Raw genomic sequence first — 118,972 nt, forward strand, 5'->3', positions numbered from 1 at the left:
GGATTGCAGATGAGCTCCTCTGAGCAATATCAGCAACATAACCCCCCTGGGCCGCCAGCAGAATGAAAAACTACCCCCAGATATTTGAAACAAGAGGCCTGCTCAATCTTGTGGCCATCTATGCTCCAAGAGCAGCTCATAGGCCGTTTGGCAAATGCCATGATCTTAGTTTTCTGATAGCTGAGTTCTAGCTGGTCCTCCTTGCAGTACTGTGTTAGTGCTCTCAGTGCTCTTTTGAACCCAATAGGTGTTCTTGAGAGTATTGCTGCATCGTCTGCATACAGCAGAACAGAGATGAGATGTGTCTTCCAGCAAGCTTTGGGGAGTGAAAGTTCATGTTGTGGAGATGGCCCACCATGGAATTAATGTAAGCCTTCACAATCTACTTTTCAGTTCTCCAGAGGCACATGTGTGAAAGAGGATGTGGATTCGATGGTCTTATTTGACAGGGCTTTTATTACAAAAACTCATACACATTCATGAATCACTCTACCTAGAGTGGCAAACAACCTTGGCCCCGCACTTATTGTAAATGCTATGAAGATGACAGCTTAAAAAATGATTGTTAACTCTGCAATCTTTCCAAGAGTTTGTGCTCATTTTGTTTCCCTCCAATATGTAGGAAGCAACAGATGTTTTCAATACGACAATGGGGAATGATTTTAGTTCCTTCAAATGTAAAACAAATCACTTCAGGTAATTTGCAAACTACTTCTAAAGATGAATTAAATCTGTAAGTCATTGCAGGTCAGCATTTGTTTCTTTCTCACATCATTGGAAAAAAATGTGCCATTAGTTATTGTAACATGTATATCCATGTTAGATGGTTATATGCATCATTAGATAAGTGAATAAAGGAACAATCTGTTAATATTTTTAGGTAACACGATTAAATTAAGATATAATTCATTCCTTCATGAGACCAAAATTGAATTTTGATATTTTCCCTGTCACCAATGCAGATTGCAAAATCTCGATTGGTTAGAACGTGCACTTGATTTACAGCACAGGGAGGAAGTTAATAGTTGATCTTTATGATTGGGGTGATCTTCTCTCCTTGGCTATCACTCATAGCAGAGTAAGATTTACTTCCATGAATATGGTCTTAACGGTTTATGGTGGTACAAGGAGCTCTCCATGGCAGGGGTCGGCAAACTAAGGGCCGCGGGCCAGATCAGGCCCAATTGCCTTCAGGATCCGGCCCACGGACTGTCTGTGGATCAGCGTGGGGTTTCTGTTTGTTCAGGCGGTGCCATCCCGCCCCCGCGCCATTCCATTCCTCCCCTCCCTCACACAAACCACGGCAGCGCCTCCTCCCTCCCTCCTCCTGGCTTCTCCCCGCCCTGCCTAGAGGAGGAAGGGGGCTGGGCTGAGCTGGCTAAGCATCATTTTAAGCAGCCCCTTTTAAGCCAGCTCTTTTGCGCCACTCATGCCCCCCCCCGTGCCCCTGTGGGCCAGAGAGCAGAGTGGACGAGCTCCCTCTGCCTACTCACGAGAAGCAGCAGCAGTAACAGCCCCTGGGAAGGTAAGAGCAGCGGCTGGGTCTAGGGGGAGGACTAACTGCCCCCCTTGCCTCTTTTTCCAGCTCCCCCCCCCCTGGCCTGCCACAAGGTCTGAGGCACAGTGGACTGGCCTGTGACCTCTGCTCCCTGGTCTGCTGGACACAAGCTATGAAGGCAGGGGTCAGCCTGACACTCTTTTGCCCCTCAGGTGTGTGGACAGAGGGCCTCTCCTCCTCACCCCCTTCAGCTGCTCACTACCACGTGCAAATCTAGACCCCGAGGAAATGACCAAGTGCAGCTGCAATCCGGGCTCGCGGTACTTTTAGGATGTGCTTTAAGCAAGGCCTTTATTGCACGCAGCCCTGGCCCTTCCCCAATGTGACTTGGCACTTTAGAAATGCTCTGACACATTACAAGCATTTAAAGAAGAAAGGGGGGGGGGAGAAGGGAGAGCAGCAGCAGCAGCAGCAGCGCGAAAGCGCAGGAGGGAGGGAGGGAGGGAGGCCTCTTTCTGGCCCGCGAGGAGAGTTGCGGGAGCCGCAGCCCCGGCCGGGCGAGTTGGCGGAGCTGCCCGGGCTCCTCTGCCTCCCGGTGCCTGGGGGGCAGGTCTCTGCGCAGGCGAGGCTGGCCTCCCTCCCTCCCTCCGCCTCGGAGCCGCCCTCTTCCCTCAGGCGGAGCTCATTCCCGGGGATTGGTTTCCAATGACGCCATCGCTTTTATTTTTACACCGATGACCTCATCCCCGCGGCGGCGGCAGCAGCAGCAGCAGCCTGCAAGTTGACTGACCAGCCAAACTCTTCCCTCCCTCCCTCCCCGTTTGTTTTGTTCCCCACATTCAGTTATTAAACGTGCTGGCTCCCCCTTTCCTATGAGCCGCGGCTTTGGACCGGGCGACGGGTTCCCCGGCTCCCCCCGAGTCCTCTTCCGCGCTTCCTCCCTCGCCTTCCTCCTCCTCCTGCGGAGAGGGGGGTCCCGCTCCCCCCCGAGGAGGCTCCGAAGCGCCGCCTGGCAGAGTCAGAAGAGGCTGAGGGCAGCTGCCAGTTTAGAAAGAGGGAGAAAAGTAAGTCTTGGTGGGGAGGGCGAAGAGGAGAAGGGGGTTGGCAAGGAAGGGGGGGGGGAGATGTTGTCCTGTGCACACCCCCCCCCATATGCAGTTCTGGGTTCTGGGGTCACTGCCTGGAAGCCACATGGGGGGGAGTTCTACAAAATGTTTGGTGTGTCCCTCTCCCTCTAAAGAAAATGGAAAAGATATAAAAGGTTCTCCTCCCCCTGTTAAAGCACAGAAACAGTCCTGGATTTCTTAGAAATATCTTCACTCCATGTCTTCTCCATTGCTGACTTGAGTTAAACGCCTGCTCTTCCTCCTTTAAATGGTTCTGCTGTAAAATACTTTTATTATTTCACACACACACAGTTATTTCAGATGGGATGAGAAACTACATATATGCAAAGATTTTGTGTGTGCTTCTCTGTGTGAGAGAAAGTTATATTCTTTTATATTCTTGCTACTATTAGCATTGTTTTTATGATCTCTCGTTCCTTTTCTGTTCCTTATGTTCTCCGCTTGCTTTGGGGGTTGGTTTGTCCTTTAGGATTTTTATCTGTTGTTTGTATGAAGTCCCCTCTCATGGAATCAAAGAGGATCAGTGTGAGGCGCCACTAAAAACAAATATTTAAATTAAATATCTTATAACATCTTTTAAAAAATGATCTTTTGTTTTTCAAATATCCAGGCACCTGTTCCTCTAGTTTTCAGTATCATGGCCTCAGGTTATTCACAGAGGACAAAACATGCCGACTTTTACGATATTAAATCTTTTACATAGGAAAATGGGGCAGAAGAAGGAATGTGCCTCAGAAATGTAGAATTGTCTAGAGATCATGCTGGGTTAAATGGTAGTTTATTAATCATCTTATAGTACATATTTGTGTAGAAGTAAATTCTGTTGGGTTCAATGGGATTTAAGTAAGTGGGTACTCTAGGATTGCAGCTTAGTCCACAGAGAGGTGGTGGACTCTCCTTCCTGGTATGACTTAGTTGAAATTCTTGCACTGCACCTGATGCCTCTTCCAACTCCAGAGTTCTGTGATTCTAGGATGTCTGGATGATGTATAATGTACACAATTAGTGCTGCTTCCCTTTTCTCCCTGGCGAAACGACTGTGCCTATATCAGCTGCTCTAAAGTCTCCTTATCAGTAAAACTCTCTGCTGGAAGCTTCACCTGGTGAATTTCTGCTTATCAAAGGATAGGGGGACTCTCCTCACAAACATTCGTTATTCTTGCTTCTAGTCTTTATGAGGAAATATTATGGTTTTGACTAATTTAAATAAAGTGCTACATGTATCTAGTTCCACTAAAGTACCATCCCAGAGAGATTGGAACACTTTTAAGAAAACTCTGTATTGCAGTAAAAGAAACAAAGAGAAATACTGCAGTTGGTGACTAACCTGTTGTTTTCTGTTCAGGTATTAGCTGATTTTATTTTTAATTTTGGTCACCCTCATTTGGCTGATAGTTTTAAAAAAATTGTAGGGCCTTCTGCAAAAATGTCATTGGCAGAGAGAGAAATATCTTAGCTAGTTGATATTTTGCTGAGTAAGGCATGTGCAGTAATTCTGTTGCAGACAGTTCTGGCCCACAGGCAGAGGTTTAGTTTCACTTACTAATTTTATGTAAAAAGAAATATATTGAGCTGTTAATTCTCAATCCATGCATAGTTGTCTGGAAACACAGTACAGTAGTTCTACATTGGTATGTTCAGGACTGTAGCCATTGCAATACTTCACTTCCATAATACTTAGAAATTATACCAGTAGATGAGTAACTTGTGAATTGACAATTTGGACAAAACAGGACTTGAGGGAAATTATCATATACTTGTTGAAGGCAACAAAGTTTTAATGCTTCCCTTAGGGCGGGAATTGGTTTGTTTTTAAATTGCAAATATGTACACCTGTTTGAAATAGATGTCTAATTAATAAAATGTTGATTTCAGAAAAGATAATCTGGCAGCACAATATAACCTACATTACATACATGGCTGTCATGAGTGAGAATAAACTTACCTGATCATGGCAATTGGACATCAACTTCTCCATGCAGCTTTAGGGCATGCTCATGTCTGCAGAGATTGTGTGCAGGTTGGGACTGACTGTGTGAAGAGTGCTGACATTAGGTGTGCAAGAATCAGTTTATTAAGGGCCTTAGTTCTATTATCAAACTGCTCATATCATCAAGACGTTTCTCCTGAAGTTCAGCTGGAGACTTCTTAATTGTAACCTGAGCCCTTTAGATCTTGTCTTGGGGCAAAAAGAACAAGTCTTTGCCCCCTTTTTGTGGCAACCCTTCAGGTATAGTATTCCCCATCACTCTTCTCCAGGCGAAACATAGTCAGTTTCTTTCATCTTTCCTCCTAGGACTTGTTTCCATACCATTGAACATTTCTGTTGTTTGCTTCTGAATCCATTCCATATGCATATACCTTTCTTAAAGTGTGGTGCTTGGAACTGGACATAGTACTCCAGATGCAATTGTACTAATGCAGAATAAAGTGGATATTTTACACCCCCAAACTTGGAAACTGTTCTATTAATACAGCTTAAAATCACATTATCCTTTATTGTAACTATGCTGCACGGCTGATTTATATTTGGCTTGTAATTGACTACGATCCCAAGTTCCTTTTCACATGTAGCACTGCCAAGCCAGGTATCTCCAATCCTACATGTTTTATTTTAGTTTTAGCCTAAATGCAGAATGTTGCATTTCTCTCTCTTTTTAAGTTGGTTTCATAGAATCATAGGATTATAGAGTTGGAAGGGACCCCAAGGGTCATCTAGTCCAACCCCTGCAGTGCAGGAATCTCAGCTAAAGCACCCATGACAGATGGAGAACCAACCTCCCAAGGAAAACTGCTCCTTTGTCGAACAGCTCTTATTATCAGAAAGTTCTTCCTGATGTTTAGTCAGAATCTTCTTTCTTAAGATTTCCTTTTCCTTTTTGTCTGTTTCAGGCCAGTCTCCTATCAAAGTCATTTTGAATTTTATTGCTGTATTCTGAGGAGGTGTTAGATGTTGCTCAGAGTTTTTGTCATCTCTAAACTTGATAAGGATTTTCTCTACCCCATCACCTAAATAATTGAATGACATCTTGAAAGGTTTTGGGCCCACAACAGAGCCTCCCCCCATTTGATGGGAAATCATAGATGAGCACTCATTGAGTATTGTTTGTATCGCCATCTATAGTGTAAACAGTTTGCTAACCAAAATATGTGCTGACATCAAGATGATTCGATCCAGAGCATTCCTACAATCCACCAAGATTTTTTAAAAGAGATAAAATTTATCTGGCAGGATCTATTCTTGACAAATCCATGCTGCTAATCACAACATTGTTAAAACACTTAGAACTTGACTCCTGTGCTCATCTTTATAGCAATAATGCAGCCAGAATAACTGCTGAGAGAGTCCTGCACATTACCAGAATACATTGTGGATGGAAATTATTCCAGATATTCCAGTCCAAAATGAAATGGTGTCATTCATGTTGTGCTTATACTCTTCTCGATACTTCTTCGCTCATATACTTTCATCTTGGTTTTGCAATGGTCATTTGCTTGGGTGCTTGTGGCAAGTGAGAATTGCATCCAGGTGACAACAAAAATTTAAAAAGATTGTTATGACATGTTCAAACAAATGGCTTAACGTTGAAGGTGTGTAGGCTAGCGGGTTCGTAATTTTTCTGTGGTCTATTAATTGGCTATTAACGTCTGTGAATTTATTTGCAAGGCAGGTTTCAGCCAAGTTTGTAGCACTCTGTCAGAACTGGCTTCAGGTTCCCATGCTGAGTAATACTTATTTTCCAAAGATTTGGTCAGTTCTGCATGGTTATAAGTGGTCAATATGAAAAAAATAAATAAAGGTACTGCATTATTCAAATGTTAAGTATGACTGTTTACCAAAGGATTATTTGAGCAAAAATATCTATATCTGTAGCTAGCTATGCTCACATACCACACACAAACACTGATTTGATTTTATTTTAAAATAACTTTCCAAATTAGCTGTTACCAAACAGTAACTAATATATTGGAGTCATTGTTGCTTTGACTTCTTTAATCTGCTCTGTGAGCTGAAGCTGTTGACAAGGCAAACATCGTATAGTACAGATTCACAATGAGTGTTTACTGTGCAGCATGTGCTCCTTAAAGTGCGCACTGCAGCAGCACATGAATTGATGGGATCTCCCCTTCCCACACCCACCTCTAGATCATTTTGGTAATCTCTTAATCAAATATATGAATGTGGATCTGGGGGCAGTAAAAAACACTACTCAATATTTTCTGTGGGTAGTTTAGAATGTTGAAAGTGCTTCATGACACATGCCAGTAATCCTTCTGGCAATTCTGTAAGTTGGCCATTATTATTGTCTTTATATGGCTGGTTATAGAATGAATCTGAGAGAAAGGTGAAATTTGAAAGCATACTGGCCCCTGCTTAGCTTTGCAAATGTACTACTTAGTATATTTATAGAGTCCGTGGATATACATCTATCCTTCACACGCATTTCCACCAGTGTCCCAGTGAGTGTGAAGCAATTCTGACTCCTGCACGAATTCCCTCTCTCATCTTCTTGGCCCCATAAGCCCCATGAGAGCAATATAGTAGCACCCTCAGGCCATCTGCTCTGAGTCTTCTCAGCTTCCAGTTTTGTTCAGGTCTAGCTTGGCTTTGTAAATGTGAGACAACTCACCATTTTTTCCTCACCTCCTTCTGTTGCCAGTACTGCCCTCTTTCTCTTCTTTCCCCTTTTTCCTTCAGCCTGTAGCTCTGGTCTGATACTGCACCCTTTAAACCATGCTGTATCTGTTTGTGTTTTCCTGTGATCATTGACCTTGTAAGCTGCAAGTAGCGTAGCTGTTGTTTCAGCAGCAGTCTGAGATGAATTCTTCTGAGTCAGAGGAGGACGACATGGCAGCCTTGGGCCAGCACCACAGGCCCGTTCTTGTGAAAGTGCCCGGTTGCAGGGGGGCATGTTGGCCAGTACTGCTATGCTGCCCTCTCCTCTGCTGCTTGCCAGACAGGGATGGGGCAGAACAGGAAGGCAGCAAGGGCAGAAATGCACCAGTTTGCTGGTAGGCGCAAGTGCGGGTTCCCCTACAGTGGCGTAGCTGGGGCTTTTCCCACCTGGGGCAGTCACTGAGTTTGCCTCCCCCTCACTGTTCCTCATCTGGGAGCCCCACAGCCAGCATGCCAAGTGTGGCCAAACAAAACCAGGCTTTCTTGCACCCGGGTCAAAGACTCCGTTAGGCCCCCACACCCACCTTCCAGCACACATTTGCATACACAACACGCACATCTACACACCCCTCGACACATTTGTTCTTAAAGCACATTAAAAAGTAGATCTCCTCAGAGACTAATTGATCATTGGAAGAATCCTAAGAAGTAGTATGACTGTAAAAGTAAATTGTTTGTCAAAAGTAGAACTTCCATTTGCAACAGTTATCATTATAATTATTTATACCCCACTCATCTGGCTGGGTTTCCCTAGCCACTCTGGGCGGCTTCCAACAAAATATTAAAAATACAATAAAACATCAGACATAAAAAACTTCCCTAAACAGGGCTGCCTTCAGATGTCTTCTAAAAGTCAGCTAGTTGTTTATTTCCTTGACGTCTGATGGGAGGACGTTCCACAGGGTGGGTGCCACTACCAAGAAGGCCCTCTGCCTGGTTCCCTGTAACCTCACATCTCGCAGTGAGGGAACCGCCAGAAGGCCCTCAGAGCTGGACCTCAGTGTCTGGGCTGAACAATGGGGAAGGAGACGCTCCTTCAGGTATACTGGACCGAGGCCATTTTCAGATTATCTACCTGAGGTCTATCTGAGTAAATCCTGTTGGACTCAGTGGGACTTATTTCTGAGTAATTATGCTTAAGATCGCAGTATACGACTGCACAATCTTTACACAGTTGCCTAGGCGTAGGCTTCATTCAGTGGGACTTCTGCGTAGACATGTAAAGACTTGCAGTATAAAACTCTAAAGAATAATATAAAAGAATAAACAACAACAGAATAAACACTCCACAAGTTTCTTTAAAAAAATACTGGCTGCTGATCCACTGCAATTAAAGAATTTAAAGTGGATTGGCTACATTTTCCTTCAAAATTAAAGGAAGGGATGTCAGCATCACATTTCTTTCATTGCATGTATTTTATTTTCAGTATAAACAAGACTCAGTTTTTGTAGCTGGTTGTTTGCAGCAGTGCCCTCATTATGTATTCACATGTATGTGGACCTCTATATCCAAACACACACACACACACACACACACACACACACACACACACATTATAAGCAAGCAACACTCCAAAGTGCTTATCTTGTGAACTTGCCATTTAAATTATTTAATCATGACAAAAGATTCTGTTTCCAAAAAGGATAGCGGGTGATGGTCTGATAATAATAATAATAATAATAATTTATTACGGCCATAGGCCCATACAGATAAAAACAAGACATAAATAACAGCTTGTGCACGTGGGAAAAAACAGCCGCTAAAACACTACTATAACAATAAAATACTATAAGATGGAATGGCATACTACGCCTTAATTAGCTTGTGGTGCTCCTTGGCAATGCTTTTGGGTAAGGACAGCGACCAGGAACCTAGCCACTTTCAGGGTCGTATGGGTATCCTTATCCTGCAAGATTTGGGCAAGGTGGAATTTTGGTGGGGTACCCTCTAGTTTCTGAATGATTGATCCCAACAAATTTGCCCGTGGCACCTTGAATAAGGGGCAAGTGAACATAATGTGCTGAAGCGACTCTGGCGTCTCCTTATCACATTCGCACATGGCGGAGGCTTGGCCCTTTGAGAATCTATGTCTCAGGACATTGGAGGGAAAAACGTTAAATCTCGCTTTGGTGAAGGCCAGCCTATGGGCAACATTCGAAAGGGAGGAGAGGTATGATGGAACGCGGTAAGTTAAAGTGATACCAATGTTCTGGGGCGAACAAACACCTCCCCCCAGCGTATAATTTCGCTGTAAATCGATGTCATCCAGTCTTTGGCGGATCAGTCTTTGAGCAGTGATTTGATCTAGTTTTAGGGAATCTAAGGGAGAGATTCCATAGCTCAGGAGTTTGGCATGAATTCTACTAGTCCAAAGGCTGGAGAATTCATCTCGCCATAAGCATTGGACAAGGTAATGGTCTGGTAATCTATGCCACAATGATAACCAATAATTGAAGACTTGCTTCCACAGGCAAGTTTCTAAGGATGCGATCTTCAATTCTAGTCGCATGGCTGCGTTGCTTACGCACAGGGGGAGCATTAGGAGCCGACGTAGGAATTGGTTTTGCAGAGTCTCAAGAGGAGCAAGGTCTGTCATCACGGCCCAGAGCGGGGCAGCATAAGCAAGCACGGGTACCACTTTTGCCTTGAACACCTTTAGGGCCGAGGGAACATGCAAAGCTCCATCCGAAAAGAAAAATCGGAGGAGCGCATATGACAGAGTTTTGGCCTTGTTAAGGAGGTGTTGAATTTGTGCTTTCCACCCCAAATTGTGTTGAAAAATGACTCCTAGGTATTGAAATTTTAGGACTTGCTCTATTTTTGCTCCACCAAGCTTCCATTCGTATAATCTCCGACTTCTGGCGAAAATCAGGATCTTAGATTTAGCATGGTTGATGGTTAATTGGTTGAGTTGACAATACGTGGCAAAGATCTTCAGAGCTCTGGTTAGTCCAACACGTGTATAAGATAGAATTACCGCGTTGTCTGCATATAAAAGGAGTGGACAGCGGTAATCCGCTAGTCTAGGCGCATGTGTACTTGGAGATGAGTTGACTAGGGGTGCTCGCATGTCGCTGATGAATAGATTGAATAGGCAGGGAGCCAATATACATCCTTGGCGCACTCCCTTGTTTATTGGTATCGAATTGGTGAGGTCGCCCGCAGGAGTAAGTCTCACTCTGGCAAGGGTACCTTCATGGAGCTGACTTATAAGCCATAAGAGTCTTCTATCAATGCCCTGTTTCGCAAGTTTCTCCCAAAGAATATTTCTAGGAACGCTGTCAAAGGCTGCCTTAAGATCTAAGAAGGCAGCACACAGGTAGCCCCGGGGAGGGGAGGAGTACTTCCGTGCCAGATGGTAAAGAACTATTGCGTGATCAGTTGTAGAGCGTTTAATTCTGAACCCTGCTTGTTCGTGGCCAATCTGGTTAGTCTCATCTACCCATCGCAATAGTTTCGTCAACAAAAAGCTGGCATAAATTTTCCCTATGATCGAAAGGAGGCTGATGTTACGGTAATTTTCCGGCTCCATTGGAGAACCTTTTTTATGAATTGGTACTATAATGGCCTCCTTCCATATTTTGGGGATGAGACCAGAAGCGTTGATTGCGTCGAAGGTTTTGGCCAAGATGCCAGCCCACCATTTTGGGTGTAGTTTGATGGCTTCAGCAGGGATCAGGTCGGGCCCTGGGGCTTTGCCCGGTTTCAGCTGGGCTATTAGCTTGGCTATTTCGTCAGGATCGGTGGGAGGCCAAATAGGTAGGTGGGAAAACAGATGCATCAGATGGTCGGAGGGAGCATCTGCCTGTGAGAAACATTTCTTCAGGAACAATTCCCATGTCGGTGCAGGGATGACTGCCCTTGGGTATTTCCTCACCCTTCTGTTAATCAGAGACCAGAATTCCCTGGATCTATGTGATTTTGAAGCAGTAATCAAGGCCTGCCAGCGATTATGTTGCCACTCACGTTTGGCAATTTTCTGCGTGCGTTTGTAAACTTGCTTGGCTTGTGCATAACTAGCTGGCAGAGTAGATGCATCGGAGGTCTTATATACATTATATATAGCACGAAGGCGCTGTCTTGCTTCTTTGCACTGAGAGTTATACCAGGGGGCACCGTAAGTATACTCGTTTCGATTTAATATTTTGGGTGGTAACCTGAAGAAAGACGTAAGATCAGTCGTATGATGGTGGAAGCGTTTCAACACTATGCTATGCTCGTCTGAGGCAGAGCCTATGTAGGGATGGGGCCCGAGGATTTCTTTTTGAAAGAATTCCTGATACCTTTGAGCCTGGGTCTCCGACCATTTGATTCCTCTTACTTGGAGAGATACGTTGGTTACCATCTGGGTCGCATGTCTATAGGCCTCCGACTGCCAATTCAGGGAAAGCTTGGCTACAAGGGGAAGATGATCACTAGATTGTACATTCTCGATCTTAAAGGAGGAAATACACTTAAGTAGATCACTGGAGACCAGCAGGTAATCGAGGACGCTGTTTGATTTAACACTCAGGTGAGTGAAATCCCCTGGAATATCAGGGAGGCATGTGCCATTTAGGGGGACCAGATTTAAACGGATGGCCATTTGGTAGAGGAATACTCCAGCCTCATTAACTCGTTGGTCTTTAGAAGTTCTCCTCATGATATGTTCCAGATCATAATTATCAAGGTTTGGGGTAACCCACCATTTGGCTTTGGTCAGCGAGTCCCAATTTGCTGCTGTGCGGGCATTAAAATCGCCACCTATTATGGCCGGGGTGTTAGGAAACTTGACATAGCATGAGAGCAAATGCTCTTCTAGCGAGCCCCATTTAGAGCCCAGTTCGGAGGAAGAACCCCCGGGTGGCAAGTAAACATTTGTAACTAGAAGTGAGATCTTTTCCCCCGCAATCAGTCCGGTAAGGGCGTAAGGAGGCAAGGCCTGTACTAGAGTAAATTTAGAATGTAAGTTGAGAGAGATGCCTATTATTAGGCCCCCTTTAGGGCGGCCTCCTTTCAGGGAGGGGCAGGCAGGGAGTTCTAGAAGCTCAAAGCCATTTAGATCAATTCTCTCTACTTCCCACGATTCTTGGAACAAGATGATATGAAACAGGTTAATATACTCCAAGAATTCTGGGTCAAGTTTTTTCCCCCTCCAGCCCGCAATGTTCCAGCTGAGGACTGATAGGGGGGAGTTCCTGTTGTAACCAATTCGCTGTCATTTCAGGGAGGGATGTGAGTCCTTTGGAGGCAAGGCAGACCCCACGAAAAAGTCAGTTATTTTACTTTGCATGGCAGGCACCTGCTGAAGGTACCTAGTCTTGAAGTTGGTAGTGAGGTATTCTGACTGGGACGACAAAACGGGTCTCCCGCTGGCTAACCCAAGGGCGGACACTTCAGTGGGAAACTCCACAGGGTTTGCTGAGACTGCCCCACCGCAAGGTCTAAAGGTCGCCGATGAAACCATTTGGTTTATATGTCCGGTCGGGTCTTCAATCAAATCCGGGCCATTTTTTGAAGTAGTTGGAACACTCCCCAGACCTGATGCTGGCAAAGGTACAGGGGATGTTCGGCGTACTGGTACCGTTTGTATGTCGGGTCTATGCCGCTCGGGGGAGTATGAGGACTCCAGTTCCGGCATTGATGGATTAGATGGTAAGGAGTTGTTTTGGTGGAAGGAACTCTGAGTTACACTCCTCAGCGGGGGAGATGGTCTGATCTCTTCACCACTTTTAATTGATCTCTGAGATGTTGAGGCGAAGAAAACAAGAAGAAATGATATTTCAGGAGGTTGGCTGGGTTGTGTACACATTACTGTTTACTCCAACTTTGCTTGGAGGGCAGCCTTCCCCCCCACCCCTTCCTCTCTCCAGGTTTTCTTTCCCTCACAGTTGCAAAACCAGAGAGAGCAGCAGCCCACCCGTCTGCTTCAAAGGAAAAGAGTTAGTTGCCAGGTAAGAAGAGTGCCAGCACAGCGAAGGAGCCGTCCAGTGGCTCCCCACCACCACACTCCACCGGCCAAGTGCCCCCTGGGGCAGCCCGCCCCATCTGCCCCTCCCTAGCCCCTCCCTGTGCTCCTCACCACTACCAGCCCAGTGTTCCCACACTCTTACCACCTCCCTACCCCCTTCTACCCCAGTTCCTGCAAGCTTTTGTGGTACCTCACCTCATACTCTGTGTCTTCAACTGCTTCTAGTTTCTTAGGTGCTTCTGGGGCTGGCTCAGAGTGCAATTCCCTGTCCTTCTTTGTGCCTCCAGTCTCATCCCTGAAGAAAGGGCGTCTGGCCTGTCATCATAATATTGAGGGCATTGACTTATGTATCCAAGATCTTACCTCGTGTCAGCCTGGTGTCTTTTGTGCTCTCATTTCTTGACTTCCTCTGGGCATGTTTAGGCAGCCATACTCTGTGTATGATACTTTAAGACCATGCAAAAGTTACTTTGAGACAGCTGCTTGCATTAAGCACGGACATAGCAACATTGAAGCTGCTTCCCACATCGCAGAGGTCTGTGAGCAAATATCACAGCCATGTGATTATGGAGCTGCCTTACACTGAACCAGACCATAGGTCCATTCTAGACCATGATTTTTGCTCTGGCTGATGGTTGCTCTTGAGAGTCTTGAGCAAAGGCCATTTTCTACCTTTATACTCGATCCTTATTAATTGGCGATTTCAGGGATTGCATATTCCGAGCATTTACTATTTATTTATTTAGATGGCTTACAGCTACCTTTAAATAGTACTTAAGGTGACTATGAACATTTAAAAACACAAGAAAAACCCTTTAAAACTGTTGGAAGAAGAAGCAGAAGAAGGAAGGAAGGAAGGAAGGAAGGAAGGAAGGAAGGAAGGAAGGAGAGGCGGCAGCATGGTAGACATTGTTTCACTTATAGCATTTCTATATTGCCTTTTTATCAGTGATTAATGAAAACATCAGAGTCTGTGTAAAAACCAAGGCTTTACCCGAAGGGAAGGAACCAGTTGGGCAGGAAAGCCAAAGACTCATGACCCACATGGCCACACAAGATTTCACAAGGAAGCAGAGTTCAGCTCCGGTAAATGTCCCTTTTTAATGCTTCACAGAAACACTTGCCCATAAAGAAACACAGTGTTGCTCTTGGGCTTGATTTAAGGACAAAAGTACCTGTGACGTAAATCTGTGCAACAAAGCAGTGGTTTTTTTCCTCCTGTGGTGGCCCTGAAACGATGGAATCCTGACCCTCAGGAAGTTCATTTGATCACTTGTTTCTTTTGGGAAGTAAATAAAGACGTTCCTATTTCCTACTTGAATTTATCTTATTTCTGCTGCTGATTTCTTATGCTAGCGTTTGTGTTTTAAATTGGCTTTTATGTTTTTTGTGTATTTCGATTGATGTTCTTACTTTGTAAACGGACTTTGAAATTTTCTTGAAGTGTTGTTTATCAGTGGCATTGAGAGCAGACATCTCCTTTCCTACTTCTGTCAAGTCAGCTCAGAAGAAAGAAGGGGTGCTTGGCTTTTCAGCTGCTTTCCCTTCCCTACTAGGGTCCCGGGTGCAAAGCCTTGGTCTATGGATAAAGAAGCTTGGTGAGGCGCTCACACTTATTATGAAAGCATCCTTCGCTGGGTGTGTGAAAAATTAAAATGTTATTCAGGGAAGCTTCTGCTCTTAATAGCTGTCATTCCTGCTATTAGTTTTCTTGGGTGGGGGTGGGGGTGGGCAATGGATGCAATGACTTATTGGCAACTGTTAGAACTCCCTAGTGGAGATCTTTTTGGCTCTCTGTAGATTACTTTTTCTTCAATGACTGTAGCAGGTCCACGTTTTGGAAGAGGAGAAAAGAATTTAGGCTGGAGGCTTGTGTGTGAGAGAACAGGGTTTGTCCTTTCCTTGTGCTCCATTTGTGGTTTGCTACTGAGCCAAGAGTGACCTACTCGGAGTTGGCTCTGAATAGACTGGCAGGCTTCCATTTTGTGTCTCTGTGAAATGCTCTTGTAGATTTTTAATAACTGAGGTGGGATTTAAGAAGAAAGAGGGGAAGGAAAGAAAATTGTAATTAGTTTCCAGAGTAAAGAACTGCCCCCAGCCCTCCCAATTTTGTTTTACTCAGCAACCAAGTGGTGGGGAGAGTGATTTTCCTCCAAGATGTCTTACTTCTGCCTTTGTTTTCTCTCTCACTCCTTTGGGCTTCCTCTTGAGCATGGACCAGCTGATGTTCACAGCCCATTGGTAGGATTAGGGTGTGAGTCACTTGATGCAGTAATTGCCAAAATCGTCTGGCCACAGATTTTGTCCAGTGGAGTTGCCAAATTAGCTAGGCAATAAGGCATCATTGGAAGTAGTCACTTCTAGTATCATTAAGCATTAAATTCTGCTGACTTTCACAAACATTTAAAGTGTTTTATGAATAAATTACAGAAATCTAAAAATAAAGTTAAAATGCTTTTATATTATGAACCACCCTGTCCATAAGTAAGTTGCAGCCGAGAACAACTCAAACAGCCAATATGACATAAGTACTCTCCGGGCAGCTGGCTCTCCTTCCCTGATAAAGTACTCAGCACTCCTGCCCCAAATACCGCTGCAACTTCCGGGGATTTGTAGCCCAAAGAGTGGAGGTAACAATATGCTGAAGCAAACGTTATGGATCTCTGACCCCATGCAATAACAGGGTCATGTCTGGACAACCAGGTCATCCCTAAGACTAGTTCTGAAGACAAAAGTTGGGATGAACTGGGGAGTGAACAGCAAAGTGAAGAAGAACTGGAAGAGAGAGAGCTAACAGACTCTCTCTCACTGGAAAGTGTCCAGCCTATCCGCCCAAGGTCACGGAGAGCAGATAAGGTAGCTCCACAAAAAGCATATGGTTGCAAGATCAGGTTGCAAGAGGCGAAAGTGACTAGGGAGGAAGTGGGTGGAAACCTTAATTGGTCATTCCGAGAATGGCTGCTTTCTTCTTTTGCTGTGATCATTAAAGACTCTTTAAATGGTAAGCGACGCTTTTTGCTTTGTCCTGCTTATCTATGCCCAAAGGTGGGGTGAGAAAGCCAAGCTCCCAAAGTCTGACCAGGTGCCTTAGAGCTTACTTATATTTAGCAAAATAAAAAAATTCCTTCCTGTAGCACCTTAAAGACCAACTAAGTTAGTTCTTGGTATAAGCTTTCGTGTGCATGCACACTTCTTCAGATACACTGAAACAGAAGTTGCCAGATCCTTCTATATAGTGAGAAGGTGGGGAGGGGTATTACTCAGAAGGGTGGTGGGAATGGGAGATTGGCAGATAGCTGAGATGAGCCTGTTGACGACTCTTAACGACTGTAATAGGTCTTACAGGAAAAGGCAAGGGGTGAGAAGGTGAGAAATGGCTTAGTCATGTATAATGAGATAAGAATCCAATGTCTCTGTTCAGACCAGGTCTCTCCATTGTTTTAAGTTTGGTAATGAGTTGCAATTCAGCAGCTTCTCTTTCCAGTCTATTTCTGAAATTCCTTTGTAGTAAAACAGCTACTTTGAGATCTTGTATAGAATGTCCTGGGAGATTGAAGTGTTCTCCTACTGGTTTCTCTGTTTTGTGATTCTTGATGTCTGATTTATGTCCGTTTATTCTTTGGCGTAAGGTTTGGCCTGTTTGTCCAATATAGAGAGCTGAAGGACACTGTTGGCATTTGATGGCATACACAATGTTAGACGATGAGCAATTAAATAGTCGCGAGATGGTATGTGTGATGTTGTTGGGGCCAGTAATGGTGTTGTCCGGGTGTATGTGGCAGCAAAGTTGGCATCTGGGTTTATTGCAGGCTCTGGTGCCAGTGTCCATGTTAAGTCTGGTTGTAGTATTATTGTGGGTTAGGAGTTGTTTAAGATGGGGTGGCTGTCTGTAGGCAATGAAAGGTCTTCCTCCCAGAGCTTGAGAAAGAGAACTGTCATTGTCCAGGAGAGGTTGTAGATCTCTGATGATGCGTTGAACTGTTTTAACTTGGGAGCTGTATGTGATGACTAGTGGTGTTCTGTTATTTTCTTTTTTGGATCTGCCTTGCAGCAAGTTCTCTCTGGGTATCAGTCTGGCTCTGTTGATCTGTTGTCTAACTTCATCTGCTGGGTATTTTAGTTCTGAAAAGGTTTGCTGTAGATCTCTTAGGTGAGAGTCTCTGTCTGTAGAATTGGAACAGATATTATATTTAGCAATCCATTATCTTACACAGCTGCATGAAAATGTAGCATGTTAAATGAAGCATTACTTCCCACCCCCAGAGCTAAAATAAGGTTATTTGGGGGCTGTTTTGGCCCAGTTCTGTGTTCAGATGCTCATCTCATTGACTGAATACTTAACTTTTGCTGGTGGTTTCATGTGTTGATTGGTGTGTACAAGCAGGTCCTCACAGCTGCAACACAGCAGTTCTGTCTCATCTCACACTGCCTCACCTCACATGCAACTTTCTTCACAAAGAGCACCTCTCATGCACTGTATGCAAGAAGGGGCAACATAAAACTAAAGGGGTTGTGGGGTGTAGCTTCCCCTGCTACTGTATAAGGTGATGTGGCTTCCCCTAGCACTGATGTTAGATGTCCATACCTGAGCCAGGGAAATCTACATGCATAGGTTTCTGTGGCTCTGATGATATGGACTAGTGGTCATCAGGAGCAGGGGATACTAAACAAGCTTGGAGGCAGGGCTGTTGATGGAGCCCCAGCCCTTTATATCATGTGATATCCTTCAGGTGTATGACACAGGAAGGGGGATAGGGTCTCTGAGCACTTGTACACCCGAGAAAAGCTAGCTTCAGAATATTCCAGAACTTTAGCTGGAAAACCATTGCTCACTTCCTCCTTCCCCCAAAGTGAAAATCCGGCATGAGTGCCCTGCTTGAAGATTTGTTTCTAACTGCAGCATTAGCTAAGCAGAATGACAGTCTAGCCCAGTGGTTCGCAATTGGGGGTTTGTGAAATGCACTCAGGGGGTCTGTGGCCCCATTCCTTGCCTCCCCCCAAACTATACTTTGTCATTTTTGCACGGGAATGTCAGGCTTCAGGGACTCGGCTTCCTCCCCCACCCTTTGGCAGTAGATAAGCAGAACAAAGTGAAAGAAGTCTCTTAGCAGTTAGAAATTTTAATGATCACAGCAAGAGAACAAAGAATCCATTCCTCGGAATGAAGGTGCTCCCAATTAAGGGTTCCACCCACTTCCCTGTCATCACCCACTGCACTTCCCCACCCAGTACTTCCCAGCTTCTGCCTTCTGAACTATGTCTCTCTGCAAACCACTGTTCCAAATCTATACTACTTCCCTGCTCCTGGGAAGATCCAGGATCCTGATCAGGAGCAGGGGGAGGGGAAGGCTCCCACCCTTCCTCCTCAGTGCAGCCCTCCTCAGCACAGTACCTGACAAGTAATATCACAAATTTTATTGTCTGTTTTAGCGCTGTGTGATTTTTCAATATGTTGGCCAAAAACGGTTTTGAAATCACACCTTGATAACGATTTTGACCTGGCAATAAGCAGCAATATATCGCTCCTTGCTTGAGGGAGAGGAGGGCTGCCAATTTCAAGGCACGGCCGATATTGCACAGTGATCTCAGCCGATCACACTGCTGATCTGAGCTGCCTTCCTTCATGCTGAGGGAGACCAGGGCAGTCAATAGCGCTGCAGCCTTCCCTCACACTGACGGAGAACAGGGCACCGTGGCATTACCTTCCCCTGACACTGAGGCCGAGAAGCTTTTCTCAGCAGGATAACAGCAGGAGCCACAGTGGACATGCATCTCTGCTGGCTGCCACCACTGGCTTCCCCGCTGACAGAGACTTCATGCGTCCCCTGTCCCCCTCCCCTCCCCCTCAAACCATGCGCTGGAGGTGACTCCGCTTGCTCTCCTTTCCCCATCCATCTGATCTCCACAGCTGCTTTTTCCCTTATCCCCCGCCTGATCTGCACACAAAAACACCCCTGCCCAATCTCCATGGCTGCTCCTTCCCTCATTCCCACTCCTGATCTCCGATTTCAGACATCATGTTATATTGGAATATTGCACTGTTTAGCTGCTGATATATCACACCATTGAACACCAGATATTGCTAGTCTGTTTTCTAGTATTCCCTAAACTATTGGACTCTGTTGCCACCAGTGTGGCCGGACTTCCTCTCCGGCTGGAATCCTAGTACCTCTGAAGTCAACTGCATGAGTCTTTTGGGCACCAAACCACCTCTGGTGCATAACAGCACATAGGAGCCCATTAACGTGCCCATTCCATCATCTCAAAACATTGCTCCAAAGTTTAGTAACCTGTCTATCCTCTTCCCAAGTCAGTTTTTGCATTCATTTCTCAGTCATCAAGTGTACAATAATGTACAGTAGCCAAGCAATATATGAGCTTATATAAACCATGCCTCGGAGACGAGCAGCAGAATGCTGAAATATCCATTTCATGCTGTGCAAGTATAATGGTTTTGTAATGCATACCTAGTCACATTTGCCTTAGAAACTGATTATGTTAAAACAGCATTTTAGACTAGGCAACTCTAAACAGCTGATCCTTTTGAGCAATCCTTAGATCTAATCCTCTTTACCTGTATGGTGGGATTATTCCCTAGAAAGTAGCCAATTCAGATATGAGGAAATGCCCAGTGATTCACTTATCTGTAGTTTTTATGGAGAATTAAATTCTGTTCTAAGCAATGAGGAAGTTTTGGTCTCCTTTTCGTTAGGACTTTGCACCAGTATATCAGCTGCACCAGAGTTTAATTAGCAATACTAATTATTTGTTAATTAAAAATAAATAAAATTTCCTTTCTGATGATTCCTAATAAATAGCATTATTATGCTAGTTCTAGAAGGTAGCTGTATTTGACTGTCTAAGTTTGCAGCACTTTGAAGACTGATAAATTTATCGTGGCATGCGTTTTTATTGGCAAGAGTGTGTTTTGCATGTGTTATATATCTGTCACAGTGTTAGAAAGATCTCTGGACAATCAACCCCTGAAAACAGGAATCTTGGCTAGTTTTGCTATATTTAGAATCGTTGCAGTTGTAACACTCAAAGGCCAAAGGGGCATGATTTTGCATGTATCCAGCAGTCTTGCTCGCCTGTCTGCAGTGGGCCTAAATCATCATACTCAGATCTTCTCTGCTTCAATTTCACTTTGCATTTTGCTGACTAGTTATGGATTTTAACTGTTGACCTGTTGACCTTTGAAAACAGCTGAGCAGTTTTATGGAAGCTTTGATCGTGACCTTCCTAGCTGCTCTAAGACTATGCTGCATTATGTCAATAAACATGACAGCCCTGTACAAATACAGTAAAATCTTCCAGGTCAAATGTTCCCCATAACTGTTGTTGCTACATTGAGGCCCACTCTAGAACATTAAACTACTGGTCTATATTTTTCTTCCTTAGTAGTTCAGAGTAATACTTGCTTTGGCCCATAATCCTTTGCTACGTGCTTGTTGGTTACATATTAATATGTGTCTTTCTTCTGTTTGCAAACTTTCCTCTTTCTGTAATAATTCTGGGAACCGAATGTTGTAAGCTTAATGATGTAACTGTGACATAACCTTGAGATAAGTGGTGATTTCATTTGGCTAATGAAATAAATCCTTGCCTTCACCCTTGGCTCCCAAAGTTGTTTTTCTGTCACCTCTTTCTTCTTATTGCCACATAAATGAGTAATTAACCATCCCAAATAAATTTCTACATTTTACAATGATGTGGTAATTTCCTCCTGTCACTTGTCATTATATGCAGAAAGGGAAATTGCTGAGAAGCTTGTACTCTCTCTTAGAGTTAACGTAAAAACATGAACTTCTCTGGGTGTCTGGAATTTTCCCAATATTTTTGCTCTGAGATCTCTGTATAACTCCTTACTTTACAGATCATTTTTAGCCAATTCATATATAAAGTTGTCAGAATCTCACTGGGGACTTGGATGGCTCTGTCCAAATCCAGACCTATAGTGTGTGTTCAAGTTCCTGGGCTCAGATTCTGCCAGCAGCTACCTAAGACATTTCTGTCTCTTAGATGCAGGATGAGATAGTGCCCTCACCACTTGGCCACCAGTTCTACATACAGAGGCTAACTGTGTATCAGCCCTGATGATGGAACATGGTCCTCCACTTCAGCTGAGGACAATAGCCTAGTTTAGGGGATACAGGACAGACTTTATGGCACACATGGCTCTGTCCTAAGAAGAATCCTGGTGGACCAGACCAAACGCCCTTCTTAGTCCAGCACTCTGTTTTCACAGTGGCCAAGCCAATGCCTATGGGAGGTCTCCAAGCAGGACTGAGTGGAAGAGCATTCCCACCTGAGTTCCCCGGCAGCTGGTGTTCAGAGGCAGTGGCGTAGCGTGGGGGGTGCAGGGGGGGCCGGCCGCACCGGGTGCAACATCTGGGGGTTAGGGTTAGGGGGCGCAAATCCACGGGTTAGGGGGCACAAATTACTTGCCTTGCCCCGGGTGCTGACAACCCACGCTACGCCACTGTTCAGAGGTCTACTACCTCCAGCACATCAGCTTCCTGGGGCAGTCTCCTCACTCTGTCTAATGGCAAGGGCCAGACGAACCCAGCTTGTACTCGGCCCTGTTAAGCAAACAAAGCCCAAAAACCGCATTGCTGGAAGGCCTGGTCTCAGCACTTGGCATGGCTGGGCAAATGCCAGTGCCCCAGAGGACCCAGTGAGACTGACAGCAGAGTGTAATATTTCCCTTAGAACTGTCCTTATTTATTGTAGAACACCTGGTTTTGAAAGCACTTAGGTAATAATATTATTATTATGCCACCACTTCTTGGTGGTTGTATACCTGTTGGAACTTGATCCTGCAGTGGCTCTTGAACTGGCAGCTTGTGTGGTGTCAGATAGGGATTCAGACAATGACTGAGCCAAATATAGATTGGCTTTGCCACTGTTTGCAGGCTTCAGCTAGTGACCCCTTCTTGGACTGTTTGGCAGGGACCCTGTAAACATTGTTGAAGTATTTGCCCCGCCCTTACCTGGTGCTGTTTTTATTTCTTTTACTCACAAGACTCCAGAGTGAGGGCAGGAAGCTTTGCCCCTATTCTGAGCTGGTTTCATAACAAAGCCACGTAACCAATGAGTTTTGGATATGAAGTCAAATCGGACCAAGGGTCAGTGCTTTCTGCTCTCACTCTGAAGTCTCATGGGTAAAAGAAAAGAAAAAGTCTTGTCCTTCAAGAATCTGGAGTATGGTTGTTGGCATTCCCAAGACCACAGGCAGGAAGCAGAGGAGTGCAAAAGGTGAGCAAAGAGGACCCTTCATAAAACATCCCCATCTAAGGACTCCTTTTTGAGCCCAAAAAGTCCAGCTAAGAAATTCTGGCTCAGGCTGTGTGTGACACCATTCAGCACTGACGAAAGGAGGCAAGTGTAGAGACAGACAAGAATGCCTCTTTACATCTGTAGGCCAGAGCAAACCAGGTGATATTTGTTTGTTGTGTTTACCATATTCACCCTAAAGTCCTAGGGTAGAAATAACACAGTTAAAACAAAAATGAGACAATATTAAATTTCATAATAATGCAGAAGTAATAAAACCCCAAGACAATGTACCTGACCTTTCCCCAAAAGTCTGAGGGAAAAGGTAGCACTTCACTTAAGGGCAAAATTCTGATCAAACTAATTCTGACCATACTTGTTTGGTCATTACCAAGTATACACTTCCAGAGTTGATGCTAAATAATTACTTTTGGTAAATGAGCCACCATAGCCACAGAAATTTGCGTCCTGGGCTTTTTAAACTCGTCTACCAATGTACTATCTGAAACCAAAGGCACACATGTTTCCCCCAGCTCTCCTACCTCACTAAAGCAACAAAAAATCCCTGTGCAATGTCTTTTGACAGGAAGCCAATGTGACTTTCTTAAAGTCAGTGTGGTGTGTCAGGTTAAAGGCACAAGGGAATGAGAAGAGTTAAGAAAACTAAGCAGTGTTAAATGGGGCATGTTTAAACAAGAGGCTGACATCACAGGACTGAATGAACAATGCACTATCAACTGAAAATTAAGCCAACCCACATTTTTTCTTTCAAGTTTTGAAAACTATGCTACATAGATATAACAGTACTATATCAGTCCAACCACTTTAAAGTCCCTTTATTTTAAACAGGTTCAAGCCGCACATGACATCTGCACACCAATATAGTGTCTAGGAAGCTATTCCTGCGCTCTGTGGAGCTGTTGCAGCAACTGGGGATCACTCCCCCTCCACCAGTTTATGTACCTTTCCCTGACAGAGACTATGCCTGTGTGGAAGCTGCCTCTGCTCTTCCCGCTTCAATTCTCTACTGGTTCTGGGAAACGGGTGCAGGAGTGTGTGGGGAAGCACCCGGCCCTTCACATGCCTTGCCCACTCTTCCTTCTCTTCCTCCCCACTGGCCACTACCTCCCTCTCCCGAGCCCAGCCCTCCTTTCCCCATTGCAGTCCCTGATAGCATCTGGCTGGGTACTGTGAGAACAAAATGCTGGACTAGATGGCCATTGGCCTGATCCAAGTTCTTATGTACTCTCTCAAGTTTTATGGGGTGCACCTGGGAGGCGTATAAAATGAGGAAATGAAATTGAGTGCAAAAGCACCTAAATGATGCTGTGAATCAGCAGGGCTCTGTTGTATTTCCCATGACTTAATGTGGAGCAGCCCTGGCCAGCAGCTCTTAACACAGAAACCACTTTGACATTTGAATGAACTAATGTGGTTTATTTACAAACTTAAGTGCAAGTGAGGTTAGTTATGGACATGTGAACCAGCATTTTTGGAGGGGTGTGTGGTGACAGAAATAGCCTTCAGCGGCTGCTGTTCAGAAATGCCATTCAGATGCAAGTCTTGCAAGCTTGGGAGCTGATAACAGCAGATAACAGATCATGTAGTAAATGGTTCCTGGGTGGTATTATTTGAATGTGGAGACATGGGGCCACTGAGCCTGAATGTTCTCTGGTTTTAGCAAAGTGGTATTAAAATGTTTACTTCAGGGAACCATTCTGTTTGTTTGATGAGGAATTCTTGTGCGCTGTGGAAGAATCTGACACCTGCAAATCTGCAAACATTTCACAGACGAAAACAGGGAGGCTCCTGTGCATGAGAGTGTGGGGTAGAGGCAGCATTTAGTGGAACAACTGTGTAGCTTCTGGATAATGATTGGGCAACACAATATAGATTTCATAAATTGTGTCATAAATATCAAAAGGGAACTAAAAGTGTGTGAAAGTATATGGATTCAGGAAACACAGAAGAAAGTACTTTTTCGCACAGTGCATAGTTGAACTGTGGAGTTTGTTCCCACACTAGGTAGTGATGGCCATCAACTGGGATGACTTTAAAAGAGGATTAGACAAATTTACAAAGAATAAAGCTATCAATGGCAAATAGCTGTGATAGCTGGGTGCCCCCCCCCATTCCCAGAGGCAGCACAATATGCCTCTAATACAAATTGGTAGCGGGAACTGCAAGTGGGGAGGGTGCTGTTGCGCTCACTCATGGACACGTAGCTGGTCACTGTGAGGACAAAGTGTTCAAGTAGATGTGCTGATCCAGTATTGCTCTTTGTATGTTGTTGAAAGCAATGAGACAAGCTACACACAAATTAAACACATATAATATGTGTTTAATTATTATGCGTGTTTACTATGCATACTATGTGATATTCATAACATTTGGAATTCTTACCTAAAATTAAGAAGCAAGGCTTACATAATGATGGTATATCTACCACACAGATTAAAGCTCTAGCCCTCTTCTCTATGGAAATTAAGCAGGGACCTGTACCTCTGTTGTAAGCAAACTACAACTTGTGAACATATGGATTTTGTTGTCCACACAATATGCAGTTTATTTCCCCTCCTCAAGCAGTTCTTCATAAAACATTCTGTTTGTACAACAACTGTCCCCTTCCCCTTTCTTGTTACAGGGAAGTTCTCCTTGTTTCCTGTTACGTTATATGATTTGTGCCAAGACCTCATCAGGATTCAGTCTAGGATCTGTGTTCAGTACCAGCCATGGTCAAAGCCAAGGGTGGGGCAGGGGGCATCTGTACCCCCATCAATACAAATCAATACAGATCTGAGCTTCTGCCCCTCCCAACGAAAGCCTGCCCCCCTAACAAAAATCCTGGCTACGCCTATGGTACTAGCACTGAATCCTACAATATGGGGAAAAGATCTATGAGCATGTCAGAACACAAGAATTTCCTTCTTGTCCAAAGGTCCATCTAGTCCAAAGGTCCGTCTCGTCTTGCATCCTACAAAAGGCACCGGCCTGCCTTTGGAAGCCCTCAGGCAAGGATTGAAGACAATGACAAGTCATTAGCAGAGTGCCTTTCCCTCATTATTGAACAACTGCAGTCTGCTGCATTCATACACATTTAAAATTTGCTAGCTGTTTGCGTCGGAGCATGTACTTAGGCAGTATTTTTATTATAAGAACTGAGCCTTCAATCTTTCACCCCACACTCCTCCTTTCTTCTTCTCTCCTACACATCCAAAAAAGGGAGTCTTTTTATTTTAAACTTAATAGCACAGTGGAATGAGGCAATTCATTCGTGTGTGTGTGTGTCTGTGTGTACGGTGTGTGTGTGTGTGTGTGTGTGTGTGTGTGTGTGTGTACGGTGTGTGTGTGTGTGTGTGTGTTTTATTAGAACATGAGCAACCTCATTCTTGCCATTGCTCAGGAATTATAAGAAATCAGAAAATCAGTGCAGTTTTGAAATCAGTGTACTTTTGCATGCTTCAGTGTGCCATCTTGATTCCAAATAGTTCCAGTTGTATCTAAACATAGAGAAAAACATGCTTAATTTCAGAAATGACCTCACAAATTTGGTAAAATCAGTGCAGATTCCCCCCTCCAGTCTTTATTATTTTTAAAAATATACATTTATGCAACATTTATATAACACTCTCTGTTTTTGTTTGTAACAAAAAAGAAAATGTTTTTCTTCTAACATTACTTGGTATGTGGCCCCGTACCCCCTCCATGTTCTTTTTCTTAACTTCCATTGCTTCTGTTGGCGAGGTCCACAGAGGTATTTTTGGTTCCAATATTCCTTTATATTTTATCCAGATCTTATAGAATGATTTCCTTATTAGAGGATTCACTAAACCCCTGTGGACCTTCACCTTCTCATAAATTAGATAGGCATGCAACCCATATCGATTATCATATCCCTCCAAATCCAACACATCTGAATCTCTTAATGTTATCCATAGAAGACCTGTGGCTGTGTGGTATAGTTCTAGATCAGGAAGTGCAAAGCCTCCTGTCTCTTTTTTATCTGTTAATAGTTGGTATTTTATTCTCGGTTTCTCCCCGTTCCATATGAATCTCGCCATATCTCTTTTCCATTCCTGAATGGTTAGCACTCTGGGCTCTGAATCAGTGCGGTTTTGGAAGGTCTAGTCTGCCATATTGACTCAAAATGGTATCCAGCTGTAGCCAAACATAGAAAACCACCTGCTCCTTGATCTTGGGACCCATAGTGCAAAATATGGTTACAATTATCTTAAGAGGTGTCAAAGTCCATAGTGAATAGACAAGCGATTTTCAAAAATAAATAGTAGACTAGGCTATCTGTGTTTGAAACTCAAGAAGGTATCCTCTCCCTCAAAGTCCTTCTGCCCTTCATTGCCCTTCCCCCTTCAAGTTTAAATTGTTGCTCTTGGCAGCCTCGATCAAGCAGATATCACCTGTAGTAAAATTATGTAATCTGCATGTAACTAATACTTGTCTGTGTAAAGTGGATGGGGAAGAATTAGTAAATGCATTCAATATATTTTGCCAGTTTTTTTATCTTACAACTCAGAACCACAAATTATGTGAGAATTACAGTTTTTTACATGCTCATGTTCTTGGGTATCCATGATACAAAACTATGTATGCTGCTTTGCCAAGCATTTAAACAGATGCCCATCCTGGTCTTAAGTTTATATACTGCACAATGCAAAAATAGAGGAAGACTGAAGACACAAACTTAGCTGTTCCAGTATGTTTTGGAGGCTAGAGGAACAGAACCCTGAAAAAATAGGTCAGTCCTGGGTGAAATGGACTAAAATATGTGGCATTTGGTTCATACAGAGCTGTGAGCTTATTATTGTGCTCTTGAATGAGTTCTAGACCACGTCCAATGCTCTCATGCAGCTGTAGATGGCAATAAATGTTCAGCAGTAGAAAGACAAGCTGTCCTTTCAGCAAAGTGTTTTCGGTCATTACTCATCCTCTGACTGAGGACCCCTCTGATTAGCTCAAAGGAATCCAGTTTGAAAACCAAATTTTAGAATATTGAAGTGTTGCTTTTAAAACAGTTACAGCATTTACTTTTCCTACTGCTGCTACAATAATTTTAATTTTTCCCTTGCTTGCTTTTGTTCCCATATTACAGTAGAAACTTTCACAAGGCATTCACAAAGAAATGAGGGGTGGGGAAAATTAACTTCAAGTAAAAGGAGACTTAGGGATGCGGGTGGTGCTGTGGGTAAAACCTCAGCACCTAGGACTTGCCAATCGCATGGTCGGCGGTTCGAATCCCCGCGGCGGGGTGAGCTCCTGTCGTTTGGTCCCAGCGCCTGCCAACCTAGCAGTTCGAAAGCACCCCCAAGTGCAAGTAGATGAATAGGGACCGCTTACCAGCGGGAAGGTAAACGGCGTTCCGTGTGCTGCGCTGGCTCGCTAGATGCAGCTTGTCACGCTGGCCACGTGACCCGGAAGTGTCTGCGGACAGCGCTGGCTCCCGGCCTCTTAAGTGAGATGGGCGCACAACCCCAGAGTCTGGCAAGACTGGCCCGTACGGGCAGGGGTACCTTTACCTTTACCTAAAGGGAGACTTGCTTACAAACAATCATATGCATACACTATGACCAGGGAAATGTTTTTAAAAACATTAATTTTAAAATAGCTTTTAATATTCTTTTAGTAGACAAATTTTAGGGGGCATGGACAGCCACAAAAAACTGTAGGCATTGCAATGGGGATCCTATGGAAGCAGTCAGCAAGATATATAAATAACATAAAATATGTTGAGAAGAGGGATCCCCAGGAGCCATGGAACACTCTTCTAAAAATGATAATTTGCGGAGGAAAATATATTTGCGGGAGGAAGATAAGCAGCCTTGATTATTGGACAATATCCAGCTGAAATAAAATATTTCAGAGGTCTGTTTCATACACTTATTGGGCTGTGATCTTCTTCATGTGGTAAAAATTATGATGTATTGTCTTACTTCGTCGCCATCTTGGAGCCCCTTAAGCAGGCATTTGATCGAATCTCTAGAAAGCAGCTATGGACAAAACTGGCCCTTTGGGTTCAGTCAGTCAGCCAGTTACAAATCCACTGAGGCGACTGCAGCTGTTCCCTCCCCCTCCATCTTGAGAACGTGTTGTTGGGGGTGGCTACAGCGGTCCTCCATCATAAAAAGCGTGAAGACAGGACAAATACCCCCCCCCAAAAAAAACTAGGTCTCCCCCAACAAACGTTTGAGACTAGCTCCCCTAAATCTAAAAGATGGATCAAACTGCGCTGCCCTGCTAGCTCTGATAAGCTCCTCCCACAGCTAATCCCCTGCCTCAACAGAAACCCTGCCCCCTCTGACCTTTGCACAGCAGCTAATCAGCCAGAAGAAACACACACACAAGAAAACTCTTTTGCTCCTCCTTCAGCTGCTGCCCTGCAAGCTCTGAATACATAATCCATTCCAGAAGCCCATTCGGTTTCTGAAATGTTCAACAACCAAGGCACGGCTTCCAATTGGCTGCAGGAGCTTCTTGCACTGAAGCAGAAGCCGTGTGGGACATTCAGCTTCCAAAAAACGTTCAAAAACTGGAGCATTTACTTCCGGGTTTTCATTGTTCAGGAGCCGAAATGTTCCAAAATGTTCAGGACTGTATTTTTCAAAACGGTTTTTTAAAAAGCATTTTCACAGGTTTTTTTTACATGCGTGTATCCTCAAAGGATACACCTGCTAACTTGAGAATGTTGCTCCACTTTTATCAAGGTGTTCATCGTTCAGAGAACAAGCAGGCAAAACTTGTTTTTAATTGCCTGATAGCGTCCTGTCAGAATATCAACAAATGATGTGGCAGCTGACCTCATCTGTATGAAGGTGGCTTTGCTCTGCTCATAAAGATTATCTTACAAACATGGTATTAGTTGTACTTTAGATCAGTGGTTTTCAAAGGTTTCCTTGGAAGGAATCCTCCTCATATTGACCCGTCTGACGAAGCAGCCTGTCCATCTGCTAAGGAGCCTTTTCTCCTAGCGTGCATATGGGGTTGGCAGAAGGCGCTGCCTCTATCTGTTGGACCTCTCTGTTGGCCTGAGTGAACTGGGAAGGTGATTCCGGGACACACCCTGTACTCCACTGCAGCAGTGCATTGTGGGAGAAGATTGGTACCGTGAACAGATGGCTTATTCATGGAAGCTCATCCATCATTACTGATCATATTCCAAATATTACTGATCTTCTCGTGGAAGGGTTGCTGTAGTTTCAAAATTACTATTTAGGAAAAAGACCAAGGTTCTTTCACACAACTTTTTTAAAGTGTTTCCTTTGATGTGTATGTATTAGAGGGAGAAATACTACTCAAAGAGCACTTTGATAGACTTGGAAGAAGATATTTGGGGATGTATTTTTATACCATCACAACATAACACCCCGCTCCCCAAAAGAAAGGCTTGGCTTTTAAAAAAATATATCTGTTTAAAAGTTTCTAAGTTGGTTAATAAAAGTGGGGGGGGGGGGAGTATCCATTTAGAAAGTTCATTACATTTTTCCTGTTTTCCTTTTCTACTGGCCAGGCATAAACTCTAGTCCTTTATCCACATCCAAGCAGACTGTCTGGCTGCCTCATTAACCGGTCTGATCTTCTGCTCATTGAAGCAAACAGAACGACTTCTATTAGAATTGTGGGTGGGTAGGTAATGAGGTCCCCAAGAGTCTTTGGAAGTAGAAGCTCATTCTGTTCCAAAGAGCAGGGAATGAATTGTGCAGGAAGCCTCACTCCATGGGTTTTGTTCTTTTCCCTACATTTTGCTAATTTTAGACAGTGGATCTTTGTTGGGAAGAAGTTGCCACATTCTCGATGCTTTCACGACTGGCAAAATACTCATAATTATGACCTACGTGTTTCTGTGGATGTAGTGAGTTTGTATATTGCAGAGAACCCTGGAGAGTGCAGTATATCTTTGCAGATTCTATATATAAACACACATAATTCCCTTCTCTTGAATTCGTGTCATTGGAGGTTGGATGCAGGTCCTTGCAACATAGGACAAAGATTTGTGGTTCAGAAATGCATAAATGGGGATGTGACTAGTATCCCAAGAGCTGTATTTTCTTTGTTGCTCACTATTTTTATTGGCTGCTTAGGCAGAAGTCTATGTTGGTAAATCTGTTGGTAAATCAAAAAATTTTGAAAAATAGTAATTCTTGAATTAGTTACAGATGGGAGTGGAATTCAACATAGTGATAAGGTGGTTTCTGCTTGTGCAATGAAACGTTCTGCAGCTCTCCTCCCCCTCCCTCAGGCCCCCCTAAATCTGTTCTGGGTGTTCCCCCTCCCTCCTCTGGAGCAGATTTGGGGAAGGCACAGAGCAAGCATGTGCAGAGAGTGAAAGTCCTATTGTACGAGTGGAAATCCTTGCAGTGACAGAACTCATTAGTTAAAATACTACCCATAGTTTAGTTCATCTTCGCCAAATAATAATTTATTTAATTCAAGAATTACCAACTGATGGCACATGGGCCATAACTGCTACCCAGAACAATTTTATCTGGTTGCTCGGCCCCATGTTTTGATTGGTCTGGGAGAAATCATCTCCCCTGCTTACATGAAAACTGTGTGAGCAAGGATGCTTTTTCAGCTTGAAAGAACGAGAGCTATTCAATATATTTAAATTGCATATGTCTTAAAATGAAATAAATATTATGAAACTGCAGTTTTGTTCATTTATTCATCTACTGCAGTTTCATAAGAGTATATATTTAAAGTAGATGAATAAATGAACAAATAAATTTGGATATGCAAAATATATTAAAAATAAATTTAAGGAACCACAGAAAGAGGAAAGGAAGTCAAGTATTGAACTGTTAAAATGACTGTAAAATTATTGAAATGTATAAATCTGAAAATCATAAGTAAAATTTAAAAAGAAAGAAAGAAAAATCTTTGCTATGCTCCAACAGTGCCCAGTTTCTCTAATGACAAAGCTGTCTGCTAGCTGATACCATTAGTTTCAGACTATTACAGACTCTCATCACCTATGAGGGGCTTGGGTTTTGTGCAGCAAAAGGTATTTATGGTCGCTGGATCACTGGGGAATAAAACACACCCTAAGGAAATGACTGTTCTTATTCCAGTCCACATTTCATTCCAGCCTTTTAATAGTTGAGGTTTCTTCCTCTGAGCTCATTGGTTTGGCACAGCTCAGGGGAAATGTACATCTGGTACACCTCTAACCAACTACAATGATATACCGTATTTTTTGCACCATAACACTCACTTTTTTCCTCCTAAAAAGTAAGGGGAAATGTCTGTGCGTGTTATGGAGGGAATGCCTACGGGTGGCATGCCTACGGATTTTCCTCCTCTAAAAACTACATGTGTGTTATGGTAGGGTGCGTGTTATAGAGCGAAAAATACAGTAATTAAAACAGGACCCACACGTGTTGCATAATGATGATGATGATGGTGTGTGTAAACCCAGTGCCCTCCCTGCGAGTAGAAAGCTCGCAAGTCATGAAAGCTAGAGCCTTTCTTCTGGGTAAGCTCTAAGATATATTTAGGTTTTTCTTTTTAGCAGTGAGGAGCATTTAAAGAAAAGCAGCATTCTCTACCGGCTGTCTGTAGTGGTGAAGTCTCTACCACTTAGTATGCTTTCATCTCATTCTTCGGCATGCCTTACAGGCAGCATCGTATGCAGTTCCCCCCCCCCCCCCACAAAAGACTTGCCACAGCAGCAGTGTTCTAGATTCAGGTCTGGCTACTTTTCCTCACTGGAGGAAAATCTTACAGCAGACACTGGGAAATTCTCAGACCAACTGCACACTAGGGTTAGAATTAGAACTTTGGTGGCAGACCTGGGTGAGAAAGCCAGGCCTCTGCTGAACTCCTAAAAAGCAGTGGGAGAAAAGATGAGACCGTTTGGGGAACAGAAAGACTGGGTCGGTGAAGGGGTGCCTCTCTCTCTCTCCTGCCCAACTCTTCCCCCCTGTGCTCCCCTCCCCTGCTCTTCCCTGGCACGTGTGTTGAGGAAAAAAGCAACTTCTCAGTACATGAGAAATGTAGGACTCACCTGCTACCTCTCCATCTCCGAAACAAAAGGGTCTGTGTCCTTGGAGACCAAGGTTTCTGGATCAAAACATCTAGTTTTGCCCTTAGGTGGGGGAATAAATGAAGTAAGGGAATCAATTATCATGTATGCATTTATTTTAAGAAAAGAAAAGAAAAAGATGGTTCACAGCACATGTGAGACTTTATTGTGACAACAGGGAGAGTTAAGGGGGGATGGGATTATGAGTTGCAAACTCCCAGAGTCTGTCTTGTTTGTTTTGCTTTTCTTTCTGTCTGCCACTTGTCACCTCTTTCCATGTCTCAACAGGCTCCTAGTCCACTCTAAAAGCCGATGGTGTGGGAACAAAGGTAAAGAATGATGTAATGGCAGGACCAGTCGAAAAGCAGCTTTTGTTTGAGTTGTGAAATGGCTACTCTATAGCCCAGGATGAATGGGTTGTGAGGGGCTGCTTTAGCAAGCCCTATATAGCCAGAATATCAACTGGGAGCCGGACGGGGCATTCATCTTTGGAGGACCCTCTCAAGAGAAAATGGGTCTAACTTTTCTCTTGCCAGTCACTGCCAGTATGACCTCATATACTGAGTACAATGGAATGGCTAAGCCTCTAAGTCCATAGCCATTACATCACCTTCTTCATCTCTGCTGCAAATTGGAGAGGAAAAAGAAGGCAGTGGCAAAAGAAGGGCCTCTGCTGTTGTCATGGCTGATGAGATGAATGGTACTCAGCTGATAGTTGGTGAGAGGCTGGTGGCTTTGCTGGAAAGCAGCACAGAAAAATTGCTGGTGATTGACAGCCGCCCCTTTGTGGAATACAATACATCACACATCTTGGATGCCATCAATATCAACTGCTCCAAGCTCATGAAGCGAAGGCTGCAACAAGATAAAGTGCTGATCACTGAGCTCATCCAGCATTCTGCAAAGCACAAGGTAAAGCAGTGATGGGTGTTGGTGAAATTCCTTTTTTAAAGATGCACTTATGCATAGGTACAGAACTAGAGATGGAAGATTGCCAGCGAAGACATGAGCTCAGTTAGCATATAATGTTAAACCCAAGCTAGCAAGCAAGTGTACAAGTGCACAGAGCAAACGTGTGGCTGGTTCACTTCTCCCCTGGTTCTGCTGCTGCCATGTTACCCAAGACACAACAAAATCCAAGGGAAGATTAATATGGTCTGAATTAATAATAATAGGCATATAAATAAGAGCTTTCTTTTGAAAAATGTGCTAAAGTTTTTAAAAACTTGACTACATCTGATCAATCCTCCCCAATTATTTTTTCCAGGTTGAAATTGACAGCAAGCAAGAAGTTGTGGTGTATGACCAAAGCTCAAATAATGTGGCTTCTGTTTCATCTGACTCATTCCTCACTGTCCTGCTGGGAAAACTGGAGAAAAACTTCAGCTCTGTTCACCTGCTTGCAGGTAGGATCCTGGAAAACCATATGAGTGTGTCACACATAGGGTAGTGCATATAATGCAAAGAGAGAGAGGAGAGAGGCAGGGACTGTGCCAATGTCACTCGGTGTGCTTCATGGCCAAGTGGGGATTTGAATCCTGGACCAAATCCAACACACTAACCGTGTTAGGGAAACATTAGGGAAATGGAATAAACTGCCATGTGAACTCAGTCTAGATGGGCTGTTTGGCTGGTGCATCAAGCTCATTATGTTTGTGAGTGTTTGTGTGTGTGTTCACGACTGATTATTGTGTTAGAGAGCCAGTGTGGTGTAGTGGTTATGAGCGGTAGTCTCGTAATCTGGTGAACCGGGTTCGCTTCCCCACTCCTCCACATGCAGCTGCTGGGTGACCTTGGGCTAGTCACACTTCTCTGAAGTCTCTCAGCCTCACTCACCTCACAGAGTGTTTGTTGTGGGGGAGGAAGGGAAAAGGAGAATGTTAGCCGCTTTGAGACTCCTTCGGGTAGTGATAAAGCGGGATATCAAATCCAAACTCTTCTTCTTCTTAGATTTCCGTTGCGTTTATCCTTAACGTAATACTGTTGACAAATGGCTGAGATTCTACATACAGAGAACTGATGCAGGAAGCGGGGGGCCTCTCCAAACTGTCGGTATTTTGCAGGAGAGATTTAAGAGTGTATTAGAACTTTAGCTTTAAGCAACTGAAGTGGATTTAAGCACTCTGGGCTAGAGATGTAAAATTTCCAGAAATTTTGAAGCCCTGAGAAAAAAACCACTCTCGCCCTCCTGTTTTTTTCCAGAAAAAATGGAAATTTTGGAAAAATTGAAAAAAAAAGTTCAGTGTGGAGTAGTTTTACAAATTGCGTGAAACGCAGTGTATATAAAAGTATTATGCTTGCAATAAAACAGGTAACCACCCGCCTTTCCCTCAAAAGTAACAAAAAAACCAAGAATCCATCAACATAAAAAATAATCAGATTTGCCCCTTAGCACCAACAGCAAATAAAGTTAAGAACCACCTCAATATTTAAGCTCCATAGAAGGTCTACCCTTTGAGTGGTGCTTAAAAAACAACAACAACCGAAGACACAACATATACATGCAGTTTATACTATCTCATTTTCTGAACTTCTATTATTTTCCATATCTTCTTCCTCTGCCACTTTGTCATTTTTCTAAAAAACAGCTTTGGGGAAAAACGGGGGGGGGGGGGGACTGTTTTTTCCCAGGGGGTTTCCAGGCCTTCCCATCTCTACTTGAGGATAGCCGGGGCAAAGTTACTGAATAGTATGTTGCACTAAGGCTCAAGCTCTGTTTGAAAGGAAAAGGAATGTGTTTTTAAAATTTAATTTGCTATTATATATTATAAACCGCATGATGGTAAAGGAGCTTCTAAACAGTTTACAAAAATATACAACAGAACATTAAAATGACTGATAAAACACAGTTAAAAGCAGGTATTTAAGAGTATTCAAAAGGTGATTAAAGTCAGCAGTGGTTAAAAGGAAGTAAATCACATGCAGCTTCCACGTCTTCAGATGGGCTGCCCTAACGAAAATGTTTTGAGCAGTTGCCGGAAAGAGTACAGTGAGAACACCTGCCTGGTGTCAGTTGGCAGGGAGCTCCAAAGGGTGGGTGCTGGAAGGCCCGGGGGTGTGTGTGGGAAAACTGGGGGGGGGGGGCAGGTTTTTTCCAAAGCCATTTTTTTCAGGAAAAATTGAGGGGGGGGGGAATAGTGTGTGGAATATTCAAACTACATCAAACTATTTTTTCCAATTTTTCCAGGGGGAAAAATGGCTTTGGAAACCCCCCCCCCAAAAAAACCCCTGGGATTTCCCCCCAATTTTTCTGTTTTTTTCCCTGGCCTTCCCATCTCTACTCTGGGCTTGTCCACACTTTTGCTTGACCTGTTTTGTGATCATGTTGTGTAGCAGTTGATTCCCCCGGCTCCGAGACCGTTTGTTATTGCTCTGTGGCTGTGTCTTGTGAAAATAGGAACTTACCTGCTGAATCAGATCTTATCAGATATGCAGAAAATCTGAAGAGATTTTGCTTACCAACCTTCTGATTCAGCAGATAAGAGTAATGGGGGAAATGCACTAGAACGTGTGGGTGAATGAATGGCTAATGGAAGAAATCAGGAGGAATGCAGGTCATGGTCATATGTAAGCTTTGCGCAAGCAAACCAGGATGACTGCTGAAAAACAGGCCATCAGGAGGAGCCCTTAGACAGAGCCTTGTGGCAGCGGCAGAGGAAGCCGCTTGGGCGCCTGGGGTGGCGCATCCAGGGACGGGGCACTGCGCCCATAGGGGCAGGGTGCACCGCAGGGCCTCCAGAGTCTGCCTGCCTCCTCCCGCTCAGCCGCCCTACAGCTGGGGGGGGGGAGGCAGCAGGCAAACCGTTTGGGCAGTGCAGAGCCTGTGCGCGCCAAAGCTACCTCTGAAGAGATGCATGGCTCGGGCGTGCTGTGGTGAGTGCCACCCGGCATTTTGTCACCCCCCTCAGTGGTGACACTTGGGGTGGCTGCACCCCTCTTCCTCCGGCCCTGCCTTGTGGAGACCTTCCAACTTCTGCCTCATGAAGCTGGGCTTCGTTCTTAGACAGGCATGTGTGAGGTGTATGTGGACTGCAACAACAACAACAATGGACTGCAAATACCAACAATAACAACAATTCTCAGGAGGGGAGAAAACTGACAAAAGGATGCTCCATCAGCACAGCTGAAAGACCAGCAACTTCTGGTGCTTCCTTGAACTCATTCCACCCCAGAAGGTCATTAGAAAAACTTGCAACTTAACAACGTTTATTTCCTCCTACTTCCCAATACGTTTTCTTTTAGATTGCAAGCCAGATGAGAGGCAGAGAAATACCATCTTGTCTGTAAGATCACCTGCAGGAGCTACTCTGCTTATTCCATGAGTTGATGAACTGGGTCTTATGTACCCAAGGGATGGTCAAGCTGGCCTGAACAAGGGCACATGCCCAGAGGGGATGCAAAAATCTCACCCCTGGTTCAGCTTCTGGACGGCATGTTCTGCGGCCATGTGAATGGGGTGGCAAAACGCCTCTGCCTTGTGTGTCCAAATAGAGAGAGAAACAGAGATGGTTCTCCCACCCCTCCAGCTCTCCCCTCATTCTGCAGCTGTTTGGTGTGGGCAGGAGCCCTAGCCTGGCAGGGCAGGCAGCTGAGAGGAGAAGCAGGGCAGGCAGGCAGGTGTGGAAGGCTAGTGGGAAGGAGCAGGATCCTGTGCGTGGCTTGATGTCAAGAGGAGGCTGACAGGTGAGGTGGGAGAAAAGAAGAGGCCACGGGAAAATGCTGCAGGAAAAGGAATAGCAAGGCTGCTGCTTTTCAAGGGAAAGCAGCGCTTTAAACAGCAATGCAGCAGAACTGGGAGGGGGGTAAAGTTTTATTTGCATGGAGGTGCAAACGTTGGTGAGGATTCCTGCAGATTCCTGATCATCAGAGTGGGATGGCTGCCTTAGGCAGCTGATTTTGGATGTCATGAAAGTTGTTAATGATTTTAATTTATTACTACATATTTTTTATGGACAAGGAGCGGGAGAGGCACTTTTTGGCTTTTCTGCCTCAGGTTCTAGAAGAAACTGGCCACTCCTGCTCAGGCAGCAAAATGTCTTAGGCCAGCTCTTGATGATTCTCAAAAGTTCAGAAGACAAGCAAGATTTCATAAAGCAGAAATTCATCAAGTGGATGCTTCTTCAGATTAATTAACAGGGAGAAAAGTAATGTGTCCTTTACCTGTTCTAATTCTCTCCCTACCCTTCACTTTTGCAAAGAAACAGTGGGCACTTTAAATTTTGCAGTTTTGTTAATTCTTAGAATTTAAGTGCCTTACCTTGGTTCAGAAGGGTTGCTTCTTCACAATTATTATTGTTCCTGGGTTTCTTATGAATAAAAAGGTGCACTCTTAATTTCAGGGTCATGGGTTCGAGACGCATGTTGGGCAAAAAGATTCCTGCATTGCAGGGGTTGGACTAGATGACCCTTGGGGTCCCTTCCAGCTCTGTGATTCTGTGAATGCAAGTAAATATTTTTGAGTCTGTTCTATCTGCTGTCGGTATTTCTTCCTCAAGACTGCTTTCAACAGTGCACAGATCCTATGCTATCTATGCATGAGCATGAACGTCTGAGATGAGGATGTCCGGTCATTGTATAGGTCCAAGGGAACTTACCGTATGTGTGTAGGTTCCCCCTTTTAGACCTATGTGCCAATAACTGGACAGTAGGGGGCTGCAAGAGCTGTGCTTTGTTTTGCGAGGCCAGAGGCCCAACTCCACAGCACCTTTCTGCCCATGTTGCCGTGCCATAGGAGTAATTTATGAAGGATTTTTTTTTGCTGGGGGGGCAGAGTCTATTTGTGGTGGAATTAGTTATGAGTAGGAGTAAGGAGATGCCTGACACATGGCAGTGAAGGTCCACCCCAAACCGCTGAAAGTACAGTATACTCTCTCACAAGCACAGCTTTGTAGCTCTAAGGGTGATAAGTTTTTAGTTTTTGAAAGCTGAGATTATCAGGGAGCTGAACTCTGTGTCCCATAGTACCACATTTTACACTTTTTCTTTGGTCCCACTCAGTTATTGCGTACATAGAACACCGCTTGTAGCTGGTTGCTTCAGGTTAATTGGCATCTTGCAAAAGGTTGGATGATGCTGTTACACTACTATTCTCTGACTGGTTGTGCAGTGGCCTCATAAATCTGGCTCATGCTCCTTTTCCATTTCTTCATTAACCAGAAAAAGTACTTTTGTGTTCATATTTGTGGAAACACGAACATACAATGTGGTTGTTAGGAAGCAAGATAAGGAAGAAGTAACAGCCACTAACTCAGGGGTCTGCAACCCTCGGCTCCGGAGCCGCATGTGGCTCTTTTACATCTTTGCTGTGGCTCCGGGGCGGATACTAGTGAGGGGAGGAGGCGCATTGTGCGCCCCGACACTCCTCACTGTGGCGGGCGCTGTACTGGCTGTGACGTCGCATGGGGGCGGTGCGTGCGTTAGTCACGCACTGTCCCGACGTCACCTTCCCGCCCGCTGTCAGATCGTGGCTACGGAGATATATTTGTTTTAAATGTCGCAATGGTTTTGCGGCTCCCAGTTGTTGTTTTTTCTTCGGAAACGGGTCCAAGTGGCTCTTTTTGTCTTAAAGGTTGCAGACCCCTGCACTAACTTAACAACCTGTTGGTTAGATTAGTTGCTGGACACTTGGTGTAATATTGGGTGAGCTGTTAAGAAAATAGATCTGTCTTTAAAAGGCATAGCTCAGTTCAAATGGTGCTGTCTTAACTCTGGTGCATTTCTTTATCTTCAGTTCAAATGGCCCCAGATTTCTTACTTACCATGGGCGTAGCCGGGGGGGGGGGGGCAGGGGGACAGCTGCCCCCCAATCAATACAAATCAATACATATCTGAGGTTCTCCCCCCCCAACAAAAGTCTGCCCTCCCCAACAAATGTCCTGTCTACACCAATGTTACTTATGTAAGAAAATACGGCAAATTGCAGAGTCAACAGCTCTGTTTTCTTTTAAACATAAGGTTAGCAAGATAAAAGGAACAGCTCTTACACACTCAAGTGATACAGCGGTGTGTAGACTAAACTGTGGTAAGCAATGAAATAGCAGTAACATTCCATTTCCTCCTCGCAGTCTCCTGAGAACATGAGCTTACTCTGTTCTGGATGTTTTCTGCTCTTCCCTTGAGTATGTTTTAAGGCACAGATTAGCTGAATAAAGTGAACAGTGGTGTAGTCTTGCTTGCCCTCTTCTTTGGAAAATTGGATGACGTTTATATCAGCAAGTCGATGGCAGACTCAAAATATTTGAGTTCAGGGGTCAGTGAGCCATACAAAAGGCTAAAGGTTTTTCTGCCATAGTCTCTATTTCATTTACAACACAGTTATAAAATATTTTGAGAACCCAAAAAAGAGGGAAGTCTGCCTTGCCAAATAGTGGTTTCATTCACTGTAAACATTGCCTGGGTTTCTGTAGGCTGTTCCCATCTCCATTTTCTCTAGCATAGTTGCAATGCTTTAAAATGGTAATACTAAAAAAATGGAAACAATTGAGGGATGGTATTGGAATTAGATAATAGAGTGCACAATTCCAGGTGGCAAGTGGGGGATAGCACTTTGTGCAAAGGTCTCTGCAGGTAAAAAGCGAGCTGTGCTAGTTTTTGTTCTTTTGTGTTTACTTAAATAAGTTTTTGTTTCATTTTGCTTTGCTTTTATGTGGCTAAGACTTTAAAAATGGCATCACCTCATTTTATTGCCTGTGTAAAATGGGGTTGCCTCCTAATCACTGGTGTACTGTTCTCAGCATCAAGCAAAATTGCCTCTAGCTTTCCACAATGTACTTTCTACATATGCATCCATTGTGGTGCAGTGGTTAAGAGCGGTAGTCTCGTAATCTGGGGAACCGGGTTCGCATCTCCGCTCCTCCACCTGCAGCTGCTGGGTGACCTTGGGCCAGTCACACTTCTCTGAAGTCTCTCAGCCCCACTCACCTCACAGAGTGTTTGTTGTGGGGGAGGAAGGGAAAGGAGAATGTTAGCTGCTTTAAGACTCCTGAAGGGGAGTGAAAGGCGGGATATCAAATCCAAACTCCTCCTCCTCCTCCTCCTCTTCTTCTTCTGTTCTGACCACACCAGGGGGCTTCACAGCTGCTCTAGGCAGAGCCTTTTGAAACTCAGCACACGTCCACTATAAAGCCTTATAGCAAATGCCTTTTTATGACATCTTCTATTATTATAATTAACCAATATTTTAAGTGGTGCTCAGCAAATAGCTATTGTTTATTTTAAGAGAGGTATAATAGTGCTACAACAACATACTATAATGCTATTTTTTTTTATTAAAAAAGAGAGATTTAAAAATACCTTTTCCAGGTACCACCATGAAGCATGTTGCCAAAAGAGAGCTGACCAGAAAGTTTTTAAAATTTTTAAATTACAAGCGCTATCGCGTTACAGTGCTGTGCTTCTCTTTCATAAAAAATATTGTAGCTATTATAATCTATATCATGTTATATTATTATTATTACGTAATATAATAGCTAAAATGTGGAGTAGCCCCTCACTTACTGTATCTGAATGGACTGAAACGACCCTAGTGATGATGATGAAGCTAACCTATTATAAAAGAATACATATAAACAACCCTAATGGGTATTTTTTTGCAGTGTTTTAGAACAACAAATTCAGTGATAACATCCAACCTTATGCTGCTTTCACCTGCTGTTAAAGTATTTCTTTATGTTCTTCATCTTTGGTTTATTTTGTGTTGGGTTGTGGGTGTGTAGTGGTAATTTAAAACTGGATGAAAAAAAGAAAGCCAACAGGTTGCTCATCACAGAGGTTACAATAAATGTACACTGAGCTCTGATAGGTTCACTTTCTCAATAAATGACCTGATGTCAGATTCTTGGCCTGATGAAAGAGTAGCATTAAGGCAGCAGCAGGGAAGATCTGGCCTGCAGTGCTAATCAAAGTTTAACTACAAGTTTAACTGCTTTGATTCATGGAATTGGCACTTAATTGTTAGGTTTCTGTTTGTGCCACTGTGCAGTGCTTAGAGTCACAAGACTCTGTTTACATTCCAGACATTCCAGATTGTTGGAAGTCTCACGGAAGACGGGAGACGGATGTTGATATTACTGGTTTCCTGTTTCTTGTACCAGTTACTCTCTGCCTTTCACAGAGAGAGGATGTATATTCTTACTGTCTGCATAGTTAGAAAATAAAGCACAGCGATGTAGCTCATACTTTCTCGTCCTTCTGCTGCTGGTTTGTATACTCTGCGTAATGGGAACGTGTCTGGAGCCTCATCAAAGGCTCAGGTTGTTAATCACCATCGGAGGAGATTCCAGAGGACTCGACTGGAGGATGAGCTTTTCAGCTCGGTCGTAGCGGAGGCTCCGACATTTTTTGGTTATGGGCCCAGAAGATGCCAGAACGGAATGCAGCTTATCTTCTCTGCGTGTCAAGAAGATTGATGAGAAGTTTGTGCTCATTGCCCCAGGAAGCCCTAATTAATTGGCAATAAGGGTGGACTTTGAACTTCTAGCCAAAAGCACTGACCGGCCTGTGAAAGAAGATCAGCATAAGCAAAGGCCTCATGCAGTGTGCTTTTGAAACACAGTTGCTGGTAAACAGACGCAGCCTGCTTTAAAGACACAAGATGGCTAATGCTAAAGTGACGGAAGCTCTTCAATTTGCAATGGGAATACCGAAGCTTTCAAAGGGGAACTACCAGGATTGGGAGCAGTATGCAGAAGCCCTGCTATGAAAAGAGGGTCTGTTTAATGTGATAACAGATGCCCCCCAGCTCCAGTAACCCCAGAGTGGGAGGCTAAGGATTCCAAAGCAAGGGGAACTCTAACGCTTCTTGTGTCCCCTGAAGAGTTATGTCTTTTGCGTGACAAAGGGTCAGCCAGAGAGATGTGGGACAGTCTCCAAGAGTCACATTTAAGAACAGATGCGGGAGCTTCTTTGCTCTTTTACTCCAAGTTGCATGATATGGCACTTGCTGAATCTAGATTTTCTTTCCATTTGGAAAATCATTCATAATTGGCAAAAAGTACAAAAACGTAAGATGCTGAGGACCACTGTTCACCTCTTCAGGGCCAATCCCAGAAAGAAAACATTTGTAGAGACTCACGATAAAGTGTGGGCAGTTGTACTTTTGAGGACTAGAAACTCCTGTGAACTGTTTGTTTTGTCTTGGAAAGACCAAAATTGCAGCACTGGATCACCTTTAAGAGCAAGTTTATGCACTTCTTTGACTTGGTGCTATGTTAACTCATTGTGAGAACTCTTGAGATGAGATGACACAGCAAAGCAGAGGTTTTTTTATTTAAAACATTCACATCAGATGAAGAAACTAAGGTTGATATTGCTTATTGTGACTGAAGAAATGTCCAACACAAACCCACTTACCTGCAAAGGTTGTCCGATTGAGAGAGATAAATGTTTTTAGCAGGGCTCTGTTGCATGAACAGCTTATGTAATGGAAAATGGCACGCATCACCATTGAGCTGAACAGGAATTCATGAGTTGTAATGATCTCTGTAAAATCTGCAGTTCATTTAAACAAAGTGGAAACACTATAAGTTCATAAGAAAGCTTAAGTCAGGAAATGCCAGGGGTTTTCTTCGCTGTGGGGTACGTTTTTGTGGGAGGGAAGGAGGTGCTATATTTGGTGTTAAAAATCTTAGGCTACAGTGTGGTACAATCAAATCTTGGTTGTTGAACGGCTTTCGAAATGTTTGACAACTGAGGCGCAGCTTCTGATTGGTTGCAGGCGCTTCCTGCACTCAAGCGGAAGTCGCGTCAGATGTCCGGCTTCGGAAAAATATTTGAAAACCAGAGTATTTACTTCCAGGTTTTCAGTGTTCAGGAGCCGAATTGTTCCAAAACAGAGGTGTTCAGGGACCAAGGTTTGACTGTAACCACTTCAGGGGGCTTAATGAATGCAGAGATAGGGAACTGGATCCTGCCCTTTCCCAACCCTTGCCAGCCACTCAGACAAGTGGGTGGGGCTTCCCATCTATCAGTCACCAGATCTTACCATGACAACAGGTGAAGTACCGTATTTTTTGCACCATAACACTCACTTTTTTCCTCCTAAAAAGTAAGGGGAAATGTCTGTGCGTGTTATGGAGGGAATGCCTACGGGTGGCATGCCTACGGATTGTCCTCCTCTAAAAACTACGTGCGTGTTATGGTTGAGTGCGTGTTATAGAGTGAAAAATACGGTATTGCCCTTTGCCCCACATGGCTCCCCACCCTTGCTATGCAAACTTGTGTATTTTGCTGCCGTGACCTACCCTGGGACCTTATGGGGAAGGGTGGATAAGAAATCTGATCGATCATAAATAAATAAATGCACTCAGTCTCATGTTAAATTTATAAAATGGAAACACAAATTCTGAGGAAGTCTTTTACTCTATGTGTGCGTGATGATTATAGAAGAAGAAGAGGAGGAGGAGGAGGAGGAGGAGGACGACGACGACTTTGGATTTGATATCCCGCTTTATCACTACCCTAGGGAGTCTCAAAGCGGCTAACATTCTCCTTTCCCTTCCTCCCCCTGGATCGTGACATGGATTAGGGAGTCTGCTCCTGATTGCCCCGAGTTGAGACTGATCCAAAGTACTGAATCAGGTCTTAAATCAGATCAGGTGTGTTTTGTGTGTACATTGACAGCCCTAGTAGACTGTCCTTTGTTAGGCAGCTTCCTCCTTAAAAACTTCTATCAGTTGGATTTTTTGTTTGTTTGTTTGTTAAAATTTTACTCATTTTCAATAACAATCTTCTAACTAATGACAAATAATCAATCCAAATTACAATAATAGCAATACAGTACACCAATTATATATTCCAATTATAAATTAAAAAATTGAGACTTCCCATGTTCCAGATGTCTAGAGATAATCATCCTCATTCATATCTCTGCATTTTTGGCTATTTTTCAAATTCAAAACTAATATTATCCATCCTTATTCTCAATCTGATCAGTCGTTGTTTCTGTGGCTCACATCTTCTGTAGCAAAGTTTTTATATTGTTAACACACAGGAGGCATCCCGCCCCCCCCCCATCATCTTATTCTCTATCCAATTATTTTGGTGTTCAGTCCTCTTATCTCTCCTTTGTTCATCAAGCTCTCATTAAAGGCACCAGGCTTCATTCCAAAAATAGAGTTTATAAATGGCAAGTCAACAAGTTCTCTCTGATGTCTCTTAATGACCTGGTATCCATATATGTCTGTATATAATGCTGTGTTGTGGGGCATGCCTCCCGGCTGTATATTATGTGGAAATTATTTAAATTCCTCCAAGAGCAAAAGCCCCCCCACACACACACTCCAGGCCATGAAAGAGCTGGCAGGGATCCGGCGCTCTCCATCCTCCTATCCACAATTTTTGTCCACAATCATGTATAAAAATAATACATATGAGCTGATGTATTTTAGAACAAAACACACCCCAAGTCCAAGGGAGCTCTTTTCCATAAGAATTCCTTTTTTTATAACTGCACAATAATGATCGCCATTTTGGTTCCGTCTTCAGTCCAAGCTGCCATATCTGATCTTATTTTGCCAGCTCTGATTCTAATTAGAGTCTGTTGAGGCCTGTGCACCATACATTCAATTAAATTTTTCACCTCTTGTGTTTCATTTAAGTAATTAAATTCTTTCTGGATGAGCTTCGCCAAATCGTGATGTAATATAACAAATAAGGAAAGATAGTGGTCACTCACCTGTTTAATCCACGTTTCAAGATGAGTCTGTTTGATGTCCGAAATTCAGCATCCAATGACTGTATAATTTGGCAGTTTTTTCCCTTTCCCCCCTCCATCTGGAACATGCCTGTTTCTCCCCCAAATCTTATTATTTTATAAAACAGGTGTCTCCATGTAGGAGTGGCTCTGAAGAGTGCCAGCCATGCTGTGCTCTTAAGACCCAGAATCCCTGCAGCTTGCACCTCAATGCGAGCCACAGATCACGGATGATCTGCGGGTCTGTGAGACAGTCTTCCCCCACCCTGGGCAGTCTGCCAGGGCTAATTACCCCCATATCAACCTGAATTACTGGCACGGCTGGGGTCCGTTCATGTGGGAGGCAGCCATTTTCCACAGCAGGAAGTCGGTAGTCCCTATCAGTTGGATTCTTGTATTGACATGGAGTTGCCTGAGATTACCTTTAAGGTCCCTTCCAACTGTGATTCTACCTTAGAAATAATATCTTAACATGCCATGGTTTCTATCTGACTGGAGAAGTAAAATTTGATTCATGTTACGTTTCAGTATTGTTTTTATTTACTGTATTTGCTAGCGAGTATTGCTTATAGAGTCTCTGGTGTTTGGTGTAAGGAGTACCTACCTTAGTATAATTGTGTAGGTGGAAGACCCATTACTTGCTTCTGAGTAGAGTTTCATTAGAATGCCCTCCCTTAGTTCTATGTGTTTGAGTGCCACTTTAAGCAGAGGCTTGACAACCATATGTCAGGAGTGCTCTGATGGTGTTTCCTGCTTGGCAGGGGGTTGGACTCGATGGCCCTTGTGGTCTCTTCCAACTCTATGATTCTATGATTTTAGGCACCAGGGTAAACATGGTTTTATTTTAATCCAGTTTACTATGCTTTTACTGACTGCTGCTTGAAGAGTTGTTCGTGCTTATAGGAACTGGGTGCTTTGTAACTTCATTTGTTCTGCTGTGGACTTTATTCTGTTATGATGTGCATGCTTTTATCATAAACATTGAAAGTTTATAAAGTGGCAAAATCCCATAAAAACAGCTAAAAATATGAACCCACCTGGTGCTTTTGGATAGAAAGAAACCTTCACCAAAAGTTTAGCTCAAGTCTCATAAGTTTGTCAGCATTGCTTCCACCACAATCTCTAATTGCGTAGGTGGAGCTTCGTGTGGTATTGTAACCATCAGGCCTAATCATAATGTTACGTTACTGTTACAGCTGATGGTAACTTTCACATAACAAGCTGTTAGTGTGATAAAGACAATTTGGTCTCTATGAAGTCAAATTAAAAGAAACCTAAATGCTAGGGGTGCCAAGAGTTTCAGCAAGGTTCCCCATTCCATCCAAAGTATATTAGGATGGAACCTACAGAAAACTGAGGTCCATTTTAATACATTTTTTATTAGAAAAATCAAGATATTCTAGCTGCACTATTACAGATTAGCATAAAACATATATGACTTTCTTAAAGTCGATTTAGTGCTACCCAAGAAAAAGAACAAATGCAGGGAAATATGAAACATCTGCAATGTGTTTAATTCTTAGTTCTCCTCTTTCTCCTTGCAGAAGAGTCTGCATGTGTGTCTGTGGCAGGTAATTGCCACTTCTTCAGTGCAGAGAATTCCCTAAGAAAAGTGATCATACCTTTGGAATTATAACAATAACAAACATGTATGCAGAGTTTGAGGAAACTCCATTGTGCTTTGATCACAGAGAGGCTTTCAAACCACCATATTTTCATGCCCACTTGTTGCATCCTGATAATTAAGTATGATGCTTGATCTTGGCAAGCTTCTGCAAATGGAAGTGGGAGAGAGCCTGCTTTTTGCAAGCAAAGATCCGGGAGGTATTTGGTTACTGGAAAACAAAAGCAATTTGGGTTTTCTCAACCACAAACAGCTTTTGGCGCCTTAAGTTGGTTTCATAGAAACTCCCATCTGAGAATTGCAGCCACAAGTAATAAACTGAACAAGCCAGCACTGGAAAAGTTGCACGCTGCATTAATGTGGGGAAATATCCAGAAACCACCAACTAAATAAAACAGCTGGATTGTCTTTTAACTGACACCCTGACTTTCCATTGATGTATCCTCTCTGTTCTACAAGCTAACAAAGGGAATCAAGGATATTCTCACTCTGTTAAGTAATCCCAAATTTAGCCATACAATCACATCTGTTAATTTGCAAAAGGGTGGAGTTCCAAGTAGACAGCATAGCATAATAACCTTATTAATTTGTTGGGGGGGGGGTGTTTCCAAGCTGGTAAACAATACATCTAAAACAAAATTGGCCTTTCACCCTGTCCTTTCCCTGCTGCAAGGACAGCCAACGTAATACCCTCCAGATGTTGTTGGTCTACAGCTTCCATCTTCCTTGACCATTTGTCATGCTGGCTGTGGCTGATGGGGAGTCCAGTAACATTTTGAGGGCACTACACTGGCAATGCTGATCCACTGTTTGTTTCTGCATTGTCCTTTGCCTACACTGGAGTAAGCAGCTGGGGGAGCCAGTGCAAAATCTGGGCCCACCTCTGTGAGTTAACTATTTGGTCCTGCCAGTGCGGTGTGAAGAAGTGCAGCAACAGAGCTGACTAGCTGGCTGCACAGCTCCTATGGCTGCCCCCACTGGCGGAGGAAGAGGGGGAGGGGGAGTGCACCGCCCCCGGCAGCGCGATCCCGGTGGGGTGCCATCATGGCTCCCCCCCACGCCCCCAGGACAGACGCCACGCCCCCGGGACGCACACCAGCCTGCTCTCTGCCCTCCCCCCCCCCCCCGGAGCATGAAGCTCCGCCACCGGCTGCCCCTTCCATCATAAATGACCTGCAGGATAAGAGCTCATCCAGGCTTCCTTCTGCACCATGTTTTTAGGCACGGGTCCAGGTTTTCCAGGTCTACGCCCTACCTAGCGTTCTTCTTCTTTTTGTCCCACCTCTTTCCCCAGGAAAACTGATCTTAACTACTGAATCGGAATAAATGGTAATTGGGTTTCCCGTTTGCTCAGATTCAGCAGTACAACACAGGTTTTCACAGGGAAAGCGCCAGAGCAAAAAACAAAAAGGCTCAGACCAGACCCAGAAATCCCAGATCTGTGCCCAGAAAGGTACTTTAGGATGAGCCCTAACTCATTGCTGGCTGGGGGCTTGTAGCAAAACTAAAACCCTCTAAGCAGTTTGCAGACTCTGTAGGTTTTTTTTGGGGGGGAGGGGGGCAAGCAGTATATACCATTTTGTTAAATATATAGGCACCTTTATAGAGAAGTACAGCCTTTTTGTTCAGTACTGGAATAATAAAATACAACTCAGCAAATCCATATACCTTGCTAGGGGAAATTTCCTAAGTAATCCTAAATAATTAAGGACTGTAAGACTAATAAATTTGAGAAATGATCATATTTATCTATTGTATAATATTGCAATTTATGTGAATGGTGAAACATGCAGTAGCAATATCCTGTATCAGTTCATTCACTGTTTTGGAATGGTGTTTATGATTTTTTTTTGTCTATGCAGTAGAGATAAAATATACAATAATAAAGAAACTTGTGTAATCCACACAAAAATAGTAACTTTTTATTGTCTTTAATTAGGTAAATCCATAAATGCCACTTCAAGATAGGCAGAAGGGGGAAAGGTTAATCAATGAGGCTGTGTCTTTGCAATCTTGCGTGCTCTCTCTCCCTCTCTGTTACAGAATTGCTTGTTTTCAATGTGTGCAGATGCAAGGAGGACATAATATGATTAGAAACGTTACATAAGAAGACAGTTGTGATATTCTTGATAGCTGTAGTTGGGTCTTCAGCTAACCATAGTTAGCCCAAACGATAAGGTTGTATCCAACTAAGTATACTCAGAGTAGAAACATGAAAATGAATGAACCTCAGTTAGCCATGTCCATTAATATCAGTGAGTCTGCTCTGACTCACTGATTGGCTACAACTTCTAGTTTGCAAACACTCTTCTGACCACGGTTCCAAACTGTATAGCAAAGTTTAGTTGGAGGGGAAAGCCAGGTACATTGACTGATATATCTGTATACTGCCCTTATTTTACATCCTTGACGATTGGTGCTGAATGTGTGTACTGATTCAATTGACAAGCATGTATGAAATAGGTAAGTTCTGTAATGGCCCATTCACATATGCATGAATGATATTTCAGCCACCATGTGACTTAATGTACATGTTTGACTCACCTTGATGTCTTCTCTGGTGATTTAAATCTGGTGATTTAAACAGAAAAAAAAGGCTTCATTATGCATCACACTACCATCCTACACTTAAAACTGAAACTGGGGCTGTTGTTTCCTTCAGGTGGATTTGCTGAATTTTCCAGTTGTTTCCCTGGCCTTTGTGAAGGAAAATCCATTCTGGTGCCTTCTTGTATTTCTCAACCCTGCTTACCAGTCTCCAACACTGGGCCAACACGGATTCTTCCTCACCTTTACCTTGGGTGCCAGCGGGATGTCCTCAACAAGGTGGGTGCCCGGAAATAATATGGCACTGATAAGTGACTCAAAGGACAATCTCCCCCGGCGATGCATTTTCATGAGATGGTCACCAATCAGTTACCTTGACTTCTTTCACTGTCAAGCTGAATTAATTTCCCTTAATCGGTGATATTATCACTTAACCAACTCTGATTTTAAAAAATATGTTTTTAACAGCAAATTTTCACAATTCTGAAAAGTTTTCTCCGTAAGAAGAACTTGCATTTAACCTGTATGACAACACAATGCTACATAGCCAGACAAATATAGCTAAGTGATACCACTGATAAAATGAGAGTGACACCAAGAGATGATAACATAGTGTGGTGAACATTTGCATGAAAAAATAATTGAAAAGGGATTTGTTTGTTTGTTTTACACTGCCAAAAATATTTGTGAAAACCAGGAATAGTTTTGGGTCCCCTCAAATATATTTTCAATTAACATTCTCTTTCTTATATTGATCTGTACGTGGCGACACTTGTAACAGCTGGCATTGGCTTCCTTTCTTTAATAGGAGCTGATGCAGCAGAACGACATTGGCTACGTACTGAACGCCAGTAATACTTGCCCCAAGCCTGACTTTATCCCGGAATCCCACTTCTTAAGAGTGCCTGTGAATGACAGCTTCTGTGAGAAAATCTTTCCGTGGTTGGACAAGTCTGTGGATTTTATAGGTAAAAAGATGGTGTCTCTTTTAAAAAAGAAAAAGAAAACCTATGCCAAATGATTTACTTCCACTAAATGCTTGTCAAGCAAAACATGTTTGCTTGACTCTGCGCTGCTTGCATGACTTCTCTCTTCTCACAGTACGGCTGACACGTCTGATGGGGTGGGATGCTTTCAGCATGAAGCCCAAGAAGTTCGCTTTCAGGTGGGCCTGCAGAAGGATGGGCCCCAGAGGCACAGGAAGCTGCTACAGCACCAGTGGCTATGACTTCCTGTCCAATTGTCCACTTACCACTGAAAATCAAAATTTGTTCATATGCAGGTGTGAAGAAGCCAGTGGCAATATGAACCTGTATGTAGTATCATGTTGAGAGTCCTGGATGTAAATAAGTAGGGAGGACTGGTGGTAGCGATTGAAGTTGGACCCCAGGGTGAAATCTAGTTGGCCTAGGGCAGTTTACATGTTCCTTTTTATTTTTATTATTTTTTATATCATTCCCATTTTTCTATTTGCATGTCATACATTACCGTCAAATATTCTTTCCATATAGACTTCCCAGCCTAGCCTTCCATGGCATTTGTAATAGATCTAGTATCGCTGTATATCTGTCAGGGACTAGGCAGAGCAGGAATGGTGAGACCGCCTCTCCAGCCTGACCCTTCCAGAGAAGAAGACAGTTCAAAATTACAACAGGGGTTTAAGGGAGGTCACAGCTCAGAGGAAGATGAGGGGGAAAGTTGGGAAATAATGGGAGAGGAGGAGGAAGCAGAGGCGGAGCAGCAGCTGGCTGACATGTTATCACTAGAAAGCATTCCAGACCCTCCATCTCCCAGAACCTGGCGACCCATAAAAGTAGGAGAGCAAACGGCACAGAAGGGATGACGAATGAGGACGTGGGAGAGAATGGGAGTGGAGATTTACTCGGGATGCCATTATTCCAAGAGGCTGCATTCACAAGCCTCTCTCTGGAAATATTGTATAAAAGCAGATGGTAAAGACTTTTCCTTGTCTTATCTATTCCTGGCAACCTGCCCTGGGGTTGGTTCCTCTGCTGCCTGACAATATCCATATATTAATCCACCCTACTTTTTCTTTCCTAGTCCTTCTTTGTATTTAACTGTTGTTCAGAGAATTACCGCTACTTGTAGTTTTGTTTTAGTATCAATTTTGTTTAAGTGCTCCCCAAGTTTCCCATTTGCCATTTATTTGCTTTCCATCCTGATTCCTTATTTTGGCTGTCATGCTCACAAGTTTGGCATCTTCTGTCAATTAATACAGCCATTGTTCTTTTGTTGGTATTTCTTCTTCCTTCCAACTTTTAGCATAGAGTATGCTGGCCACTGCTGTGACACAGTCTTTGGGGGAGCTCATCACCAATTATCGCTAATACAAAGGCTTCTGTTTTCTTTGGAAATGTATTTTTTAATTTTAAAAAATTGAGCTCATCGTAGACCATCTCTCAATATTTTTGGGAATATTTACACTGCCCTTATGTATGAAAGATCCTTCAATCTCTTCACATTTCCAGCACAGTTTGTTCTTGTTCTTTAAAAATTTCTATATCACTTTCTATTTAGAGAATTTCAAGGTGCTTCACAGTAAAACTTTAAAACAGCACTGAGATAACAGTATTGAAATAACAGTACTGTGTCACAACATCCACAGTGGGCAGCGGCAATGATCAGGGTGTTTTGGGTATAGGTTGAAAACCTCCTAGCTGGAGCTCACTTCCTATCGATAGGAAGACACAAGGTAGGCAGCACCAAAGTTCATCTTGTGGATGCTTCAGGGTCACATACTGTAGCTCAACCAGGGGAGACTCATGCAAGGGTTGTATTGAATGGGCAGGTCCATGTGCAAGAAGGCATTCTCTCAAGTGACCTGGTCCCAGGTTGTTTAGGGATTGATAAATCAGTAATAAAACCTTAAACTTTGCTCAGAAGCTATGCAAGAAGTAAAGAAAACAGGAGAAAGGGGAAGTGAGTTGCTTTCCTCTTTCCTTAGGCTATGTGTGAGCATGCAATGTGGGAGTGGACACCTCTTACCTCACTTACAGGAGAGAGGCACAACTCCTCCTGTTGCACAATATCCTGGAAATGCAGAAAAGGGGCATGTCCTCTGACTCACTCCCTGTTTTGATCCTTCCTCATATCTTGCAAAGCTACCAAGCATCCACTTTGTATGAATTAATATCACCTACAGAGCCTTAAGTGGTGAGTGATTATCAAGATGGCACCATGATAGGACTCTTGGGATGCATGGGTGTTGATTCTGACCCGCTGCCTCAAAATATTTGGAGTCTGCTCCATCTTCCCATCTTGCTTGGCTAATCAGTGAGCCATGTAAGATGAGGCAATGGGCCAGAATCAGCTGGGAGGGCACAAATTGCATACTTCTCAAAAAGGAATCGGGAAATGGCATTTTTCTAGAGACTACGCGGGTGGTGCTGTGGGTTAAACCACAGAGCCTAGGACTTGCCAATCAGAAGGTAGGCAGTTCTAATCCCCGCAAATGGGGTGAGCTCCCGTTGTTCGGTCCCTGCTCCTGCCAACCTAGCAGTTCAGAAGCATGTCAAAGTGCAAGTAAATAGGTAAACGGCGTTTCCGTGCGCTGCTCTGGTTTGCCAGAAGCGGCTTAGTCATGCTGGCCACATGACCCAGAAGCTGTATGCCGGCTCCCTCGGCCAATAAAGCGAGATGAGCGCCGCAACCCCAGAGTCGGCCACGACTGGACCTAATGGTCAGGGGTCCCTTTACCTTTTTATGCACTTACTGGAGACTGTGTGTATTGCCTGAAGAATGTACAAAATGCAGTTGATATATACACATCTCCCAAGGCCTGTTGGTGATTATGTATATTGACTGGAAAATGTGCACAATTTCCTCTTCATGGAAGGATTATGTGCATATTCTTAATGAGTCTTGGTGCATGTGAACAATGGCTGGTGGCTATGGACATTAACTGCTCCGCCTTCATTTCCCCTCAGCGTACTACTTCATTTTTTTCAGGTAACAATCACATTTTTTTGGACCATCTGTGTTGCCCCTCCATGTTGGCAACCTGAGTCTGGGGGCTGAGAGGGTGGAGACAAGTCAGCCCTGCAGGCATTTAGGCAGGATTATATGTATGTTAATGGATGGTGAAGAGAGGCAGCCGCTTGGCGCAAGACCTTCGTCCAGTTTATCTCCATAGCTTGATTTACTTAAACAGTTCCAAGGATTATTACCAGTATTCAATGCATTCTTAGGTTTTGTCATAGTTGATGGTGCTTAGCATTTCATGTTCAGTTTCTGTTAATTGGTTCTCGTGGGAAACTTGCAGATTCTAGCTTCGCACAATTAACTCAAGCTGGTGTCAATTTACTCTTGGCAGAAAGCCCAGTTCTGCTTGACCTAGAAACTACCCACTCTGATTGGTTAACGAGCAGCACTCTACTCTGTTATCTAGGATTGCTAGCACAGTTTGGTGTGAGGTGTGTTAGGAGTTAGAAGTGCTGTGTATGGTTATGAGAGAGAGAGAGAAAGAAAGAGAGGATTTATTTTGCTTTTATTTGTATGCAGGAACTCTGCTGGTTTTATTTTTCCTTTTAATAAATCCTGTAAATTGTTATTCTGAGTCTAGCTGACTAGTCATTACCACCTCAACTAGCTTCTTCGCTGTGCAGGAAAACTCTGCTACGTTTGGGCTAAAGCCAATAGGGCTATGCCTGACACTTCAAAGTTCCATGAGGTTATGGGCATTGTGCTGCCAGCCTGAGTTGTGGTGGTGTCAGCATCAACGGCGTTGGTTCCAGCAGTTCCAGAAGTTGTTGTTCCTGTTGGTGCAGCAGATGGACACTGGCTGGTTCCTGACTGTGGTGAGCTGGTGACGCAGTGGACTCAAGGACAACAGCTGCAGCGTGTGAGTGCTGGGTGCTGTGGTTCCTGTTTTCTCTCTCGGTGGTCGTGAGTAGCTGGTTCCGGGTTCCAGGGACATCGCTCTCAAGATGGCCTCACAACCAGTTCAGATGGCTTTTGAACGTCTGAATGACTCCAATTACTTGCTGTGGTCGGAACGCATGCAGGCAGTGCTGCAGAGGGATCGTCTCTGGCAAGTGGTGAGTAAGTTTCCTACGAAGCCTGATGATGAAGACCTCGATAAAGACCAAAGAGCAAGGGCCACAATTGTCTTGGGGCTGGAAGATTCCCAGTTGCCGTATGTGAGGGGAATCAAGACAGCTAGAGGTGTGTGGCAAGCACTTAAAGAACTCCATGTGCGTGAGACAGCGGTTTCCAAGCTGTTCATTCGCAAGGCATTGTACAAGGCAATGTTACAGCCTGGGGTTACAATGCAGGAACACCTACACAGTTTACAGTTAAAGTTTACTGCGCTACAGGAAAGAGACTGTGCGTTAGACCAGCAGGAGAAGGTGGCTATTATTTTGAGTTCTGTCCCGGAAAGCTGGGATAATTTAGTTTTGTCTCTAGAAGGCATACAGGAGCGTGATTTATCCGTCAGTTACGTTACTGGGCGTTTGATTGAAGAATGGCAGAAGAGGCAAGAAAGGTTGTTGGCTGCAGAGGCTTCTACTGGCGGGCGGTTTGGAAGGAGTTCTCATGCCGTGCCAGAGGTGAAGCAAAAGCAGCGTACTGGTGAGGAGTCAGCGTTTGCTGTTAGGCGTTGTTTCCGATGTGGGTCTTCAGCGCATCTAAAACGACAATGTCCGGAGTTGGTCAAGTCTCAGTTGCCGGTGCAGGAGCAGAGACGAGATCAGCAGCAGCAGCAGCGTAAAAAGAAATTCTTCAAACGAAAACAGTCGGCTCAGCTGGTGACCGCCAAGGTCAAGATTGCTGATGAGAAACAAGCGGTCTGGGTGGTCGATTCGGGAGCGTCTCGCCACATCGTAAATTCAGATGAATTGTTTGTTTCCAAGAACTCAGCACAGCGCAGCCAGGTGGCTCTAGCAGACGGAAGTACTTCCGAAGTGATTTCGGGGGGTGCAGTTTTTGTTCCTTGTCTTCGTGAATGCCTGCAAAATGTACTTTGTGTGCCTTCATTAAGGAGCAATCTGATGTCTGTAGATTGTTTGCTAAAAGCTGGGTTTAAAGTGCATTTTGAAGGAGACAGTTGCATTATTAAGAAGGCTGGTGAGATTTTAGGCACTGCTAAGTCAGAGGGAGGCTTGTTTTGGCTTAAAGCAGGATCTCAAGTTGCAGCAGTAGTCAGTAAATCTCAGCCTGCAGTGAATAACAAAGCTATACATGACAACTGTGTGCACTTATTGCATAGGAAATTGGGGCATGCTGGCTGGAAAAGTGTACTAAAAATGTCTGAATTGGCTGATGGGGGTAATTTAAAGAGTTGTAACAAGTACCTTGATTGTAATGTGTGTAAAAAGGTTAAAACCCACAGAGTCTCTTACCCCAGAAGTGACAGAGTTAGTGAGTCACCGCTACAGCTGGTTCACATGGACGTAATTGGTCCATTTGCTGTAAGCAGGGGTGGAGCGCGCTTTTCACTAACAATTGTGGATGACGCCACACGTTACTCTTGGGTTTTTCCCATGAAGAATAAGGGTGACGTGTTCACTAAGTTTAAAGGCTGGGTGGCATTTGTGGAAAGATTTCTGTCCATTAAACTCAGAAGGATTCAGACGGACAGAGGTGGCGAATTTATGTCAAATGCCTTTAAAGATTGGTTACAAAAGCGTGGCATTGGGCATAGAAAAACCAACGTTTTTTCCCCAGAGGAGAATGGCGTTGCAGAGCGAAAAAACAGATCTTTACAAGATATGATGTTTGCCATGCTTGATGATGCTGATTTGCCCATGTCTTATTGGGGGGAGAGCATGCTCACCGCGTGTTATCTCCAAAATAGGCTCTTTCATCAAACAATAGGTACAACCCCGTACTTTAAATTGTTTCAGAAAAAACCTAAAATTGACCATTTGCATGTGTTTGGATCAAAAGCCTGGGTATTAATTCCGAAACAAATGAGGAAGAAGGGAGATCCTAAGACCAAACAGTTAGTGTTTGTGGGTTACCAGGAGCTGGGAAAAGGTTTCCGCTTTGCTGAAGGGACAAATGGCATTGTGATCTCCAGGAATGCCAGTTTTTGTGAACATAGTGGCTGGGAGAGACTACATGCCAATACTGAGGTTTGGTTTGAACCTTCCCAGGAGCTTTATGACTCTGAAGGTAAACACAGAGAATCAGAGTCTGAGGGGGAGGAAAGTTCAGATAAGAGCTCTCAAGAAAGTGGAGTTAGCCAGAGACCAGTTGCTAAGCAACAAAAGAGAGGTCGTAGTTCTGAGGAGGAAAGTGGGTCAGAAGAAAAATTTTCTCCCAGAAGATCTAAAAGACAAAACAAAGGAGTGCCTCCGGTGCGTTTTTCTCCTGATACTGCAAATGTGTTTAGTGTAATTGCAGAGCCCAAGAGTTTTCAGGAGGTGTTAAAGTTACCAAAAGAGGAGGCAGAGCGCTGGAAACAGGCAATGGAGGAAGAGATGTCCTCTCTGAATGAGCACAAGGTTTTTACACCAGTGGCAGCGCCTGAGGGGGCAAAGATTGTAGGCTGCAGGTGGGTGTACAAACTTAAACCTCTGGTGACAGGAGAGTACAAATACAAAGCTCGTTTAGTGGCTCAAGGATATTCTCAGAGGCCTGGAAAAGATTATGACGAAACTTTTTCCCCTACTGCTAAGGGGGACAGTGTAAGGCTGATTCTAACGCTTGGAGCAAAGAGAAAACTCCTGTTAAACCATTTTGATATCCAGACTGCATATTTACATGCATCAATATCAGAAGACCTGTATCTAGCCGAACCGCCTGGTTATGAGACAGGTTCCAATAGAGTGTTGAAATTAAACAAAGCTCTATATGGTCTCAAACAGGCTGCAAGATCTTGGAACAAATGTTTCCATGAGGCCTTAGTGTCATTTGGTTTCAAGCAGAGTACAGCTGACAATTGTGTTTATGTACGTGGTACAGGCAGTGATCAAGAGTTTTGTCTGATTTATGTAGATGATGTATTGTATGCCTGCAAAACAGATAAACAAACTAAAAGGTTTGCCAAGCAATTGTCCAGTAAGTTCAAAGTGAAAGACTTAGGCCCGGTTAGGACATATCTAGGGTTGGAAGTGTGCTGGGCCCAAGATGGCAGCTGCCTAATTAGTCAGCAGAACAAAGTTAAGCAACTACTGACTACATACAGGATGCAGGATTGCAAAGGGGCAGCGGTGCCTATGGATCCAGGTTTCATAAAAACACTTCACATAGATGAGAGTCCTGAATTTGAACATCCTGATGTATATCACTCTGTAATTGGAAGTTTATTGTATCTAGCACAGTGGTCCAGACCTGATATTAGCTATGCAGTAGGCATATTAAGTAGATTGGTCTCAAAACCCACACTAAATGCCTGGAAAGGGGTAAAACAAGTTCTGAGATACCTCAAACAGACAATTGGCTATATGTTACAATTAAATTCTTCAGAGGATGAAATGTTGAGTTGCTACTGTGATAGTGACTGGGGAAATTTGCCAGATAGAAAATCTGTCACAGGACTAGTCATAATGGTCGGTGGAGCTTTAATCAGCTGGCGGTCACACAAGCAAGACGTTGTAAGTGTGTCATCAACGGAATCAGAGTACGCCGCATTGAGTGAATTGTGCAACGAGGTGATTTATTTCAAGCATTTGTTGGCAGATTTAAATGTAAATTGTGGAGAACCAGTACAAGTTTACATTGATAATCAGGCTTGTATAACCTTAAGTAAAACAGAGGGTTTCAAATCGCGTTCCAAACATATCTCTGTAAAATACCAAAATGTACGTTGCTGTGTACAAGACAATGTAATCACCTGTACTTATGTGTCAAGTGAAGAAAATGTAGCAGATGTGTTAACTAAACCATTGGCAAAGATAAAGAACAAGCGAATGTGCAAGGGTTTAGGTTTGCTGGAAAAATAATCTCCTACATAGGTGTATTTGGAGTTAATTGTTCAGCAGAATCTGTGAGGGGGTGTTCAGTTTCTGTTAATTGGTTCTCGTGGGAAACTTGCAGATTCTAGCTTCGCACAATTAACTCAAGCTGGTGTCAATTTACTCTTGGCAGAAAGCCCAGTTCTGCTTGACCTAGAAACTACCCACTCTGATTGGTTAACGAGCAGCACTCTACTCTGTTATCTAGGATTGCTAGCACAGTTTGGTGTGAGGTGTGTTAGGAGTTAGAAGTGCTGTGTATGGTTATGAGAGAGAGAGAGAAAGAAAGAGAGGATTTATTTTGCTTTTATTTGTATGCAGGAACTCTGCTGGTTTTATTTTTCCTTTTAATAAATCCTGTAAATTGTTATTCTGAGTCTAGCTGACTAGTCATTACCACCTCAACTAGCTTCTTCGCTGTGCAGGAAAACTCTGCTACGTTTGGGCTAAAGCCAATAGGGCTATGCCTGACACTTCAAAGTTCCATGATTTCAGGATAAAACTGCACATGGTTATGGCTATTGTGAAGCCACCATGTGAGCAGGGAGATATGCTTTTTAAAAAAAACTAGTTGAAAATGGCTGTATGCTGCAATTTAATGATTTTTATTTTTGCCTGCGGATCCCTGGGAGATTAAACAGATTTTTCTCATTTTCAGCATCTTTTAGCGCATTAATGAGCGGTTTCTGCTTTCTTTCGTTTCCCACAGAAAAGGCAAAAGCCTCAAACGACCGTGTCCTAGTCCACTGTTTAGCTGGGATATCTCGCTCTGCCACCATCGCTATTGCATATATAATGAAAAGAATGGATATGTCATTAGATGAGGCCTACAGGTAAGGAAGAATTGTCATTTTCTTGAGGAAACCAACACAAAGGGCTGACTTCAAATATTCTCATGGCCTCAGCTGCTTTCAATGGTTTCAGTGTGATTGGGGCATGCATGACCAGAAGCCGTTAAATATCCCTGATTTTGTGTTTTTCCTGGGCATTGTGTGAAACTTACCGGTAATTGGTAGCTCCTGGACTCAGCTGCTTTTTGAAAGTGAAGTCCAGGACTGTGTGTTGATGCTTGGCCCACAATGGGCCCTGCATGGCTTCAGTAACGTTTATTTGATTGGGCTTCCTTTGTAAATGGAACAGTAAGTGTGCAGTAAGTACTCTACAGCAATTCTGCCAGAGTGTGGGAGATATCTCCTGTCTTGCCATTTAGACCCCGTTTACCTTATTCTATATAACTGTAATGCAAGCCCACCTTTCTTTTCAAGGGACTATGCTGTGCACACAACACTGTTTGTGCACCTACAAGACGAAGGTGACTGAAGTATCACCACACATACCTGTATACATACCTGTTCAAATGATCAACATTTAAAAAAAAAAAAACCACCATCCTGAGGAAAATGTAAAGGAGACTACTTCTGTAGCAGCTCTCCTCTTCAAGAATGAATTATTGCTATAGTGGTGAATAGGTACCTCTGTGGCGGGAAGGTAAACGGCGTTTCCGTGCGCTCTGACACTCATCACGGTCCTCCATGGGCCAGTAGTGGTTTAGTCATGCTGGCCACATGACCCAGAAAACTGTCTGTGGACAAACACCGGCTCCCTCCCTCCCGGCCTCAAAGCGAGATGAGCGCCACAACCCCATAATAGTTGCCTTTGACAGGACTTACCCATCCAGCGGACCTTTACCTTTACCTTTTTACATGAGGTTCTACTGGTCAAGGGGTTGGGGTTTTGCAATAGTTTCTGGTCCTTCCCAAAGACGAGTTGATTGTCCTGAGCAGGAAAACTTTCTGCATAAATTGTGCTTAGCACTGCTACTACTGTTACAATGATGCTTCAGAGTGTTCCACTAACAGAAAAGACAGCTTCCTGGTCCAGTGAGTTTGCAATCTAAATTACAAATATGAGGGGGAAGGGGATGGAGGAAATGGGTTAGTTTGTGCAAATGCAGTTAGGTAGCCATGTTGGTCTGCCATAGTCAAAATAAAAAAAAATTCCTTCCAGTAGCACCTTAAAGACCAACTAAGTTAGTTCTTGGTATGAGCTTTCGTGTGCATGCACACTTCTTCAGATACTTCTTCAGATGTATCTGAAGAAGTGTGCATGCACACGAAAGCTCATACCAAGAACTAACTTAGTTGGTCTTTAAGGTGCTACTGGAAGGAATTTTTTTTATTTCCACTAACAGAAAAGACAGCTTCCTGGTCCAGTGAGTTCGCAATCTAAATTACAAATATGAGGGAGAAGGAGATGGGGGAAATGGGTTAGTTTGTGCAAATGCAGTTATGTGCCTAGGAGAAGATGAAGACTAAGGGGTTAAACCAACACTTTCAAGGGTAGATTGGAGGAAGAACTTTAAGGAAGGAGGATGCTCCAGCTATAGGGGCTGTCAGGGAAGAGGGCAGGGTTGCTTGAGGGAATAAGAGAATTTTTGGATAGCAGGAGGTGAATTTGCTTAATGTGTGCACCTTACCTTGGTATAGCCTAGTGTGCAACACATGAGCTCTGGTCAGCCTCAGCTCACGGCTTGCATGCAGAATTCAGTTGTGGTGTCATAGGCTAATGGATTGGCTGAACTCTTTTTTTTTTTTAACACACATTTCTGTTTAGATTCGTAAAAGAGAAGAGGCCAACAATTTCTCCCAACTTCAACTTCCTTGGCCAGCTTCTAGACTTTGAGAAGAAAATCAAGAACCAAAGTGGCCAATCTGGATCCCTTAGCAAACTGAAGATTATGCATTTGGAAAAAAGCAGTGATCATGGACTGAGACTGGACAGCGGGCAGAGCAGCAGCAGCAGCGGGAGCAGCCTTTCCTCTTTCCCTCTCTGTGCTACATCTACCTCGGAAACTGTGGAGCAAAAGCCAGTGGAATCTGGAAACCCCCCAGGTTCCCCTTTGCTGTCATCAGAGGACAGCCCATTGGTACAAGGCATAATTGGACTAAACATCTCCTCGGACAAAGTTGAAGACAGTAACAGGCTAAAGCGGTCGTTTTCCTTGGATATAAAATCTGTGTCATGTGTGGCAACCAGCACCTGTGTTGCTGCTTCAGGAGAGGGTTACCCCTCCTTGGAGGACACACTGGAATATTACAAGCATTCAGCCACCTTGGAAGGTGGAGCCAAACTATGCCAGTTCTCTCCTGTACAGGAGGTCTCAGAACAGACTCCTGAAAGCAGCCCCGATAAAGAGGAAGCAAAGCTTCCAGAGAAGTCCCAGAATACCTGGCTGCTGGACAGCCACAGCAAATGGCAGCACTTGGGGAGAACCGCTAGCACCACCCAGAGGTCACTCTTGTACCCACTGCATCGAAGTGGCAGCATGGAAGACAACTATAAAACTAACTTCCTCTTTGGCCTTTCCACCAGCCAGCAGCATTTGGCCAAGTCTGCCGCTGGGCTGGGCCTGAAGGGCTGGCACTCAGACATCTTAGCCCCACAGGCTTCCGCGACACCTTTAGCCAACAGCTGGTATTTTGCCACGGACACCTCTCGCTTTTACTCTGCATCGACTATATATGGGAGCAGCACAGCCTACTCTGCCTATAGCTGCAGCCAGCTGCCCACAGGGTGTGAGCAAGCCTATGCCGTTCGCAGGAGGGAGAAGCATGGAGACAGGGGGGACTCGCGGCGCAGCTGGCATGAGGAGAGCTCCTTTGAGAAGCAGTTCAAGAGAAGGAGCTGCCAGATGGAATTTGGGGAAAGTATCATGTCCGAGAACAGGTCCCGAGAGGAACTTGGGAAAGTGGGCAGCCAATCTAGCTTCTCAGGCAGCATGGAGATTATTGAAGTATCTTGAAGCTCTATTTACATTTCTCCCTTTCTTCTGTGTCAAACAATTCCCTGTAAATCTGAAATTTGAAAAGAATGCAAATTGTGTGGCTTCAATGTGAAGGAAGTGAATAGGTTTGTGTGCGTTTGTATGTGTGCACAAGTGAAAAACTAAATGACAAGTCTAATACATGCAATGGGCAATTGCTATATCCCTGCTCCCCTCCCTTAAGGCAGAAGGTGTAGATACTCCTAAAGTTTTTATTTCCCTTAACAGCTGGGGCAGTGAGATGCAAAAAATGGTCCAACTTTACTGTGTTTTAAAAAATATTCCTTTGTAAACTAAGCAAATCTTATGGTTCATTTGAAGTAGTATTTAAACTGAACCTCACACGTGGTATTAGCCACCCATTTCTTCAGCAATGCAGCTTAGACCTGGAAGGCCTTGGCTTGTTTCAAGAGAGGAAAACGAATGCAGCACTCACACTGCGCAATGCTAGTGCAGTTTGACTGAAAACTAGCATGTATTTTGTCTGGATAGTTTGAATACCCAGTTAGATTGCTCAATCATATTCTTAAAATAAGAGACTTCAGCAGGTGTTTCCAGCTCCCTGTCTGTCAGTAAGTAATGCTATTTGAAAAATAGATGGCTTTTAATTGACAAGTGATGCTCTTTCAAAGGACAGATGGATTTCAAGTTCTCTACCCCATACAAATATTCTTTGGCTGGCATCAAGGATGGCATTAAATGTTTATGGTGCCCAGCATGCCTGCATCTGCTTTCCAGCTTCTGCACTATTGGAGAAGCTGGAGTGTATTGAAAAATTAAGGCATCAGGTCAGAATCTAATATCTGATGTAGCCACCATTTTTGGAACAGAGAGTCTCCAATTAAACACCCCCTCAAAAAAATTGCCACTATATAGCCAAGGGAGGGAGAGCAGGTATCTGACTTCTGTCATACAACCCAGAAACATCACCATTCTCTAGAAAGGTGGTGATGGTGGTGGTGAAGATGAAGAAGTCAGCTGAGTATGCTTCCGTTTCTAACTTCATCAAAACTATTATCCAAGTAGCAGGTGTTTAGGTTTAAGCACTGAACAGGTCAGCAGAGAAATACAATTGCAGACAGGTGTGTTAAGATTTTAGGACAGATTTTAAATGTTGCCAAATAACGACCTATCCCTAACTGCATAAAATACTTGCCTGTGGCAGGAACAACTGATGGCAAAACTGAGCTTTTTGTAGGGGCAGCCAAAAGAGGCAAAGGGGTGGAGCTTTGTTTTTGTTTTGTTCAAAACTAAATTCAACTAGGTGGTGCCCTTCAGCTTTCCAAGAAAGTTTGGTAGCACTGTTTTCAGTGCAGGCTGCTGCTCTTAAAGAGAAGGGCTTTCTACTTCGGAGACGAGATCGTGGTCTTCATTCTCCCCTCTACAAATGTTTATTTTCAACTCTAGGTCCAAGGGGTTGAAACTCTACCTAACTCTGTGTCATGTACTCTAGTTTCATATGAGAATGTATGATTACACTGGCATTTGGCTCATTCAAAAATTGAAGGGAGAGTACAAAAAGCATTAATGCTCAGTGGTTATGAGATACAAAAAGACACTAGTTGTGAGGGGAACATGGACACTTCGTTTCACCAATCACTGTTTCCATGCATAGTGCAGCCTTTTAGGAATGCCATTCACTGCTGATGCTGCCACAAATGTATTTTGCCAAATAACACCTAGGGATTTTTTTGGTACCCCTTGCTGAAAACGAAGTACAAACTGTCTGTGCTGAAGAAGCAAGGATCAAAGGGCCTGTGGTGCATTGCTGTCCTTGTAAAAAAGAGGATATTGGAGAAACTGGTGGAATCAAAATCAAACTGATCAGAGCTTTCCCAACTAGATTGAGTTGCTAGTAAGTGTGTAGTATCAACCCCAGTTGCACATCAGACTTCAAGTGTAATCTTATTTCAACTTTATTAGGACACAATCATATACATTACTAGGAGGGTTTAGTTTGTGCTTCCACATGGATGGATCTAACACTGGATCATCCCCAGTTCAAATCTTACCTCCACCATGTTGTTGTAGTAGTAGTAGTAGTAGTAGTAGTAGTAGTAGTAGTAGTTCGGATTTGATATCCCGCTTTATCACTACCCGAAGGAGTCTCAAAGTGGCTCACAATCTCCTTTCCCTTCCTCCCCCACAACAAACACTCTGTGAGGTGAGTGAGGCTGAGAGACTCCAGAGAAGTGTGACTGGCCCAAAGTCACCCAGCAGCCGCAGGTGGAGGAGCGGAGACGCGAACCCGGTTCACCAGATTACAAGTCCACCGCTCTTAACCACTGCACCGCACTGGCTCTCATGAGGCTGACAAAGCCTCAATCTTACCCTTAGCACCTCAGCTGCAATATGGGGATGCTAACTGCCTACCTTGCTAGGATGTCAGAGTTACTGTGACCCCGTATAAGAAGTGTTAATATTAAGTCTTAATTGGTCCTATACTATCTGTCTATTCCATGTGATTCCCTAATCTAAACAAAAGAGCAAATCAAAAATATGGTCAAGATCAAATTTTAAAGGCAAAATGGCTTCTGAATTGCAACCCCGTCCCCTCAGCCATTGGTGTCAGTGGGCACTCCAAGGCCGTGCAGGTAGCCTTCCCTTTAACATTACTCTGGGGAGATCAGTAGTGTTAGCACACATCACTATTGAGTCCAGTATCAGTCTGTACTTAGTCCAATTTTATAATATACAAATACTTAAAATATTTCTTTTAAGCACAGGTCAGCAACTGGCAGACACAAAGCCAAATCCAGCCAACTAAGAAACACCATCTTACTCCCAATTGTCAAGTCAGGGGGAAGTGAAGTGTGGGGAACAACTGGAGTAATAGCAACAGGACTTCAGGGGACTCTGTTTTTGGGAAATGGTGGGAGGAAGGAGGGTTTTCCATCTGCTGATAGAACAGCTGGGCTGTTCCTTAAAAAACAAACACCAGAAACACAACCCAGAAGAAAGCTGGCATGTCACATGTCCTTTAATTAATAATAAAACCAAACAGTAATAAATATTCCCAGCTGAAATAACATTGTGTTAGAGTAGCATCTACATCACACAATGTAATGCAAGACCCATCAAATTTGTACACGTTGCATTGCAATAAAAGGAAACTACACAGTGCACCTGACACAAAGCTGTCAGAAACTGCTTCACCACCACTGATTCCCCCTTCTCTATTTCCAAGGCCTAAAAATATGAACACATTAGACGTCCAAATGTGTACCTTCAGCAAGCACTTAAAAACCCTGAAGAACGCTGCACGTCTGCCTGGGCGGATTCCCTGAAGTTTCTGGGGCATGTTCTAGAGCACAGTTTTCAGAAGTGTTAGACAGAACTGTGAGGGCAGAAATTACAGCATAGGATCACATTTCACAGACCCCTGGAGGGACAACTTCCCCAAAAGGAAATTCCACTTTGAAAACCACTGATCTAGGAAAAGTAGGCAAGCCATGTGTTTTCACTGCAGAGCATTTTAACACCTGGGTACCTTAGCAAGCCAAGTCTCAGTAAGGAGCACCTACAGGTTTTCCTCAAGACAAGAATTAAATTATTACAGTAGATAAGAGTTGTGCTCAAAAGCGCAAATGCAGATTGAGAAGAGAGATGCACTTCTACCTGCACTCCAACTGGATAGAAATATGCTTAACATTTAAGAGTGATGAGGTTGCATCATAGCCAAATACACACTGCAAAGCAGATACGCTTTCCGGGTTCCCAATCCAGTCTGGAAATCTGCATATGGCATCTCTCTTGCTAGCTCACGAGGGGCATATCGGCTGCTTGGACCGAAATACCCACCTGCCTTGATGGTTCGCTAACTACGTAACTCTCTGCACTTTTACTCAGGAGTCCAATGCACAATATATTTGTACATGTTACATTTTCTACTGCTATTACACATAATTAAATGGAACACTGTGCCAAATTTGGCTCCCAACAGACCCAATACAATTCAATGTATTTCAGGAATTCGGTGCATTTGCCTAGCAAGTTCCACCATGGTGGACGGCTTTCTGAATACATGCTTGGGGCAGAATGAGTAATGAAGACATTTATTTTCCCCCTCCATACTTTAAGGCTTCAATCCTGTACCCACTTACCTGAAAAGTAAGAGCCACTGAACTAAATGAGGCTTACTTTTGAGTAGACATGACTTGCAGTGAAAATAGCTCAAAGGTTTTCCTGACTAGAACTGTAGTCAATAAAGCAAGCAGAACTGGTCCCCCAAAATGAGAAGCAAGGTGGTGCGATAACATTTTCCTAGAGCACAGCTTTTAGAATAATGCGTCCAAAGAACATGTTATCAGCCTTCAGTGTATGCATTTTGACTACCAATGCTGGAATCTGACAACACTGAGCATATTGTTCCAAATATGGCTTTAGCGTTGCAAAGGCCAGCTGGTCTGCTAAATGCTATTTCCTAGCTAGAGTTGTGTTGTACAACAAAAAGTGTAATGCAGAAATAACACCAACTTGCATCCATTTTTAAGAGACCAGGCCATATTTTGAAAGTAAAGCAATCAGAATAAGACATTAGAATCTTCTAGAACTACAGCTGAACCCTTTCCCCACTTTTGGTTGCATCTGGGGGTTTTTGCAGCACCTTGGCAGCCATCCATGTAAGATTGCTTATTATTCATTTACCATACTAATTTTCAACCAAAATAGTTATTTAGAATTAGTAAGCAATTGTGCCAACAAAATAATGCAGAAGACAAAAATATAAAACAATGGTACAGCTGTCAAACTCCAAAACTATCAGGTAAAATCAAAGAAAAAAGGCACAATAGAATACTTCCCTCTAAAAGAAGGGAGGGCAGGAGTGTGCCAACCAGGATTCAAAGGGGGCATGGACTACATAACTCAAGGGTTATTTTTGAAAAGGACCTGATGAATAGCTTCTTTGGAAAAAGCATTCCTTAAAATAAGATGTTGCATGCTTGGGCACTGTGTGGAACTTCTGTTAGCTGAAGAGGCACTCTGTCGCTGACCTCGAACCACAGATTGCTCATGTGTATTTGGGTAAAAGCTCTCCTACTATTCATAATCATTTCTGATAGTTAAGCATAGCCCTTTTTAGACATTTTCCTCTCACTTCCTTAATCATGATTTAGTGGTTGCTTCTCCTTTCCAAAGGAAGAGTGCACACTTCTGAGAACAAGTGGTTACAGATACATGTACCACTGGAAACATATACAGTAGTAAGAGCTGTAGGAGACAGACTTTGCCAATCCCTTCTTCAGCCTTGGAGCAATACAGCAGATTTCCTTTTTCCCCACCAGGAGTCCCTTCTCCAGTGGCTACCCCCACGTAGACCCTACTACCACAGAGAGGAGTATCAAGTGTCTTCTTTTTCCTTTTCACTCTTGGATTCATCTCTCAAGCTAAGTAATAACAGATAAAAGCAACTTTCCATTCCTTCCTTCAAAGACTTGGGGATAAGAGGGAATTCGAGTGTGCCAGAACAAAACTGAATAATATGACAATATTAGGATTCCTCAGACCCAGCCAGCAAAGGAATCACATAGGGAAAACAAAGCGGCAATCGCTCCAGTTGGTCAAGCAGCTACATACACAGACTGTAGACTTCCACACTAGTGTACTACATAGGCTTGGATCAAAATCAAGTGCTTTACATAAATAAAAGTGTTTGAAATGCAGAAGGCAACTCTGAAATAGCCTCCAAACCCTTTTTAATTCTAGACACAGCAGAGCTTCAAAGCCGCACCAGAATTACAGAGCAGGAGACATCAGTCCAAACTAACATGGCCTTGCCCTTGAACTGAGACCATAAAGCAGCCATCTTTGGAGAGATTCAACTGCAAACAGCAAGGTGGCATTTTTATGGCATACCTCTGAGGTGCCTTTGGCATATGAGCCAACCCTTCCCAGCGTAGCAGGCTTTACAGTTTCCTTTGGATATGGACATAACCTTGCCTCGTCATGCTTTATCCATCGTGTTAAGAATCATCTGGCAAAGCAAATTAATAGGATAGGGCAAGAGGCGCTCCTTTCATTCAGGTGTTGGAAACACCATCCTAAACCATCACCCAGGCTCTAGCTCTGCTGCCTGCAAAGCTGTGATAGTCACACAGCTCAAGCAGTTGCACATTTAATAGCCCTATAAAATAAGAAGCCAATTTAAAGAAAAACCCTAAAGGAGGGAGATCCTGCCCACCACCACAGGTCAACAACAGGTGGTCAAGATGACTCACCTATCAATCACCAGATTGACTTATGACTTCATATGATTGGCAGGCAGGTTGTCTCACCCCTCTGTCAAAGTCCCTTCCACGGTGCTTCTCAAGTGCCTGACAGCTTCCTGGTTATTGGGCGCTTGGGAACCACAGCACAAGGGGGTTTGCAAAGCACTTAGCACAGGGTGGCAATGCTGTTTTCTGCAGAGACTGGCTGTGTGAACAAGTTGCAAAGCTGAATCTAGCCACGTCTCTACCTGCCCCACACATGATGTGCAGGTGGACATGGTTTAGGGGAAATGGCCTCATGGCCCAAACTGGGACCCTGCTCTAGAACAATGACCATCAAACTTCCTCTTCTCTGTGTTTTTCACACTCATGTGTATGCTGGAATTGCTAGGAGTGAGTTGTAGAATTCAGGTGTGTTCGAGAGGAAGGCTGGCAATGATGGTGAAGCTCTTGTCGGCAGTTTGTTTGCCAACACCAATCTTACAAGAAACAGTTGAAAAACTACATTAGAGCATGCCCCAGAATCCTCTGCAGCTGGAAGGATTCCTCAGTAAGCACACTAATGTGCACAACAGTAGAGGAAGGATGTGAAGGTTTAAGGATGTGAAGGTTTAAACCTGAACCTTGTTAAAGCAATGTTTTGGTGGGTGGAGGCAGTGGTGGCAAGCAGCTGGGAGCAGGAGAGGTAAGAAATGGCATTTCATTCCAAGTTGATGTGTGTATTTAACATTCCCTGCAAGCCAAACACAGTCTTTCTACCTAACACAGAACTGATACCTCTGCTCTACTCACTCTGGCTTGTGAAGCGTGTTCCAAGTAAGTTCCTTATCAAGTAGGGTCCAGGAAAAAGATGACTGAAGGCTGTATCAGAAAACTACAGCTTGAGCTCCCTGTCAGGGCTCATGGTAAACGGTTCCAGCCTCTCGCTCTCGGGCAGCATGGCATTCAGTCTCTCCATCAGGGGAATGGTCAGGTCGACGCCCATCTGGATGCGACGCAAGATGGCAGACATCTCATTGACCTTCTGGATCTGCTCAGCGTATTTGGCATATCTTTTCTGGCGCTCCTGCATTAAGCTGTAGAGGGTTTCTACCGAAAGATCCATCTGTTTACAAAAACAACAGGACGGTTGTGTTCAATTAGTCACCTCTTGGAGGAACAAGATGTTCTTTCCATGGACTGTGGGTGTAGAGCCAAATGTGGCCCCTGAGACTTTTCCTCTGCCCTCCATCTCTCCCAGCCCTCAATAGTACGCGGGTTGGCTGTACCAGGCCAGGCACACAGCAGTAAGGAATCTCCAGTCGGCAGCCCTAATGAGTCCTGCCAGGTCCCATTTGGCCCACGAAGCTGTTTGGGGCCAAAGAGGGGTTGCGGGCCCTGCTGATCAGTGGTCCCTACAAAGCCCTAAGCACAGCACTTTGCAAGCACCAACAATCAGCTGATAACACACACACTAGGAAATGTCTTCAAAATTAACCAGGAAACAAATCCTTTCTCCAGACAATTGAGAAAGGACTTTCTGGTTCACTCTGAAGCCATTTCCCACCCGCACTTTCCCTGGTAAAGTGATTTTGTAACCGGCCCATCTCAACCACAGCCCGCTCCTCACAATACGGATATACTAGAGGTGTGGGCAGGTGGGGGTGCATGGGGAGAGGAGGGCAGAAAGTTCCTGATTTTTGCATGACTGGAATGTAGCCAACTGTACAGAGGCTGCCATTATTCTGCTCGCAATAATAATAATAATAATAATAATAATAATAATAATAATAATAATAATAATAATAATTTATTATTTATACCCCGCCCATCTGGCTGGGTCCCCCCAGCCACTCTCCAAGCGAGAGATAACCAGAGCATGCACCACTCTGGTGAGACAGTCTGCAGGCAGGGAGGGTCTCATCCTGCGTACCAGGTGGAGCTGGTACACAGCTGCCCTGGACACGGATTTAACCTGTGCCTCCATGGACAGCTGCGAGTCCAGAATGATTCCCAGGCTGCGCACCTGGTCCTTCAGGGGCACAGTTACCCCATTCAGGACCAGGGAGTCCCTCACACCTGCCCGCTTCCTGTCTTGTCAGGATTCAGCCTCAATCTGTTAGCCACCATTCATCCTCCAAGCGCCTCCAGGCACTCACACAAGCCTCTGGTCCTGCACACCACTGACCTGCGAGCCCCCGATGGAAGCCCTTGGGGAATGTTGTCCTTGTGCTGAGAAAGCTTTCCCGCCTCTTCCACAGCGACCACCAAGATTACTGACAAGTCATTAACCATTTTTAAAAACCTCTCTGTCCTTTTGTTTGCACCTCTCACACTGCTCCTTCCTTGTCTTCCCAATTTTTTGCCTCTCCCCCTGTATTACGGCCCCTTTGTAAACTCCTTGGGGCAGGGAGCGGAGCTTTCTGAGCTCTTGATGGAACTGTGCCATAACAATAAGAGGCAGAAATAAACTTCTGGCTAGTCCTAGCTAGTGCTATTTTTCTAGCACAAGAGGTGCTGGAACTCACCCTGAGCACCTCCCTTGTTCTCTTAGAATGCAAATGGCGCCCACCTGAGAGGTGCTGGGACTGAAAAAAGCCTTGGGCCTACATTACAAGATCCCCCCCCCCCCCAGGAACACTTCTCTTAAATTAGAAAGATATACAAAGACACAATGTAGTAAGGATTAGTCGTACACCAAACTTTCAGAAGTTGGTCTTGTAAAACAATCACCACCTCCGGAAAAACCATTTCTTGTTTTAACTTCTGTGAGGTAATGCATTTTCTAACCACTGATTTGGGGTGGATCAGCAAAAGTGTTCCAACAAATTTGGACTGCATTATCTCCCAATAATAGGTTTGAAATTTCCAAGTAGACACATTGTAGCCTTGCTTCATGCACTGGTTTGTGCTTCTTAAATGTTTGGGAACACCCGCCAAAAAAAAAAAAAAAAAATTGGAGGCACACTTACACTAGAAAATGATTACTTTTTAGAGTTAGTCAACCTCTGAAGAGTCCCTCCCTCAATCTGTCTTGAGCATAACTCTAGATTAAGAGATGGCAAGTTCAGAAGTACAACTCACACAACTGGCCTCCTCCTCTGAGGGTAGCTAATTCTGCTGTGCCTTGACTCTAGGAATGACTGAACGTCGGAATGTAACTGGAACCACCCAACTATAGTGGGTGGTATAGTGGACTAGCCAGAAGCTTTATATCTGAATAAAGCAAGAGCAGAGCAGATACTCATGCCAAGTGGGCAGCCTCGTCTGTGAACAGGTGCTATGGAATCACAGGTCCCCGTCATCATATTTCTTGCAGCACAGAGATTGGGAATCACTGACACAAGCCAGGTACTGAACTGGTGGCTAACAATATCACCAATTTCTCCCTGTGCTTTTGATTAGACAATAATACTGTATTTTAACCAGCTTGTGCTGGTTAACATTGTTATCAGCTTTATCACAGCCATGACATGCCAACTGATGGCAATGTTAGATTTGCACTATTCAGGCAATAAAGTTCAGTTCCTCTCCTTGGTGAACTGCCCATCCTGCTTCGCAATCCCACCAGTGGTGTTTTGGGAATATGATCTCGTACTTTTTCTAACCTTGGGGCCCACCACCTTCAGACTGGCTTACAGCACCACAATACCTCCCATCCGCATGCAATTTGCACTGGTGGTTTTGTATGACAGCTCTTTTCAGAGCAGCTCCTTGGTGAGCTTCCAACTGCAGTCCTGCACTTTTTAAATTTATTTGAACACCCCATACCTGGAGAGATCACAACCTTGACAGAGTAACGACAGAACAAAGCAAACCTATAGTTAATGTACCTGCACACATTAAACACATGTATGGAAGGTTATGCATGTTCATTGATTTTTATTTGCTTTCTGAATTAACTCTACCAAATTCTTCTCTCTGTTTTTACATTGTTAATGTATGGTACTATCAACATACATGGCACCAGAGGTTTTTTCCCTCGGGGAACGCAGGGGTACGCATACCCCTTAACATTTTGTGAATCTAAGTTTGGCCTCATTGAGGGGCAGTATTTCAACATGAGTAGGAAAATGAGAGTACCCCTAAACATTTTTTAAGGAAAAAAGCACTGCATGGCGCCTCATGAAAACTGTACATTTTTGATTTGTTGCCTTTTACCATCTCTGTTAAAAAGTGAAGTAATTAAGAGAAGAGAGAGAGAGAGAGAGAGAGAGAGAGAGAGAGAGAGAGAGAGAGAGACAGAAAGAAAGAAAGAAAGAAAGAAAGAAAGAAAGAAAGAAAGAAAGAAAGAAAGAAAACCCAGAGTTTCCGCTGTTAGTCAGTCATAACAAATTCATGGCAGGCCAAGTTCCTGCTTCCATTATTTAAAACTGTGTCATTCAGTGAACAATCTCAAGCATAAGAGTCTCATTCAAAGTTGGCAGAAATATTCCAAACTCTCTGAAATCATCCCTTGCTGAAATTAGTGACCATAAAGAGAGTTCAGCCAGGCAATCTCAGTCTCTCTCCATGTTATGCTGAGCAGGACACTCGGGCCTTAAAAGTGTTTCTCAGAATTTTGAAGAGGCCCCTTGCAGGCAAGTCAACCAAAGTATGCTAGACACTGATACGGGATTGCAATTCCTTCACCCCTTTTAATAGCTCCCTAGATAGAACCTGACACACAGTTACAGAAATTCTAAGAGTTGCCTTCCATTAAGCATAAACCTGTTGAGTAGAGGTTGCTTCACACTTTCAAGTCAAGGGCAAGTGAGAGTCGGCTGCGTCCATTTGATGGGCCAAAGATGCTGGACAAAGAAACTGGCCTTAGAAATGGACTACTCAAGGAAGCAGCACGTTTCTACAAGATGACACAAGGAACTTGCCATTCCCCAGCTCCTGGAAAGAAAAGGGCAGCATGCTGTGCAAGCGATGCACTGCTCACATGAGTAAACCACTTGAACAAGCACGGTTTTTGTGGGTGAGTCAATCCCAACACATTGCTGCAACCCACATAGAGAATGTGAATTTTCTTGTGGGGTTATGTACATATTCCCCTGCTCCTCTGCAGTAGTACAGAAAGTGTGGGGTAAATGTGAATTTTCCTATAGGGGTTGTGTGTGTGTGTGTGTGTGTGTGTGTGTGTGTGTGTGTGTACACCTTTTTGGCAAGACTTTTAAACTGGTGATTTAAAAGGCTTCTGCTCATCCCCAAATTAATAATGCAAGTTCTCAAATTCAAGATTATCATTTGGTCATGTAGACAAAGCCTGGGGTTTTTTTCACGCAGGAGCTGAAACCATCACTTTCCCCTGCTCTTTCTTGTGGCTTCCTTTCTTTTCACACATGGAACAAAATTAAAAAGAGCATGCTGGGCATGGAAACAATTTAAGCTTTGTGCATAAGTTTCCATTAAAAATAGGTACACTGGACTTTAAAAACTTTTGTGTGCTGGGGTTAGGCATGTAAATTGCAAAATGGAAAACAGACCACCAGCAGGTCAACTGTTGCCTGGGATGGAAGCAAATGGAAGCCATCATTTTAAACTGATTGTCCCACCTAATGAGACAGGGCTGCAGAATGGGAGCCAGCTAGAATGCTACCAAAACCACGTACCGTATGCCTCATTAAACAGAGCAACACAAGGACTCTTGGTTTTTGAAAGGCTGACTCCAAATAAGTGCCTTGGGGTGGCTTGGCAATGCTCTGGTGTATAAAATGGACGGAGATTACAACATCCAAAGCTGGCAACTAATAAGCAGGGAATTGACTGCTCTTTGAATGCTGCAGCCCACTTTCGGATGGGGTTCAGCTGCACAGAGTGCCCTGAAACAGGACTTTAGGGTCTCCACTGTCTCCCTGCTGCTTTCCAGTATGAGGTCAAAATGGTGGCCATGATGTACACAAACCTAAATGGCCTGGGTTTGGCATATAAATCCACTTCCACATTCCTATGAGTCATCACAATCTATAAAGCTGTCCAGGAAATACTTAGGGAGAGTCTCTCACTTCTGGAATTCATTTCACCTGGAGACTCACAGAAACTGGGCCTCTTTGTTTCCTAAGAAGAAGTGAAAAACTTTTCATTCAAATGAGGAAATATGGAATTTAAACAATGTAAATTAAGGGTTTTGATAAACCTAGCCATAAATCAAATGGACAGAAAATTGGAATTTAAGGGCAAACGTTCAAGCAGATTAGCTTACGAACCTGGTCCCCCCACCCAAAAAAATTCAAGGCACATTTCAAGGTGTTGGGTTTGTTCTACCAGCTCACAGCTGCTGCTGTTGCTGAATTTGTTTAATTTATATCCCACCCTTCCTCCCCAAGGAGCTGTGGGCTGCATAAAGTTTTAGGCCTTACGCCCAACACTTATTCTAGACCACCTGCTTGCTTTATTATCTCACAACTGTTAACAGATCAGCAGAAACTGCTTCCTTGACTTTACCATTCAAGAACCAAGTTGGAACAGCAACAACACAGAGAGAGAGGTGTTCTCCTAGGCTGCCCTACAGTTGTGGGACTCTCTTCTATTGGAGATTTCTCAAAACCAGAGCTTGGTCCAGAAGAGGGGGGCTGGCATTCTTTTCCTTGAGAACTGGAGGTTTTGTTTGGTTTGTGTGGTGTGTAGGTTCTTGTTTGTAACATTATAATTCACTCCAAGGCTTTGGAATGAGGAAGGACAGACTACTAATACCTGAGGAAATGAAAGTTTGGTTAAAACCTAGCTAGTATCTATTCTACAATCCTGTACACATGCTAATTTCCAGAGAGAGTAAGAAGAAAGCAGCAGCAATATCTTCTCCTCCCCTTAGCACATTATTGACAGGGTCAATTGAAAATAGTGTTTTCCTGGATAGCTACCAAACAGACGCCTTTCATCTAGGTTTATTCTCTAAATCCAAATCCAGCGCCTTCTCTTCCACTTATGTAGCTCTATCTTGACCACAACTCAATACAAAGACATCACTATACTGGTACATTTACAAGAAACCTCCCTCCTAATGCAGTGCCTTCTATAACTAGGGCTGTGTAGCTGCTCTCAGCCTACTAGAACACAGGCTATGTCTCAGGAGCTTCAGCTTACAGGAAAAGCAAGTTTCTAATTCTTGTGGCTATAAATCTACATATGAAGGTGTGACATAAGGAGGAATCCCAGAAGCCAGAGAAGTAGCCAAACAGGTTTTCCAATAGTTGAGTGAGAATTAGGATCACTGTCCCGTATAGCGCTTTTTTAAAATCTGTAATTAGCAAAACAAGAACAAATAATGCAAAACTCTGAAAGTTGCAGAACTGGGCAAATTAGGAAAATTTGCATAACACATATGGGTTTTGGAATTCAACTTTTCCTGGAATAGGATTTTTATTGAGAGTATACAGAACCCTGATTATAATGTTCTGAGCAAAATATTGCTCCCGAACATCTTTTCCTATGACTTCTTTAATGAAGAAATTATATCTCTGCAGATAATAAATATCTAAGGACCCACCCAGCTATCAAAGGGGTCTGCTGGCGGTGGGGGGACCCAGGATCCAGCTTTCTGGCTGGAAAATATTCCTTACCACTGCATTAAAACAATAATACATGATCCACCATAATATAACAATTCACAATAATCACAGCAACTAGCCATCTGGGTGAATGGTATTAATGGCCAGGAAATGCCTGAATAAACAGATATGTTTTCAAGATGTGCCGGAAACGTAATTCCATTGGCGCAAAACTTATTTCTAAGAGGACGCTGTTCCAGATGGAAGATGCTACTACTATGAAGACCCTCCTTCAGCATGATTTATTTTCTGAAGGCTGCAGTACTAGGAGGCCTTCATCTGATGATCTCAGGAACTAACAGGGTGGTCTTCCCTTGGCTATCTGCCTCCTAGATCACCAGTTTTGTGTTGTGATCCATTTCTTTCATGGGCAAAGCCATGATCTTTTAATATTCTCTAGAGCCAATATAAGCACAACTATATTCTTATCTGCTGTAACTTCCTTCCACAGGTCTCTCTGAAAGTAGAGATTTGAGCGCAAATCACTGGAATTGTTCATCCTGGAATTGTATGCTGCTAAACATAAACCGAATACCAGCAAGATGTGGAGGAAGCAACAATCATGGAAGTCTTTCATATTCATATTTCTCACCAGACCATATGTCATCTCTTTTCCCCCTAGAAAAATAGGTACCGGTACTCATAATGAAGTTGTTACAGTAAGTGTTACACTTTTTAACCCCCCCCAAAACAAAGAGGTGCGGGTACTGCGGACCCTTGAGTACACCCTGGGGGGGGGGGGGAGCAGTGTCTATATGTCATTTCATTTTGGCTTCCGCTGCTAGTCAAAAACTACGGCTACATGGTGCAGTCCCAAACCACAGTATTTGAGGGTTCATCTGGTAAGAACTGACAGTAGTTAAGTGTCGGACTTGCACTATTAATTATTGTTTCCTTCTAGTTTTATGACTCTCTCTTATTACCTACATTTTTTACTTTTATACCATGCACACCATAAAATTTTAATAAAATTATGTTACTATCTCTCTCTCTCTCTCTATATATATATATATATATCAGTCTACTACTGCCACAACAAACTTCTGCCTGAAGATTAGTTTCCACTCAACAATAATAATAATAATAATAATAATAATAATAATAATAATAATAATACAGTGGTACCTCAGGTTACATTCGCTTCAGGTTACAGACTCCGCTAACCCAGAAATAGTGCTTTAGGTTAAGAACTTTGCTTCAGGATGAGAACAGAAATCGTGCGACGGTGGCACGGCGGCAGCAGGAGGGCCCATTAGCTAATGTGGTGCTTCAGGTTAAGAACAGGTTCAGGTTAAGAACGGAACTCCGGAACGAATTAAGTACTTAACCTGAGGTACCACTGTACAAGCTGTTTTGTTTCCCTCTGTTGGCAGATAGACTTCCCTGTTAGTTCTCCACTCAAACTAAAAGCAAGAGCGGTCACCATCAGAGAGTGACAGAAAGATGAATCTAGTTTCAGGAAGGTTTACAGGCTTTATTTGAATTAGCACAGTTTCTTCAAGTTGGCAATTAAAGAAATTGCTGGATATCGAAGTAATCTAAGTCATCAACATTCACACCTTGTGTAATTAGTTGGCTTCAGATTATGTGTTGACCAAAATACTTTTAAAAAATAAAAATGGTTCACATCTGAACTGGGATTCAACACAGCATGAAATGATTGCAGGCATTCAATAAATGCAGTGAATCACATTATTGTTCATCTAGCCATATGGAAGTTCTGAGTTCTGAGTCATGCTAACTATGAATCTTGGCTGCCCTGTATGGAAAGTAAGTAAAGATTAAGCAACCACCCAATAAAAATAGCATGTTATGTTCATTGCTTATTTTAAGAAAGGGAGAAAAATACAGTGGTGCCTCGCAAGACGAAAAGAATCCGTTCCGCGAGTCTCTTCGTCTTGCGGTTTTTTTGTCTTGCGAAGCAAGCCCATTAGTGGCTTAGCGGCTTAGCGCTATTAGCGGCTTAGCGGATCAGCTGATAAGCGGTTTAGCGGATCAGCTGATAAGTGGCTTAGCGGATCAGCTGTTAAGCGGCTTAGGATCAGCTGATAAGCGGCTTAGCGGCTTGGGGAAAAGGGGGGAAAGGAAAAAAAACCCGCAGGAACTCGCAAGACATTTTCGTCTTGCGAAGCAAGCCCATAGGAAAATCGTTTTGCGAAGTACCTCCAAAACGGAAAACCTTTTCGTCTAGCGGGTTTTCCGTCTTGCGAGGCATTCGTCTTGCGGGGCACCACTGTAAGAGAGAAAAGAGACAGTGGTACAATCTAGTTTGCAAAAGGAAGTTGGGCAGAAGCACTGATCGTGACATTTGCACAATTATTACCTGTTTAGAACAGAGTATGTTGAATTGTATAATACAAGCCAATGATCTAACAATCTAAGTGATAACAACATTCACTGGTCAATGATTTTCTCCACATATTTGCTCAAATACAATATTAATGCCAACTATCAAGCATCTACAACAGCTAGGATGTACACAATCAAGCAACTGGTCAGTATTAACAGGAGTTTTTAATCTAAAACAGATGATACACGAAGAAAGTAGGACTGCAGCTGAAGAATGGAAAGTGCAGCTTGCTTTGATTTATCTAACTTGTATATCACCTTTTACTAAAAAAATAAAGTCTCCATGTTGTAATTTACAATGCAATAAAGTGTAATAAAAATACATTAAACCAAGCAAAATATCAAAACAAAAGTGATGACCAAAACGCATACGACAGCCTGGACTGAGGATTCCTCCTCTCCATAAAGGGGTTCCCTCAATAAAGCTGCTAAGAGGGGCTTCCATGGCTGAAGAGGCAGATGGACCTTTGCGTGGATGGAACTGAGGAAAGCTGTGACAGAAGCAGCTTAGAGCGGATGTTGGTGGGAAGAGGGGTGGAGCAGGGCAACGCCTTGTAACACCACCACTTTGGTCCAACACAACTAGTGTAAATAGGACTTTAACCTGCTTTAAACTACTGTTCTCTCCCCCAGAGAGATATAATTATAGAGCAGTTTTCTCCAGTCATGTTACAAATAAGAGGTGGGAGGGGGAATAAAGTGGGAAAGCTGAAGGGCTTTTCTTGCCTCAAAAGGGCAAGAGCTGTTGAAGATGGCTTCACAGAACCCCCTTTGCTTCTCCAACCCCAGCATATTCCATACCTCTTTGATCCGTTTGACTAAAGCATTCTGGTCAAAGGCAACCGCTTCTGCACATTGGTGAAGGTGGTCTTGGTATCGCAGGCAGAGCTGTAGAACTTGCTGAGAATCCAGTTTCTCCAGTTTTATGTTGGTAGGAGCTGTCTGCCCACTGAGAAGACCTAGAAGAAAATTGACAGCAAAGGAATTTACTAAAATGGCTAACAGCAGAACTAGCAAAGGGATTGGTGTGATCAAAAACAAAACACATGTAACAGCATCTCCACATAAATCCCCAGTTGTAATCACCCTGTTCTTAGTGCCATTTACCATGTTACACAAAGACAAATCCAGAAGCAGCTCAACAGCTTACTGGTGATCTATCATGTAGGATACAAAGGCCTTCAAAGCACCTTGCAGGCAGCAAGACACTGCTAAAATGGAGGGGGGGAACCCTTCATTTTGATCAGGAAGGCGTTTGCACTGCGTTAGATGTGGGAAACCTGCCTGCAATGGGAACTTGAGTAAACCTGATACTGTATACGCAGCTTACACAAAATCGAACTCTACCCTCTGCCCATCAGCTGATGTCCCCCACCCATCAGAGTGCTGTCAGCTGACTGACCGGGGTGGGGGCATGGCATTGAAAAAATGACCTGATGGACTAAACCCCTCCGAATCACCACAATGATTTTATCTAACTCCCTTTTCCTTCCTTTCTTTCTTTCCTTCCAGCCAGTGCATGAAGTGTGTGTTGCAAAACTATCATTGTGACTCCAAAGAAACCAGACCATTTCTGCTGGGGTGGTATTTCTTTATTATGTTTTACTGTGTTTTGTCAGGCCACATGTTGCATACAGTGGTACCTCTGGATGCAAACAGGATCCGTTCCGGAGCCCTGTTCACATCCAGAAGCGAACGCAACCCGCGTCCGTGCGGGTCGTGATTCGTCGCTTCCGCGCATGACGTCATTTTGATCGTCTGTGCATGCGCGAACGGCAAAACCCGGAAGTAACATGCTCCGTTACTTCCGGGTCACCGCAGCACACAACCCGAAAATACTTATCCCGAAGCTACTTCAACTCGAGGTATAACTGTATTGCTTTGGGCAGAACTCGCTGGAAACTAGTGACTGACACTTAGGTAGTAATTACTCATCATGCAAGGACTTCCGGTCGGTGCCAGCGCTTAATGGCGGTCCTAGCTCCGAGCTCCGGAGAAGGACTGCTTCGCAAGTTCGGGTCTTACCTGCTACGGCAAGCGGGGGACCCCTAAAATCCCAGGCGCTGAAGCCTGAGAACAAGGAGACTCGGTGGGCACCTTTGCGCCCCCCGGTACCGTGAAAGCGACACCGGGAGCGAGCGCGGTGCTGAGAGTCGCTACCCAGCCTGCGAAGTGAAGCCGCGTCGCCATTAGCGGAGAGCGCCGATTCCTTCCTGAAAACAAAATTTGGACTGAATTCCCGTGAGTAAGATTTGAAAAATAACTGGGACCCTCTAAATTTTAAAATTTGAACCAAAAACGGGGGAGATCTAAACAAAGGAAGTCTGCCTCCCCCCGACTGCATGAAAGTGAAAGCAACGGAGCTCCAAACTTGCATCCGTTTAAACCTGCTCTTTAATCAGCTAAACCGGACATTTGAACCTTTGATCTCCCCTCCAGCTAGCAGGGCAGAGGGGAGGTGAATTGGACTAATAATTGCATGATCTACTGGAAGTTAAAAATCTCTGCCGTCTCACCCATCTGAAAGCATGAAACGGTCTGCCTTTTCTTTTAGCACACCGAACTGACTTTTCCCTGTAAAGTGATATCTTGATACAAAGTTCCCACAGTGTCTGGCTACTCTGTAGCATAAGAAGAAATAATACAAACTGGATAACTGTGGCAGTTTAAAGCTACAAGCTTTTTAGTAATATTGATTTGGACTGTGTTAAGCTCCTGTTTTGTATTCTGGACAATCTCCCCTGCTTTTTGGTACTTGGAACATTGCTTTATGGCCATTTTGACTTGCTCCCTCTAGAGGATAAAGTAAAGTTTGCCACAGCTTGACAGTGGAACTTTCCAAGGGAGAAAATTCCCGTGGGAAGTGACCTTGACATGAGCGGCCCACAAGAAGAGATAGTCACAAGAGCTAAAACCAAGCACCATCAGCAACAACAACAGCTGCAGCAACAACAGGCAAAGAAAAGAGGATCAATTTCAGGCCCAACAACTGGAGCAGCAGGAACAACAGGACAAGATAAAGGGACAGCCGCCTCTATGGAAGCTGTGACAGATGCGCTGCTTAAGATTAACCAAACTTTGGAGTCTTTAACAAAACAGACCTCAGAGAACACACTAAAATTAGCAGAAATTTCAGTAAGATTAAACCAGAATACAGAATCTATAAATAAACTGGTCGAGGAAAATGCCACTACGCGTCAAATTGCGGAAGATGCCAAGGCTACTGCGGGAGAGACACAGGAGAAATTAGAGCCGATTGCCAAGAAGGTCTATGAGCATGACTCAACTTTGGCCTTGTGGGACTTACAGAGGAAAGAGAGAAACTTAAAATTAAGACTGATCCCGGAGAACGAAAGAGACAACCTTGTGGAATATCTGACACGGGAGTTTGTGGACTGCTGGGACCTTGAGGAAGACGAATTCAAAACTACGACTGCTTTTAGATTGGGAAAAAAGCAAGACAGAAAGACCCCGAGAGACTGTTTGATTACATTCAGATCCAAGGAGGAAAGAGACAAAATATTAAGACTACACTTTGAAAAGGCCTTGCAAATTGGAAATTCAACTGCACAGTTCTTCAAAGACATCCCAAAACATATTTTGGATTTAAGAAACTTCTACAAGGACCTAGCTCTTTTGCTAAAGAAAAATTCCATCCGTTTCAGGTGGGAGTTCCCACAAGGACTGTCATTTGACTACAAGTTAAAGAAGGTAAAAATAAAGACAATTCAAGATAAAGAAAAATTTCTGGCAAGATATCAGGAGGAGCTACAGAAGGGGATTGTGGACGTACTTGGAGAACAGAGGAGAGCACTGGAGATCCTGAGTCTCTCGACTGGACAAAAACCACCACCATCAGAAGAAGAGCAACAACTTGGAGCTGTTGGAGGAGCCTTAGAAAAATAACAAGATGGCTCTGCAATTCCTTAGTTGGAATTGTAATGGACTCAATGTGCCTTTGAGGAGAAGACAAGTATTTCACATATTGAATAGAGAACAAATGGACTTGATATGTTTACAAGAAACCCACATAACCAGAGCCCACAGGAGACTACTTATAAATAAAAGGCTAGGACAAGAATTTATTTCATCAGACAAAGTCAAGAAGAGAGGAGTTGTAATATATGTGAAGGAAAAATGGGCTCCAAAAATGATATTTAAGGATGAACAAGGGAGATATCTGGCAGTGGAGATACAAGTTCAAGGAGAAAAATTTTTAGTGGTTGGAATTTATGCACCAAATGAAGGCAAATCTGACTTCTTTAAGAGACTTCATGAAACTCTCACTGACTATATGGATTACAATATGATAATCATGGGAGACATGAATGGTGTGGTCTCCACCAATATGGACAAGGCACAAAGACTAACAGTCAGTAAAGAAGGGAGACTCCCTAAGACTTTTTTCGAAATGACAGAAAATATGGACTTGATAGACATATGGAGAACAAGGAACCCTCTGGAGAGAGAGGGAACCTTCTTCTCCCAAGCAATGATGACCTGGACCAGAATTGATCAAATTTGGGTTACTGGTGGAATGGCTCCAAAGATCAAGAAAGTGGAAATCTGCCCAAAAACTTGCTCCGACCATAACGCCGTGAAGATGGAGATGAAACTTACAACAACTGGTCAATTCAGATGGAGAATGAATGACACCCTCTTTCGGGACAAGGAGATTCTTACGAAGGCCCAAAAGACTTTAAAAGATTATTTCGAAATAAATCTGAGGACCGACGTGGAGAAAAGAGTGATCTGGGATGCAAGTAAAGCGGTTATGAGAGGATTCTTGATTCAACAAAATTCAATAAAGAGGAAAAAACAAAATGAGAAAAAAGAGAAGATATTGGAAATGATAAAGGAAGGAGAGAGAAAATTAAGAACAAAACCAAAATCTCAGGACATTTTAAGAGAGATCAAGTTATATCAAACACAATATATGGAATTGATGAACCAAGAGATTGAATGGAAGATAAAGCAAATGAAGCAAAAGACCTTTGAATCAGCAAATAAATGTGGCAAACTTTTGGCATGGCAATTGAAGAAAAGGCAGAAACTAAATACAGTCACAAGCCTAGAGGTGGATGGAAAGAATATAACTAAACCTAATGAAATTAGAAACTGCTTTCTAAGTTATTTCAAAAAACTCTACACTCAAGGCCCGCAAAATGAAGAAGATATAGACAAATTCCTTGGAAAATATGGATTACAAAACATCTCTCATCAAAGTAAGATGGAGTTGAACCAGAGAATCTCAGAACAGGAGATAGAGGCTGCTATTCAGAACATGCAATTGGGCAAATCTCCGGGACCAGATGGATTGACTTCCAGATACTACAAATCGTTGAAGGAATGGCTAATCCAACCACTAAGAGAAGTGTGCAACGAGATCCTTGAGGGAAAAAGGGCCCCTGAATCGTGGCAAGAGGCATATATTTCACTCATACCAAAGTCAGAGACTGAAAAGACCCAACTTAAGAACTACCGCCCAATATCACTCCTCAATGTGGATTACAAAATTTTTGCAGACATTTTGGCAAAAAGATTTAAAAGAGTATTGATGGAGAAGATTCATAAGGACCAAGCAGGTTTTCTCCCCAAAAGACACCTGGCAGACAATGTAAGGAATGTAATAGACATTCTGGAAAAGCTAGAGGTGAATATAAACACTAAAGCAGTACTGATTTTTGTGGACGCGGAGAAGGCCTTTGACAACATTTCTTGGAGTTTTATGAGAAAGAACCTTCATGGGATGGGGGTAGGCCAGGGTTTTGAGAATGGTATGGCTGCAATATATTCTGAACAAAAAGCTAAACTGATTGTAAATAATGTTATGACGGAGGAACTTAAGATAGAAAAAGGAACACGACAGGGGTGCCCGATTTCCCCATTACTTTTTATTTCAGTTCTGGAGGTGTTGCTGAACATGATAAGAAATGACCAGCAGGTTAAAGGTGTGCAGGTCGGAGCTAAACATTACAAGTTAAGAGCGTTCGCAGATGACCTGGTATTGACTTTGCAAGAGCCAAACACTAGTACAAAAAAGGTTTTAGAAATAATACAACAGTTTGGCCAGGTAGCTGGATTTAAGTTGAACAAGCAAAAAACTAAAGTTTTAGGGAAAAACTTAACAGATATGGAAAAGGAGAAATTTCAAGAGGAAACAGGTTTGATTGTGGTAAAGAAGGTGAAATACCTAGGGGTTTATCTAACATCTAAAAATCTGAATTTGTACAAGGACAATTATGAAAAATGTTGGTCAGAAATTAAAAAAGATCTAGAAATATGGTCAAATTTGAAACTGTCAATGCTAGGCCGAATCGCTGTGATTAAAATGAATGTGTTGCCTAGAATGCTCTTTTTGTTTCAGACCTTGCAGATTCTTGACAAGATGGAATGCTTCAAGAGGTGGCAGAAAGATATCTCGAAATTTGTCTGGCAGGGCAAAAAGCCCAGAATTAAATTCAAAATATTAACAGATGCCAAAGAAAGAGGGGGTTTTGCCCTGCCGGACTTAAAATTGTACTACGAGGCAGCAGCTTTCTGCTGGCTGAAAGAATGGATGCTCCTCGAGAACACTGATATCTTGGATCTGGAAGGTTTTAACAATGCTTTTGGTTGGCATGCATATCTTTGGTATGATAAAGTAAACAGCGCTTTTAAAAATCACATTGTTAGGAAAGCATTGATTAATGTTTGGATAAGATACAAAGATCTATTGGAAAATAAAACCCCTAGATGGGTGTCACCAGTGGAGGCCAAAGCAGTGAAGAGACTCAATACGGAGGCCGGATGGCCGAAGTATTGGGAAATCTTAGAACAGGAGGGAGACAAGTTCAGACTACAAAGTCAGGAGAAATTGAAGCATAAAGTTGGAAATTGGTTTCAATACCGTCAAATAATGGAATTTTTTAAACAGGACAGGAAAATTGGTTTCCAGGTGGAGAAATCAAAATTAGAAACTGAACTGTTAGAACCCAATACTAAGATTCTATCTAGAATGTATAACTTGCTGTTGAAATGGAACACACAGGATGAAACAGTAAAATCTGCTATGATTAAATGGGCTCAGGATGTTGGACATAACATCATGTCAGCTGACTGGGAATGGTTATGGAACACCGGTATTAAATTTACGGCATGTAATGCCTTAAAGGAAAACATTATGAAAATGGTATACAGGTGGTACATGACCCCAGTCAAGCTGGCAAAAATTTATCATTTGCCTGATAATAAATGTTGGAAGTGTAAAGAGACTGAAGGTACCTTTTGTCACCTTTGGTGGACTTGCCCGAAGATTAAGGCCTTCTGGGAAATGATCTATAATGAAATGAAAAAGGTACTTAAATGTACCTTTCCTAAAAAGCCAGAGGCCTTTCTTCTGGGCATTGTCGGCCAATTGGTGACAAAGAAGGATAGAACTTTTTTTATGTATGCTACAACAGCGGCAAGAATACTCATCGCAAAGTATTGGAAGACACAAGATTTACCCACTCTGGAAGATTGGCAGATGAAAGTGATGGACTATATGTCATTGGCTGAGATGACAGGCAGAATCCGTGACCAACGAAAAGAGACGGTGGAAGAAGACTGGAGAAAATTTAAAAGTTATCTGAAGGACTATTATAAACTTAATGAATGTTAAAAATGTCGTGGTTTTCAGACACAAGGGGGTACAGGGGTATATGGTTAGAAGATTGAAAAGGACTAAGTTGACAGAGAATTGAAAGTAATAATTGGGAGTTGCTAGTTGAGGTATGGACATTGGGATGCAGAGAGGGGGGGTATGGGGAAGTCCAAGAAAAGTGGTTTATAAGAAAATATGTATGAAACTATGCGTGTTTGTTTGTCTTTTTCATTGTCTGTTTGTCTTTTTAAAATGTTGTAAAACCAATAAAAATTTTATATATAAAAAAAAAAAAGTAATTACTCATCATGCATGTAAAAATCTTCCATTAGGAATACAGTAAGCCCACAACTGATGCACATTTAACTTGTGTGCATTCAGCTATACACGTATGGCAAAAAATGTAAAAAAGGGGGGAAGCAAAAGAGGGTGGAGTTTAAAAAAAAAAAAGGCTTTGGCAATCCCACCCGTCACTGAACCCAATGGGCTTTGACTACAAGATTTTGGCTTTAGGAGCAAACCCCAGGACATCACCCCACGTAATTTGCAAGCATTCTCTACTCATGCTGCTAGAAAAAAATGTTGAAATTTCCTTGCTTTATTCGTTTTTTTAAAACAGCAACGTATTCTCAGCTTTTCCAAGTGTCTATTTGCAATCATATTCTGGGAGGCAGAGACAACATGGGTGGCTGAATTATAAAAAGGAAAAGCCATGCAGAAGGTCTGCTAACAATCATATTCTATTTCCCCTCCCCTTCCCCACATTCAATAGTCATAAAGCTGTTTTACTCTCTCACACACAGCACCTCTGGCTATTCAGTTTCTAAATAAAGAGCGAGGTAGTTTAGACTATTTATTCCCAATCCAGTGTGCTGTTAGAGAAGTGCTGGTGCCACATAAATTAAATTACATATTTAAAAAGCCTCTTGTGGGCCCACCACAGAAGAGGGTGCCTGCTGTGTCACCACATCATATCCTGTACTTCTCTACCCTAATTGCCTACACTGAATCTTCCCTTCCTGGGATCAAGTAATTCTTCCCCAACTAATTCTTCCCGAGTGCAATCAGGAAGCACTCCGCCATCCCTTCCAGAGAAACACAGGGGGGCTCTTTTGGGGGAGTCTCATTTGTACTTTACCTTTACTCACAAAGTAAACGGCTGTGGGGGCAAATGTGAAACTGTGCGTGCAAAATTTAATTCAAGGGGAAAAACTCCCCGGGAATCGTATGCACCTGTCCCTTATTACTTCCGTGCACTGTGCAAGATTTAAATGCCTTTCAGGGCAAAGCGCACATTTTAAGAAAAGACAAGGCACTACAAAGAGCATGTGCAATGTACCCTTTAGACCACATAAACCATTAACATGACAGCAACTTTGGCAATGTGGCCCAGGTAAAATAATTTGCACAGGGAAATCTATAGACATCTAGAGGGCATGTGGGTCAATGGCACTGGAAGCTTAAAAACCTGTGCCACCAGGGGCATGATCTGCAGCTAGGAACGTGGCCCGGCTGTGAGGCATGAAGGCCGCTCCCCGCAAGGCCCTTTCCACCTGGACTTGGGGGTGAGGCCCACACTCACCAGCCCCACTATGTTAAATATGTATTCTGTAGTTGACCTCCTTTGTAATGTTATTTTGAAATCTTTAAGAAAATATTTTAGTTTTCTGTTATGTTGCTTTGACTGTATACTCTGTATTTGACTTTCTTCAGTTTGTTTTATTTATGTTTCATTGAATTAATATGCTGTAAACCACTTTGAGAGTTTGCCTAAAAATATAAAGCAGTATAGAAATTTTAAAAATAAAACTAGTTTGCCAAACAGCCACTGGGGAGCTGCTAGTGTACCCTTCCCCTTGAACTCCCACTCCCGCAATGCCTTGCTGTCATGGCTTTACAGATACTGCTCCGCCACTCTCTTTTGTTTGGCGTGTGTCTGGATGCCTGTCTGTAACTTGGTGGCAGTGGCTGTTTTGCCTTCCTGGGCTTCCACTTGCCAATGCAGACACCTGACATGCCTAATGGCCATAATTGTGTTGCTGCTCACAGGGCGCATACAAGAAAGTTTTAAGGGGCTTTGGAGTCTGTGCCTCATCTCACAAAGGAGAAAGTGACAAAGCAGAAAAATTATTTAGGAGTAGGGGCTTCTCAGGCCCAGATGCCAGAGGCTGGCTCAAGCTATCAGGTGGCCAGCTGACTACTCACAAACGGCAGTTGCCATGAGTTTCATAAGCCTGACAAAATTTTGCTGTTGAATTTTGGCAATTTTGCTGGAGTGGAGACTTAAATCAGGGCAGCCCCCCAAATATCACCGGACAAGAACCACAAAGAATTATGCAACTTTAAGTAGGAAAAGCATCCCTAATTTTTGTATATTTATGTACTCGAAGCCTGCAAACAGAGCAAGCTGCTTTTTTGTATATAGAATGCTCAAACAAAAATCATGCCTACAATGTTATGCAGTCCTCCTTGATTCCTTTTCCTGCCCCTTCCTTCACCCACTCCCTGCTTCTCATCTTATGCTGTTTGTGCGGGGGGGGGGGGGGAGAGAGAGTCCTGCTCTTGCCAAGAGTGACCTCAGCTCATTCTTATTTGGTGACACACAGGAGAATTTCACTCAAGCAAACATTTGCAAAGTTTCAAAGTCTCAAGGTTATTGGCACCTCGCTGCAGGCTACATTTGCTGCTTCTTTTTCATTATTCTTTACTTGGTTTGCTCATGCAAGAAGTCATTATACTGAAAGAAGCATTAAAAATAAAGACGCGACACTTTCAGGTCCCTGCACCAGTCTTTAGGAGAGGCCTTTTGTCGGGAATTAGGACTCGTTCCCCCCTCGCCCCACCCCCCAACAGCAAGTGTGACTTTTGAGTCTTTTTGCATCAGGAATGTGCAATACTGAAGCAAGAGGTGGTCAAAAATGCAATACAGGACTACACCCAAGATTAAAACTATTAAATAAATCACCCTCCCTATGAACAACATTATTACAAGAGTCAAACTGTCAGGGAACTGCCATCGGCTCAGAGGTGAGAGACAGAAGGGCAGTTGTGTCAGAGGGAGCCTCCGAAAATCTTGCAAAGCAGTTCCTCTTCCGGAGAGGAGGAAAGCCAGGAAAGCCCCACCTCCAGTCGGGAAGAGGTGCAAGGACCAGAGGATGCTAGCGGGAGCCTTAACACCGCTCCTGAGCAAGTCGTCGAGGAGGGAAGCACGCCCTTGCCATCGCCCATCCTGCGCAGTAGTTTGAGGCGCAGGGAGGGGCGGAAACGGCTGGGGGTAACAAAACTTTTATGTTGGGGGAGGTACAAAAACAGACCACTCCCGGATTCTGCTAGCACAGGGGTCTGCAACCCGTGGCTCCGGAGCCGCATGTGGCTCTTTTACATCTTTGCGGCGGCTCCGGGGCAGATACTAGCGAGGGGAGGAGGCGCATTGTGCGCCCCGACACTCCTCACTGTGGCAGGCGCTGTACTGGCTGTGACGTCGCATGGGGGCGGTGCGTGCGTTAGTCACGCACCGTCCCGACGTCACCTTCCCGCCCGCTGTCAGATCGCGGCTCCGGAGATATATTTGTTTTAAATGTCGCAATGGTTTTGCGGCTCCCAGTTTGTTTTTTTCTTCGAAAACGGGTCCAAGTGGCTCTTTTTGTCTTAAAGGTTGCAGACCCCTGTGCTAGCGACTGAGCCAGACATGAACATATGATGCTCTTCACTGTAAATAGTTTGCACCAAAATAAAGCCTGTAAAAGACGGGCTGGAGTCCCGCCTGGTTACTCTTGAGCAACCGCAACAGCCATCTGACACAAACCAAATCATTTTATGCAAGTGCAAAATAAGAGTTATGAAGTCCCTACAAGACGACACAGCAAAGGAACTGGTCACTATTCATTTGCACATTTAAATAGCAACAAGCCTAAAATAAATACCTAAAAATTTGACTAGAGGCAGAACATTTAAGGCTCATCATAGTTATGACCATATTCCCAGCACACTACAAAACTGATTTAGTAGTTTCTCACTAACTTGGTAAATCTGTGTCTGGGCTGTGCCACTTCTGACTGTTCATATGACTGAATGTTCTTTCATAAAAAAAATCCTCCACAGAACTCTAGATGGGGTTTGAGCTAGCTTTCTATTTGCAAGGACTCTTTCTCTTTTTGCATGGAGAGCACTGAAGTGTGTGAGGCCACAGCGGCAGGCTGAAGTTGTACAGTTCAGACACAGCCTTGCCAGCCGATGGACAACACAAGGCCAGCAAGAGGTTGTGTATCCTTGTCTTCTGTTGCTACAACAGCCCCCGGCTACACACACTGCTTGCCAGGTAAGAATTCTGGACATGTACAAGTTCTCTGACGATGTAGATCTATCAGGATTAGACTTGCTGGATGCAAAAGAAAATTAAGAGGGGTATTACTGTCTTGAGCATATCAAGGTATTTTTGAATACCATTATCCCTTGCAGGCACATGAAAAATTGTGCAGCAAGTTTTAGCGAAATGTCTCAATTTTTATTGTATAGGTAGCAAAATACTCCTACAATGCCACACTTAACGAGTAAACTAAAATTTTGGTGAAATGAAAGGCAATATCACCTTCTGCAGAAGAATTTAAATCTTTCTTGCAGGAAAACTGTCCAAATGAATGCTTATTTAGGGCAGAGACGCAGGCAGATGGGTGAGGGTGTGCAGCTCAGGGGTTTAATGATCACAACAGAAATACTGAGAAAAACTTTCTCCATCAGCACTGTGTGTGTGTGTGTGTGTGTGCATTCTGCTAAGGCAGGAACATTACTGGCCTAAGGAGAATGAGCAGAATTTCAATATATACAATGCATAAGCTTCAGAGGGCAAAGTGACATTTCTTCAGAATCAGGTTGGCTTCAACCCTCAGAAGTCTGAAACGAACACCAACAGGGATGCGTTTTGACTTCAGCAGCACACCAAAAGGCCAGCATCTTTTCCCATCTTGTACAAGTTGTTGCACTCTTAGTTTCTAACACAAGAGCTGCTTTATCTCATTTTTTGCCCCCTTTGCAGCTAACGAGAGTCCTGGGAGAGGAGGAAGTTAATCTGAATCAGAGGAAGCACTTTAAGTTTTGCAACATCAATTTGACACTGTCTTCATCTATCCCTTCATTCCCTCACAATGTCACCTCACAGAACCATAGAACTGGAAGGGACCACAAAGTTCATCTAGTCCAAACCCCTGCAATGAAGGAATCTTTGACCCAATGTGGGGCTCGAACCCACGACCGAGCTCTACTGCTGCGTGGCAGGTCTGGAAATGTTATCTGAGTGGTCCCACTATCAGCCCATTTCAAACTGCACTGTTTCATTGCCATTATAGCCTTTGCATTGCGGCCTCTGCATGGAAGCCAATATTCAATGGTGCAATGCCCTATGGCAAGGGCCCCCAACAATTCAAAATGTTTTTCGATTAGGAATGTCATCAATGGAGGAACAGAAGAGAAAGATTAGGAATTGACAACATGCTATTAACTGCTACCCCCTCCCCCATGTATCTATACAGATTAGGGGCTTATGGGTTGGTTGGTTTCTTTTAATTGACCCATTCTTTAAGATGCAGAATCAGATCATATATAAGAAAATGGAAGCTGTGATTGGAAATATTTAGGATTCACAAAATCTCTAGGAAACTACAGAAATGCAATGTATGTATCTGGCAAATGATCGAGATTCACTTGGCTTGGTATACGCCCTGAAAATAGTGTTGCAGCTTTAAACTTCTGAGGTTGATATGGCTGCATTTTTTATAGCTTTGTTAATAATCCTTTGAACTTGAGGTTTTCATAGATTTTTTTAAACTTGCCTTTTGAGGTTTCATAAAACTGCTTTTCCCTAGCAGCAATTTGTGTGCCAGACACACTTTTCATAAAGTCAATGGATTATTACTACCTGATTAAGTGGCTCCATCTACTCAAGCTTCTAGGAACATGTGGTGTGTATTTTTACCCTGATTATGATTAAGCTCTGCCTTTGGTTGTCTCATGACATCTGGGGAGAAAAGAGCCCAGGAGACACCAGCCACACATTCCAGTCTGGACTCCACAGCACAATGTCCAGACTGGACCGCATTCTGCTCACACAAGGCCTGCTCCCCCTGGTAGAAACAACAAACACTGGCAACATTAAAACCACAGACCACAGCCCAGTAGAAGCTACCCTCAAAATAGGACAGGAAGCACAAATTACCCCATCGTGGTCCTTCAGACCCATCCTAACCACAAGCCAACTAGCTAGAGAGAGTCAACTGAAAACTCTCCAAAAGAACGATATGGGCGACATTACAACCCCCCTCCTGTGGGACACAACGAAAGCAGCCATCAGAGGAGCCTGAATAAAGGAGAGGGCATCCATTTTAAAAAAAATCAAACCTCCTCAAAAATTGGTAAACTGGAACAGACATTACGACCCTCTCATCACACTACAAAAAAAAGGAGCCGAAAAAAACCAAACTCATAAAACTCCTTAAACTTATACAACAAAAAAGAAGGGAAATCGACTTTCTAGAAATCAATATACAATAATGACTCTTAAAATTCTATCTTGGAACGTGAGCGGACTAAATGATAAATCTAAAAGGAATAGAATCTCGAAGGTATTGATGAAAAAGAATGTTGATGTGATATGTTGTCAGGAAACTCATGTGGCTAAAAAGCATAAACACATCCTGATAAATAAAGGGTTGGGGGTCGAATTTATTAATTCGGACACAAACAAAAAAAGAGGAGTGGTCATATACGCCAAAGAAAAAGAGGACCCCAAATTAATATGCAAAGATGAGGAAAGGAGAATTTTGGGGGTACAGATTAACCACCAGGGAGAAAATTTTAATGTGGTAACTGTATATGCCCCAAACACGAATAAAGCAGAATTTTTCAAAAAACTGGAACAAACATTATTGGATTTAGAGCCTCATAAATTGATTCTACTCGGTGACTTGAATGGAGTGCCAATCCCAGAACTTGACAGAAGTGTAAAAAGGGGAAAACTGAGCCAAGGGAAATTACCAAAATTGTTTAAAAACCTTGAAGAAAACTTAGACTTGATGGATATCTGGAGACATAAAAACCCATTGACAAAACAAAACATATTTTTCAGAGCCGCACCAGAGCTGGGGCAGAATAGACCAGATTTGGGTATCAAGAGAGCTAGTAACAAGAGCTGTAAAATGTGAAATACAACCCAGAACTCTGTCTGATCATAACTCAATATCCCTGGAAATTAAGTGTGGAATTCAGGGTATGTATCGATGGAGAATGAATGAATATTTATATGAAAACGAAGATGTAACTGAGAAGGCCAAAAACACCTTAAAAGACTTTTTTGACTTAAACCTTAATAAAGAGACAAATATTGATATAGTTTGGGATGCCAGCAAGGCGGTGTTAAGAGGCTTCCTAATCCAACCAAATAGTTACAGGAAAAAAAATAAGAGAACAAAATAAAGATGGAATCCTGACCCAATTAAGAGAATATGAGAAAAAATTAATAACAAATCCTAGTGACGATCAGATTAAACAAACAGCCAAACTGTTACAATTACAATATTCAATGCTAATTAACCAAGAAGTCGAATGGAGAATTAAATCAATGAGGCAAAAATCCTTCGAATCCGCAAACAAAACGGGAAAATTTCTGGCCTGGCAACTACGAAAAAGGAAAAAGCAAAATAAGATAAAAATAGAAGAAAGGCTTGTGGAAGAGCCAAACGAAATAAAGAAAAACTTCCTAATTTTTTTTGAAAAATTATATAAAAAAGAAGACATAACAGAAATAGGAAAATATTTAGAAAATAACGGAGGAAGAGAAAACCCAATTGAACAAGTCCATAACAATAGATGAAGTCCAGGAAGCAATAAAGAAAATGAAACTAGGGAAAGCACCGGGCCCAGACGGCTTATCAGCCAAATATTATAAAGTCCTTGGAGAATATTTAGCCCCGCTGCTATGTGACATAATAAATAACATCCTACAAGGAGGGAAGATACCGGACTCCTGGAAAGATGCCCACATAACGTTGATACCCAAAGCGGATTCAGATAAACTGAGTGTAAGAAACTACAGACCAATATCGCTTCTCAACAACGATTATAAAATATTTGTGGAAATCATGGCAAACAGACTTAAGCATTATCTAAAAAATGTAATACACACGGATCAAGCTGGATTCCTTCCTAACAGACAACTAAAAGATAACGTCAGGCATATAATAAATATCATCGAATACTTGGAAAGGAAGAATGAAATCCCTGCTGTATTTTTATCGATGCAGAAAAAGCATTCGATAATATATCATGGCAGTTCTTATTAAAGTGTATGGAGACAGCAGGGATAGAAGGTGCCTTCATGGAGGGAATCAAAGCAATTTATTCTAGTCAAAGAGCCAAACTGATTATTAACAACAACTTAACTGATACATTCGAGATTTCAAAGGGTACGAGACAAGGTTGCCCCCTGTCACCGCTTCTTTTCATAATGGTATTGGAAGTAATTGCAAATAATATAAGGAGAACACCAGATATACAAGGAATTAAAATTGGGGTGAAAGAATTTAAACTGAAAGCGTACGCGGATGACTTAGTAATATCACTGGAAAACAAAGTATTGACAAAGTCCTGGTACTATGAGAGGAATTTGGGAGAGTAGAGGGTTTTAAGCTAAACAAAATTAAAACTAAAATGATGGTTATGAACATGGGGGAAGATTTAAGGAGGCAGTTAGAACTTCAATCAGGAATCAAAGAAGTAAAAAAAGGTAAAATACCTAGGAGTCTGGCTTACAACGAAAAACATAAATTTAATGGCTGATAACTATATAAATACCTGGAAGGATATCCAAAAGGAACTAGACATCTGGAACAGGACAAAACTTTCCTGGTCAGGCAGAATGGCAGCAATCAACATGTGCATATTGCCGAAACTGTTATTCCTATTTCAAAATGTCCCGGTGATTAGAGGTAGTGCAATATTCCAAAATTGGCAAAAAATTCTCTCCAAATTTATATGGCAAGGTAAAAGACTGAGAATTAGATTTAAATTGTTAACGGATAAAAAAGACAGAGGGGGATTCTCGGTCCCAAATCTGAGATTGTACTATGAAGCCTCGTGCCTTTGCTGGCTTAGAGAATGGATTACCTTAAAAAATACAGATCTGCTAGACTTAGAAGGCTTTGATTTAAGATTCGGTTGGCATGCTTATCTCTGGCAGAATAAGGCAAAGGTGCACAAAGGCTTCTCGAATCATATTATTAGAGGAATATTGTTAGAAACATGGGAAAAGAATAAGAAACTGTTGGGGGGGGGGGAAAACCCTGGTGGCTTTCGCCTATTGATATCTTAACTATTAAAAAAACAAAAATAGAAGGTGAGAGATGGACCTATGAAGACCTCCTGGAAAGATCAGAAAGAGGATGGAAAATTAGACCATATGAAGAGTTAATAAATTATCAGGTTGGCTGCAGTATCATCAAATTAATGCCTTATGGAAGGAAGATAAAAAGATCGGAATGAATGAGAAAAAATCTAAGTTCCAGGTAGAGATAATAGAAAGTAAAACCAAACTGCTATCTAAAATGTCTAATCAGCTATTAGAATGGGATACCAAGGACGAAGAGGTTAAGGATGTTATGACAAAATGGGCAATAGACCTTGGATATAATTTGGATTTTGACAAATGGACAAGGTTGTGGACTAAAGGAATGAAATTCACAGCTTGCACCACCCTTAGAGAAAATATGGAAAAGATGATGTACCGCTGGTACATCACCCCTGTGAAACTGCAAAAAATGTATAAGACCAGAGATAATAGGTGTTGGAAGTGTAGAACTAAAGAAGGAAGTTTTTTCCACATGTGGTGGAAATGTGAAGAAATAAAAAAAATTTGGGAATCTATATACAATGAACTGAAAAAAATACTTAAATACACTTTCGTTAAAAAACCCGAAATCTTTCTTCTGGGAATGATTGGAGACGAGATTAAAAAAGAGGACCATATAATGTTTCAATATGCAACTGTAGCTGCTAGGATCCTGTTAGCACAAAATTGGAAAACTTCAAATATCCTGACCGTTAAAGATTGGCAAATTAAATTATTTGAATATATGGATTTGGCAAAAATGACGCAGAACATCAGACAGCAAAAAGGTACAAAGTTTATTGACGACTGGACTAAATTTATAACATACATGGAATCAAATCCTAGAGATATAAAAATCACAGTAGGTTTAATATAATTCTTGCGATGTTTAGATGATACAAAATGGAAACTGCAGAATAGAATTACTATTTTACATAACCCAAAACCGAGATGGAGGGAAGTCAATCATTATTTGTGTTAATTTATGTTTGTTTTTTGGTTTGTTTACATGTTTATGTTTTGCTTGATGTTTTTTTTCCTCTTTATTGGTGTGTCTTAATTACTTTTCTTTTTCTTTGTTTGTTGTTTGGCATACAAAATTAATAAAAAGAAGTTAAAAAAAAAAGAACACAGCAAAAGGACCAAACTCCGACTGGCGATCAGGTCCCTAGATATCTTTAAAGCCTTTGATTGCTTAGAATTGAAATATCTATTAGCAGTATTAACTAACATGAAATTTGGGCCCAACTTCCTACAAATTTACTCCCAAGCCTCAGCAAAATGCAGAATTAGCAATATGGACTCCAATACCATAGCAATCCCAAGAGGCACAAGACAAGGATGCCCACTGTCTCCCTTCCTATTCATCCTGGCCCTGGAACCCCTTGCAATCCGACTCTGAGCAGCCCCAGATATCAAGGGTGTGGAAATAAAAGGTAAAACCTATAAACTAGGGTCGCAGGTCAACCTGATGGTCATGACACCAGACCCCATAAACACAGCAACTCAACACATCTGCAATGGTGTCGGGCCTGCAAGTAAACTTTGCAAAAACTGAGGCTATGTGCTTCAACACACACACACACACACACACACACACACACACACACCCCGCATACCCAAAAGGAATTCACCAACATCACAAAGATAAAACTTTGCCGCACCAAATTCAGGTACCTAGGGGTTCAAATAACCAGAAACCTCAACAAATTAAAGGTAAAGGTACCCCTGCCCGTACGGGCCAGTCTTGCCAGACTCTAGGGTTGTGCGCCCATCTCACTTAAGAGGCCAGGGGCCAGCGCTGTCCGGAGACACTTCCGGGTCACGTGGCCAGCGTGACGAAGCTACATCTGGCGAGCCAGCACCAGCGCAGCGCACGGAAACGCCGTTTACCTTCCTGCCAGTAAGCGGTCCCTATTTATCTACTTGCACTTAAGGGTGCTTTCGAACTGCTAGGTGGGCAGGAGCTGGGACCGAAAGACGGGAGCTCACCCCACCGCGGGGATTCGAACCGCCAACCATGCGATCGGCAAGCCCTAGGCACTGAGGTTTTACCCACAGCGCCACCCATGTCCCTATACAACAAATTATACCTCCACAATTACAAGCCCCTGTGGCGACAAATCAACAGTTACTTGAGGAAATGGAACAGTGCCAACTTGCACCTTCTCAGACAAAATAGCCATGATCAAAATGGTCACTCTCTCAAAGCTAACCTATTGATTCCAAATCCTCCCAATCTGGATTCCTCCAACCAACTCCAGTGGCAGAAAAAACTACACTCATTTATTTTATCACACAAAGAGCCAAGAATAAGCCCTAAATACCTGCACCTCCCCTCCTCAGAATAGGGGGATAGAGGATAGGGAATCCCCAACATAGAATTATGTTACATCGGCAACCAAGTATACCACATAATCCCGTATATTCTAGAAAACGAGTCTTGGTCGGGTCTTGGAGAGAGACACCGTTGAAACATCTCCACAACAGTACACCCATTTCTCCAAAACAAACTAAAGAAAATCCCCACAATACTGAACAGGTTCACTGAACAGGAAGTGAAAAGCAGGCAAACTCTCCCCATCCCCACTAAGCCCCTGGCCTAACACCCAACACAAAACCTCCAGAAAAACACCTGGCAAGCTGAAGGTCTGCACTGCCTAAAAGACTTCTGCAAAAACAACAAACCCATACCAGCACAAGAAATACAAGACAAACTAGGGGACACCCAAACACCTTGGCTAACACATTGTCAACTACATGCCTTCTTAAACAATCCAGCAGTAAAATCAGCAGCCACTAGGCCCTGGACCACCTTCAAAAACCTTCTCCTGACAGCAGAGGGACACGGCAAAGGGATGGCTCCACAATCCCACAACCCCCCTTGACGCAATCGAAGAACAATGGGAACATGACATTGGCTATGAAATTAACCCCACCAAATGGACTAGAATGTGGTCTAAACCTCCCTTTAAGTCCATATCAGGTTCTTACCCCTCCACTATCGTCCATGTCGGGTCGTCGCTCAACCATTCTTTTAGCAGATCAAGATGATCAGGTGATAGCAAAAACTGCAAGGTTTTTAGCGGGGCAATTAGAATAAGATCTATTATTTGATTATTGATGTAAACCCCAAAATGTATTTTCTATAGTTAAGTTTTTACCTCTATCTTCAGTACATTTTATTTTATTTTATTGTTATGGCTAGTGGCTGATGCAAATAATGATTCTATCTAATCTCCATATCAGCCAAAAGGGAGCTTACTCTGAAACTCACCTACAGGTGGTACTTAACACCACGGAGAGTGGCGCTGATATGCCCAGGAACCTCAGCAACAAAAAAACCCTCTCCGCAGTCCTACACTGACACTCCAACCTCTACCTCCACCCCTGGATTATTCTAAGGCAGTGTTTCCCAACCACTGTTCCGCGGCACACTAGTGTGCCACGAGATGTTGCCTGGTGTGCCGCGGGAAAAATTAAAAAAAATCGAAAGATTTTTTTTTTTAAGTCAAATTTTCGATTGGGGCGCCGTCACTAGATGACCCCTGGGGTTCCCTCCCTCCCGCTCTGTGCCTCCCTCCTCCTCCTCCGGGGAGGCCCTTCCTGGCTCTCGGCCAAGGCTTGGAGGCTGCCACTCACTCACTCGCTCGCCCACCCGTCCCTCCATCCCTGCACCCGGCCTCTCCCCCTCCGTCCCTGGCGCGGGGGCTGCCGGGATCCGTAGTCCCCTCGCCCTTGGGCTCCGCGCCCGCGCGGGGTGCACAAACTACGTTTCCCAGCGTGGCCTGGCGGGCCGGGCGTTTTGTTTGAAGCGCTCTTCTCCCGGCCATGGAATGAGCGCAGCGGCGGCGGCCGGGCGGGCAGGGGCTCTTCCGCGCAGACCCCGCGCAGCCTGCCTGCGCCCCCAGCGGAGATCGGGCGGCAGGATGGAGCCCGGGGATCCCCGCGGAGGCGGAGCAGCGGAGGCGGAGGCTGCCCCCCAGGTAGGGCTGCGTCGGGGGGGGGGTTATTTTTGCAATGCTGCATCCGCGCCGGAGGGGACGCATCGGACCGCAGGGAGACCCCTTGGCAGGCGTGCAAGGCAATGCATGCGTGCAGGCGTTGCATGGAGTGCAGTGCAATGCAATGGCAACGCGGCGCCCTGCATGCATGCATGCAACTTCCACCGGCGCTCCGGACTTGGCAGGTGAGGGGGGTCCCCAGTGGGCGGCAGAGAGAGCCGGGAGGGCGAAGGGGAGCCGGGGGGGGAGCAGCGCTGCTCCCCGAGCCGAGCCCGGGGGGAAACTTCGGCGTCGTTGCGCCGGGTGTTGGAAGCGGAGGCTGGCGGGGGCCCCTCACCTGCAAAACCTGGTCGCCTCTCATATATTTTGTGCATTGCATTCATCGCCCGCTTTCTCCTCCAAGGAGCTCCCGGGGGCGCGCGTGGTTCTCCCCGTGTTATCCTCGCAACAACAGCCCTGCGAGGTGGGTCAGGCAAGTGGCCCAAGGGAGCACCCAGGGATTGTCCTGGCCAGGTGGGGTGATTTGAACCCTGCTCTCTGCCCGGTCTTCGTCCTCATTTAGCCCCCACATGTGCATGACTGTGCATGACTGAGGTTTCCCCCCCCCCCCCGTCTTGGCTATGGTGTGAGTCTGTGCTGTTAATTAATGGGGTTCTGCCTTCGGAGAAGATGAGCCAGCCCTCAAGGAGGTGATTATGTAATTTGCTAGCAATTCATGTCCCTCCCGGCGTGACGCTGCGCGCTGACGTCACGGGGCTGTAATGGTGGTGTGCCTCGAGATTTTTTTCATGAAACAAGTGTGCCTTTTCCCCAAAAAGGTTGGGAAACACTGTTCTAAGGAAGGGTAGGCTAGACATTTCTTAAAATAAATAGTAAACGTGTCACGTTGTCTCGGCATTTGTCCAGTTTGACCAGTCCTGGGGGAACTGAGCCCTGCTCCCCAACACTATGAACTGGGGACTGAATCGGGGGCCATGGGCTTTTCTGCCACATTCCAAGCCTCCCCCTCATTTCCACTCCCTTTTAGAAATGATTACAAAACCAATTTTTCATGGGGGTTTAAGACGGAAAGGGCTTCACTCTATCCTCCCTCTAGAGCTTGCTGATTGCCATTCTGCTGCAAACACCGTGAGTCCCTACCAAATAAAATTCTTTTACTGAGTTCTGAACATCTGCTGCTCTTGGGAGCCCTGCAACGCGCCAGAGGCAGTGAAGAGCGCCACCTGTGGGCTGCACTGGAACTGGCAAATTGAAAAGATCAACAATATCAGACCAGGCATCCCAGAAAACAACGCCAACTCACAGCATGATGTTATGAGCTGCAGTGGTGAACTGGTTGGGCACTGCACAACATTCCTGCAGCCTGGGTATATGAATCTCACTTTGGGCCTAGTCTTTACAGTAACTTAGGGCGAAAGTAGACCGTGCAGTTTTACAGGCCTCTTTTTTTAAAAAAAACACCCTGATGCAATTAAAATAATAGTGTGGCTCTTTGCCAAATGTGATCACTGTTAGGTAACTGAAAGACTCAGGGGTGGAGATCCGGGGGGGGGGGGAGAGAGAGAGAGAGAGAGAGAGAGATCCTGTCAGGGCTTACTCTAGCTTCCCACTGACTGAGAAGGAAGATTCCTCAGAATCAAGAGGAAAAGGTCTCTGCTAGGTAATGCAGCGAGAGAGCAGATGAAGAAAAAAAACAGCAAATGTGCAACAATAAAGAAAAAATGCTCAGCTGTGCTTATTTCCACACAAATTATTTTTAGTTTAATGGAGTCTTAAACTTGCATTGGACTCCTGTTCTTGCCGCCAGACACAATGATGCAAAGGTCATATGAAGGAGTTTTGTACAGAGTGAAACAACTGACTTAGTCCAGTATTGATTGATTGATTGATTGCATATCCCTCCTTTTTTCCAACGTGCTCAAGGTGGTGTACACTCACATGACGCCTGCCACTTCTCCCCTCCAAAACTGTTTCTCACTGGGTAGCAGGTACAAAAAGGAACGAACTTACCTGCCTTTGTGGAGGCATTGCCTACTGGAAGCAAGAGCTGGTTACCAGAACCAGCCCATGTTTGAGGCCTGGCCTCCTGAACAGTTTGCAGAGAAAATAGCTGTGCACTTTTCCCCGAGCTCTAGTTTTTGTGAACATTTAATAAATGCTGTGTTTCCAATTATGCTTCTACCATTTATGTTGTATATTCCATGCTCAATAGAATATTCCTATTAGATACTCATCCTGTTCCGACTGTTAGTAAAATACAAAATAAACTCACTCACATCTTAGTGTTTCAATAACATAACAATAATGCAGATTCCCAAATCAAAATGCCTCACTATTTTTTGTAAAATGCTTAGAAGTTTTATTACAAGCAAGTAGTATATAAATTTTGGTGAATAAGCAAAATAAATAAACAAGGTACACTGGCTGAAGTGTTTCCCAACAGGCACCAGGTGTCAGTATATATGGATTGCCTAAAACAGTGCTTTTCAACCCGTGCGCCAATGGCACCCTTGGGGTGCCTTGAATGCTGGTCAGGGGTGCCGCGGGCAACACTGGCCTCTGTCCCTCTCTCCTTCCCTCCCTCCTGTGATGCCCTCGCATGTCTGCCTCCCAAAGGCTTGTGTGGCTGTTTGTTGCAGCAGCCCTGGACCATGGGGGGCTGGCTGCCAGGAGCTGCGGTGGCCTTGGAGGAAGCAAGCAAATGGGTGAGGGAGCCCAGCCCGCCAGCCCTTGCTGCTGGGAATGGACAGACAAGTGGGAGGCTGGGCAGGCAGGCGCTGCTGTGTACAAAGCCTGCCTGGGAGCTGAAGGGGAGCCTTTACGCCATGCAGGCCTGGCAGGACCTTCTGCTGCCCCTGCGGGTCAAGTGCTGGCCTCACATTCACCTTTGGCCAGTCTCCATTGGGCCACTAAGGCTGGGGGCATCCTCTTCCCTGGCCCCTGTGGGGCAGTGTGAGGAGGCACCTGTCTTTGGGGCCCGGGGGGGGGGGACTCAGAGACCAGGAGCAGCAGCTGCAGCTGCCCGGAGGACTTCCAAGTAAAGGGGAGAGGAGGCTGAGGGAACACTCCACAAGGGAGGGTGTTCAAAAAGGGTTGATGGGCTGCCAGCTCTGCAGGCAAAGGGTGACATAACTGGGCTCCTGTGCCCCACAGAAAGAAGGTAGTTGGTCAAGGGACCCATGGACTCAAATTTTAAAATTACTTCCACACCGTTTTCAAAAAGCAAATCCCGGTCTTTTAAGTTCCCCCTCTTTGGCATGGAGAAAACTGGAAAACTGCCATTTTATTTACCAATGTACAGATCAATATGATGTTGAAAGAGTGCAGAAGCAAGCAGGCAGGCAGTACAGGCACCCAAAAATCAAGAGCAACGTTTACTGAATTTACTGTCAGATTATGAACAAGGGGATGCCTAGTCTGAGATAATGGGCATCAAAATACCATCTTAACTAAAGCACTACTGTTTCCCAGTTTCTTCCTAGGCCGGGGTGGGAAGCCTCATGCCTAGGTTCCAGGTGCAGCACTCTAGGCCTCTGTCTGGTCCACAGAATTCTCCCCAAGGCTACACCTCCCTGCTCAGCCACACACCTTCTCCCCAGATCTATTTTGCACCCTCCTGGAGGGATTTTGCCTAACTAGAATGTGTCCTTGGACTCCAATAATACTTCTTTCTTGCCTTGATAGAGGAGAAACAGAGGAGTGTGTGAGTGTGTGTAGAAGCTGTACATTCATTGCTCCCCGCCCAATCTTGCCTGTGGACCCACCTGCCACTTGCATCCTGGGTCCAAAAAGGGTTCTCCACCCTTATCCCAAGCCTCCCATAAGGTTCATCTCTTCACACTGCAGAACAAAATGACTCAACAGAACTAGAAGCACAAATATAACTGCTTTCTGGACAAACCACAAACCACTAGCTTTAACACATCAATACATTAAAACATGTTTATGTTTTACCCAGTTCTCTCTACCACTTTATAGCAGCAATGCATGACAAAACAAATGAGAAGAGTAAAATGGGATCATCAAAAAATCGGCACTGTTATGAACCAGGAGGCTCAAAGGGGAATGTGGGGGGCGGACATGGGAACCTTATTTGTTCATGTAATATCTTACCTTTCAGAAGGGGTTGGAAAGTTGGGATTTCCTGCAACTTAATGACATCTGGGTCATTGCTGACATTCCGCGAAGACTGCGTCCCTTGTGCCACCACCACAATATCATCCATTTTAGCTCGCTGCTTGGCCGGTGAAGGAGATGCTGGGGAAAATATCCAGTCAAGTATAAGGAAGCACAAAGCACACCTAGGATTACCCTTCATCTGGTACCAGCAAAAAAGAATGACTTAACAGTGTAAAACACCCACACACTCAATTATTGTGATAGAAAGGTCCATTGGCCTGGTTTGCACATAATTTGAATCCATAGTCTAAAGCAGACCACAGTTTATTGTAAATGTGAAACATGCCAGTGCACCGTGTTCATTCACCCGCACCCCCTTCTCCCTCTGCCACAGAGAGGGAGCAATCAGACCCCTGACATAATGCCACATGCACTTCTCCCAAACAAACCACAAACCGCAAGAACAGACCTTGGCTTACCACTTGTGGTTTGCATGTAACACAAAGTCAGTGTGTTGGTGTTTCCTCTTCCCTGTGGCACAAGGAGCAGGGGGTTGGGCACGAATTAGCCACACACACTAGCTTGCTTGAGATAGGCAGAAATCCATTTTAGACCATGATTTCACAAAACAGGCCACTGAGCGAATTACAAGCAATCATCATTTTGTGCGGGAGTTCCGTTCTGGAGCCACTCTGCCCCTTGTCATGACATCTCTATGATGTTTCGGGGAGACTTCCAGGTTCGGTGCTGATTTGGAGGCGCCTAAATCAGGAGTTGCCTGTATACATTTCTCACCATAATACTTGTAAAATTTAATTTCTTATTAGACTGCACATTTTCTGTTCTTGTCTCTAGTTCTAGTAACTTCTATTTTGGGAGGCCAAGGTCCAATTCTTACATGCACGCCCATCACTTTGCAAAAAGTGTCACTTGCAAACGTATGTATGAACTGTGTCCGCTGTAAAGTGGACCCTGAGATGGGACTGGGCCCTGAATGTGGCCTTTTATCTTGCTCTCCCTGGTCAACTCAGCTAAGATAAAGAGAATGACAAATTAGAGGAAAGTAATAAAAAATGGTGCTCAGTCTGCACATGTAAGCAGAATGAAAGGTGATCGGGCTGGCAGATAGCGGAGAAGAGAGCACCACTTCAGGCTGCAGATCAGGGATGCCATTTTTGAGCATTGGGGGCAAGGCTCCTAGAACAGACCCCTTTTCCTCTCCGCCTGATCTGCTCGTTCGTTCGCAGCAAGTAATTTTAAAAACGTGAGTTCCCCAAGTTTCTTTCGCCGCTCCAAGTTAGCTGATGGGACGCGTCTCACTGGCTGGGCGTGTGAGAGCAGATGAGAGGCGCCCCCCCAGGCCAGCCTTTCTCCAGCTTTGCACCGCGGAGCATTCCCGAGAAGCAGCCGGGAGAGGCGCAGCTCGGGCGCACGGGCTCCGCTTTCAAGAGCACCCAAAGCAAGCCCCGAAGGTGGGAAGGAAAGGGAGCCCCACCTGAAGTGCTGGGCTCGGGGTGCCGGTTTTCCGCCTCCGCGCTCTGCTCGGCCCCCATGGCGAGAGCGGGAAGGGCTGCGCGGCTCCCCGGGCAAAGGCCGCTCTCGCTCCCGCTTCCGCCGCTTCCCAGCAACCCGCCTGTTTCGGTTCCCGGGTCAGCCTCGCCCAGGCCGGGAGGCGGAGCGGAGGGCGCGGAAGCAGCGCCGGACTCCCGGCCAGATGGCGCGGCGATGCAAAGCCCAGGGAGCTCAGCGGCGCCTGCCTAAAGGAGACGTTCCTGGAGCCGCAGCTCTAAAGGCAAATCCCACCAGAGTAAATGCGGGCACGGATCGGGTTGCTCCCTCGTAGAACTCACTCCCTCCGCATAAGCGCCTCCTGTTTCTGAGTGCAGGCGGCGTCTGCTCGGGGCGCAGCTTTGCTCGGGTCCTCCTCTTCCTTTTCCGCAGCTGCTCGCCCGGGCCGCGAACTCCGCCTCCCTTGACTCCCCGCGCAGCGGTCGAGGAAGCCGGCCACCTTCGTCGGAGGGGAGCGCGCCGGCTCCTGGCCAGGTAAGCCCCCCAAATCGGAGCAGACTTGAGCCGAGCGCTTCGTGGCCGTGGGGGCGCGTGGGGCTGCAGACCCGAGCTTGGGATCGGACTCTGCTTCCCTGCTCCTGGAACAAGAGAAGAAAGATCCGGATTCCAAAGGATCTCTAGGATTCATGGGGGAGAAAACGGATTGGCAGTCTAGCCTGCAACCTGCAGCGCAAGACGCCCAGAAACGAGGCGTGTCCTCTTCGTGCTGCCTTGGCAGATGCCGCCGTTTCCTCGAAGTCAGGGCTGGGGCATCTGTGGCCCTCCGGGGCCGGGGCGGTCCTGCCAACATGGCCCCTGGCAAGGGTCAAGGGGAGCTGTAGTCGAACAGCGCCTGGAGGTCTCCATCCCTGCTCTGGACCATAGTTTCCCACTGTGCAGTAGTTCTGATAGTCCATTCTGGGAACACCAAAACTCCAAGCAAGTCAGCTAACAGAACTTTGTATTTTGATGACGCTTGATTTGTGCCTGGGCTCAGCCTTCTGCCCCACTCAGTCGTCTTTTAGTCACAGCCTCTGCCCTAAAACAGCAAGCGAGAAGGCTATTATTAATACTAGAAGCCTGCATCCAAACATTAGCTGGTTGGCTCAACTTAATGTGCAAATTCAGGCCTCCACCCCTTTTCTTGGACCTTGTAGCCCTCTTGGGGTTGCCAGGTCAAAATACAGCAGTGGCAGAAGAAACCACAACAAGCAGATTAATCTCCATTCATGCAGTGAGCAGAGTCATGTTTCCTCCCCCTATGCCCAGTGTCCACACATTGAGTGTGGCTGTCCATAGGCTTTAGCCCAGGGGTGTAGACATAATTTCCACAGGAACTGAAACCCCAACTGCACAGGGTTCCAGCTTTCATAGAAACTGAAGGGATATGTGTGGACCTCTTCACATTTATCGTGTGTGCAGGGGGATGCAGTAGTCCAGTGCTCCCACCTGCATCTGTTCTTGGCAGTGAACTTCCACCCTTCCATCACCATGATTACTGTTTGTATTTGCATACCAGCCTTCCTCCCATCAGAGCCCAGGGGCATGTATAACGTCATTAAAATACAATAATCTCAAAATATTAATTAAAAACCATGTATCTGTTTATAATCGGATTCTAGTTTAACACAGCCCACAATACTGCATCATCTGTGAGGTTTTGCCACAGCCCTCCTTCCTTGGCTCCTCTGTGCTTCCTCTCCCCACAGTTTTCTTTGGTCCCTGCTTTTCAAGCACTCTGTCTCTTGTCCTGACCCAGACAAGGCCCTTCCTTCTCCCTGGGCGCATCGTAGGGCCCCTCCCGGTCTTTGTGGAGTTTCTTCAGCATTTGTAGCTCAATTAATGTTTCGTGGCCCTTCTCCTCAAGCACAAGGGGGCTGGAGAAGGATTGCCCTTACCTTTTGTGCAGCCCCACCCCCTGCTCTTGGTTTTTAGAAAGTAAGGGAGGGCATAATGTGGCTAAAATCAGGGCACTGAAGCAGCCAGCATTGTCACCTCCAGACTCGCCCGCATGGCCAGTGTCCAGGGATGGTGGGAGCTGCTGTGTGAGTGTTTCAGGAGTGTGCCTCTCCCTTCCCCCTCACGAGACCCAGGCCTCTTTGTCTGCTTCTTTGTATCCCAAGACTTCTTACCACACCACAGCTACCTCTTGCCTGGGGCTTTAATTACAACCAAACTGACCAGTTCTCTTCCCTCATAGACATTGTTCTGCAAACTGTTTTGCTCCTTGAGTACCTGAATATTCTGTGCCGGTTGTAACAGCTTAGCCAGTTCATGTCAGAGGTGTGATGCAGTACAAATTAATAATAGTCAATGGTGCTTAAGAAATAGATTCTTAGAATCATATAACTGTAGAATTGGAAGGAACCACGAGGGTCATCTAGTCCAACCACTTGCAATACAGAAATCTTTTGCCCAATGTGGCCCTGAGATTAAGAGAGTCGTGCTCTACCAAGTAAGCTGTGCATCATGGACACTGTACAAAAGTGGAAAGTGACAAACCCTGCCCATCAGTGAATGAATGAGCTCCAGAACAGGCACAAACTATAGTTCTCTTAGTGTTAAATAATTTTATGTAAAATGTTTTTGAACTGCGCTTCATCTTTGCAAATATCAGGGCAGCACCCAATGGACATGACTAAAGTAATCATGCCAGAATAAAATGCAATCATACAAAAAATGAAATAAGTAAAACCAATTCTGAAACACTGAATGTAGGAGAGCAGACATATAGGATGATGACTATTTTAAATGCCTGGGCAAATTAAAAGGGTGTTACACAACTGGGCATCACTCCTTTGTTGCTGCCTAATGCACCTCCTTTGGGAAAGGAACTCGGGGAAGGGCCTTTGTGGACATTCTTGGCCAGCCTGGGCAGATTGAAATAGGGAGAGGTATTTGGGTCTTAAGTCATTGAGGGTTTTAAGGTAAAGATGCCCACCTGGAACTGGGCTCTGAAGTGAATAGGTAACTAGTACAGCTCTTTGAGAATAATATGATGCCATCTAGCTGCAGCAGTTTGCATTCTGCCTGTTATATTCTGCATTGGTTGCAACTTCTTGGATGTCTTCACGGGCAGCCGTATGTAAACACTGTGAAGCGACTGGGGGAGCATGGATCACTGTAGCCAAGCTATTCCTGTCCAGAAAATGCAACGCTGCTGCTAAAGGGTATGATCCTGGATCAAGAAGTCTCCTCAGCTGTGCGCCTGCTTTTTCAGTGCAAGGCCATCTGGAATGGATGGCACACCATTTCCTGGCCAGCGAGAAGCACCCCTGTGCTACTGTCTTGTCAGGATGTCTTGTGGCTTTTCCCTCAACTTGTTAGTCCTTCAGATGCTTCAAGCGTGAGGAGAAATGCCATATAAATCACAGGATATTGTTCTTAGAATGGCTTATTCAGCCATCACATTTCCCCCAGGAAAATTAAGTGTGATGTATTAATAATAATGTAATGTGTGACTCTGTCTCACACATCAGGTAATTATGCTGTTTTTTCAAAGAAGGGTGTGGATCCCAGCCCACCCCCCTTGCCCTCAGTGGATTTAACACAATCTTATCTGTTATGGAGACACCCTTTAAGTCATATAAAGTTCTTTTCTTAGCTGTATGTGCTGAATTGCCCTGTGATAGAAATCTGTTGACACACCCAGTAATCTGACCCACCAGAAGGAAGTATTGCTTTATAATATGGAGTGTCTGGGTTGGATCTGGAGTCACTTCCTTTTCCTTTTCTGGCAGGGCTTTGGATCCGCTTAACTATGACATATTTACTGTTAAAATAGTTAAGTATTGTTATAGCTCGCTTCCTGGCAAGCAGAAATTGAGCAAGCAAAGATTTCTCTGTCTTGAGGAAATGCATGTCTATAGCTGTTTAAAAAGTGCATGAGCCCTGCCAGAAAGGAATATGGGAAAGGAGTACAGAAATATTTTAATTAATAAGTTTAAAACTCCATCTGACTTGGATACTTGTTTTGTAAGGGCGCTTGGTGGGATGGGCCTGGGAGGAGAGGAGCGGGGGAGAGCAGGGGGGGGCCCAGTTACAGGGGTTCTAAGTAGGGGGAGGTATGGTGAGGGAGGAGGGGCAGGCTGGGTGAGGGGCACACAGCCATGTGCCAGCCCCTCCTCCAACCTGGGGCAGCCCTCAGGTCTGTGACTGCTGCTGTTGAGCGCCAGAGCAGCCCAGAATAAATCTCCCTCGTCCATGATCTGATTAAGGATGAGGAGGCTGATCTGGCTTGCATCACAGAGATCTGGGTGGGTGAACAGGGTGGAGTTGGTCTCACCCAGCTGTGCCCACCTGTGTGAGTGTCTGGAGGCGGTTGGAGGATGGATGGCAGCTAACAGATTGAGGTTGAATCCTGACAAGACAGAAGTTTTTGGTGGGGCAGGTGTGGAGGACTCCCTGGTCCTGTGCCCCTGAAGGACCAGGTATGCATCCTGGGAGTCATTCTGGACTCACAGCTGTCCATGGAGGCGCAGGTCAATTCTGTGTTTATCAGTTCTGCAGCTGTTTATCAGCTCCATCTGGTACGCAGGCTGAGACCCTCCCTGAGACCCTCCCTGCCCGCAGACTGTCTCGCCAGAATAGTGCATGCTCTAGTTATCGCCCGCTTGGACTACGGCAATGCACTCTATGTGGGGCTACCTTTGTAGGTGACCCGGAAACTACAACTAATCCAGAATGCGGCAGCTAGACTGGTGACTGAGAGTGGCCACCAAGACCGTATAACACCGGTCCAAAAAATCTTCAGTGGCTCCTAGTGCGTTTCTGAGCACAATTCAAAGTGTTGGTGCTGATCTTTAAAGCCTATTTACTCCTGCCTCCAGTGACCACCTTCTCTTCTGTTGTCTCTCTTGTGCTGATTTACAGATTGTAAGCTCCTCAGTGCAGAGGTCTATCCTGCTATATTATGTAAAGCATCGTGCAGATTGAGGATGGTAGAAAAATAAGCAAATAAGCTTATAAAATAAGCAAATAAGCAAATAAATGTTATGTAGCCTAAATCAAGTGTAACAATCGCTCAAGTACAAGTGTGCCCAGGAGTTCTCTTCTTTCTTTTCTCATACTCCAAGTCCATAAGAAAGGTTTCAGGAGCTTGGGTAAACCACAGTTTTCTGTGACATTCAAACTGGGAAACTCTGGCTTATTCTCTACTATAAACCTGCATATAATCCAGGATAAATGAAAGCATCATATCTGAACTGGGCCTGCATCACTTCATCACTCGCCCCTGTGACTTACTGTATTTTTCACTCTATAAGACACACCAGACCATAAGACGCACCTAGTTTTTGGAGGAGGAAAACAAGAAAAAAAATATTCTGAATCTCAGAAGCCAGAACAGCAAGAGGGATCGCTGCGCAGCGAAAGCAGCAATCCCTCTTGCTGTTCTGGCTTCTGGGATAGCTGCGCAGCCTGCATTCACCCCATAAGACGCACACATATTTCCCCTTACTTTTTAGGAGGGAAAAAGTGAGTCTTATAGAGCAAGAAATACGGTAATTTCTGTCTGCCGGGCTGTTGAGAAAGACATTAGATGAAGATATTAGATGAACTCTCACCTGAACTACGTGGGAGATGAGACCAATAGTGGGTCTAACCATCAAGAAGGCAGTTTCTGCACATGCTGTAGAGGGAAGTGAGGAGCATCTACCTGAAAAGGTAGCCCATCAGTGAGACTGAGAGGGTGCTGTCACCTGGCCAGCCCAGGACCTCCACACTCACTGCCCAGCCTGGCGCCCTGGGGAGGTCACTTGGGTGCTGCTAACACAGCCGTTTGACTTCACCCCTGGAGGCACACTCTGTTGTCTTTCAAGACAGATGGATGCCAACAAACTTCCTTTTAATTGGTTTGAAAAATTAATTATACGTGAATATTAATGGAAATGAGAATTTATTTTTGTTTGTGGCATTAAACAGTAAGATATTATCTCATCATTTTTTCACTAGAACAAATGCAAACACCACAGCTTTCTTAAAATTGCTGTACCCTGAGTTTTACTCACCCTGATGGTAACAAAAGAACTGTAAGGAGTCTGTCACAGCTAAGGGAAAGAGATGTCCATCCGGATTGCATGGTGCTCTGCTTGCCTCTTTGCCATGGCCTTTTATACCTTGCCAAAGCCATCCCAAAATCAAGTGTGTGCCACGGAGAAGATGGAGAACATCACTATTGACATCAAAGCAGCCTTTTCCAAAGGCATCCGGGGGGAAGATCCAATCCATGCTTCATCTTGGGAAGCCTGTGTTGATGTCTGCTGCTTGGGTGCAGGTAAAAACGGTGCTCTTTAGGCCCATCTACATTACAGGCTTAAATTGGTTTGACAGCCAGCCATTTCCCCACTCCAGGAAACCCTGAGAACTAGTGTCCTGTGTGTTCCCAGAATTAAGGGAGGGGTGTTTATGGGGATCCATGACAGCTATAGCTGGCCTAAAATCAGTCTATGTTTATCATATAGACGTGTCACTTGACTGCACTTGAAATGAGCTGGGATGGACTGAGTTGGAGCTTGCAATCAATTGTGGGAGCTCAGATATGGCTAGTGCTTTCCTTCTAATCCCCTCTCCAAATGTGACTTCTCCCCCCCCCCCAATCCTTCAGTCCCATGTTTCCAGCCACATGCAACTATATGTCAAGAGCATCTATAGCTCTGGAAATCATGAAGTGCAGAAAATTTAATGCTGAGTATATTCAATAAGAGGGCTTAGAGTCTTGCTTTAATCTGCCCCCTCTAATAGTTCTTCCATGATGCTTACCAGACAGCACCCTGAGCCCCCCTGCCCTGGAGCTACTTCCCACTTCCTGACCCTGATGTTTCACTCCTTTTTTGCCAGGCTTTGTCCCCTCAGTCTCAGGTTTAAGACTCAGGAGACCTGCCCACTCTAATCCTCATCTTGGCTGGTAGTCTCACCACCTAGCCTTTTCAAAGCAGCTATGTCTTGCACACATGGAGAGCAGATGCTCCCAGAGTTCATATTCATGCTGCTTTTAGAAAGCCAAGTTCACAGCTGCTGACTAGGATGAATCATAGAATAATAGAATTATGGAGTTGGAAGGGACCCAAGGGTCCTCTAGTCCAACCCCTTCAATGCAAGACTCTCAACTAAAGCTTCCATGACAGATAGTCATCCAAGCTCTGCTTAAAAACATCCCAGGAAGGAGAGTCCACCATCTCTAATGGGAGTTTTCCACTGCCAAACAGCTCTTACTGTCAGAAAGGTTTCCAAATGTTTAGTCAGAATCTCTTTTCTTGTTACTTGAGGCCATTGGTCCTGCCCTCCGGAGCAGGTGAAAACAAGCATGCTCTCTCTTCCATGTGACAGCCCTTAAGATATCTAAAGATGGCTATCATATCTCCTCTCAGTCTCCTCTTTTCCAGGCTAACCATACCAACTCCCTCAAGGCTTGGTTTCCAGACCTTTGATTATCTTGGTTGCCCTCCTCTGCACACGTTCCAGCTTGTCGACATCATTAAATTGTGACGCCCACAATTTGTGATTGTCATCTAGTCCAATCCCCTGCAATGCAGGAATGGATTGGTGAGTGCATAGCTAGTAACAGTGGAGTCCTTTCCTTCTCAGGATGGGACAGAGCCGGCTGCTGGTGTGGTTTTTCAACCTAATCTACCTCACAGGGTATATGAGTGTACAGAATGGGAGAAAAAGCACAGGTTGCCTGGTACTCCAGAAGGAGGGTGGGATAAAAATGTCACAAAATAAGTTGAAAGGTTAATGAACCAGTTCCTCTGAGTTTTTTCAGCCTCTCCGCCCAGAGGCAGATTTGGGGCAGCACCAAGCCAAGGGAGGCTCTGCAGGATACTGCAACCATGACATAGTGCACAGAATGGAAGGCGAGAGGCAGGTGGCACCAAATTTGGGGTTTTCACAGAGCACCACCCACTGAAATTTGAAAGATCAGAGTCTGCCCTGTCAAGTTCAGAGAGGGCACTGGGGAGGAGAATGAGAGTGGTACCCATTGCTAGTCCTACTCAGAGTAGACCCATCAAAATTAAGGGCCATGAAACTTAGTTTCATTAATTCCGTGGGTCTACACTGAATTGAACTTGGCTGGATGCAACTCTGAATCTCCAGCTAACATTGGGCTGTCCTAAACTGTGGCACTTTTGGAGCCTGACAAAGGTCTGGAATTCTTCTCATAGTGCGTGTGACGTCATGACTGGGCAATAACAATTCAGAATGAGGGGAGCTCCGCCATATGAAAAAAATAATTCTCCTTCATATAGAAACTAGCCTATCGGGTAGAAAGCTAGGCTAATAATAACGCTGACTAGCTAGCTAGTTACACAAACATGAACGAACAAACTCTGGAATGGGACAGCCCAGTAACAGGTTTCCCGCCCAAGTGGGAACTAAGCCAGCAAGGTGGAATATTGAGGACTATTCCACTCTAGATTGAGATGTCTTATCATAAATATATCAGATATAAAGTCTCTCCAGTGTTACAGTATATTTAGGTTGTGTGTTTGTGTGTGTGTTTTCCAGACAGCAAGAAGTGCAACTATGTGGTCTTTAATACCAGGAGCAAAGGAAATTACACAAATTGCTACCTGTTTTATTATCCCACTAATGAAACCTTCCTGGTGAGACAAGTGTCAGGACTGGTGACCTACCGAATGATAAAAGGTAAACAATGATTTTTAAAAAGAAAAAGTGTTGATTGACAGTGGAAAATTTTCTTGCTTCATGTTGCTGTTTTATTATTGACTGTTTTATTCAAAGTGTTGGTGCTGACCTTTAAAGCCCTAAATGGCCTCAGCCCAATATACCTGAAGGAGCGTCTCCACCCCCATCATTCTGCCCGGACACTGAGGTCCAGCTCCAACGTCCTTCTGGCGGTTCCTTCACTGCGAGATGTGAGGTTACAGGGAACCAGGCAGAGGGCCTTCTCGGTAGTGGCGCCTGCCCTGTGGAACGCCCTCCCATCAGACATCAAGGAAATAAACAACTATCTGACTTTTAGAAGACCTCTGAAGGCAGCCCTGTTTAGGAAAGTTTTTAATGTTTGATGTTTTTATTATATTTTCAGATATGCTGTAAGTTGCCCAGGGTGGCTGGGGAAACCCAGCCAGATGGGTACAGTATAGATAATGAAGTTGTGGTGGTGGTAATAATAATAATAATAATAATAATAATAATAATAATAATTTTTATTATTTATATCCCTCCCATCTGGCTGGGTTTCCCCAGCTACTCTGGGCAGCTCCCAGCAGAACACTAAAAACAGAATAAAACTTCAAATATTAAAACTTCCCTAAACAGAGCGGGTGGCGCTGTGGATAAAAGCCTCAGCGCCTAGGACTTGCTGATCGCATGGTCGGCAGTTTGAATCCCTGCGGCGGGGTAAGCTCCCGTCGTTCGGTCCCAGTGCCTGCCAACCTAGCAGTTCGAAAGCACCCCCGGGTGCAAGTAGATAAATAGGGACTGCTTACCAGCGGGAAGGTAAACGGCGTTCCGTGTGCTGCTCTGGTGCCGGTTCGCCAGAGCAGCTTCATCACGCTGGCCACGTGACCCGGAAGTGTCTCCGGACAGTGCTGGCTCCCAGCCTCTAGAGTGAGATGAGCGCACAACCCTAGAGTCTGGCAAGACTGGCCCGTACGGGCAGGGGTATCTTTACCTTTAAACAGGGTTATGTTGATATTATGATAAATTTTGATTTTATTATGTATTGCAATCTGTTAAACTGAATCTGTCAAAGATTCTTTAGCTGTGATTTCTGCACTGTAGGGGGTTCAACTAAATGATCCTTGGGATCCCTCCAAAACCTACAGTTATATGATTCTAAGATCAAGTAAGTGTTGTGGTGTGTTCTTGTTTTAGCCAGACCATTTGCAGACAACACAGCTTCACCATACCAATAGGGATGTTCCACAGATTGTACAGTTTGTGCATTGTAGTGTTGTGTTAGAGCATCTAAGCATACTTGATCCTAGGAAAGTTTACTCTTAAGTAACTTCCACCAAATTTAACAAGGCTTACTCGCAAGCAAGTGTGCATAGGATTGCAGCCCTACCAGGAGGCAAGTCCCATGGAACTGAAGGCATGTCTCAACTATACATGTGAGCTAGTTTTGAACTTTTTGACAGTAATGGTTCCCCAGCAAGGGATTCTGGAAATTGTAGTTCTGTATAGGATTCTGAGTAATAATAATAATAATAATAATTCCCAACATTCCTGCAGAATCTGCAATCTCTAGGGTTCTTTGTAAGCAGAATCAGACTGCGAGTCTCCTCTACTGGGGTGCAGGATAGTGATTCTGAAATAAATTAAGGGCTCTTCACCCTTAATTTGTATTTGTGTGGGGACTTGCTTGTTGAAAGTATTAACAAATAATAATATACCTCCTTTCTTCCTTTTTAGATGCAAAGGTTCCCATGCCAACTCCTTCTTCAGTTCAGCTCTCCCACCCAACTGTGAATGGGAAGTCTGTGTCTGCACTGGTTGCTATGTTCAATCCTCACAGCCCAACAAGCCCTCTGCATGGGTCAGGTCCTTTGCAAAAGCCAATTCCCCCAAAGAGTGTGGAAATATTGAACCACTTAGATGATAAACACATAGATGAGATGGGTGGACACTCCCAGCATCCACAAAGCAGAAGGGCAAATGGTTCAAAGAGCTTGGGTTCTTCAGCAGTGCCTGAACTCAAGAGTTTGTTGTCCCCAAGTACTCCAAATGCTATGGAGCCTGGTATTCCCACTGCGCAGCCCACAGTTAAGTCACCTACCATTACCACTGGCACCCAGCCTGGTACTATCATTCCTCACGTGTCTCCTAGAAAGGCAACAACCACTAGGTCTACTACAGCTTATCATAAGAATGCACCTTGGGCAACTACAAATCTAAGAAGAAGTACCACTGTTCCCAGCCCATCTACCACTGCTGGATCTAGTGCTGGTAGCCTCAGCCCACTGCTTATGAAGATTTCTTCTGCTTCTTTACATGATGTCCATCTTGGCAATGGGCAACAAGGCTTGAAAGGTGATATGCTTAATGGAGAGCCCAGCAAGGAACATTCCCTTCACTTTGGTGACAAAAGCATACTTACAGCTGCCTTGCTTTTGGGGGTGGTCTTCTTTCTCTTCGTTACAGTGCTGGTAGGTAGAAAGATGCTTGAGTCTCTTCAGAGAAGGCGTTACACTAAGCTAGACTACTTGATCAATGGCATGTATGCGAACATGTGACAGAGGAAAAACATGAAGAAGTACAATAGTGGTAAATTTGAAAGCTTTATAGATGGATTGGATTTGTCACAGCAGAGAACATGTTATCTTTCCTACAAGGTCAAGTTTAAATGTTTCAGTTCCCTCACGAATGGAGTTCTTATGTGGTATCTTTGCTTGTTTGCAGTGTGAATCATGTGCTGGTTGCATATCGAATCCCCTGCTTTCTGCAACAAGAAGTCTGTGATAGTTTGGCATTCTATCCCACTTGCATCATAAGGGCAACATTTACATTTAGCCAGAGCAGTTTGTGCAGCAGCCAGACTGACAACCTCTTTCTCTGAATGGTTGTTGAGAATATGGCATGCAGGAAGGGGGTAATCAGTCTGCCCAAAAAGAGTGGTGATGTTAGACGTTACAGAAACAGAAGGCAGAACTTAGTTTAAATACTGTCTGTGTCTGACTGTATTTCCACACACAGTGAAAAATCAACACAAACATCTGTGTGATTGGAGACAAGATGCCACACAGCACACAAAAGAGGCTTTCAGGGCAAACCATTTTCCATTTCGCTTCTCACACAAAGTGCTAAGTATAACACTTAGACCAGGCTTCAGTCAAAATGGAGCAGAGCAAAATGTTAAAAGAAACATGGGGCCTCTGCTAAGAATGGGGACTCCCTGCCATGTTCCTTGTGATCTCATTGCATTGTGTGGTAGGGCCAGTGCAACACGCAGTACAGTGATGTCAATTATGGAGAACTTGAAACGAGTATCCCGTTTTAGCAGCAGCCCCACATTAATAGCATATAGCTCTGCCATGAGGGTTTTCTTATGGGAAATATTGCGTCATCATTTGCTGTAACAATTAATTTTGAAAAAATGAACCCAAGCACAATTTAGATAACATTTCCCCCTTTAAAAACATTGTTTAGTCACTTGAAGACTATAGCCTACAGCGGCTTCAATGTATTTTGTAATTAGATTAAAACAAATCATATTTGGATTTTCTAAACGGTTTATTGCTGTTTCTGTATGTTTTAAACATAATCATCTGCTCAAATTCTTGGTACAGATACATTTTCTGGACATTTTGATTCATTGGTCTGCAATTCCTGATATCCTACCTAAATCTGCTCTTCTGCTATTTGAATTCATTGCTTCTTCTCTGTCTACCACTAGATCAGCCAAAATCAGCTTTTCACAGCAATATAGATAAGTGTTAGCTAATGCTTGCAGGAACACCCCCACCCCCATATTCTGCTACTGAATGTGGGGTTTTTTCACTTTAAATTTGCTTACAGATACAGTGGTACCTCGGGTTAAGTACTTAATTCATTCTGGAGGTCCGTTCTTAACCTGAAACTGTTCTTAACCTGAAGCACCACTTTAGCTAATGGGGCCTCCTGCTGCCGCCGCACCGCCGGAGCACGGTTTCTGTTTTCATCCTGAAGCAAAGTTCTTAACCTGAAGCACTATTTCTGGGTTAGCAGAGTCTGTAACCTGAAGCGTATGTACCCCGAGGTACGACTGTACTATTTCTTGAAGGGGGGCCCCTGAACAGTGGGCAAAGTTAATGTTCTATGTGAACACCAGAGGGCAGCAAATATGCTAGCATGCAGGCTGCAATCCTAAACCCACCTTCAATGGAGTAAGCTACTAGGTCAGTGTGCTGTGGCACCCTGGGCTGCCTTGAATACTGGTCGGGCGCTGCATGCAACACTGGCCTCTGCCCCTTTCTCCTTCCTCCTCCGATGCCCTCTCACTCTCACGCCTCTGCCTCCCAAAGGCTTGCACAGCTGTTTATTGCAGCAGCCCTGGCTACAAGCTCCCCAGGGGAATGGTGCCTGGGGCTCCCAACATGGCAAACAAATACATTCACTCTGCTGACACTGAGAGCTCAGAAAGATTAGCCACGTCCCAGTGGGCTCAAGAAGGAACAATTTATTGCCCCACCATATATATACGGCATTTATATGTGACTAAATCATTAGCGTACATAAAAATAACTCTGCAGAAAATAAAAGAATAAAAGCAAAGCTGAGAATATAAAAAAGGGGAAAGCATAGGTCCATGTTTTCCATTTCAGACAGTGTCCAGTATGGTGTCATCGGTCAACTGACTTCTGCTTAAATAAAAAATAGATTAAATTGCTGTTCTGCATACAGGGCTTTGCTTATGTCAGGGTGGTCAGCAGCCATCTCCAGCAGTGGCTAACGGGAGTCTGATGGTGGAAACGGAGAAATCGTTTATTACAAGAGCTGAAGCAGGTAGGAAAATATTTGTGGCTCTCATCCCACTATCATCTCTGGAATTATGTGGAACTCTGGAAATTGCATTGCCAGATTGATCAGAAGCAATAGTGAGACAAACTGGGTGGTATTGCTTTAGCATTCCACATTGCAATCTTTTAAAATTACCGTATTTTGCGCCCCATAGGACGCTCCGGCCCATAGGACGCACCTAGTATTTTGGGGGGGAAATAAAGAAAAAAATTTTTATTTCCCCCCCAGGTGCGGGGCTGGAAGAACCAGGTCGGGGAACAGTGCCTCCCCGCTGTCCCCCGAGCTTGTGGCGCTGGCGATGCGGAGAAGTGCACTGATCCCGGGACTGCAGGCTGCTCTGTGCCACCATCCGGAGCGGGGCGGGGCTTCGCCCCCGGCTCCCGCGCAGAGCTGCGCTGATCCCGGGACGGCAGGCAGCTCTGCGCCGCCATCCAGAGCGGGGCGGGACTTAGCGCCCCGCTCCCGATGGCCGCGCAGAGCTGTGCTGGGCCGGGGACTGCAGGCAGCTCTGCGCTGCCATCGGGAGCGGGGCGGGACTTTTACAGAAAACATTCAAAACACTGAAATACAGAGCATTAGAAATACAGATATACAAAATGCAA

General features: G+C 44.1%; 3 protein-coding genes across 8 annotated transcripts; 2 read left to right on the plus strand and 1 right to left on the minus strand.

Moving 5' to 3' along the window:
• The first annotated feature begins 2,107 nt into the window (after positions 1-2,107).
• DUSP16 (dual specificity phosphatase 16) lies at positions 2,108-62,217 on the plus strand. The gene is made up of 7 exons (XM_083503378.1): positions 2,108-2,562; positions 32,852-33,475; positions 33,831-33,969; positions 49,541-49,704; positions 50,234-50,393; positions 59,056-59,179; positions 60,960-62,217. The coding sequence occupies exons 2-7, from the start codon at positions 33,245-33,247 to the stop codon at positions 62,146-62,148; spliced, it is 2,007 nt and encodes a 668-aa protein (XP_083359504.1). The 5' UTR covers positions 2,108-2,562; positions 32,852-33,244; the 3' UTR covers positions 62,149-62,217.
• A 2,914-nt stretch (positions 62,218-65,131) lies between these two features.
• BORCS5 (BLOC-1 related complex subunit 5) lies at positions 65,132-104,955 on the minus strand. Of its 3 annotated transcripts, XM_083503613.1 has the most exons (5): positions 104,854-104,955; positions 103,353-103,496; positions 79,040-79,197; positions 74,348-74,399; positions 69,276-69,483 (listed from the first exon to the last, which is right to left on the minus strand). In XM_083503613.1, the coding sequence occupies exons 1-5, from the start codon at positions 104,909-104,911 to the stop codon at positions 69,413-69,415; spliced, it is 483 nt and encodes a 160-aa protein (XP_083359739.1). In that variant the 5' UTR covers positions 104,912-104,955; the 3' UTR covers positions 69,276-69,412. The 3 variants fall into 3 exon arrangements, with proteins under 3 accessions (XP_083359738.1, XP_083359737.1, XP_083359739.1); XM_083503612.1 differs by lacking the exon at positions 74,348-74,399 and having other exon boundaries at positions 65,132-69,483; XM_083503611.1 differs by lacking the exons at positions 74,348-74,399; positions 104,854-104,955 and having other exon boundaries at positions 65,132-69,483; positions 103,353-104,618.
• Positions 104,941-117,100, plus strand: MANSC1 (MANSC domain containing 1). 4 transcript variants are annotated; one of them, XM_083503516.1, is made up of 4 exons: positions 104,941-105,401; positions 110,859-111,180; positions 113,412-113,552; positions 115,287-117,100. In XM_083503516.1, exons 2-4 carry the CDS (start codon positions 110,967-110,969, stop codon positions 116,105-116,107), a joined length of 1,176 nt encoding a protein of 391 aa, XP_083359642.1. In that variant the 5' UTR covers positions 104,941-105,401; positions 110,859-110,966; the 3' UTR covers positions 116,108-117,100. The 4 variants fall into 4 exon arrangements, with proteins under 4 accessions (XP_083359642.1, XP_083359645.1, XP_083359644.1 ...); XM_083503519.1 differs by lacking the exons at positions 104,941-105,401; positions 110,859-111,180 and adding an exon at positions 112,294-112,448; XM_083503518.1 differs by lacking the exons at positions 104,941-105,401; positions 110,859-111,180 and adding an exon at positions 112,418-112,469.
• The last annotated feature ends 1,872 nt before the right edge of the window (positions 117,101-118,972 follow it).

Source organism: Podarcis liolepis (genome assembly GCF_965112155.1).
Source record: "Podarcis liolepis genome assembly, chromosome: 5".
Classification (NCBI taxonomy): Eukaryota; Metazoa; Chordata; class Lepidosauria; order Squamata; family Lacertidae; genus Podarcis; species Podarcis liolepis.

Coding starts and splice junctions, on each gene's coding strand:
- DUSP16 (XM_083503378.1), top strand. CDS start 33,245: ATGGCTGATGAGATGAATGGTACTCAGCTGATAGTTGGTGAGAGGCTG. Junction 50,394..59,055: donor CAAGTCTGTGGATTTTATAG/GTAAAAAGATGG, acceptor CGTTTCCCACAG/AAAAGGCAAAAGCCTCAAAC. Junction 59,180..60,959: donor TCATTAGATGAGGCCTACAG/GTAAGGAAGAAT, acceptor ATTTCTGTTTAG/ATTCGTAAAAGAGAAGAGGC.
- BORCS5 (XM_083503611.1), bottom strand. CDS start 103,557: ATGAAGGGTAATCCTAGGTGTGCTTTGTGCTTCCTTATACTTGACTGG. Junction 79,198..103,352: donor TTTCCAACCCCTTCTGAAAG/GTAAGATATTAC, acceptor ATTTTCTTCTAG/GTCTTCTCAGTGGGCAGACA. Junction 69,484..79,039: donor TAGTCAAACGGATCAAAGAG/GTATGGAATATG, acceptor TTTTGTAAACAG/ATGGATCTTTCGGTAGAAAC.
- MANSC1 (XM_083503516.1), top strand. CDS start 110,967: ATGTCCATCCGGATTGCATGGTGCTCTGCTTGCCTCTTTGCCATGGCC. Junction 111,181..113,411: donor TGTCTGCTGCTTGGGTGCAG/GTAAAAACGGTG, acceptor TGTGTTTTCCAG/ACAGCAAGAAGTGCAACTAT. Junction 113,553..115,286: donor GACCTACCGAATGATAAAAG/GTAAACAATGAT, acceptor CTTCCTTTTTAG/ATGCAAAGGTTCCCATGCCA.